The 144,179-nt window shown below is 42.5% G+C and overlaps 5 protein-coding genes across 12 annotated transcripts in view; 2 read left to right on the forward strand and 3 right to left on the reverse strand.

Annotated features, from left to right (window-relative positions):
* Positions 1-21,946: 21,946 nt before the first annotated feature.
* On the reverse strand, positions 21,947-29,851 carry LOC139567016 (3-oxo-5-alpha-steroid 4-dehydrogenase 2-like). The gene is made up of 5 exons (XM_071388438.1): positions 29,430-29,851; positions 24,222-24,385; positions 23,486-23,587; positions 22,263-22,413; positions 21,947-22,064 (listed from the first exon to the last, which is right to left on the reverse strand). Exons 1-5 carry the CDS (start codon positions 29,705-29,707, stop codon positions 21,998-22,000), a joined length of 762 nt encoding a protein of 253 aa, XP_071244539.1. The 5' UTR covers positions 29,708-29,851; the 3' UTR covers positions 21,947-21,997.
* Positions 29,852-45,034: 15,183 nt separating this feature from the next.
* On the forward strand, positions 45,035-61,061 carry LOC139567042 (presenilin-2-like). 2 transcript variants are annotated; one of them, XM_071388479.1, is made up of 11 exons: positions 45,035-45,195; positions 45,542-45,708; positions 46,131-46,351; positions 47,187-47,328; positions 47,547-47,614; positions 51,997-52,217; positions 52,818-52,916; positions 53,550-53,618; positions 56,528-56,650; positions 56,976-57,091; positions 59,195-61,061. In XM_071388479.1, the coding sequence occupies exons 2-11, from the start codon at positions 45,580-45,582 to the stop codon at positions 59,348-59,350; spliced, it is 1,344 nt and encodes a 447-aa protein (XP_071244580.1). In that variant the 5' UTR covers positions 45,035-45,195; positions 45,542-45,579; the 3' UTR covers positions 59,351-61,061. The 2 variants fall into 2 exon arrangements, with proteins under 2 accessions (XP_071244580.1, XP_071244587.1); XM_071388486.1 differs by having other exon boundaries at positions 45,074-45,195; positions 45,532-45,708.
* A 420-nt stretch (positions 61,062-61,481) lies between these two features.
* LOC139567055 (protein dpy-30 homolog) lies at positions 61,482-64,074 on the reverse strand. 4 transcript variants are annotated; one of them, XM_071388513.1, is made up of 5 exons: positions 63,998-64,074; positions 62,506-62,546; positions 62,350-62,397; positions 61,886-62,028; positions 61,482-61,691 (listed from the first exon to the last, which is right to left on the reverse strand). In XM_071388513.1, the coding sequence occupies exons 2-5, from the start codon at positions 62,521-62,523 to the stop codon at positions 61,619-61,621; spliced, it is 282 nt and encodes a 93-aa protein (XP_071244614.1). In that variant the 5' UTR covers positions 62,524-62,546; positions 63,998-64,074; the 3' UTR covers positions 61,482-61,618. The 4 variants fall into 4 exon arrangements, with proteins under 4 accessions (XP_071244614.1, XP_071244625.1, XP_071244596.1 ...); XM_071388524.1 differs by lacking the exon at positions 63,998-64,074 and adding an exon at positions 63,457-63,594; XM_071388495.1 differs by lacking the exon at positions 63,998-64,074 and adding an exon at positions 63,058-63,193.
* Positions 63,334-107,722, forward strand: LOC139567023 (spastin-like). 4 transcript variants are annotated; one of them, XM_071388447.1, is made up of 17 exons: positions 63,334-63,691; positions 69,996-70,079; positions 71,972-72,055; positions 77,414-77,497; positions 80,538-80,728; positions 81,087-81,232; positions 81,531-81,624; positions 86,187-86,261; positions 88,457-88,528; positions 88,757-88,832; positions 89,063-89,154; positions 90,954-91,033; positions 94,414-94,456; positions 94,565-94,644; positions 97,103-97,173; positions 97,262-97,302; positions 107,316-107,722. In XM_071388447.1, exons 1-17 carry the CDS (start codon positions 63,334-63,336, stop codon positions 107,439-107,441), a joined length of 1,797 nt encoding a protein of 598 aa, XP_071244548.1. In that variant the 3' UTR covers positions 107,442-107,722. The 4 variants fall into 4 exon arrangements, 3 of the variants coding, with proteins under 3 accessions (XP_071244548.1, XP_071244553.1, XP_071244562.1); XR_011673212.1 differs by lacking the exon at positions 90,954-91,033; XM_071388452.1 differs by lacking the exon at positions 86,187-86,261.
* Positions 107,723-135,917: 28,195 nt separating this feature from the next.
* LOC139544092 (catalase-like) overlaps positions 135,918-144,179 on the reverse strand; it is a 10,070-nt gene continuing 1,808 nt past the window's right edge. The window contains exons 3-11 of the mRNA XM_071350853.1: positions 143,560-143,670; positions 142,690-142,820; positions 142,388-142,492; positions 141,951-142,076; positions 141,554-141,745; positions 140,641-141,063; positions 139,131-139,238; positions 137,487-137,564; positions 135,918-137,027 (exon numbers count right to left, since the gene is read on the reverse strand). Of these exons, the coding sequence (XP_071206954.1) occupies positions 136,965-137,027; positions 137,487-137,564; positions 139,131-139,238; positions 140,641-141,063; positions 141,554-141,745; positions 141,951-142,076; positions 142,388-142,492; positions 142,690-142,820; positions 143,560-143,670 (1,337 nt within the window). The 3' untranslated portion in view covers positions 135,918-136,964. The remainder of the gene's footprint in view (positions 137,028-137,486; positions 137,565-139,130; positions 139,239-140,640; positions 141,064-141,553; positions 141,746-141,950; positions 142,077-142,387; positions 142,493-142,689; positions 142,821-143,559; positions 143,671-144,179) is intronic.

The raw sequence follows: 144,179 nt of genomic DNA on the forward strand, positions 1-144,179 counted from the left end.
GTCTTAATCTGTGTCCATGAAACCAGCAGATATTGCAATGAGCAAGATGCAAGACTTCGCTCCCACACAGTCACACACAGTATCTGCACATGTGCACAGGTTCTCTTCTCGCTTTTAAAACATGGTAGCCACACGGGCAGTGGTAGGGGAAAAAATCCCGAAATTAAAGATAACTTAATAGAAAATGACTGAAGTAAAATATAAATAAATAAAATAGTGAAGTACAGATACCCCAAAAAAATCTAGTTAAAGATGCACTCCGCAACTTTTGTGTAATTTCAGCCAGTAGTTTTGAAAGTGGTGTTCACGAACCAAAACGGGTCCCCATTTTTCGTGAACTATGTCATCCAATTGTGTACTACATCATCCATTTCGTGTGATATGTTACGAATTTTGCAATTTGTATGATATAATATGAATTTTCCAATAAGTGTGATATAGCATACGAATTTTGCAATTAGTGTGATATGTTACAAATCCAATTTGTGTGAATTTGTTGTGCTTAAGATCCCGGATTGCATCTTTAAGTAGTACTTTAAAGTATTTTTACTGAATTACTTTACACCACGGGACCAAAACAGCAGAGTAGTTGAGCCTCGCGCTTTAACGCTCCTAGTTGTTGCGGAAATTGACCCACTATGCTGTTACCTTCTGCATTTACGTCATATCGCTGACTCTACCTTTAAATGTGCTTGACATTTAAATGTGCTTGACACTCTGCATCATTCAACTAGCCTGTACCCCCGCACACTGACTCGGTACCCGCGCCCCCTGTATATAGCCTCGTTATTGTTATTCTTACTGTGTTACTTTTTTATTTTAGTCTACTTGGTACATTTTTTATTCTTCTTGAACTGCACTGTTGGTTAAGGGCTTGTAAGTAAACATTTCACAGTAAAGTCTACACTTGTTGTATTCGTCTCGTGTGACAAATAAAGTTTGATTTGATTTGTTTAGGAGAAAATTCTCTGTCGTCAGTTATATGGAATAGTGATACTATTGTATTGTAATTTAGTATGATCATATTTATTTTACAGTTATAAGGTGAAATCTTATAGTAAATTGTTTATCATTTTATTGTTGCTATATTTAGTGTCATGCCCTGACCATAGAGAGCTTTTTATTCTCTATGTTGGTTAGTTCGGGGTGTGACTAGGGTGGGTCATCTAGGTGATTGTATTTCTATGTTGGCCTGGTATGTTTCCCAATCAGAGGCAGCTGTTTATCGTTGTCTCTGATTGGGGATCATATTTAGGCAGCCATTTCCCCTTTGTGCTTTGTGGGATCTTGTTTTTGTGTAGTGCCTGTGAGCAAGCCATTTATTCACGTTTCGTTTGTTTCTTTATTGTTTTCTGGGAGTTTCATTTTAATAAACATGTGGAACTCTACGCACGCTGCGCCTTGGTCCAATCATTCTAACGATCGTGACAGAAGATCCCACCACAACTGGACCAAGCAGCGTGCCCGGGAGGAGATGCATCCTGGTCTTTGGAGGAGGTTGAAGAGAGAATATCCTGGACTTGGGAGGAAGTTTTGAAGAGATACGAAGGCCTGCCGTGGAAGCAGATGGAAGCAGCGAAGGAGCAACAAAAACGAAACCAGGGTTCGCGGCCACGACGAAAATGGGGGGGGGAGTGGTTGGCGGAGCCAGGTTGTGAACCAGAGCCAACTCCCCGTACTCACCGTGGGGAGCGTGTGACCGGTCAGGCACCATGTTTTGCGGTGATACGCACTGTGTCTCTAGTGCGTATCCACAGCCCGGTGCGTTCTGTGCCAGCTCCTTGCACTTGTCGTGCTAAAGTGGGTATCTGTCCAGGACTGGTTGTGCCGGCTCAGCGCTCCTGGTCTCAGGTACGCCTCCAGGGTCCAGTGCGTCCTGTGCCAGCTCTTCGCACTTGCCGTGCAAAGGTGGTCATTTGTCCAGGACGCGTTGTGCCAGCTCTACGCTCCAGACCTCCAGTGCGCCTCCACAGTCCAGTACATCCTGTGCCTCCTCCCCGCACTCGTCCTGAGGTGCGTGTCACCAGCCCGGTGCACCTGTACCGGCCCCACACATCAGGCCTCCAGTGCGCCTCCACAGTCCAGTACGTCCTGTGCCTCCTCTCCGCACTCGCCCTGAGGTGCGTGTCACCAGCCCGGTGCCACCTGTACCGGCCCCACGCATCAGGCCTCCAGTGTGCCTCCCCAGTCCAGAGCTTCCAGCGACAGTTCCCAGTCCAGAGCTTCCGGCGACAGTTCCCAGTCCAGAGCTTCCGGCGACGTTTCACAGTCCGGAACCTCTGGCGACGGTCCACAGTCCGGAACCTCCAACGACGGTCCACAGTCCGGAACCTCCTGTGACGGTCCACAGTCCGGAACCTCCTGAGATGGTCCACAGTCCGGAACCTCCTGAGACGGTCCACGGTCCGGAACCTCCTGAGACGGTCCACGGTCCGGAACCTCCTGAGACGGTCCACGGTCCGGAACCTCCTGAGACGGTCCACGGTCCGGAACCTCCTGAGACGGTCCACGGTCCGGAACCTCCTGAGACAGTCGGCAGTCCTGAGCCTCCAGCGACGGTCTGCGGTCCAGAGCCTCCAGCAACAGTCTGCGGTCCAGAGCCTCCAGCAGCAGTCTGCGGTCCAGAGCCTCCAGCGGGGGTTTTCCAGTTCAGAGCCTCCTGCGAGGTTTCCCAGTCCGGACCCTCCGGCGACGATCCACGGTCCGGTTCCTCCGGCGATGATCTTTTGTTGAATATAATTGTTTTTATTTTTTATTTTAATATATATATATAGTATGATTATTCATAATTTTTTTTATATTTCTACCATGTCCTCAAAAATGAGTACACCTCAGCAATGTATAACTATTTTTACCAGAAAGGTGAGTTCCTGACCTTTCTAAATCTATGTAACATTACCAGTTATTGTTTATGGCCATCTTATGAAAAAGTATTACATTTGAGTATGTCTATTCAAGTGGATATCTACATTTTGCCCTATCATTCAAGAGGTAACCTCTGACCTGCATGATGTCAATCCACTCCTTCTTTCACAGTCTCAATTCATCTTTTGGCAAGTCCTTGCATCTTATCTCCTCACCTCCTTCTCAACCATATTGGAGGAGAAGGTCCAAGGTCCCTCCCCTTGAACCTTCTCCTCCAATATGTTTTGAGAAGGAGTTGAGGACAGAGGATGTGACGCATTGAGGAAAGATTCATTGAGAGGAGACCTTACATTCAGTGCATTCAGAAAGTATTTATACCCCTTGACGTATTCCGCATTGTGTTGTTACAGCCTGAATTCAAAATTGATTAAAAAAAAAGTTCAAAAAGTACACACGATACCCCTTAATGACAAAGTGAAAACATGTTTTTAGAAATGTTTGCAAATGTATCAAAAATGAAATACAGAAGTATTCACACTCCTGAGTCAATACTTTGTAAAAGCACCTTTGGCAGCAATAACAGCTGTGAGTCTTTCTGGGTAAATCACTAAGAGCTTTCCACACCTGGATTGTGCAACACTTGCCCATTATTATTTTCAAAATTCTTCACGCTCTCTCAAATTGGTTGTTGATCATTGCTAGACAACCATTTTCAGGTCTTTACCATAGATTTTCAAGTAGATTTAAGTCAAAACTGTAACTCAGCCACAAGATTTGGTATTTTAGGTTATTGTCCTGCTGAAAGGTGAATCTCCCAGTGTCTGGTGGAAAGCAGACTGAACCAGGTTGTCCTCTCGGATTTTGCCTGTGCTTAGCTTGTGAAAGCTATGAGTATTTATAACGTCTTAAAACCGTGTTTATAAACCCGTCGACATTCCTGTAACACTTAACTTGAAAGGATAGTTGAACTAAAAACGCATCATCACAGTTTTTGCTCTGCAGTAAACATGCTCTATCTTGAAAACTTGACTGATGACATGCACACGTTGGAATAATGAACAAAATACTAAAATATTGTTTTTGAGTGAACTACCCTTTTAAAGCCTGTAGGTAAAATGTATTATGATGCGTTATAATGTAGAGTTATAATTGCCATGAAGATGTATGACCCCCTTATAAGGTCTGACAACCATCTCATAATTAAACTTCTTATTGTGTAAACATCCTGACACGGAACTTGGTGATGGAACACTTTTTCTCAAAACCCCTATCTAATGAAGGCTAACCACACAGGTTGCTAAGCCACAGGAAATCCTGGTACATACGTAGATTTTGAGACCGCACCCTATTCAAGGTTATAATTGACTGTACGTGCATGCAGGGTCATGCAGGAGGAAGACTCTAAGGAACGTTAGAGGAGTGTATTAGCAACGTTAGCAATGCGTTGAATGAATGTAACCCCGTAATGGGTGGAGGTATTTCAAATTAATCTAGGAGTAAGAAGACTACAACAGAAAGCAGGAATTATTCTGGGAATGGATTCTACAAGGTTTGGCGTTTAAACGTTGCCAATTGGTATCAAGGGACCTAACGTGTGCCAGGAAAACATTCCCCACACCATTACACCACCGCCACCAGCCTGTACCGTTGACACCAGGCAGGATGGGCCCAAGTCCTGACTCTGCCATCATCATGACGCAATAGGAACCGTGATTCGGACCAGGCAATGTTTTTCCACTCCTCAATTGTCTAGTGTTGGTATTCACGTGCCCAATGGAGCCGCTACTTCTTGTTTTTAGCTGATAGGAGTGGAACCCGGTGTGGTCGTCTGCTGCAATAGCCCATCCGTGACAAGGACTGATGTGTTGTGCGTTCCAAGATGCCGTTCTGCACACCACTGTTGCACTGCACCGTTGTTTGCCTGTTATCTTGCACGATTCTTGCCATTCTCCTTCGACCTCTCATCAAAGCGCTGTTCTCGCCCACAGGACTGCCTCTGACTGGATTTTTTTTTGTCGCAACATTCTCGGTAAACCCTAGACACTGTTGTGCATGAAAAGCCATGGAGGCTGGCCGTTTCTGAGATACTGGATCGGGCACGCCTGGCACCGACGATCATACCACGCTCAAAATCAGTTAGGTCACTCGTTTTGCCCATTCTAACGTTCAATCAAACAATAACTGAATGCCACGATGCCTGTCTGCCTGTTTTACAGTACATAGCAAGCCATGGCCACGTGACTCAGAGTCTGTGGAAGCGAACCATTTTCGTGAACGAGGTGGTGTACCTAATAACTGGCCACTGAGTCTATATTTTTAATTGTCAAATAAATCGAATCAAAAGTCTCTGAGAATCCTAAATAATGAATCATTCCCAAGTCATTCCGAGTCATTTTTTTCCGAGAACACTGCCCGTCAGGTGTGGCAGGATTCGGGATGTCATCATCTGCATCTATTACTTCCATTTAAGGAGCTACTGGGGCTTTACTGGAAGAAGATCACACACACACACTGACACACACTGACACACCCAACCACGTCTGCAGCCTCAGACACCCACCTACACACACCTTAGTTGGACACACACACACACAGACACAGACAACTAGACAAACATGCAAGTGCACGCACACATTTCGAGACATACACACACACACCATTTCCCATGTATCCGTCATGGCACAGCTGTTAGTATAATGCTTTACCTGCCAGTACAAGTATATGGGTGTAACCTGTGTGAGCAGACAAAAGACTGGGAACCCATCTGAGTAACATTTCTCTGTTTGGTTGCTAGAAATATAAGATGCACAGAATAATTTAGCGAGTAGCGGATAGTGTAGCATATAACACTATGGACTGGTTTCCCAGACACAGATTAAGCCAACCAGAGAACCTGAGGTGGGCCGAAACTGTGGACATTCGAAAAGAGATCTTAAAACACACCTTTGTGGCTTTGCATATCCTTAGCATGCTTTTTAGTCATTCAGTTTTTATTCTTATTCTTTTATTTTTTCTCTCTTTTGTTTGTTGTGTAGTAAATACTTCAGTGTTTATTTGCATTGCTTTTATTCGTTTTTTCCTGTGAAGCACATTGCGTTGCATTCCATGTCTGAAATGTGCTGTATAAACAAAGCTTGATTTGATTTAGTCCCTGACTAAAAAAGGTGGCTCAATGGATAATCTCCAGTGAAAGTTGGGCTTGAACTGCAAATGTAAAGTCCCGACATTAACTGGAATCATGCATTGATGCCAGCAGGATATTTGCACGTACATTTAAGTAACAGTCCTTGTCTTTATCCCAACTTCCCAAGTCAAGATTCCACTCCTAACAACTACCATATGTCGCTCGCTGTACTCTGGTCCTGTCCAGTTGTGTGGTCCGTCACTCTAAAATGAAAGGACCAACCTTTTGCTAGCTGAGTCACCCAAACCAGGTTCATACAAGTTTGTGTGTGTGTGTGTGTGTGTGTGTGTGTGTGTGTGTGTGTGTGTGTGTGTGTGTGTGTGTGTGTGTGTGTGTGTGTGTGTGTGTGTGTGTGTGTGTGTGTGTGTGTGTGTGTGTGTGTGTGTGTGTGTGTGTGTGTGTGTGTGTGTGTGTGTGTGTATCTGCTTGCCAGCCTGCCTGACTAGGTGCTGCTGCTGAGTGAAAACGTCTCAAAACTATTGCTTTCTACTGCACTTTCTCTACTCTGGTAGAGTCTGGTTGTATGTAAACAGTATGGTGTGACACCAGCGGGCGCTTCTGTGGTCGTCTGCCCAGGGCCTCAGGGCCGCTAAACCTGGAGCTAAGTCTCGCAGAATTCTGGGAAACGTAGTTGGCGTTGCCACCAAGCCACTGCATGCATAATATAGCCCAGTCATCATACTATACTCATAAGCAGTGTTGACGTTTAACTGCAATAAAAACGTTGAAGCATGCTAAGAATTTGTGGTACTGAGTTTAGTCGTGGGAGGGATATGCTCAGTTTACATACTATAAGCTGCTTTTATGAAGACTTGGATGCGTATGCTTTTCATTTTCTTTCGCAAAACAGCTGAAGGGGGGATTCTCCCAGGGAGCCATACAAGCTAGAACCACCACTGCATGGCATGGTATGACATGACATGGTTTGGTCTGAGGTATTGTGTGGTAAAGTATGGTACAGCTTTGCTGTCTCTGAACACGATTGAAAAATAACTTGAATAGGAGGTATACATTTCCCTTCTCTGACCACCCCAACAGCTATGCTAGATCCCCTTGCTACAGGGAATGATTACTTCTGGAAGTGGGGGTGGAATGTGTGTGTCTGAGTGTGTGTGGGTCTGGGTAGGTTTGTGTGTGTGTGTGTGTGTGTGTGTGTGTGTGTGTGTGTGTGTGTGTGTGTGTGTGTGTGTGTGTGTGTGTGTGTGTGTGTGTGTGTGTGTGTGTGTGTGTGTGTGTGTGTGTGTGTGTGTGTGTGTGTGTGTGTGTGTGTGTGTCCGCGTGGGTGGGTGCAAAGTAAACACTTGTGTGAGTGTGTTTCATTTTGTAAACATGACTCTATCCAAACAGCTCCAGGTCGTGAGGCTGGGGCGAGCCCCAATGCTGGGCAGTGTGGAAATGAGTTAAATGACCTTGGGGAACCATGGTAGAGGAGGGGGAGTAGGCTAAAGTGATTCAAAGCCAATACTTTTGACCATTAGCAGCAGAAGCAGTATTGTCACGGTGGAGTTGCTCTTTCCTCGATTTCCACGCTCCGCTCTCTCCCTCCCCGCATTTTGAAATCTAAACCTCTGGCGAGACCTGAAGAGCCTGTCGATATCGAATTATCCAAATTGGAAAATGTGCTCCGATTTTTACGGAACGTTAGTGTTCCAACTACGTGAGACTAATATCTTAATCTGATTTGAGAGAAGAAAATTTGTTCGGTGTGTGTGTGTGTGGGGGGGGGGGTGCATACTTGAATGTCATTAGCTCGTTTTGTGTGTTTTGCTTTCTTTTCGACCACAGAAAATGAACTCGCTCATATTCTTGTTGTTGCACTGGGGATCAAGAGCTGTGTTTGCAATTGACATGCAGGGCTTTCGATATGAGCCTTAGATTAAAAAAAAGAAAGTGCAAATGTAAGAGGGCACTGAAATTCCTGGTACTTATGTACTTCTTAAGTTGTTTCATCACCTATTTCACGTTAGCTCTATAAACACTTACTCACTTTAATACTTTAACACTTGAACCCTTACATTCAACTCCGCAAACCTCTCTCTCTCTCTCTCTCTCTGTCTATTGTAAACCTATCGAGGACCGCTTGTTATTTTCCATCAGGGGTTACAGCCAAGGGAATGGCTTAAGCCCTCACAAGACTGCCAAGCTGGGAGTCAGCAGTGCCGCACCGCGCTGGGCTGAATACTGGGGCTGCTCTGAGGGAAAAGCCGTCTCCCACGGATATTAGTGACCATTCATCCAGGAGCCTGGGAAAGTGGCTGCGAGTCGTGCCTCTATCAGGGACCAGCCGAGGGCCCTGGCAGGTGTTCCACTCCCCAGTCCCAAGCAGTGATCCCCCACCCCCGCCCCTCCCCCCCATTGGCACCTGGTGACTAGTCCCAAGCCTTAGGCGCTGGTCAGTCAGATGATCAATCCCTGCAAAGGACGGTTAGGTCAGGTGTTGCTATCTGGTCTTGCTAAAAAAGTATTTATTTTGCAAGGTAGTTGGCCAAGTAGCTCACCAGGGTTGTGTTCATTAGTTTGCACGGTAGCAAAACAGTTTGCAGTAAAAAACGTAACAAGATTTTCTTATTGGACAAATGTAGGTAGGTCCCTCCCTGTTTCAGCCATTTGCTTCCTTGAGTTTTTTTTGCCGCTTTTGTCCTTTCAAACATGACTCTTTTCAAGCCATTTTGCCCGGTGGCCGGTGCTATACGTCACGGTGGGTGTAGATTTTCAGCATGCATATGGGTGCGCACAGTGTTGAGAACAAGCCAAGCACACAACCGCTAAACCATAGAATACAGGTTGGCTAAACCTAACTACTGTAATGGATGTTACTGTTTCATCAGGGAGCCACAAAGAGGAAGTAAACAAATGTAATCGTTGAATTTCCATTATGTTTGCTATTTCATGCAGTCACAGAATAGAAAGAATTAGAAATAGAAAGATTTTGTATTCGAATTTCACATTGTGTAGAGTTCAGAGATATTATTCACGCAAAGTATTGAAACTGGGTGTGTAAGTATGCCTCCAGGATAATATGGTAAAGCTGGCCTCATTTATAGGCCCTCGACCAAATAAATAGAACCAAGGATACCCAAAATCGATCAGATTAACAGTTTTTAATGAAGCCTGCAACGTAATTCATTAATCTCACTGATTGACAGTATATAGGTATTATTGCATGTTGACTAACCAATCACATTAAAATTAGATTAAATCTAGTCATGATCAGTTTCATATATTTTATTCAGTTAAATTTAGTTGATTGGCTTGACGTTGTTGGTTGGGGAAACTGGTCCAGACAGTTTTAAGTTCAAATAAAGCAAAATGATGAACTAATGTGAAAGTGCAATTGTAAACTATAAAGTATAAACCCACCACTCATTCATGAATGTGGTCTCAGGCGGAGGGTTCGCAGGAGAACGTGGCAGTCCTTGCACTTTGAAACCCACGCCCATCGTGACGTAAAGCACCGCCCTCCGGGCAAAGTGAGAAGAGTGTGTCCCTTCAAGTATGGTTCGTGATTGCCAGTAAAGGACTCAGTGGATCAGCCTATCAGGCAAGGGGTGGGCGTAGCTCTCTGGTCAGGGCTGAAGTCAAGCCCGGACTTTCTGCCCATTTAATCATCTACCCTTACCGTCTCTCACCCTCACCCTCCTCACACTTTCTTATCCTCTTTCTCACTCTTGAACAGGGTTGAGTGAGATCTATTTCAACCCATTTAATGCAAGACATTAATACACTAATTGAAAATTGCCCATAACTTTAAGAATAAGATTTATGCTTACCAATAAGATGTATTCCTCACAATAATATTTTTTAACAATAAGGTTTTATTTCTCAGTTCAAATATATTGAATTTCAATTAATTTGCTGTGTTGACTCAGTTCAAATGGAATTGACCGCAACTGAGCTCTTCAGGCCCTGAATAGTTCTGCTTCCCATATAGATAAGTCGCGATACTAATTGATGTGAGTGGAAACGTATGCATGTACTGCTGGTGCACTAAGGTCATTGAGCTTCTGCTCGCTTTTCTAAATCCATGGGAACTCTAAGTTTACATACCAGAGGAAAACCTTTACACAGTCTCGGGGAGTTTTAGGGAGTCAGTGGGTCCATCAGCTTGGATTGGACAGACACATCTCTGGCTTTCTGGTCAGTACTTTTTCTTTTTGGCCCTTTAGGGTATCAAATTGATATCCATGATATCAACACAAAGTCAGTCACCTCTAGCCTGAATTATGCTTTATGTACAAAATGTGCATATTGTACGGCATCCATATTAGGTAGTTGTCAGACAAAACTCTGACGACTGACAACTTCCTAATATGGATGCTGTAGTATTGTGTTTTCACCTTTCTCTATGGCCTAGCAGGATTTTCTCTGCTGATAAAATATGAATTCAAAGTATTGGATCCAGAGTGACTTCCTTGTGCAAAACATGCCTTAAAAGCAATTAAAATGCAACTCTGCTAAAGGGGACCTTGATCATTAATAATGTTAATAATGGTCTAGACTGCTACAGACAACTAATAATTGCATCATAGCCACTAAAGACACCAAATCATTAAGCATTTTTGCACATCCACTTTTGCACGGATCCCGAGTCGTCAATCTACAGGGGGAGAAAAAGAGTCCCTTCTCAATTTGCCATGTCATGTCGAATTAGCTACACAAATAGACAAATGAGGCTTTGGAGATATATACCATGGCAGAGACCATGTAATGGAACCCAAATCCTTGGAAATAACACATCTGGAATGGTGTGTGTGTGAGAGAGAGAGAGAGAGAGAGAGAGAGAGAGAGAGAGAGAGAGAGAGAGAGAGAGAGAGAGAGAGAGAGAGAGAGAGAGAGAGAGAGAGAGAGAGAGAGAGTCTGTTGGTATGTGTGTGTGGTTCGTGCCTGTCTGTGAGTTTTTTGTGTGTGTGTGTATGTTGCATGTGCTCGTGCATGTGAGCTGCCCGCTATACTATAATCACCAGCAGCAACCACACAGAGCTCAGTCTCCCTCTATGGAATTCATTCACTCCCATCACAGCGTTTAAACAAACAGTGTACACTTGTGAAAAAGACCAGTCAAAACATTGGCCCATACATCCGTGTGAGCCCGCAGGGTTCCCCTACCCATGTTGTAGATTGAGCTTCGTATTATAAGATTTAGCAAATTGTTACGACGTTCATAATGCCCGTGATATATTCAGGGCGGTTGTACAAAATGTGACGGGAAATAGCTAATGTAGCCTACGCATCAATGCTACAACTCTGAGGGAGGGGATTTAAACTCTTAACTCAACACACTATTTACTAACTTTAAACACAAAATGGCAACTGTAGCCTTCGGTCAAATCACATTGACATAACATGCATGCCGATCAGAATACACATAATACATAGCGATCGGACTAGGACACTTGTCGATTGTTGGAGGCACAGATTAAACCTAGTCTTAAGAATAATGCTCAAAGGGGATTTTCCATTGAACATGCCTTTTAGTCCAGGACTAGGCTCAATCTGTGTCTGGGAACACAAGTCCTAAGTGTTTGACTGAGTCATATCTTTTGCTGTCTGCCACTGTTGTCCGGTCTCTCTCTGTGTAATGTTATTCATGCCAACAGTAGACAAGAACTCAACACCAGCAAGCTGCCCCCAGACCATCAATAAAATGCTTTCACCATGTTTCCCTCCCTCCCTCCAAACTTTCTTTCTCAATCATCTCTTTTTGTCTCCCTTTTACATGTGTGTGCTTGCCCTCACGCACGCACGCACGCACGCACACACACACACACACACACACACACACACACACACACACACACACACACACACACACACACACACACACACACACACACACACACACACACACACACACACACACACACACACACACAGTGTAAAGTTTCTTCAACCTCAGCTCTGCCCCTTGCTGATTTTATCACTGATAACAGGAAATGGGGCTTAAATGACAATCTCTGAAAAGGCACACACACACACACATTATAGCCTCAAGGCTGCTAAGTGGAACTGCCATGTGTCTCTACTGCGAGTCTGCAACAAAGTGGCTTTTTGATTGGATGGGAATTAAGTCTTGTGTCCTGTAATCTAAAAACAAAATGATGCTAATGACAATGGAACCTAGCTTCCTGTTCCTCTCTCTACTTATGAGTACTTATCACAATGGGGGTCGTGTTAAACGATGACCTAGACCTAGACTTACTAATGAGTCTCCAGCCAATTTTTTGGTCTGGTCTCCCGTTATCTCTTTCTTTGAATGGGTCGGTGCCAGACAGTGTTTCTCAACTCCAGACAGTCCTGGGGGCGTACAGACAGGACCGCGCAGTTTTTCCCCAGCTCTAATACAACTAGATGATTCAACTAGGTGATCATCCAGCCCTTGGCTAAATGATGTGTGTTAGTGTTGGACTGGAACAAAAATGATCCTGTCACCATGTGGATACCTGCACAGACATTACCTCTCTCTCGAAGCTGTCTATCGGTTGTCTGCTCTGTCTGAGCAAGCAACAGTTTTTGTGTATGCATGCTTTTTTGGGGGGATCAAATCCTGATAGTTAGGTCACCCAAATTCAGATTAATTCCAGAGTTAAAGTAAATTCCAGTTCAATTCCTGTCTGTGGATTTTGACATGGAATTTCTCCATAAGAATATGATGTACTTCAATTCACTGTATAACTGGAGTTATACAGTGACCCTGATTCAAACAATAGCCAGTCAATACTATTTATTTGCTAAATAATGATAAAGGCAATGGAATTTATAAATGCAGAATGAACACACATATGAAACTCAACTTCAAAGTCTATCACATTCATAGATTTTCACTTTGGAGAAAATAGAAAACTTTCAAGCAGTTAGCGACTCTCCTCCCCCCATCCCGGTGATGGTATCTTCCTACCTAATTCCATTCATATAACCAGCTGGTGTCTTTAGCCTATTCCCCTGGGGGTGGAACCTGAAGATGCTCCAGTTTACAGGGTTCCCACACTGTCAGACAATGAGGGGTGACCTGCCACGGGTTAGCGATGCGCACGACCCCCGCAGACAACAAAGACACACCACACAACACACCACACAGGGATAAGTGGCAAGGATAAGAGAGCGAGACGTAAATGATAGGAGCGGGATTATTTCCTACCGCTAAGCAGGCAGGGCTGTGATACTCTTCAATTACCACTTTGTATATAGTTTACGCACTCTTTCTCTGTCTCTATTCTCTCCTCTATTAATTTCACTTTTATCCTCTTTCTCTCCCTTTCTGTCTGTTTTGCTCTTTGAATCTCTCTGTTGCCTCCCCCCATGTCGCTCAATCCTCATCATCTTTATCGCACGACCTGTCCATCCATCTTCCATAGTTACACTATCTCTATGTCCCTCTCCTTTCCCAGTTACATATCTCAATATGATTTATTTTTTGGTAGCGTAAGCTAAAGCTAGTTGGCTGAACTGGCACCAGAACTCGTTTTTATTATGGCTCTTTCTTGTCTCTCTGCAGCAGGCATATAGGGAGAAATATGTTTGGAACACCAAGTCGCAAGAAAATCGCAGTATCGAATTTCAATACATAGAGAATCGTGAGAATTGCAATACATATCATATCAGCACCTAAGTATCGTGCGAATATTGTATCGTGATGTTCCTGGCAATTCCCAGCCCTACAAGAAACCCCTCCTCAAAACCAACAATTACGCTATTAAAAAGGCAAAAAGAAAGAAATTAAGAAAGGAGATGGGATCGGGTGATTTGTCTTCTCTTTCAAGGATGAATAGTTGCTGCCCACTCTCTGCAGACTTCTCACTGCAAAATATAATATTTCTGGGAAACTTTGCTTCACGAGTCTAGTAAAATGATAATAGCTGATTTTCTGATGATTCACCGATGGCAATGGCTTTCTTAGGTTTTTGTCTTTTCGATAATAGGTGTAGCTGTGGCAAAATAACCTATTAGATTTAAGATTGATCTACTCTAAATTATGAGGGCATTTACATTGGAGGAAGACTTTCTTGGTGCGGCCAAGCCTTGTAGTTAACCCCTTGACATTTGGCTGGTTAGTGTGAATGATGATTGTATTTTAGACTGGAATCCACCGTGGGAACAAATGTGAGAGTAGACAGATTTTCCCAGAAAGACACTTGTCAAGACACTTTTACCAGGCTAAAGGCACAGATAAGACCACAGGAGGTTGGTGGCAACTTAACTGGGAAGGACGGGCTTGTGGTAATGGCTGGAGCGGAATTTGTGGAATGGTATCAAATACATACCATTCCATTTGCTCCATTCCAGACATTTTTATGAGCCGTCCTCCGCTCAGCAGCCTCCACTGGTTAATACTAATCAAATGAATGAAATGTGCTTCCAAGTCTTCAAAACAACGAAAAGGCTAAATTCTACAATTTAGGGGAAGTTTGCACCAAGTTTGGCTAATTTGCCAACCTCCTGTAAACAAAGATGCAAAGAGAGCCCCTGAACAGTCTTGTCACATACCAATGAAAGGAACAGCGCCATCTTGTGGAGACCAAGTCACTCCTGTAAGACCATGCACACCCACACAGACCACTGTCTCGTCTTGAAACTTCTTACACACATTCGTTTTCATTAAGACAAGCCAGAACAAGGTCAAGCCCCTCTCCGAAAAGCCCCCAGATGCAATGTTGAGTAAGTGGTTTTATAAAAAATATTCCACTGGAATTGCATTTAAAAAATGAACTGTCTATGTAATACGATACGTAGCGAACCTTGTTAGACACAGAATTTCATGGGTGGGTCATGGATATAAGAGCTATTTGGCCATACGGCTGGGAGGTAAATCAACAAATTGATATATTTTTATATGGCTCTCTTCTCTTGCTCGTTGGAATGAATGATGGTACAGTTAGTTCTATAGAACAGAGATACTTTTATTTTTATTTCTGGCCAATGACTGAACTTTTCAAGTATTTTCTCCAGACTTGTTCATATTGACATATATTAGCCTATATTCAGTGAAGATTCAGGAATAGTAGCTGTGGTTTCAGAATGTAGTTACAGCACATTACAAATGTATGTTACATTTCAAACCATGAATAGCCTAAGCAATTAATATATTAATTCTAATAAACAACTAATGACACTAATAGTATTTTCTCCATCTCCAATCACCATGCCCTGCGTTCTTGAAATGAATACTAATATTAGAACTGGAACGCAACGGGAATGTTGCTGAAATGCCTCCCTCCATTACTATGTGTAATGGGTGTGGGAGCGAAATAAGTGGCGAGTTTAAGAACCCGCATTGCTTCGCCTTTGGCCGGGATCCAGGTTGCGGGCCATGCTTGGAATATCTCCCTTTTATCGAATTACTCTCGGCAAGATTGCGGAGAGACCCATTTGCAAGTTAACCATAAACACTGACTGACTGACTCCACGCTTCGCGCACAAACGTTGCCATGCAATGGGTTGTTTTGTCATTTCTTGATATTGCACTGACATCCAAAACTGGTCCCAGATCTGTTTGTGCTGTCACACAACTCTGCATGTGACATTGACCATGGGAGTTGGCAAGACACAAACAGATCTGGGACCAGGCTAGGATCATCATGGGTCATGCACCTAACACTTTGATGGGGCTTGGATAGTTCAGTTTGAAACACCTAAAAACATTTTTGAACGATTAAAGGTGAGTGGTTAGTATTGGAGAACTCAGTGGCCCTTCAAACACCATTAGGCTTATAACGTCACATGGCCCGAAGTGAATGGTTATTTTCAGCCATCCCTCTTCCCTCTCTTTATATCCCTCAATCATACCAGGACATGATGAACCCAAGACATTCCTTGATTTCTGAGTCGGCTGTGTGTGTGTGTGTGTGTGTGTGTGTGTGTGTGTGTGTGTGTGTGTGTGTGTGTGTGTGTGTGTGTGTGTGTGTGTGTGTGTGTGTGTGTGTGAGAGAGAGAGAGAGAGAGAGAGAGAGAGAGAGAGAGAGAGAGAGAGAGAGAGAGAGAGATGGGGGCTATTTGGGGAATTGGGGTGTGTCAAAGTGTGTACGTGTGGGTGTGTGTACGGTGATGGTCGTCTCGTGACAAACGCCTTGGTGACCCAAAAAGGGGTGTAAGGCAGAGGAGGCTGGTGGGAGGAGCTATAGGAGGATGTGCTCATTGTAATGGCTGGAATGGAATTAATGGAACGGTAAACACATCAAAAATATGGAAACCACATGTTTGACTCCGTTCCATTGATTCCATTCCAGCCATTACAATGAGCACATCCTCCTATAGCTCCTCCCACCAGACTCCTCTGGTGTAAGGGCTGACATTGCACAGATGAAATTCCCCACTAAAGCCCCCCTTCTCTATCTCTTTCTTTCACTCACTCTCTCTCTCACACACACACTCACATGGATATTGGCCAGACTGATGTGACTGCTAGAGTCTGGCCAGTCCATAAAAGCCCCCCTTTTCCCTACACCCATAGGAACTCTTTGAGTAGCCACAGCTGCTTTGGGCAACATAGGTATTCCCTAAATGTCTGGGATTCGCTATATCAAGTTTAATCAGTCAGAACCTGGACGATCACAGCCTAGAACAAGACCAAACAGATGTAACTGGACCAAGACCCTGTACTTTCTACTATTTTATTTCTCTCTGCATTTTTGGGAAGGCCCTGTAAGTAAGCAGTTAGTCCACACCCGTTGTTTACGAAAATGTTTGATTTTATGCAGTTGTGGCTTTAAATGTTGTCATTGTTTGTTTAAACAAACAACATTCGTGCATGACAGTCCATTTATTGAGGCCAACTGAAGTGCATTGTCACAACTTTGATTTTCTTCACACCCTGAGGTTGCTTGCTATTCAGTAAAGTATATTTTCATGGCTTTAGAAAACTGTCGTCAGTTTGCCCCACAGGGCAGACAGATCTAGATAAGCTTCTTCATCAATAGAGAGAACACGTCAGTGTGTCCCACCCAAGACATCTGAAAAGGACCCGTTTGAAAGAAGCTCCCGTTTCTCACAGCCTTTAAAAAATGGGCCAACGTGGCTTTAGTTCCTGGTTCTCATAAGAAGTGATGTATACTGTGGTGCACAGGGAGTTGGGACTATTATGACTGATAGAGGCTCAGCTATCACTGGCCACTTAAAGCCAACTTCTTCATTGTACTGCTGCACCTTTTGTTCCCAACCACATTGTAACTAACCAGAATCCCACTTGATGCAGTGTCCCTAGGTGACATTTTTTCTGATTTATAAAAAACGTTTGCATTTAGCACATGTATGGGCAACTCCAGTCCTCAGGGGCCGGAGTGGTGTCACACTTTTTCCACAACCCTAATCAAAACAGCTGATGAAACTAATTGCATTCTAAACAAAAGATCATGATTTGTTGATTATTGGAGTCAGGTGTGTTAGCTGGAGCTGGAGTAAAAGTGTGACACCAATCAGGCCCCCAAGGACTGGAGTTGCCCATCTCCGATTTAGTACATACTTTGCTTTTTTCACATATTGTTAGCTTTAGTTCTAACTGAATAGGTTATTTGGTAACACTTAAAATAAGGCCAACAAGTACTGTATAGGCTAACGCATTGTTATGAGATAATATATAATACTTTGAAGTCATAAGTTGTTGTGCTTGTACCCCCACGTTTCCAACTGTCCCAGTCAGAGAAATAATCAGAACAATTCTGTGAGTCTGCAATCTTGAAGCTGATCCAAAAAGAATGGGGGAGTCGTCAACTTCGAGTGACTCTTTCTCCTCTTCACTCATCCTCGACCAAGTTCAGGCCTCCTCATTCATTCCACACTAATCCTCTGTCAGTATCTGGTCTGCATCATCTGCGGTTCAAGCCACCACCAAACCTTATCTTTCTACCTCGTGTCACAAGAGTATTACTGTCCAACTGTTGTGCTGCACAGACAGGCTATGACGCTGCTCCTCATCACTTTCCAGGCCTTGAGCCTTCTACATTCCTGTTCAATGATGGCTGACCACAATGCAGCTCTATATACAGTATCTTCTGTATAGCTACACCTCTTTACACTACATTTTGTGTTCAGACTGGATAGTAGTAGACAGAAAAAAAATGGTTTTGGTTTCCATGCAGTGTGTGGTCTGTTGACATTGTTGAGTAGGCCAATTAACCATGTTAGCTTATTTTACATGCATGCCTCCACAAACAAATTTTTTCTTCCATGCCTCCACAAACAAATGTTTTCTTCTTCCTGGAATCTGGGTCGAGAGAGACAGAAAGAGACAGAAAGAGACAGAAAGAGAGAGAGAGAGAGAGAGAGAGAGAGAGAGAGAGAGAGAGAGACAGAGAGAGAGAAAGAGAGAGAAAGAGAGAGAGAGAGAGAGAGAGAGAGAGAGAGAGAGAGAGAGAGAGAGAGAGAGAGAGAGAGAGAGAGAGAGAGAGAGAGAGAGAGAGAGAGAGAAATCCATCTGGTAAGAATTTAAGAATTACACAGGCAGACAGCTCCCTCTGCTGGTCCAAACCTCTAATACATTTTAGAGAGCTTCAGAGATAACTGTTTATTAATGTAACAACGATGAATTGTCAACATTTAACCAGCCAAATGAACATAGCTTCTGCTTACCACTTCAACATGACATTGTGAAAACGCATGAACACAGTTTCTCGTCCTGGCAAAGTCGCAAACAAATGTTGTTTACATTAAAATTGTAGTCATTTAGTAGACGCTCTTATCCAGCGCGACTTACAGGAGCAAATACGGTAAAGTGCCTTGCTCAAGGGCATTGCCATTAAGACTAACTCCATTTTGAAGTAGTCTATTTTCTTCTTCACGATTGGCTGATCCCTCCTGATGACCCAGGTGCACATGACTCCAACAAGGTCACCAGGAGGTATCAGCCAATGAAGTTGGAAGTCCCACACAGTTGACCTCATTAAAATGATGGCAGCCCTCAGTGTTATTGCCCATGCAAAAACGGTATTTTGGCCACTAGAGGCCTCTATCATTCTCTATGGGCCCAACGCTCTTAACCACTAGGTGGCTGAAATATTGCCTGCATAATTATTAGGTAGTTTTTAAAAACGTTTGTTTCAAATATTGAGTGGAAAATTCGTTTTCAGTGAAATATCTAATTTTCTAATATGTATATAAGAGAGGTTGATTCTCTTTGCTGATATTAACCACATTGCACAATTAGCTCATGTTCAGGCATCTTCATGTCGACAATATTGCGAGGACCCAGAAATGGTGGGCATACGAGAAAGAGCTGATTCTGAAGGCGAGAACTAGCTATTTAGCTAGCTAAACCAAGCCACTTGTTAACAAACTTTCAGTTAGCCTGCCAGCTTTTACATTTGGTGAAATACGACATTACTGAAGGTCACAACATGAAAAATGTGTGTCATTCTATGTATGAAGCATTATGAATTAAGGATATCTGAATGTATCATAAAGTCAGCTGTTTCACTAGCAAAAGCTGTACATAACTTAGCTAGCTAGCTAAGTTAGCTGTGCTCTGGCAGAGAATAGCCTTGTGCTTACATGACTCAAATGGCAAGTCTAACCCAAGCAAAACAGCTATTCGTGCTATATTGCAATTTGATGACTGACCGGTTGAACAATTGAGAAAATTGATCCATGGGACCTGACACCCTTTAAAAAAAAAAAAAGTCTACAGTTTGACTGAATAGCAGGTTATAATGCATTAACAAACCAATGCTTCTTGACATACATGTTTTCCTTAGTTGAGCCAAGTGCCTTTCAATCATGGGATTGCGGACTACCGGGAATAATTACAAAGTCTTGATTGTTATGGGCACGAGCCTTGGACTCATACACTGGGGTTGGTACAATGTCAAGTCGCACCCTGCGCTACACAAGAATAAACAGGACTATGTTTCCGAACCAGGCATTGTGGCATATGTTTCGCCACCTCAAGCCCCTGCCAAGGCAAAGTAGCTGGTGAAGGAGAGTGAGGAAAGCATGCTGGAGCTCTTTATTATTGTTATGTCATGAACCATGATTGTCCTCCTATCAATCTTGATGTAGTATGTGACAATTTCTCTCGGTACTCTAATCCAAGGCATGTCAAGGTCTTGTCGTCGCCTAAACGTATTTAAAGTGACACATCCTTCAGTTGTGTAGATCACCTTCTGTCTGAGTTGACATGGTAGGGAACCACGAGTATCTTGTATCTTCATTTTTCTCTCTTTTGTTCCAGTGACGTACACATCCTTCAGAAAGGGGAACACCTACTAGGCTATATAGTGGACTGAGACTATGAAGCCCCAGAGCTGGTTGAAGAAGAACTGGCTGTGGGTGGTTTCGGGGGGTCCTTTCTTGGCATCCATTTAACCACCTGGCTCATGCAGAGGGCTATGAGAAGGGTCGCTCGCTCTGAGATGGCACTGAAAGAGAAGGATTCCCAGGAGTGACTGGTGGTGAGGCGTTTTGCCAGTGGACTACTATCTATTTAACGACTCACGTGTGGAGTAAATGGAATTGAGTTCTGAACTCAAGATAATGATGTAATTTCCTGTGCTTGATTAGCTGTAAATGTTATTCCTCTGTTAGAGATCAAATTAAACGATGGATTTCACAATAAGTCAAACTGCAGAGTAACTTGCTAACAGGTGTGCGGAGTATGAACATATTTCACCTAGGGAAGACCAGGGCTGCGTTTCAAGACACTTTACAGACATCACATAATCGATTACATTTAAAATGTCAGTCATGAAAGCAAACATTTGATTCTTTCCATTGCAACAAAACTTGAGATTATATTAAATTAGACCAAGGAGTGGGCTTAAGTACCATCGCAATTGAGTGCAATATTTTTTATTTAACCTTTAACTAAGCAAGTCAATATTGGGACCTCCATTCTTAACATGTTCCATCTTAAACATCTCGAAAGCCTTTTTCACTTTATCATGCTGACCCAAACTGTACTGGTTCAGGGATTTTATTTTCACATGCTCCTTTCCAGCACGGTTCCAGAAACGATGGTGCATGCGTAACCAGGCCAGCGCAATACAGCTCAGCTGGCTCAGTAAGGTGAAAAAAGTTTCATCTTTCCATCATCAGCACTGCTCTTTCTCCAGATCAGTGCCAATGAAGGAAATTAGAACGCCACCTTGGATTGAAATATTGATGTGACCAATGTCTGCTTTTAGTGGACTATCATGTTGCGCTCTCTAAAACATGATACCCGCATGAAAAAGCTTATACTACCCTCTAGGGGTAGAATAGGAGGATTACAACTACAGTCATAACACGTACTGTTAAGCTTGTCTGTCAAGAACCTCAGTGATGCACTAGCTCAACTAGTTCCAGAGGGTGGCATCTCTCTGGAACTTGATTGATGAATGTCACTGCGTAGCCAGATATTCAAGTTACATGATTTCCAGTAAGCTGAGCCTTTGTCCCACGTAATGAAGGATGACATTGCATTTGGACTTATCTAAACAACCAAGCAAGTATGAAATTAAAAAGTGTAATAACATATGCAGCAGTTATTAATCACATAATATTTGTGATTAATAAGCAGAGATTTAACGAGCCTTTCCAAAAGTGAAGTAGTTCATTTGTCCAAGAGATACATTTTTTTGCACAAAGAAGAATAGGCAGTCAGTCATCCCTTTCGACATAAAATGTTATTCTCTCAAGACCTGCCCACCCACTCACTCCCCGTTCTCTTCACCCTGAATTCTTTATCCTTCATTGAGCTTTGACCATGATGAATGCTGCCACATAATTCATTCCTCCAAGCATTTCGGAGTATGGCATTACAGATATGTTGCTGCAAGTGTGGAATATGATAGCTCTGAGTACAATGACATGATAGGTTCAATATGTCTAGCTAATGAAAGCTAAAGCCTGGTCAAATGGGCTCCACAGAAAAGAGCAATATAGGACAAGCATTTCATTTCAGAGTTCAGTAAATGCCAATATCATGACTAATAATTTTAGCTAGGTCAGTCCATTTATTAAGGCTTCTCTGGTTTGCTGTTCTTCTTATAATATGAAAGGTATCACAGCTTTCCTCGACCGAGGGTAGTCTTCAAACTTCTCTTGGTAGTACCTGAAAGAGAAGAGAGTGTCAGATTGAAGGAATCCTACTACCATGCTTTTCCATTGTAAAATGCCAACAAGACAGTCCGTGCTTATTGCTTTGCTGAAAGATTTATAGTTGTATCAATACCAGTGAACATGAGTGTATCAGTGTGAGTGTGAGCATGAAGAGATTACAGAAGGCTCTTGAGGTTGGAACTGTTAGTACCTGTGGTGGTGGTAGGCCCGCGGTCCAATCGAGCACACAGTGAAAAGGGCAAAGGAGAACGTCGCCAGGGACCACGTTGCTAGGGCATACCCGCACCACTCCAGAATCTCTCCAAAGAAGTTTGCTCCGGAGACATACTCAAACATTCCCCCTGGAATATAAAGTGTCCGACAGTTAATTCAGTACAGTACTAATGAAGTAGTACACTCAGGTACACTCATACCTTAAAAAGTAGTTCACAACATTTCAATCCCTGACCTTTCAGACCCTACTTCATATCTGCTACATTTTTTTTGATCCAGCACCCCATGTCAAGGGACCCATGATTGAATATACTACTTGGATATTTAATTCAACCCGAAGGTGAATGAAAACAGATCTGCTGTGGTCTTCATTTCTGTTTCATTTTTCGCGTGGTTCTGATAATAGTTGCAAGATGTTCCTTTTGAACCTGTCCGTGAAGTAATGGCCCAGAAAGCTGGAATGTTTGCTTCCTGTGTCTGAAGTTTCTTGGCAAAACATTGAATGCATTGTGTACGTTGCTCACAATCTTCTACGACCCATTAGCAATTAAAGGCCCAATGCAGAAGTTCTTATATCAATATCAAATCATTTCTGGGTAACAATTAAGTACCTTACTGTAATAGATTTCTATTCAAATGGGCAAAAAACGCTTTTTAGCAACAACAAAAAATCTTTCTCAATCTAGAATTTTGCCAGGACTGTGAGTGGGGAGGGGGAAACTGAAAACTAGCTGTTATTGGCAGAGAGGTTTGGAACTCTTATTGGTCTAGTAACCAATTTACCACATTGTGATGTCATCATGGAAAGCCAAAACCAGCAATTATCAGGAAATTGTTTTTTTCACACTTTTACAGTGTTAGTGTCATTAGCTGTTGTACAGTATGATAAAAAAAAACACAGGAAAAATGCATTTTGACTGCACTGGGCCTTTAAAAACATATTTCGATCAGCACAGGCATAGCCCTTACAAAGCAAAAGGAAGTAGAGATAAATGCAAAAGGTCACATTGACACCAGAATGTTCTGAATATGCTCTGCTTGTTCTGTTTATCATCACATGGTTGTGCGGACAGTGACTAAGTAAAGAGTACAGAACATGGTTATTTGCCTAGAGATCCACGTTTTTGCTATTGTTTCACAAGACTGGAACATATGCCGAAACACTGCTGGACATCTGTTATCCAGAATTCCATCTGGTACCTTTTGGAATCTTGTAAACAACCTCTCCGGGTTTTCTCAAATTTAGAAGAATGTGGTCGCTGTGAATGTTGATGGCCATTCCCAGGAAAAACATCAGCAAACCTGAAAAAAACAATACAGGTGCTTATTGCAAACCACATTCTAGTTCTATAGAAAAACGAAAATGTATGAGCTGTTAAAAGCCTTCATGCTGGCAGAAGCTTGTACAATGCGACCCCAAACTCAGACTTTGTCAACAAATCATTATTTATTTTCTTGTGGAAGAATATTGTCAAAATAGTCGTCCCATATCCTGCTGGGACCAAAAGATGCATGTTTTGAAGAATCTAGCCTCATTAACTGACCAATAAACACAGAACATTGGCAAGGATGAAGCAAATGCCAACTTGTTTCGTCACAGTTCCAGGCTGAAAGCCTGAAAGTTCTGACCAGATTAGAGTCTCCCAGACTGCACGGCTGGTTTTCCTGTTGTGTGTTTTCCTAACCAATTACATTTTTTTAAATGATCTCAGACTTAATCTACAGTAGCTCTAGCAGTTATCAAATGTTACCCTTTAAAAAGGTTGAAATTACATTACTTTGTAAATAAATTTATAGCATTTATTTCGGGCTTCGACATAGGATACCAAATGACTGCCAAATGTCTGTGAACATCATCCAGGCACTGTAATATACCGAATAATGGCTGAGAAAAGACTGCTAAACCATTTCCGCTTGGATCTCAGATCTCACTTACCGGTGCCTAGACGAATGTCGGTCTGCCACGCGTCATCGTACGTGGCACAGTGGAGCATGTAGTGGCCTTGGAGAAAACCGTTGACGGAACAGAAGACTACCGCAGAGAAGACAATGTAGAGAGGGGAAGGGCGGCCTTTGGTCAGCAAGGAGTAGATGAACGTTCTTGCAAAAAATAGAAAAATATTGATTAAAGAAATCAAGTCAAAGATGGGTCAATATAGCACTGCTGTGTACAAACTGTGAGTACCTGGAAGCCATGCAGGGCCGTGTTTCTTAATGTAGATAGAAATAGATTATGTAGAACAAACATTCCCCTGTAACAAGTAGAATAAGGGATCACGTCATCACAACCGGCCTGTTGTCCGGGCCTCTGGCAGTCTCTATGGGGATGCCACAGGGTTCAATTCTTGGGCCGACTCTCTTCTCTGTATACATCAATGATGTCGCTCTTGCTGCTGGTGAGTCTCTGATCCACCTCTACGCAGACGACACCATTCTGTATACTTCTGGCCCTTCTTTGGACACTGTTAACAACCCTCCAGACAAGCTTCAATGCCATACAACTCTCCTTCCGTGGCCTCCAACTGCTCTTAAATACAAGTAAAACGAAATGCATGCTCTTCAACCGATCGCTGCCTGCACCTGCCCGCCCGTCCAGCATCACTACTCTGGACGGTTCTGAGTTAGAATACGTGGACAACTACAAATACCTAGGTGTCTGGTTAGACTGTAAACTCTCCTTCCAGACTCGCATCAAACATCTCCAATCCAAAGTTAAATCTAGAATTGGCTTCTTATTTCGCAATAAAGCATCCTTCACTCATGCTGCCAAACATACCCTCGTAAAACTGACCATCCTACCGATCCTCGACTTCGGCGATGTCATTTACAAAATAGCCTCCAATACCCTACTCAATAAATTGTATGCAGTCTATCACAGTGCAATCCGTTTTGTCACCAAAGCGCCATATACTACCCACCACTGCGACCTGTACGCTCTCGTTGGCTGGCCCTCGCTTCATACTCGTCGCCAAACCCACTGGCTCCAGGTCATCTACAAGAGCCTGCTAGGTAAAGTCCCCCCTTATCTCAGCTTGCTGGTCACCATAGCAGCACCCACCTGTAGCACGCGCTCCAGCAGGTATATCTCTCTGGTCATCCCCAAACCCAATTCCTCCTTTGGCCGCCTCTCCTTCCAGTTATCTGCTGCCAATGACTAGAACGAACTACAAAAATCTCTGAAACTGGAAACACTTATCTCCCTCACTAACTTTAAGCACCAGCTGTCAGAGCAGCTCACAGATTACTGCACCTGTACATAGCCCATCTATAATTTAGCCCAAACAACTACCTCTTCCTATACTGTATTTATTTATTTATTTTGCTCCTTTGCACCCCATTATTTCTATTTCTACTTTACACATTCTTCCACTGCAAATCTACCATTCCAGTGTTTTACTTGCTATATTGTATATACTTTGCAACCATGGCCTTTTTTTGCCTTTTACCTCCCTTATCTCACCTCATTTGCTCACGTTCTCTATAGACTTATTTTTCTACTGTATTATTGACTGTATGTTTGTTTTACTCCATGTGTAACTGTGTTGTTGTATGTGTTGAACTGCTTTGCTTTATCTTGGCCAGGTCGCAATTGTAAATGAGAACTTGTTCTCAACTTGCCTACCTGGTTAAAAAAAATATGATTTTTTTCTTTTTTCTCTTCATTACATTTCTATCTGCAACGTTCGACAATCTGCAACTACAAAGTTGTCCCCCACTGATCGAGTGGGTACTGTTTAACAAAGCCCAGGGTCATGTTCAGTGGGGAACACAATATTGCAACATAACTAAAAAATATTGTTTCTTATTGGACAAGTTCAGGTATTACCTCCCCGTTTCAAAAGAATTTTCCATACTGGACATGACCCTGTTGAGTAAAAGTTTGATATGGCAGAAGATATGGTGACGAGAAGAAATGCGGTGACTAACATACATTCATGGAAGTGTGCTGACCTGGTTTAAGGGCAGTTGTGAGTTTGACGCACGTTCAATTCCCTACCATGTAAATATGTTCACACCCGGGTCTCCTTTGAGAGTTCTCCACAGGTTTTGACTATGTAAGAGATCAGACAACAGTAGGATTGTCAAATGTTTGCCTGCCGACAGAGCTTAACACCTCTGATCAGTGTTGGCAGTCAATCTCTTTTGTGCTCATACAGCAAAGACCTTGAAGTTGTCAGCCACTCAGCCTTGTTAGAATACTGCAAACCAGAAGGTGGCAGGTGCAATGTTTGGCAAGGCATGTCCGTGTGTGTTGCTTTATGGTCGAGTCAATGTTAGCTAGCTGCGCTATTGTTGCTATTGTTGTGGAAAGCCCTTGCTGATACTAAATAGATGGCCACAGCTATGTAACTAACTAGCAAGATGACAAAGAAACAATTTGATTGACACTCCATAATCGCATACAGCCCTTAGATACATTTCAGCTAGCTGGAAGTACTCCTCAACGCCATCGGAAGAATCCCAGGAACATGTTCCAGTCTGTGATAGCAAAGCAATCCTGTAGTTTAGCATCTGCTTCATCTGACCACTTTTTTATAGACCGAGTCACTGGTGCTTCCTGCTTTAATTTTTGCTTGTAAGCAGGAGGATAGAGTTGTGGTCAGATTTACCAAATGGAGGGCGAGGGAGAGCTTTGTACGCGTCTCTGTGTGTGGAGTACAGGTGATCTAGATCAACATTTTACATGTTGATGGAAATTTGGTAGTACTGATTTAAGTTTACCTGCATTAAAGTCTGCTGCCACCCCCGTTCTTCACGGTTGGGATGGTGTTCTTCAGCTTGCAAGCCTCCTCCTTTTTCCTCCAAACATAACGATGGTCATTATGGCCAAAAAGTTATATTTTTGTTTCATCAGACCAGAGCACATTTCTCCAAAATGTACGATCTTTGTCCCCATGTGCAGTTACAAACTGTAGTCTGGCTTTTTTATGGCAGTTTTGGAGCAGTGGCTTCTTCCTTGCTGAGCGGCCTTTCAGGTTATGTCGATATAGGACTCGTTTTACTGTGGATTTAGATACTTTTGTACCCGTTTCCTCCAGCATCTTCACAAGGTCCTTTGCTGTTGTTCTGGGATTGATTTGCACTTTTCTCTAGGAGACAGAACGCGTCTCCTTCCTGAGTGGAATGACGGCTGTGTGGTCCCATGGTGTTAATACTTACGTACTATTGTTTGTACAGATGAATGGGGTACCTTCAGGCGTTTGGAAATTGCTCCCAGGGATGAACCAGACTTGTGGAGGTCTACAATTTTTTTTCTGAGGTCTTGGCTGATTTCTTCTGATTTTCCCATGATGTCAAGCAAAGAGCCACTGAGATTGAAGGTAGGCATATACATCCACAGGTACACCTCCAATTGACTCAAATGATGTCAATTAGCATATCAGAAGCTTCTAAAGCCATGACATCATTTTCTGGAATTTTCCAAAATGTTTAAAGGCACAGTCAACTTAGTGTATGTAAACTTCTGACTAGAGGTCGGCCGATTATGATTTTTCAACGCCGATACCGATTATTGGAGGCCCAAAAAAGCCGATACCGATTAATTGACCGATTTTTTAAAATGTATTTGTAATAATGACAATTACAACAATACTGAATGAACACTTATTTTAACTTAATCAAATACATCAATAAAATCAATTTAGCCTCAAATAAATAATGAAACATGTTCAATTTGGTTTAAATAATGCAAAAACAAAGTGTTGGAGAAGAAAGTAAAAGTGCAATATGTGCCATGTAAGAAAGCTAACGTTTAAGTTCCTTGCTCAGAACATGAGAACATATGAAAGCTGGTGGTTCCTTTTAACATGAGTCTTCAATATTCTATACCATTTGTATTTCATTAACCTTTGACTGTTGGATGTTCTTATAGGCACTTTAGTATTGCCAGTGTAACAGTATAGCTTCCGTCCCTCTCCTCGCTCCTCCCTGGGCTCGAACCAGGAACACATCGACAACAGCCACCCTTGAAGCAGCGTTACCCATGCAGAGCAAGGGAAACAACCACTCCAAGGCTCAGAGCGAGTGACGTTTGAAACGCTATTAGCGCGCGCTAACTAGCCAGCCATTTCACTTCGGTTACACCAGCCTCATCTCGGGAGTTGATAGGCTTGAAGTCATAAACAGCGCAATGCTTGACGCACAACGAGGAGCTGCTGGCAAAACGCACGAAAGTGCTGTTTGAATGAATGTTTACGCGCCTGCTTCTGCCTACCACCGCTCAGTCAGATACTTGTATGCTTGTTTGCTCAGTCAAATTATACACAACGCAGGACACGCTAGATAATATCTAGTAATATCATCAACCATGTGTAGTTAACTAGTGATTATAATTGATTGATTGTTTTTTATAAGATAAGTTTAATGCTAGCGAGCAATTTACCTTGGCTTACTGCATTCGTGTAACAGGCAGTCTCCTTGTGGAGTGCAAGGAGAGGCAGGTCGTTATTGCGTTGGGACTAGTTAACTGTAAGGTTGCAAGATTGGATCCCCCGAGCTGACAATGTGAAAATCTGTCGTTCTGCCCCTGAACGAGGCAGTTAACCCACCGTTCCTAGGCCGTCATTGAAAATAAGAATGTGTTCTTAACTGACATGTCTAGTTAAATAAAGATTAAATAAAAGTGTAAAAAAAAAAAAAAAAAAAATCCGATTGTTATGAAAACTTGAAATTGGCCCTAATTAAATCGGCCATTCCAATTAATCGGCCGACCTCTACTTCTGACCCACTGGAATTGTAATACAGTGAACTATAAGTGAAATAATCTGTCTGTAAACAATTGTTGGAAAAATTATTTGTGTCATGAACAAAGTAGATGTCCTAACCGACTTGCCAAAACTATAGTTTGTTAACAAGAAATTTGTGGAGTGGTTGAAAAATGAGTTTTAATGACACCAACCTAAGTGTATGTAAACTTCCAACTTCAACTGTATGTTCAACACCTTTTAAGTGAAATATATCTGCTGTTGCCCAAAAAAGTGTCCATATGTTTCAGCTGATTTATGAGTTAAAAGATCCAAAACTCCATTGAAAGTTGGTATGTGGACATAGTCTGGTCCCACCATCACATATCTAATTCTGCTGTCTAGCCACGTGGCCTAGACAATACTTACAGATCGGGGACCAATCTAATGTGTACACATACCTTTGGAAGTAGTGCAGACAGAAGGTCCAGAGAAGCAGGTATTTTCCCAGGCTGGGCTGTGTGTCGGTGGAGAGCAGAAGGAGCATGGGAACCAGGAAAGAAGGCAGTTCCTGGAGGAACCAGGCCAGCTTGGCAGGGCAGGTCCTCCCTGGGGTCCCATCCGAGGTCACGTAGCGTCCGTACGGGGTCTGGGTCCTGGTCTGCTGAAGGAGATACGCCACCGCACCGACGATGAACCCCCAGCTGAGGTAGTGGATCACATTCTCCTTGCACTCCATTATTATCCTTCTCTCCGTTCTTCTCCTTCTCTTCCTTCAGGTCCTTGTGTCCAGCAAAGCTTCCACGGTCCCCACTCTGTCAAGACCGAGTAGCCTCCATCTGTGTATGCTGGTCTGAGACGTGTGTGAATGGGAGAGGCACACATACTACTCCCAACTCCTCCCCTTTTAAAACAACCGGAGTCTCTCATGTTTCAGTCACTGTTGAAATCTGAGAAGGATCATGATCTTGCTGGTTAAGTAAGTGTGCTTTATGTAAGTAGTTTGTATGTAACTTCTCTGCACTACTATAATTTGAGTGTGAAACATCACCAAGATGATTTTTTTTTTTTTTTTTAAACCTAAGGAGTGATTACATGATATACATATTTTTTTGTAATTGTTTTTTTAAAGTAAAGGATAACTTACATGTACAATTGCAGAATGAATAGACCTAGACAAAATCATTAACAACATTGCCCTCCAGTCTTTGCCTACCACATATACCACTATACTGATGTTTTTCTAATCATGTGAAAATGATGAGTGATCAGAGTTGGCCCTTTGCCATTCAATCTCCTCAAGAATGTATAACATTTTCCACGAGGCACTCTGTCTGGAAAGGGGTAAATTGTTTTCCAAAAGGAGCTCGGTAGTCTTCCAATGTCAGTGACATTGTACTGTGAGAGAAGAGCAGGTTTTGGTACTAACGCATAACAGGGATTACATAATCAGATTACAAAAATGAAGTAACTGTAATCGGACCAAATTACGTTAAATAAAATGTTTAATCGGATAACAGTTACATTCTTAAAAACAGCTGATTACATTTTAGATTATTACTTCATATAATATTGTTACGGATACAGGTATTACATTTACATTTTACATTTAAGTCATTTAGCAGACGCTCTTATCCAGAGCGATTTACAAATTGGTGCATTCACCTTATGATATCCAGTGGAACAACCACTTTACAATAGTGCATCTAACTCTTTTAAGGGGGGGGGGGTTAGAAGGATTACTTTATCCTATCCTAGGTATTCCTTAAAGAGGTGGGGTTTCAGGTGTCTCCGGAAGGTGGTGATTGACTCCGCTGACCTGGCGTCGTGAGGGAGTTTGTTCCACCATTGGGGTGCCAGAGCAGCGAACAGTTTTGACTGGGCTGAGCGGGAACTGTACTTCCTCAGAGGTAGGGAGGCGAGCAGGCCAGAGGTGGATGAACGCAGTGCCCTTGTTTGGGTGTAGGGCCTGATCAGAGCCTGAAGGTACGGAGGTGCCGTTCCCCTCACAGCTCCGTAGGCAAGCACCATGGTCTTGTAGCGGATGCGAGCTTCAACTGGAAGCCAGTGGAGAGAGCGGAGGAGCGGGGTGACGTGAGAGAACTATCTATATATACTACCTATATACTAGGTATCCTGTGTGTGTGTATCCTGTGTATTTTTTTTCTCTCCTTCTCCCCTCACAGGTGAAAATCATCATTCCCCAATCAGTCACCAATTAGTCGCTAATCAGAAGACACCTCCTCCTGTTTCCATTACCCTATCACAACCCCTTTCCCTTGCTTTAAAAACCCTGTCAGTTGTTCTCTCTAGAGCTCAATCTATCTGTCAATGCCATCTGTCTGTAGATCTCTTGTTTGGTTTTTGCAACTACATGTCACTTTGTCCCCACCTGTGAGTGTTGGTTTTGTTATGGTGTTTGTTTGACGGTGGGAAAAGGGGGTAACCAGACAGGTCGCCCATGGGCATACACTGCCCGTAGGTAAACTTTGTCTAAATACACTATTTAGAACTGGGTGGACCACCCTCTGTATTTTTGGTTAGTTAGTTAGCTGTTGTTGAAGTAGGCTAGTCTAGCTTAGGGGTGTTTTGGGATATTTGTTTCTTTCCTTGGGTCCAGCTCAGCCCCTTTTCCTGTCCGTCCGTCCCCCCCCCCCCCCCCCCCATTACCGTGTGTTTACTAATAAACCCTGAGAGTTTGACGGTAGATTTAAGTTGTCGTGGTTATTTGTTCTCACTGTTACATTTCACTACTATAATTTGCATGAGGTATGTTACGGGTCTCGTTACCACCCCCCCTAGACTGTTGGGCCAAAGGGATTCGTAACAAATATCAAGATGTAAGTGTTTGCCTCAAACACACTAAAATGGCAGGTTTTCTGAAAGCTGTGCTGAGCCACACAGCCTGGGAATTTGATGTTTTCTAATCTATTTGAATTCTCAAAAATGGCCAAATTTGCTTTCCACAGAAACTATTTTTAAACCAAAAACGTCAGATCCCCACTTATGGAGAACTGAGTCGTCCCACCTTTCATCAGGATCTTTGTGTCAAATGGACAGTAGTCAACACAGCTCCATCCAGTTCACTTCTCATGCACTGGGATGACGCACGACAAATAAAATCAAATTGTATTTGTCACATGCGCAAAACACAACAGGTGTAGACCTACTGTGAAATGCTTACTTACAAGCCCTTAACCAACAATGCAGTTCAAGAAAGAGTTAAGAAAATATTTACTAAATAAACTAAAGTAAAAAATAACAATAACGAGGCTATATACGGGGGGTACTGATACCGAGTCAGTGTGTGTTTAGACCATGGTAGTTCGTTGGTGATGTGGACACCAAGGACCTTGAAATTCGACAGCTTACTCAGCTAAATCTTTATTTTCCTTGAAAATGTGTACACTAAAACCTACGTGTCTGTTTTTGCAGAGAGATATACACTACCGTTCAAAAGTTTGGGGTCACTTAGAAATGTCCTTGTTTTTGAAAGAAAAGCACATTTTTTGTCCATTAAAATAACATCAAATTGATCAGAAATACAGTGTAGACATTGATGTTGTAAATTACTATTGTAGCTGGAAACGGCAGATTTTTTTTTATGGAACATAAATGGAAAATACATAAAATACATAGGCGTACAGAGGCCCATTATCAGCAACCATCACTCATGTGTTCCAATGGCACGTTGTGTTAGCTAATTGATCATTAGAAAAGTTTTTGCAATTATGTTAGCACAGCTGAAAACTGGCCTTCTTTAGACTAGTTGAGTATCTGGAGCATCAGCATTTGTGGGTTCAATTACAGGCTCAAAATGGCCAGAAACAAAACTTTCTTCTGAAACTCATCAGTCTATTCTTGTTCTGAGAAATGAAGGCTATTCCATGAAAGAAATTGCTAAGAAACTGAAGATCTTGTACAACGCTGTGTACTACTCCCTTCACAGAACAGCGCAAAATGGCTCTAACCAGAATAGAAAGAGGAGTGGGAGGCCTCGGTGCACAACTGAGCAAGAGGACAAGTACATTAGAGTGTCTAGTTTGAGAAACACACGCCTCACAATTCATCAACTGGCAGTTTCATTAAATAGTACCCGCAAAACACCAGTCTCAACGTCAAAAGTGAAGAGGCGACTGTGGGATGCTGGCCTTCTAGGCATAGTTGCAAAGAAAAAGCCATAGCTCAGACTGGCCATTAAATAAAAGATTAACATGGGCAAAAGGACAGACACTGGACAGAGGAAGATTGGAAGTTTGAGGTGTTCAGATCACAAAGAAGAACATTCGTGAGACGCAGAAAAGATGCTGGAGGTGTGCTTGACGCCATCTGTCAAGCATGGTGGAGACAATGTGATGGTCTGGGGGTGCTTTTGTGGTGGTAAAGGGGGAGATTTGTACAGGGTAAAAGGGATCTTGAAGAAGGAAGGCTATCCCTCTATACCCTGTGGACGGTGCTTAATTGGAGCCAATTTCCTCCTACAACTGGACAATGACCCAAAGCACAGCTCCAAACTATGCAATAACTATTTAGGGAAGAAGCAGTCAGCTGGTATTGTGTCTATAATGGAGTGGCCAGCACAGTCACCGGATCTCAACCCTGTTGAGCTGTTGTGGGTGCAGCTTGACAGTATGGTACCCATCAAGCCAATCCAACTTGTGGGAGGTGCTTCAGGACTCATGGGGTGAAATCTCTTCAGATTACCTCAACAAATTGACAACTAGAATGCCAAAGGTCTGCAAGGCTGTAATTGCTGCAAATGGAGGATTCTTTAACGAAAGCAAAGTTTGAAGGACACAATTATTATTTCAATTAAAGATCATTATTTATAACCTTGTCAATCTCTTGACTATATTTCCTATTCATTTTGCAACTCATTTCATGTATGTTTTCATGGAAAACAAGGACATTTCTAAGTGACCCCAAACTTTTGAACGGTAGTGTATGTGTTTTTGCAATTGTATTGATCATCCAAATCATGAAATAATCTCTTGGATTCGTTTCATCTTTTGTTATTGAAGTCTTTATCATACCAGACAGTTATGTTAGGGTGGGTCAGACATTCAAATGACCATTTCCTCTTTTACTGGCCAGCTCGGTGTAGTAGGCCTATTATTGCACAATCAAATAATGAGGGTTGGTAATAGGGTTACACATTTTGGAGAAGATTCAGAGGTGGAAACATTCTGTGGGAATTAACGGTAATATATGGGAAATAATGGAAATATTTGCAAATTAATATTAATATCATTTAAATGTAGATGTTTTTTACATTGGATATATTTACCATATCATATGGAGACAGAAACAATCCTTTTACCTTATCATAAGTAGACATAATTGGGATTTAAAAAAAATATATATTTAGTTACGAATTGAACTTTAATGAAATTATTTCACTGAACAACAAAAGAAAGGGAATATTGAATGATCCCCAATGATCCATTGCATCTCCCAAAAACGTTTTCAACATACATCTGTAAAATGATAGTCTAGAAACTAAAGCTTTGGTTGTCTTCCTCTCAGGCTTCCATGTCTTCTCCCTGGACCTCCTCAATGTCCACCTCTTGAACATCAGACTCCGAGGCTTCATCTTCACTGTCACTTTCCAACCTTGTTGAGGATGGCTCGTTGTCAGGCTCAAAAAGCCTCAAATTTGCCCGGATGGCCACCAATTTCTTAACCCTTGTATTGGTCAGCCTGTTGCGTGCTTTGGTGTGTGTGTTCCCAAACAAGGACCAGTTGCCCTCTCAGTCGGCTGATGTTGGTGGGATTTGGAGGATGATAGAGGCAACAGGGGAAAGAGCCTCGGATGCAGAAAGTCCCTTCCACCAGGTGGCTGATGAGATATGTTGGCACGACTGCCATATTGCATCTCCATCCCAAAGCCTTTGCTTGGAAGTGTACTTCCCCAGACTGCCAAGAACCTTGCCCTCATCCAGGCCAAGGTGACGAAACACAGTAGTGATGACACCATAGACCTTGTTGATCTCTGCACCAGACAGGATACTCCTGCCAGCATACTTGGGGTCTACTCATCTGCATCCAGAAAATGAGTAGATAAAACGTGTCTGGTTGGAGGGGTGTATGCTGGGTGAAGAACATTCAGAAATATCTTCCAGTACACATTGCCTGTGAGCATCAGAGGTGAACCAGTTGCATACACAGCTCGAGCAAGACAATCATCAGAATTTCTCTGACTTTGTTCCTCCATTGAGTAATAAAAACCTTCTGATTCCAGGATGACCATGAGCTGTTGCTATCGATAAGGTGTCCGATTCATCATTTCCCCCTCGAATAGAAGTAAAGGTACTTTTGTCGGAGGTTGCTTGTTGTGAGCGCTGAGGGAACTTTATGCACTTGGCCAGATGATTCTGCATCTTTGTTGCATTCTTCACATATGATTTGGCACAGTATTTGCAAATGTACACAGCTTTTCTTTCTACATTAGCTGCAGTGAAATGTCTCCACACATCAGATAGTGCCCGTGGCATTTTCCTGTAAAGATTAGAAGAAAAAAAATTGTACAAAAAAAAATATATACAATTCCATGTACAGATAAATAGTTAAGCGGTTAGATTAAACAACTCCTTTGTAAGATACTTTTTTTTTTTTAATTAAACATGTATGGAAACAGGTGAATTAACACTCCTCAGTTAGCAGGCTCAAGCAAGCAAAAACCCACATGGTATCAAAAATGAACTAGCAGAAGTTTTAACAAGTTAGAAATGATTTAAACACACTTTGCTGTATGCTATTATAAACTATTATAAATAATGTATGTCATATAAAATATATTCACCCCACCCAGTATTGTAATCAAAACTTACCAGAAAGCATGTAGTCCTTGGCTCAGACAGTGTAATAGTGTGGGCTCAATAGCATCTCATTAGTGTGTAAGATCTTGAGAATCAGCTGTGCATGTGATGGAAGAATGCACTGTGCATGCAGAGGGTTGCAATTCCATTAAATTGGGGAATTGCCTTGTGTATTCCACAAAAAAAGGTTTACTGTTATAAGCTAACATTTTTGATGAATGTAAGCAAAATTCTCCAAATTCCCAGTCTTAACTTCCCATGGAAGATTTCTGACCCTTTGCAACCCTAGTTGGGAATGCTTTCCCTGGAACTTGACAGTGAAGCTGACCTTTTAGCCATAATGCTATTTAATCAAGAAGATGCAACAGACAGTTAAGCCAGCACTTGCCCGAAGATGCTGTGGAGTTGGGAGAGCAGTTAGAGAGGAAACTGATCGGTCTGCAGCATAAACTGAGGAGGCAGGTGCTGTCTAACCTGTGAAGTAATCCACGTAATCCACTAAATTGTTCCACATTTCTTAACTGTTTTGAATGATTTAATGTTTCAAAGACATACAGTGCCTAAAGAAAGTCTCTTGAACTTTCACATTTTGTGTCAGTGCCCCAGAGTTTCATTCATCCCTCCCACACTTATCTACACACCATACTCCACACTTTTAAGGAGAATTTGTTTTTATTATGAAAAAAATACAAAACTGAAATATCATAATTGGATAAGTCTCCACCCCCCTGAGTTAATACTTGGTCTGTTGGGATAGGTCCCTCCCAACTTTTCACACGTAGAGTTGGCAATATTCGTCCATTCTTCCTAACAAAACTGTTCAAGCTCTGTCAAGTTCCTTGGGAAGCGTTGATTGGATTTAGGTGGGGACTCTGACTGGGACATTTGCCTTTTTATTCCTTAGCCACACCACTGTAGCTTTGGCTGTGTGCTTCAGGTCATTGTCATGCTGATAGGTGAACTTTCACCCCAGTATCAGCTTTCTTGCAGAGGGCAGCAGGTTTTCCTCAAAGACTTTTCTGTACATTGCTCCATTTATTTTCCCTTCTATCCTGGGGTCTTATTTATAAATGTTGTGTCCATTTTAAAGTAATTAAATATCAATTTCTTTAAAGACTGCACGCACAAAAACATTGATTTATAAACTGGCCGCACATCATACATATGCATGTTTCAGACCTGTCGTAAAACTGTGCTCGCATGAATAAACATTATGACTCCGCCTGAATAATGATCACCATTCACCTTTTATGGTGAAAATATCACCCTTATTTGCTGTATACTTTGTAAGTATTTTAATTAGGCCAACACAGGATCTAAAGTAAATAGCAATTGCGAACTTGATCAGATGTCTTTCGAGGTTGTAATGATGTGCGCTGAGAGTCGGGAAGCAAGTTCAGGGAGTGAGTGTTTTAATAAATAAACGCAACATAATACAAAACAAGAAACTCGAACAGCACACAGACATGAAACTGAAAAAACAACGCATGGGGAAGGAACCAAAGGGAGTGACATATATGGAAGGTAATCAGGGAGGTGATGGAGTCCAGGTGAGTCTTATGACGCACAGGTGCGCGTAACGATGGTGACAGGTGTGCACCATAACGAGCAGCCTGGTGACCTAGAGGCCGGAGAGGGAGAACAGGTGACAGAGGTGCTGAAAGATTATTTTCTAATGCAGTGACATTTACATTTACATTTACATTTAAGTCATTTAGCAGACGCTCTTATCCAGAGCGACTTACAAATTGGTGCATTCACCTTATGATATCCAGTGGAACAACCACTTTACAATAGTGCATCTAACTCTTTTAAGGGGGGGGGGGTTAGAAGGATTACTTTATCCTATCCTAGGTATTCCTTAAAGAGGTGGGGTTTCAGGTGTCTCCGGAAGGTGGTGATTGACTCCGCTGACCTGGCGTCGTGAGGGAGTTTGTTCCACCATTGGGGTGCCAGAGCAGCGAACAGTTTTGACTGGGCTGAGCGGGAACTGTACTTCCTCAGAGGTAGGGAGGCGAGCAGGCCAGAGGTGGATGAACGCAGTGCCCTTGTTTGGGTGTAGGGCCTGATCAGAGCCTGAAGGTACGGAGGTGCCGTTCCCCTCACAGCTCCGTAGGCAAGCACCATGGTCTTGTAGCGGATGCGAGCTTCAACTGGAAGCCAGTGGAGAGAGCGGAGGAGCGGGGTGACGTGAGAGAACTTGGGAAAGTTGAACACCAGACGGGCTGCGGCGTTCTGGATGAGTTGTAGGGGTTTAATGGCACAGGCAGGGAGCCCAGCCAACAGCGAGTTGCAGTAATCCAGACGGGAGATGACAAGTGCCTGGATTAGGACCTGCGCCGCTTCCTGTCGTAAAACATTTGACATTTGCTGTATCTGAAAGACCAAAACGATTGCAAATTGTTGTGGACCTGTAAACTTATCGTTTGAATTCAATAATGTTCTGCATGAACTTTTTCCCGAACGTAAATATGCTGCAATACCCTCGAATTCTGAAACATTGTCTGCAAATTTTTTTCTTTTATACATTAGGCCTACTTACAGTGGTAGCCTGTGCACTTCCATGCAAAATATCAACTGTCTGTTCACCTGGTAAATTATACTGTATGTTATAAAGCTACTTTTGCCTTCCTGCAATGCTATACTACACTAGAAACTGTGCGTAGCCTACGTCAAGTTCAGTTTTTATTAATGCCAACTTTTGCGTGAACTGGCGCACGCATGTTTTGGGGCATATTTTGTGCTTACACAACGTTTATAAATGAGGCCCCTGATGAGTGCCACAGTCCCTGACGATGAGAATCATCCCCATAACAGGGTGGGGTGGTATTGTTTGGGTGATGTGCCATGTTGGATTTGGGCCAAGTTACGCTTTGCATTTAGGCCAAAAAGTTCAGTTTTAGTTGGGATATCATGAATAATGGCTTCTTTCTTGCCACCCTATCATACATGCCAGATTTGTGGAGCAGAGGAGGATGAGCTATAGGAGGACATGCTCATTGTAATGTCTGAAATGGAAACTGAGTCAAACATGGTTTCCATATGTTTGATGGTACCACATGTTTGATACCGTTACATTTATTCATTTCCAGCCATTACAATGAGCCTGTCCTCCTTTATCTCGTCCCACCAGCCTCCACTGTTGTGGAGTGCTTGGGATATTGTTGTCACATGCACACTTTGACCAGTCTTGGCGATAAAAGCCTGTAGCTCTTTCAAAGTTGCCATTGGACTCATGGTAGCCTCTGATCAGTCTCCTACTTGCTCGGTCTTACAGTTTTGAGGGATAGCCTGATCTATGCAGGATCTTGCCATACACCATTCACTTCTTTTAATAATCGTTTTGACCTTGCTCCAAGGGATATTCAAGGCCTTTGAAAATCTTTTAATACCCATCCCCTGATCTGTGTCTTTCCACAACTTTGTCACAGAGTTCTTTTGAAAGCTCCTTGTGTAACTTAGACGATGGGAGTCGAGAAGCAGGTGCAGATGGTAAGTTTAATAAAAACAAAGAACGATACAACATAGGAGTAGCGTCTTGACATGAAACACAGAAACAATACTGTCTGGGGAATGAACCTAAAGGGAGTGCCAGATAAAGGTGAGGTAATGGAGTCCAGGTGTGCCTCATGATGCACAGGTGCATGTAATAATGGTTGCCAGGACCGGCAAGGTCGAACGCCAGAGGAGAAGAGCGGGAATAGGCGTGACAGTAACCCCCCCCCCACCCCCTTGCCCCCGACAACGCCCGCCAAGGACGAGAAGCGGGCCTGTCCGGGTAGCGAAGATGGATATCACGGATGTTGTTGGGATCCAGAATGTCCTCCACCGGAACCCAACACCGCTCCTCTGGGCCATACTGGAGCCGACCCCCACAACGTCGGGAGTCCAGTAGGGATCTGACGACATAGGGGACGGAGGGGTGTCGTGGGGGACAGCATCAGCCAGGGGACCAGGAACCACCGGCCTGAGAATGGAGACATGACAAGAAGGTGAGATACGGTAGTTACTGGGAAGCTGTAACCTATACGTCCGGAGAACCTTGAACAGCCCCACAAATCGGGGGCTCAACTTCTTGCAGGGCAGGCAGAGTTGGAGGTTCCTGGTAGAGAGCCAGACACGATCCCCAGGATGGAACACGGGAGTCTCACTGCAGTGGCGGTCTGCCTGCTACTTCTGACGGTGGACGGTGCGCCGGAGTCTCATGTGAGCGTCGCTCCACACTTCTTCTGCGCGCCTGAACCACTCATCCACGCAGGAGCTTCGGTCTTTTCCGGGGTCCATGGAGACAGGGCTGGCTGAAAACCCAGAACACACTGGAAGGGAGTCAGCCCAGTGGAAAAGTGACGTAACGAATTATGGGCGTACTCCACCCATGGATGGAATCGGACCCACTCTCCCTGCCGGTCCTGGCGGTGACTCCTCAGGAACCTACCCAGTTCCTGGTTCATCCTCTCCACCTGCCCGTTAGACTGAGGCCTATACCCGGAAGTGAGGCTGACCATGACCCCGAGCTTCTCCATAAAGGCTCTCCATACCCGTGATGTGAATTTAGATAAAACTAAATATATTCACGTCACCAAATAAATAATTGATGAAAACTGAGCACAACCTTGAATGTTGTGAAAATTCTGTGCAACTTCCAGCGTGCGTTTACTGTGAACACTTAGGCTGTACCCACTTTAAGTTACAGTTTCAGATGGTGGTTAAGTATGCTACTGTGGCTATTTGATCATTATGTAGACCTACCAGAGCGGCGTCCCATATTTTTTTTTTTGAAAATGCATCCCATAATATTTTAACATGGAAACAGCTGTTCTATCCTTCAGCCTACAGTAGCAACCAATGTGTGGTGTTCAATGTAGGCCTATATTCTATGAAACTTTTGAAAAAGACATGCAGGGCTTGAAATTAACCTGTGTATCAACTTTTTCAATTCAAAGTGAATGGCACAGATCCATATATGGCAATGGTCTATTTGCATATAGGCCCACTGCAGCTCTGATTGGTAATGTCGCACTAGTCTGTAGAGTAGGGGCTGAGTCATGTGTGTCAATAGAATCCTACTCCGATGCATTCTGCCTACAAGAAAATCTCTTTCAAAATTAGATTTGCATACAAAGTCTTGAATAGTTTGTTGTGTTTCGGTATGTTGCATTGAAAGTAGCTAATATTATGTTGATTCAATCACAATTCCCACAGTAAAGGGAAACGTTGATAGAAAGTTGAGTGAACTTGTGCTTAACTGCGCATGGCTGATATTTGGTATATTGACTTCAATACAAAACCTAGGAGGCTCATGGTTCTCACCCCCTTCCATATACTTAAAAAGTAATTATGACAACTTATGGAGGATGTCCTCCAACCTATCAGAGCTCTTGCAGCATGAACTGACATGTTGTTCACCCAATTAAAGAATTAATCTAGTAGTGAAAGCATACGCTACAGATAGCTAGCACTGTAGTGTATAACATGTGGTGAGTAGTTGACTCTAAGAGAAAGACAATAGTTAAAATTAATTTCTTAAATAAAGGAGAAGCAAGAGAGAGCTTACTATATATTTTTCACTTCCACTTATATAGCCAATGAATGCAGCTAGCTAAACTCCACAAAAAAAGAAATGTCCCTTTTTCAGGACCCTGTCTTTCAAAGATAATTCATAAAAATCTAAATAACTTCACAGATCTTCATTGTAAAGGGTTTTAACACTGTTTCCCATGCTTGTTCAATGAACCATAAACAATGAATTAACATGCGCCTGTGGAACGGTCGTTAAGACACTAACAGCTTACAGACGGTAGGCAATTAAGGTCACGGTTATGAAAACTTAAGACACTAAAGAGGCCTTTCTACTGACTGAAAAAGCACCAGAAGAAAGATGCCCAGGGTCCCTGCTCATCTGCGTGAACGTGAAAGCTCATCACTAAGCGAAGGACCCTGGGACTAAACACATGTCTCTGCAACTGGATCCTGGACTTCCTGACGGACCGCCCCCAGGTGGTAAGGGTAGGCAACAACACATCTGCCACGCTGATCCTCAACACTGGGGCCCAGCAGGGGTCCATGCTTAGTCCCCTCCTGTACTCGCAGTTCACCCACGACTGCGTGGCCAAACACGACTCCAACGCCATCATTAAGTTTGCTGACGACACAAAAGTGGTAGGCCTGATCACTGACAACGATGATACAGCCTGTAGGGAGGTGGTCAGAGACCTGGCAGTGTGGTGCAAGGAAAACACCCTTTCACTCAATGTGATCAATACAAAGGAGCTGATCGTGGACTACAGGAAAAGGCGGGCCGAACAGGCCCACATTAACATCAACGGGGCTGTGGTGGAGCGGGTCGAGAGTTTCAAGTTCCTTGAACATTGAAAAACTTGGTATGTGAGGATTTTTCCAAATAGATTGAAACATACTATAAGAACATTCTGTACAAAAAACTGACTGAAGTGGTGTGTTCAGGGGCACGTGATGAGGGCACGACAACACCCCCCCCCCCCCCCCCTCAGGAGACTGAAAGGATTTGGCATGGGTCCCCAGATCCTCAAAAAGTTCTACAGCTGTACCATCGAGAGCATCCTGACCGGTTGCATCACCGCTTGGTATGGCAACTGCTTGGCATCTGACTGTAAGGCTCTACAGAGGGTAGTGCGAATGGCCCAGTACATCACTGGGGTCAAGCTTCCTCTCATCCAGGACCTCTGTACTAAGCAGAGTCAGAGGAAGGCCCCAAAAAATTGTCAAAGACTCCAGTCACCCAAGTCATAGACTGTTCTCTCTGCTACATCTCAGCAAGCGGTACCGGAGCGCCAATTCTAGGAGCAAAAGGCTCCTTAACAGCTTCTACCCCCAAGCCATAAGACTGCTGAACAATTAATAAAATGGCCACCCAGATTTTTTTAATTGACACACCCCTCCTTTTGTTTTTACACTGCTGCTACTCGCTGTTCATTATCGATGCATAGTCAATTTACCCTTACCTACACGTACAAAATAACTCAACTAACCTGTACCCCCTGTATACAGTATAGCCTCATTTGTGTGTTACTTTGTCTTTCTTGAACTGCGTTGTTGGTTAAGGGCTTGTGAGTAAGCATTTCACAGTAAGGTCTACACCGGTTCTATTCAGAACATGTGACAAATACCATTTGATTTGATGATTACACCCGAGATCAGGTAGATGCAGGCAAGTGTGCAAGGCGATATTGATTGCGTCACAGTCACCTTGATTACTAAAACATTTCATTCGTAGGCTTGGTTGTAGCAACCTCATGATGGGCATAGGGAAAATTTGAAAATTTAGTATTTTATTAGCAGTGGTGGGAAAAGTACACAATTGTCATACTTGAGTAAAAGTAAAAATACTTTTGTAATGAACACAATGGGAGACAGAGAGCTGGTTTCAAGCGCAGGGCGCAGCAGGTGTTAGTTTGTAAAGGACCACAGGAGGAGGCAGGTAGCTGGATCCAGGGGCAGGCAGAAGGTTGTACACAGGGGGTCCAACAAGGCAACAGTACAGGCAGGGAAAAGGCTAGTAACGTTATCCGGGAGATCAGGCAATAAGTGGATAACAGGAAATCCAATAGGCTAAAGTACAGGCAGGGAATAGGCGTCGTTAGTGAGGCAGGCAAAAACTATCATACACTGGAGGATTAAATAACAGGAAACCCACTGCTCCAACTAGAAGTATGTCACAAAACAAACAATACCTCATAACTATGGGGTGCAAGGAACTGAACTAAATAGTGTGTGATAATGACATACAGGTGTGTGAACAGGTGATCAGAATTCAGGTGATTGGGATCTGGAGAGTGAGCTGCGTTCAGGGGATCTATGTGTTTGAGAGTGTGAGCTGGAAAGTGGGCTGGAAAGGGACAATGAAAGACACAATACAGAACATTCATAGACAATATCAGCTCAAGGTCAGAACTACATAGCCAGCAGCATACCACCCTGCATACCACTGCTGGCTTGCTTCGGAAGCTAAGCAGGGTTGGTCCTGGTCAGTCCCTGGATGGGAGACCAGATGCTGCTGGAAGTGGTGTTGGAGGGCCAGTAGGAGGCACTCTTTCCTCTGGTCTAAATAAAATATATCCCAATGCCCCAGGGCAGTGATTGGGGACACTGCCCTGTGTCGGGTGCCGTCTTTCAGATGGGACATTAAACGGGTGTCCTGACTCTCTGAGGTCATCAAAGATCCCATGGCACTTATTGTAAGAGTAGGGGTGTTAACCCCGGTGTCCTGGCTAAATTCCCAATCTGGCCCTCAAACCATCACGGTCACCTAATAATCCCCAGTTTACAATTGGCTCATTCATCCCACTCCTGTCCCCTGTAACTATTCCCCAGGTTGTTGCTGCAAATGAGAATGTGTTCTCAGTCAACTTACCTGGTAAAATAAAATAAACATAAATTGAAAAATGGCATACGTAGCCCACATATCAATACATACAAACAAAATATCTAGGCCAAATAGGGGAGAAGCTTGGTGTTGCTTTGTCTGTTTTTTTAACCATATTTGCTGTTCATTTGGGAAATATGAGATGGAAGGGAGTTCCATATAATGTCTCTATTTAATACTGTACGCTTTTAATTTTTTTCTGGATTTGGGGACTGTGAAAAGACCCCTGGTGGCATGTCTGGTGGGGTAAGCGTGTGTGTCAGTGCTGTGTTGACTATGTAAACAAATTTTAATTTTCAGCACATTAATGTTTCTTTTGAAAATAAGAGTTGCAGTCAGTCTCTCCTCAACTCTTAGCCAAGAGAGACTGGCATGCATAGTATTTATATTAGCCCTCCGATTACAATAAAAAGCAAGACGTGCCTCTGTTCTGGGCCAGCTGCAGCTTAACTATGTCTTTCTTTGCAGCACTTGAGCCTGCAGGAGTTGCTTTTTTTAGTGTGGTGTCAAAAAAGCAGAGCATCTCTTTACTATGGACAGACCTCTCCCTATCTTTACAACCATTGAATCTACATGTTTTGACCATGACAGTTTACAATCTAAGGTAAAAACACCAAGTCATTGAATCTTCTCAACTTGTTCAACGGCTACATTTTAATGTAGGCTTTAAGGCAACAACACATTTGAAAGGGGGTGTAGAATTTCTATAGGCACTGTAAGATGAGTGGCTGGTATTTGCAAGTTTGATAAACATATTTTTTATATATATTTTTACTTTTAACGTTATTCTTTTGTTGTATTTTTACAAAGCAAAAGTATTTGAAGTCACAAGTTGTCTAGTGACTTTACAGAAGCACGGATCACGTGGTCCACCAGGCATCAGCTGATGACTTCCTTGTTGCCGTTCTGTTTGTCGTCAGATAAGAGCAATTGCAGAAGCGCTTCCTTTCATCCAAGAACGGACGCGGTGGTCTTGGTCTTGTTTATGTCAAATTGTGGATTAAGAAGGTACTTTGACACGTTTAATAACTCACTTTAATATAGAACGTACAGCTTTTTAATTGTACTAATGCTCTTGCTAGCTAGCCATCAAGCTAACTTTAATCTAAATACCAGACTGTAGTGCCATTGCGGTAAACCTCCTTTTAGCTAGCTACAGTAACGTTAGAGTATCCTGAAATTATGTATGTAGTTTTAGGCTACGTTTTTCGATATCAACGTAGTCGATAATCCAGTCAGCCCTGCGGAACTATAATGATTGGGCGTCAGTAAAGTTGCAGTTTCTCTTCCCCCCCCCCCCCCCAAATAACATCGCAAATTAATTTTGTCTTGACTAATTTGTAGAATTTTGCAGCTGTGTCCCACTCCTCTGCCGTCGCTAACATTCCATCCATGAGTACCTCAGACAGTGAAGAGGACTCCTACAATGAGAGGACAGCTCTGGTTGCATCCGAGATACCTTCTGTGCCATCTTACCAACAAGACCCTGACCAACCCCAGCCTGCAGACATGGAGCCCAGGGTAGGTGTCCTCTGCACTGTTGGGCAAATGCCCTTCCCAGAGCAGGGACACCGTAGAGCCATTGAATTGATCCATCTTAATTGTTCTTTGTGATTCCTTGTATCCTATCTCCTCTCCTCCTTTGCAAATGTATTGGAGGAGATGGTCCAAGGTCCCTCCCTGCACCCTCCCCAACGCATTTTGAGAAGTCGGCAAGGGGAGAGGATGCAAGGAATTTAGGATGACTTGAGAATGAGCCTTTGAATCAAGTGTCCGCAACTCTTGGATAGTGGTGATTGTGATGAATATATACTGTGGGTATCACAGCCACTACTTGCTATTTTCTGTTTAAACCTTCATAGTGCAATAATAACACTATTATTCACACCATGTACTATTTCTATGTAATAAGCAATGCTAGAAAGTGCTCCATTACCTTGCAGCGCCGCCTGGTGGCCCCAGAGCCTGCAGCTGAACCCCCCAGCCTGGACAGGAGTGCCGTGGAGCGGGAGCCCGTAGACCTGGAGGAAGAGGAGGAGCACACCCTCAAGTACGGCGCCAAGCATGTCATCATGCTGTTCGTCCCCGTCACCCTTTGCATGGTGGTCGTCGTAGCCACCATCAAGTCGGTCAGCTTCTACACTGAGAAGAACGGACAGCAGCTGTAAGTGTTTTTTTCCGTTTAGTAGCCTAGCTTAGGTTATGTTCTGAGGTATAAAACGGACAGAAGTGGGGAGGGGCTGCTACCTGTACCTGTCCAATAAGAATTGCACATTTTTGTGTTCCATTTCAAAACGTTTTCTGTTGTGTGCCCTAATGAACACGACCCAGTGTAATATGAGAAGAGATGCTTCTTTGCGTGATAATATGAGATGAGATGCTTCTATGCAGGACATTATGAGAAGCGGTGGTTCTCGCATATCTTTATGACAGAACCTTAAGGGAACTTTTCCTGTGATTTGACACTGACATGCTTAGAACTTAGTAGACACTAAAGTCTTTATAACTTGAGTATGTTACACGACAGGTTTTCCCACGATTTAGTAGAAGCTAAATTCATATCTATCTCAATGGAACTAAGGCTAAATTAGGGTTGGCCAACCCTCCCTCTGGTCATAGGGAGCTACTGGGTGTGCAGGCTTTTGCTCCAGCCCTACTATAACAGCCTAAAATCCAGAACCTGATTTTGTAGAATAAGGTGTGTTTGAGTATGGCTGCAGCAAAATGCTGCAGGAGGGTAGCTAGCTAGTAATCTGAGAAGGAGGGTTGGCCAATCATGAGATAAATATTAGGTGTAGATAATATTAGGTTTAGAGTGAAGTTGCACCTAGATGCTGATCCAAGGTCAGTTCTGCATTTCCCCCACTAAAAGTTAAGGTTAGGATTGGGGGAGGTGAAGCTGATCCTAGATCTGTACCTAGGGAGAAACTACACCATGGAAGATAGCATTTGCGTTAGGCCGATTTTCATGATTGTTGATTTGACTCTGGCCCTGTTAGGATCTATACGCCGTTCACAGAGGACACAGACACAGTGGGTGAGCGGCTGCTCAACTCTGTGCTCAACACCATCATCATGATCAGCGTCATCGTGGTCATGACCATCTTCTTGGTCGTGCTCTACAAGTACCGCTGCTACAAGGTGAGACAGACCAAGGGTGTATTCAGTAATGTGAAACATTCTGAACATTGCAGATAGAATACCAGGGAATTGTGTCCACTCTATTCATTCTGTCTGACAGGTAATCATATCTGTTGTTTTACACCCTACATTTCTATCTAAACATTCTGTAATGTTACATGTTCCTGAACAGGCCCCAAGCTTGGAGTGCTATATTCTAATGCTCTGTGTCGTCTTAGTTCATTCACGGATGGCTCATCCTGTCCTCGCTGATGATGCTCTTCTGGTTCAGCTTCATGTACCTGGGGTGAGTGTACATCCCTGGAATTGTTTGTAGTCAGCCGTATGGTATTATGTTGCCTGGCTGTTGTGGTTGTTTCAAGGAGAGAGTGGGACAGGAAGGCTGTCTCATATATAGGCTCTTTATATGGGCTTAGTTCATGGCTCTGGTCAAAGGTAGTGCACTAAATAGGGAATAGGATGTCACTTGTTTTACACCCCAACGCACCAAATACATTTGGGATAGTAAACTGGAAGTGCTTCTCTGCACTATGGTTATTCTGGGCTAGTTAAATTGTGTGTGTGTGTGTGGCCACACAATGCTTGCGTTAGCCGGGCGTTATTGATACACACAGCAAGGGGAACTGATACAGCTGCTTCGTTGGAAGCAGAACTTGTTAATTAGAACCTAACAATACATATTTTCAGAGTTAAAAACTTGACGGACCCTATGAAAGCTCAAACCAAGTATATTCTTCCCAGAGGGTCAATACAGCTGCATCAGACAAAGACATGTTTAGAATAATTGTGGTTATGTGTACCCCACTTTGGGTGGAGTCTCCTCCTTTTCGCTAAACTTAGTTTCCTGCCTAGCAATAAAGGTACAAAGTGATACTGGTAATACACTTTTCTTTCTCCCTTAATGTGACATGACCTGACCTCGACCCCCTTCATCACTAATCCATGGCTCTCTCCCCTTGTCAATGCTGCCACGTGTTCGTTTCCCCTGCACTCAGCACATTCCAAGCTTAATTGCACACGCAAATACCTTCCTCCTACAGATAACCATTAACTTCTGGTGTAGACCCTCTAAATCTAAGCACTCAAAATTTCAATAGGATACCTGATAATTAACCCTATCCCAAGTTTGAGTTAGTACCCAGAATCCATCAGTATTTTGATGCTACTTTTCTCTGTGGTTATTGACAATTTTCCCCAAAATATTGCCTTAAAGCAATTTCCACCACACTAGTGTATTAAGTAACTTTGTTGGCTCAAACTTCTCCCCATTCTGCTTTTGTTATTTAAAGAACTGTCTGACCGATCTGAAAGATCACCTTAGTCCCTGGGCCAGAGATTTAACTTAAACAGAACGCCACTGTCTTCGCTTATAGTACCAGTCAAACGTTTGGAAACACCTACTCATTCCAGGGTTTTTCTTTATTTTTACTATTTCTACATTTTAGAATAATAGTGAAGACATCAAAACTATGAAATAACACATATACAGTCATGTAGTAACCAGAAAAGTGTAAAACAAATCAAAATATGTTATATTTCAGATTCTTCAAAGTAGCCACCCATTGCCTTGATGACAGCTTTGCACACTCTTGGCATTCTCTCAACCAGCTTCATGAGGTAGTCACCTGGAATGCATTTAAATTAATTAGGTGTGCTTTAAGTTAATTTGTGGATTTTTTCCCTCCTTGATGCATTTGAGCCATTTAGATGTGTTGTGACAAGATAGGGGTGGCATACAGAAGATAGCCCTATTTGGTAAAATATCAAGTCCATATTATGGCAAGAACAGCTCAAATAAGCAAAGAGATACGACAGTCCATCATTACTTTAAGACATGAAGGTCAGTCAAACCGGAAAATTTCAAGAACTTTGAACATTTCTTCAAGTGCAGTCGCAAAAACCATCAAGTGCTATGATGAAACTGGCTCTCATGAGAACCACCACAGGTAAGGAAGACCCAGAGTTACCTCTGCTGAAGAGGATAAGTTCATTGGAGTTACCAGCATCAAATTGCAGCCCAAATAAATGCTTCACAGAGTTCAAGTAACAGACACATCTCAACATCAACTGTTCAGAGGAGATTGCGTGAATCAGGCCTTCATGGTCAAATTGCTTCAAAGAAACCACTACTAAAGGACACTAATAAGAAGAAGTGACTTGCTTGGGCCAAGAAACATGAGCAATGGACATTAGACTGGTGGAAATCTGTCCTTTGTTCTTGTAAGTCCAAATTTGAGATTTTTGGTTCCAACTGCTGTTTCTTTGTGAGACGCAGAGTAGGTGAATGGATGATCTCTGCATGTGTGGTTCCCACCGTGAAGCATGGAAGAAGTGTGGGGGTGCTTTGCTGGTGACACTGTCTGTGATTTATTTAGAATTCAAGGCACTGTCACGGCTGTTGGAAGGAGAGGACCAAGGTGCAGCGTGGTGTACATTTTCTTTAATAAATCAAAATGACGTCGAACAAAACAATAAACATTACAAAAAGAAGCCTTTGAGCTTCACGGTTATGTGCCCTAAACAAAGTCAACTTCCCACAATGACAGGTGGAAAAAGGGCTACATAAGTATGGTTCCCAATCAGAGACAACGATAGACAGCTGTCCCTGATTGAGAACCATACCCGGCCAAACCATAGAAAATCATAGAAAAACAAAACATAGAATGCCCACCCCAAATCATCACACCCTGACCAAACCAAAAAGAGACATAAAAAGGATCTCTAAGGTCAGGTCGTGACAATACCCCCCCCCAAAGGTGCGAAATTGGGCCGCTAAACCTATAGGGGAGGGTCTGGGTGGTCATCTATCCGCGGGGCAGGCTCAGGTGCGGGACGCAGACCCCACTCCACCGCTGGCTCACCCCACTTTGGTGGCACCTCTGGTGCGGGGACCCTTGCTGCCGACCCCGGACTGGGGACCCTCGTAGCGGGCCCCGGGCTGGAGGCCGTCTCTGGGGGCTCCGGGCTGGGCGCAGGCACACAGGAGACCTGGCTCTGGGAGCAGGCACAGGACTCACCAGGCTGGGGAGACATACAGGAGGCCTCTTCCTTGGCCGAGGCACCGGATACACTGGGCCGTGGAGGCGCACTGGCAGTCTCGAGCGTAGAGCTGGCACCACCCGTTCTGGATGGATGCCCACTTCCACCCGGCAAATGCGGGACGCTGGCACCGAGCACACCGGCCTGTGAATGCTCGGCCGAGACACAGTGCGCATCACCCCATAGCACGGGGCCTGACCAGTCACATGCTCGCCACGGTAAACACGGGGAGTTGGCTCAGGTCTCCAACCTGACTCTGCCAAACTCCCCGTGTGGGCTGCCTCTCGGGCTTCCTTGCCAGCCGTGTTCCCTCATAACGTTGCCGCTCCACCTTAGCTGCCTCCAGTTCCTCCCGTGGACGGCGATACTCCCCAGCCTGCCTCCAGGGTCCCTTACCATCCAGGATCTCCTCCCATGTCCAGTAGTCCTCTTTACCACACTGCCTGGTCCTTTGGTGGTGGGAAGTTCTGTCACTGCTGTTGAAGGATGAGGACCAAGGTGCAGCGTGGTGAGCGTGAATTTTACTTTATTTAAGAATGACGCTGACAAAAAACAATAAACCATACAAAACAAACCGTGAAGCTAAAGGCAATAGTGCCAACAAACAAAGACAACTTCCCACAATGACAGGTGGAAAAGGGGATACCTAAGTATGGTTCCCAATCAGAGACAACGATAGACAGCTGTTCCTGATTGAGAACCATACCCGGCCAAAACATAGAAATAGAAAATCATAGAAAAACAAAACATAGAATGCCCACCCCAAATCACACCCTGACCAAACCAAAAAGAGACATAAAAATGTCAGGGCGTGACAGGCACACTTAACCAGCATGGCTACCACCGCATTCTGCAGAGATATGCCATCTCATCTGGTTTGGGATTAGTGGGACTATCATTTTGTTTTTCAACAGGACAATGACCCAACACACCTCCAGGCTGTGTAAGGGCTATTTGACCAAGAAGGAGAGTGATGGAGTGCAGCATCAGATGACCTGGCCTCCACAATCACCCAACCTCAACCCAATTGAGATGGTTTGGGATGAGTTGGATCGCAGAGTGATGGAAAAGCAGCCAACAAGTGCTCAGCATATGTGCGAACTCCTTCAAGACTGTTGGAAAAGCATTCCTCATGAAGTTGGTTGAGAGAATGCCAAGAGTGTGCAAAGGGTGGCTACTTTGAAGAATCTAAAACACAAAATATATATTTTGATTTGTTTAACACTTTTTTTGGTTACTACTTCATTCCATATGTTATTTCATAGTTTTGATGTATTCACGATTATTCTACAATGTAGAAAATAGTAAAAATAAAGATAAACCTTTGAGTAGGTGTGTCTAAACTTTTGACTGGTACTGTACATCAACGCAGCATTCTAATTACTCAGTTCACACGCTGGATGGGAGCATCTCAACAGTTTAATGTGAATTCCTCATCCTAAAAGATAGGACAGATGAAAGGAAGGGTATACATCTGTCCTACTCAGATCACTATGGATGAAGGATAGGAGGTGAGGAAAGGAAGCCACTAGTGATCATTGAGATACATCCCTTGTCTGTAAAGCGGTTTGAGGTTTGAATGCACTTTAAATTAAGTTCGATTTGACAGGTCTCTCTCCTCCTATCCAGGGAGGTATTTAAAACCTACAACTTGGCCATGGATTACCCCACAGTAGCCATGATCATCTGGAACTTTGGGGCGGTAGGAATGATCTGTATACACTGGAAGGGGCCTCTGCAGCTGCAGCAGGCCTACCTCATCGCCATCTCGGCCCTCATGGCCCTAGTGTTCATCAAGTACCTGCCCGAGTGGTCCGCCTGGGTCATCCTGGGAGCCATCTCCGTCTACGGTGAGTAGGAGGGCTCAGAGTACATATTGCTGTTGGTTTATACTGTCTGGCATCGTCCGGAAACAACCCCTAGCAATTTAGTCTCTAGTCTAGACACTGAGATGATTTGAAACAATTGGATAGATATAAGGGCCTTGAATAGATAATAATTTCCACTTAGCATATCCCTAGACAAGGTGGAGGTTCCATCTTTTGTCTAGAAATGTAGAAGATTTGAAAGTATTGGTGGTGCAAGGTCCTTGGATGGGTATAAATTCCAACTAGCCTATCCCAGTGTGAATGTACTATCCTATTCCGTATACCTATCTAATCCTTTTCAGATCTTTGTGAATAGCCAAGAGGGGTAGAGACTACAGGTTGTTTCTGGACTGACTCTTTGATTTAATGGCATAGGTGTTAAATTGATGCTTCTTTTTAACTGATGGTAGACCAGTTATCATGCTGCTGTACAGACCTCGACTATTAGCTGAGCACCATCTATCAAAAAGTGTGCTATTTCATCATGTATAAATGTTGCAATCATTCTTCCAGTAGTTCAGTACTTTTTTTTTTTTGCTCATTCAGAAATTCCTGTGTCATGCTTCTGTCCTTTGTTTGCAGATTTGGTTGCGGTCTTGTGCCCTAAAGGTCCTCTCAGGATGCTTGTAGAGACCGCACAGGAGCGTAACGAGCCCATCTTCCCTGCTCTCATATATTCATGTAAGTACAAGGTTTTGTACATTGGGGCACACCGTAGCAAACTGTTTTGCAACAGAAAGTGTATCTTGTTAAACAAGTTCATGGGGTGTATTCTCTTCAAACCAAACGGAACAAAGAGACCTACCTGAATTTGTCCAATAAATTAATTTCATTTTTTGTTGCAAAAATGTTTTGCTACCATACGAGCGTTTTCTTCATTTTTACAATTCTATGACATTTTTTTAAATGTTGGTTGCTTATATTTGTCCTTTTTGATGTTTAAAAAAAAAAATCTCCCTATTCCCCCTGAGACACTCTCGAGAGTGTGGTCACGGCCACAGTCTGCCATTATCATCTGGAGTAATTTAGGGTTACGTGCTTTGCTTAAGTGCACATAATGAACAAGACCCAACTCTGAGGGAATAGGCATCATGCAAAGTAGCGGCTCCTTGTCTTGGTGCACGGGGGCCCTTTATGAGTGTGTGTTTTAGTTCAATTTAGATTTGACCAAAATGTCTGTTTCGGTTTCTTTGAGTTGGTTCTCGAGCCTTTGGTATGGTTCGTAATTTCCTTCAAATAGAATGCCTTTCGACCAAAATTATGAGTCTTGCAGAATTGCACCAGTTTACTAATAGGACTTTAAATTATTTTTAGCTGCCATGATATGGATGGTTGGGATGGCCAACCCAGCAAGAAATGCAGAGCCCACAAATCAAGATACAGGTATGTTTTGTCTAATTTCTGCTTATAACACTTTGGCTTTAATAATGCTCAGTTTGTTCCTAGTCTCAACTATATACAGTGGGGAGAACAAGTATTTGATACACTGCCGATTTTGCAGGTTTTCCTACTTACACAGCATGTAGAGGTCTGTAATTTTTATCATAGGTACACTTCAACTGTGAGAAACGGAATCTAAAACAAAAATCCAGAAAATCACATTGTATGATTTCTAAGTAATTAATTAGCATTTTATTGCATGACATAAGTATTTGAAAACCTACCAACCAGTAAGAATTCCGGCTCTCACAGACCTGTTAGTTTTTCTTTAAGAAGCCCTCCTGTTCTCCACTCATTACCTGTATTAACTGCACCTGTTTGAACTCGTCACCTGTATAAAAGACACCTGTCCACAAACTCAATCAAACAGACTCCAACAGACTCTCCACAATGGCCAAGACCAGAGAGCTGTTTAAGGACATCAGGGCTAAAATTGTAGACCTGCACAAGGCTGGGATGGGCTACAGGACAATAGGCAAGCAGCTTGGTGAGAAGGCAACAACTGTTGGCGCAATTATTAGAAAATGGAAGAAGTTCAAGATGACGGTCAATCACCCTCGGTCTGGGGCTCCATGCAAGATCTCACCTCGTGGGGCATCAATGATTATGAGGAAGGTGAGGGATCAGCCCAGAACTACACGGCAGGACCTGGTCAATGACCTGAAGAGAGCTGGGACCACAGTCTCAAAGAAAACCATTAGTAACACACTACGCTGTCATGGATTAAAATCCTGCAGCGCACGCAAGGTCCCCCTGCTCAAGCCAGCGCATGTCCAGGCACGTCCGAAGTTTGCCAATGACCATCTGGATGAACCAGAGGAGGAATGGGAGAAGGTCATGTGGTCTGATGGGAGAAGGTCATGTGGTCTGATGAGACAAAAATAGAGAAAATGAGTTCATGGCTTTAGAAGCTTCTGAAAGGCTAATTGACATAATTTGAGTCAATTGGAGGTGTACCTGTGGATGCATTTCAAGGCCTACCTTCAAACTCAGTGCCTTTTTGCTTGACATCATGGGAAAATTAACAGAAATCAGCCAAGACTTCAGAAAAAAATTGTAGACCTCCACAAGTCCGGTTCATCCTTGGGAGCAATTTCCAAACACCTGAAGGTACCATGTTCATCTGTACAAACAATAGTATGTATAAACACCATGGGACCACGCAGCCGTCATACCACTCAGGAAGGAGACGCGTTCTGTCTCCTAGAGATGAATGTACTTTGGTGCGAAAAGTGCAAATCAATCCCAGAACAACAGCAAAGGACCTTGTGAAGATGCTGGAGGAAACAGGTACAAAAGTATCTATATCCACAGTTAAAACGAGTCCTATATCGACATAACCTGAAAGGCCGCTCAGCAAGGGAGAAGCCACTGTTCCAAAACCACCATTAAAAAAGCCAGACTACGGTTTGCAACTGCACATGGGGACAAAGTTTGTACTTTTTGGAGAAATGTCCTCTGGTCTGATGAAACAAAAATATAACTTTTTGGCCATAATGACTATCATTATGTTTGGAGGAAAAAGGGGGAGGCTTGCAAGCCGAAGAACACCATCCCAACTGTAAAGCACTGGTGTGGCAGCATCATGTTGTGGGGGTGCTTTGCTGCAGGAGGGACTGGGGCACTTCACAAAATAGATGACATCATGAGGCAGGAAAATTATGTGGATATATTGAAGCAAAATCTTAAGACATCAGTCAGGAAGTTAAAGCTTGGTCGCAAATTGGTCTTCCAAGTGGACAATGACCCCAAGCATACTTCCAAAGTCGTTCCAAAGGACAACAAAGTCAAGGTATTGGAGTGGCCATCACAAAGCCCTGACCTCAATCCTATAGAAAATGTGTGGGCAGAACTGAAAAAGCGTGTGCGAGCAAGGAGGCCTACAAACCTGACTCAGTTACACCAGCTCTGTCAGGAGGAATGGGCCAAAATTCACCCAACTTATTGTGGGAAGCTTGTGGAAGGCTACCAGGAACATTTGACCCAAGTTAAACAATTTAAATGCAATGCTAGCAAATACTAATTGAGTGTATGTAAACTTCTTACCCACTGGAAATGTGTTGAAAGAAATAAAAGCTGAAATAATAAATCATTCCCTCTACTATTATTCTGACATTTCACATTCTTAAAATAAAGTGGTGATCCTAACTGACCTAAGACAGGGAATTTTTACTAGGATTAAATGTCAGGAATTGTGAAAAACTTTTTTTTTGAATTTTGAAATGTATTTGGCTAAGGTGCATGTTAACTTCTGACTTCAACTGTATGTATGTATGTATGTATGTACAGTTGAAGTCGGAAGTTTACATACACCTTAGCAAAATAAATTTAAACTCAGTTTTTCACAATTCCTGATTTATTTTGATTTTCCCATGATGTCAAGCAAAGAGGCGCTGAGTTTGAAGGTAGGCCTTGAAATACATCCACATGTACACCTCCAATTGACTCAAATTATGTCAATTAGCATATCAGAAGCTTCTAAAGCCATGACATCATTTTCTGGAATTTTCCAAGCTGTTTAAAGGCACAGTCAACTTAGTGTATGTGACCCACTAGATACAGTGAAATAATCTGTCTGTGAACAATTGCTGGAAAAATTACTTGTGTCATGCACAAAGTAGATGTCCTAACCGACTTGCCAAAACTATAGTTTAATTAACAAGAAATTTGGGGAGTGGTTGAAAAACAAGTTTTAATGACTCCAACCTAAGTGTATGTAAACTTCCGACTTCAGCTCTGTGTGTGTGTCTATGGTTTCAAAGGTTTCACATTAACGTTTTTTGGATGAGTGCACTGTAGATTTGAATGAAGGACTTAAAATTAATAAACTTTTGCCATTTTCGGTTCCTCAGATGAGGAGGCACATCAGAGTGAGGGCAGCGCCCTGGCGAGCGACTGGGTGGAGCCAGAGACTCAAGTGTCCTCAGGGATGAACAGGTCCTACTCAACCGAGGACGACCTAGACGAGGAAGACCGTGAGTACTTTCTGAATCCTAAATCAACCACTAGCCCCTACCCCTTAGGCACAGGATCTGAAAGGATCGGATAGGTGTAAGCAATGGTGGTGAACATTACACCAAGCCTATCAAAATGCAGCCATTTGCCATTTCTATCCAATCCTTTCAGATCTCCACAAATGTATAGGGGGTATGGTTCTAGGGGTTGATTGGGGATTGGACGAACATCTCCCATAGCAAAAAAAAAAGTCCTCAATTATTTTTTAGAATTTGTAATAAATGTGTTTTCTTATGGTGTGAAACTAATCCAAATGGACATGCTGTCTTGTGGTATAATCTGCAGGAGGAGTCAAGCTGGGACTGGGGGACTTCATCTTCTACAGTGTGCTGGTGGGGAAGGCTGCCTCCACCGGAGGAGACTGGAACACCACGCTGGCCTGCTTCGTGGCCATTCTCATAGTGAGTGTTGCAGTCAGAAAAACAAAGTGTTGGAGAAGAAAGTAAAAGTGCATTATGTGCCATGTAAAAAAAGCTAATGTTTAAGTTCCTTGCTCAGAACATGAGAACATATGAAAGCTGGTGGTTCCTTTTAACATGAGTCTTCAATATTCCCAGGTAAGAAGTTTTAGGTTGTAGTTATTATAGGAATTATAGGACTATTTCTCTCTATACCATTTGTATTTCATATACCTTTGACTATTGGATGTTCTTATAGGCACTTTAGTATTGCCAGTGTAACAGTATAACTTCCGTCCCTCTCCTCGCCCCTACCTGAGCTCGAACCAAGAACACATCGACAACAGCCATCCTCGAAGCATTGTTACCCATCGCTCCACAAAAGCAAAGCAAGGGGAACAACTACTTCAAGGTCTCAGAGCGAGTGACGTCACCGATTGAAATGCTATTAGTGCGCACCCCGCTAACTAGCTAGCCATTTGACATCGGTTACACCAGCCTAATCTCGGGAGTTGATAGGCTTGAAGTCATAAACAGCTCAATGCTTGAAGCACAGCGAAGAGCTGCTGGCAAACGCACGAAAGTGCTGTTTGAATGAATGCTTACGAGCCTGCTGCTGCCTACCACCGCTCAGTCAGACCGCTCTATCAAATCATAGACTTAATTATAACATAATAACACACAGAAATACGAGCCTTAGGTCATTAATATGGTCAAATCCGGAAACTATCATTTCGAAAACAAAAGGTTTATTCGTTCAGTGAAATACGGAACCGTTCCGTATTTCATCTAACGGATGGCATCTCTAAGTCTAAATATTGCTGTTACATTGTACAACCTTCAATGTTATGTCATAATTATGTACAATTCTGGCAAATTAATTACGGTCACTGTTAGGAATAAATGGTCTTCACACAGTTCGCAACGAGCCAGGAGGCCCAAACTGCTGCATATACCCTGACTGCTTGCACGGAACGCAAGAGAAGTGACACAATTTCCCTAGTTAAAAGAAATTCATGTTAGCAGGCAATATTAACTAAATATGCAGGTTTAAAAATATATACTTGTGTATTGATTTTAAAGAAAGGCATTGATGTTTATGGTTAGGTACACATCGGTGTAACGACAGTGCTTTTTTCGCGAATGCGCTTGTTAAATCATCACCCGTTTGGCGAAGTAGGCTGTGATTCGATGAGAAATTAACAGGCACCGCATCGATTATATGCAACGCAGCACACGCTAGATAAACTAGTAATATCATCAACCATGTGTAGTTAACTAGTGATTATGTTAAGATTGATTGTTTTTTTTAATGCTAGCTAGCAACTTACTTTGGCTTCTTGCTGTAGTCGCGTAACATGTAGTCAGCCTGCCATGCAGGCTCCTCGTGGAGTGCAATGTAAGGCAGGTGGTTAGAGCGTTGGACTAGTAACCAGAAGGTTGGAAGATCGAATCCCCGAGCTGACAAGGTAAAAATAGTTAGTTCTGCCCCTGAACAAGGCAGTTAACCCACCGTTCCTAGGCCGTCATTGAAAATAAGAATGTGTTCTTAACTGACTTGCCTAGTTAAAAAAGATAAAAATGTATAATCATTTGGCCACAATTGATGTCCAAAAATGCCGATTACCGATTGTTATGAAAACTTGAAATCGGCCCTAATTAATCGGCCATTCCGATTAATCGTTCGACCACTAGTGTGGACTGTTATTATGCATACTGGATGGACTGGTTACCTTATTCTACACTCCAAACGTTCTATCCATGAGTCTGGGAGTGAACGTATAGGCCTAGGTGATGCTGTTGGTTCATTGATTGTGCAGAGTGGCTTAAAGAGTTAGCCTACAATTATAGTGAATAACTTTATTTGTTTTTTCTAATTGTATTTTTAATTGTTCAGTTGCATGTCTGAACGAATGTTCATGATAAGCAGACTCATAGTAAACTAGAAAGGCAGTTCCAGCAGAAACTTTGGAATGGGTGTTGATTGCTAGCCTATTTAGTGTGGTGGCTAAGCTGAGATAGCCCTAAAAATTGTATGATAAAGCACCAAATGTGGCCCATTTTGTGGATTTGAAATGTTCTTTAATGAGTCCCTGTGTCTCACAGGGACTCTGCCTCACTCTTCTGCTGCTGGCCATATTCAAGAAGGCCCTCCCAGCTCTCCCTATCTCCATCACCTTTGGCCTGGTCTTCTACTTCTCTACAGACAACCTGGTCCGCCCCTTTATGGACAACCTCGCTGCCCACCAGTTCTACATCTGACTTCCCATCTGGGGGTCAATGGAACGCACAACAATTTTTTCCCCCACGCCTGTTCTCGTGTTTTCCATCAATGGTAGTCTGTGAGCAAGGATTTGATTGGGGGGACTATAATGCTTTTTAATCAGATTGTGTATATTTTGCTAACAGGTCACCACAAATGAGGGTAAAATGCATCTAGGATTGTTTCATGTGGCAGATGTACAGTAATACATTGATACAAGACGGGTGTATCGGTCTGTCTCAGTTCTTATTTTCCAGATATAGGATGGCGTCAAGTTGTTTCTTCTCATTAGATAAGTCAATTTTGATAAAATGCAGGTCAGAAACAGGACATTGTGAATTATCAGGAGAAATCACATTTGTTATTACGCACTATAGATCAATTTGAATTAGGCATTTATGTTCCACTCAACCAACTTTGGGTTATTTTGAGGATAACTTGGCACTTCAATAGATCACAAGTGAAGTGGTAACTTGAACAGTCAAAACATAATGCAGTGATCCATTAAAATCAATTCCCCCTCAAATATCTGCTCAAGGCTACTGGTTTTTAAAGGGGCAGTGCAGGCCGAAACTTGATTTTCCATTTTTTTATATTTTCATTTTGAGTTCAAAATAACTAAAATTGTGAAAATGATAATGCTGCCTTTCTTAGTGTAAGAGTTTTTATTTATTTTTTTTACACCTGGAATTTCAGCCTGTTCAGGTGGGATGGAGTTTTTGGCCCACAGCATGACATCACAATCTGATCTGATTATTCTGACCAATGACCCCCATTCACAAAAATGGTTCGTTCCTACAGAGTGAATCCTGTGGCTGTGGCTTGCTATATAAAGCAGGCAGACAGCCATTGAGGTCACTGAGTGTATTTGGTGTTATTTTCATGAAATAAACAGTAATTTATTAGACACAGTGATTTAAAAATTACATTAAAACTGCATGGGAGCTTTAATGTCTTGAGAAAGCGGAAACCCAAAAAGTCAAATATATTTTAGGGCTTCACTTCGAGAGTAGTTTTTACTTGATAAATGAGGTATCAAGATTCCAACCCCCTATTGCCCTTCTGTAAATAAGTGAATTAAATAAATAGAACAAGCATAGATTAAAATGAAAGTTTTGTTTGAGGCACTCTTCAACAATTGATTCAATCTTGTATGACTCGTAGGAAATTATTTAACTTCATTTTTTATTTTCTAATTGTAAAAAAAAATCTAAATGGAAGTCAAAGCATACTCCAGTTTGCTAATTTCTGCAGAGTTGCCATGTATTGTGAAGGAGGGTGCCAAAAGGTGTAGGGTGATGTTGCCCATAGATACTGCTCTTGGTTCAGTTTTGCATTTCCCCACTAATGATTAAGTTTAGGATTGGGGAGCGGCTGATGCTAGATCTGTACTTAGGGGAAACATTATCCCGGAGTGCTCAAACAAACATGAAGCATTGTTTTCTGTTTATCAGTTTGTATTGCAGTCTAGGTTCTAACTGCTCACTGAAGACCAACTTGGTAGTAAAATACCGGTCTGCTGTTTGGAGTGCATTTACATGCAATGAGTGTGTAGTCTTTATATTGAAAATATATATTTTATAGAATGTAATAATGGTGTAACATTTTATTTATCTTAATACACCTAAATGAATTTCTCGATGTATTTTCTTTTTTTGTTGTACTTTTTTCATTGTGGTGTGCAATAAAGTGGTACATCTGCTAAATTAATTCCAAGAGCAGAAATCTAACAATGGATGAAAGGGTGATTCTAAAATGACAGTTTAGGGTTATTTAGCACCAACTTCCTTGTTTGTATTTCTTATGATTAATAGAATGGAGTTTGGGGCGTCCTAGATTGACCCTTTTATCAAAGGGGCTCATCACCAGCTCTGTAGCTCAACTAGTGGTAGAATAAAACATGGCACTGGAATGATGCATGTGTCATTTGGCAATATGAAAACATGACATTGTTAATTAGAAAGCAATGTTTCCTCTTGTAAGCATTTTGGTAAATGGACTGAATTTGAATTTAGAAAAATATGCCCTGAAGGGGATCATGATGCAAGGGAACTAGAGGTGCAACGTAGTTGGTGTCTTTTGTATATATTAGTTTACCTCTGACATTTGCCCTAAAAGAAGAGTACCATATTTCCCTGCAGCACCATCTTTATTATGGTTTAAAAAACTACATACAGTATCATTAGCAAACATAACCAATGACAAACAACCATTTCCTTGATTTTAAACAGATGGCCTCAAAGTGCACATTTCCATCCGTCTGGAGCTTAATTTCGATCTTCAAACTGTGATTTGTTCTTGAGAAGGAAGGCTGCTAAGAATTCAATAGGATTTGCAGGTCTGAAAGAGAAGACAAAATGGAGAACGTCACATCTTTAACAAAGTCTGGTAGCTTGAAAGTTACTTGAAACCCAAATGCTCTTCCCTTTTCATAGTACTGCTTGTTCTATAAATTTTTTACAAATACATTTCCAAGCATTTCATGCAGAAATGTGAAAAAAATCTGAGCCCCTGCAAAGACATTTTCAACATACCTTTCCTTGGCCAGCACAGATAAGCCTTGAAGAAGAATGGGCACCACTGTCTGATCCAAATATGCCCTCGTGGGGAGCGACTGCAGATCCACCTTCTGTTTGGAGACCTTCTCTGTGTTGGCTTTCTCATTTTCCACTATTCTCTACATAATGTGGTGGTGAAAGAGGTAGCAGAGATACAGAAATATCAACAGTTACCGCCACTATCCATGCATGTAAGCATCTCAAAAGTGCTCAGAATTGCAATCTCATACAATGTAGACTAACCAATTTGTACCAAAATGTATAGGCTTCACACATTAGTGCATGCTATGTTAGAGAGCTGTGCATACATTGCTTATTCAGTAGACAATCAAGGTTACCATAACTATCATAATGCAGTGTGATGTTTGAGTCTTTGAAATGGTCCCCTTTTCATGGACATGATTTTCTGAAAGGCACAATAATCGTATAGATTGTCATACCTGGATGTTTTCCGTCAGTCCATATTCAGAATGGGGGGTTTCAGCTGTCTAAAAAGGAGCAGAAATATGTATTTATTTTTAAAATTGTCTATCAAACACACCATTTAAATGAAGAGAACCACTTAAAATCCCTAACTACATCTGCATTAGACTTACTGGAGTGTGCACCTCCATAGATTGGTCTGCGTCCGTGTGATCTGAGAGAAACATACATTAACGTCAGCTACCTACATTATAGGCAATAGGAAGAGGATAGTCAGTTAACGTAAAAGTCTTCAGAATCATTCGGAGACAGATCAGCAACAATATCAAAATGTCAACAACCGCAAGGACGGTGGTTCTGTCATCGTTTAACTAGAACGTAAAATACACACACTTACTCCAGATTAAATTCAGGTAGATAACCACATAGGAGTACCATCCATTCTTACAAGTCAAAGAAAGTACCCTACAGGCAGGCTCGCTACAGTAATGTCGAATGAATATATGAATTCAAGTGGCGGGTAAACTAACGTTACTTTAGCTCTTTGGCTAGCTAACGTTATCATGTTAGCAACGACCTTCCACCGTGAACCAAGGACTGTTGCCGACAGAACAGACTGGATTAAACAAATTGTTGGGGTATACGAAAATAATACAAGCTAAATGTACCGCTACAACTATAATAGAACGCAAAAAGTGCCGATAAACGAACAACATTTCACTTACCGTCCGCCATGTTTGTTGTTGGTATTTACGCGATGTGCGTGGTCTACGTAAAATATTGTTTTCAGTTACGTACTGTCTATGATAGGACAAGAGTGAGCGTGCCACTCCTCTCTTTCCCTTTTGTTCGTTTGGTAACCGCCCCGTCCAATTTTATCAATATTTAGACCACCATGTCTGAGAATATGTGGCAACTGTAGACGCTGCAAAGGTTGAGAGGCAACCCAAGCAAAAGGCAAGACCGTTATGTTATGGATACGATAGTGAGCCATCGGGTGAATGAGTTCTCCGGGAGGAAGAGGCAGCAGAAAGAAGCGAGGCCCTGCAGGGTCCCCGCCCGACGGAGGGGCCACCTGCGACCAGGTGTCACTACATAAACGAAATTTGTACTACTTCTCATACCCACTGCTGGCGTTGTTTGCAGTGCTCCGTGTCCTCGTCTTGCATTTTGGCGAACTCTTCGCCTGGCTGTGCGAGCGGATGTCTCGTGCTATGGCTGCGAGACCCAAACAACGGGCAGCAGACGAGCATGCGAACAAGGTGTGCGAGCAGGACATCGGCGAGCAGATCCGAAACCACCACAAACAAGCATTCGAGTACATCTCAGTGGCTCTGCGAATTGACGAGGATGACAAAGGTATGTTTTCAGTGTAGTGTGACTGCTATTTACAGCAGCACCACTGACTGTTGTGTAGCTGGGTTTAACAGCAGTTGTCACGTTATCAACTGGTATAAACCCATGTGTGGATAATGCAAAGAAAGATACTACTGTCAATACAGATTGAAACAAAACTGGTTAAATTTAACTAGGCCTATTGATTCAAACTATTGATTCAAACTCAGGCTCTGTACCCAAACAGCAACGCAATGGAGCATGTAAAATTATTATTATATTCTAAATGCAAACGAGGAAGTAAAGAAAGAGAGCGGTCAGTTGACTTACTGGTTCAAGTTGTGATTTTCTGCATGATAAAAGGTGTGGCGCAGAAGTGTTGATCCTATGATATCTTGTGTATTTATGGGGCTTTCCGTAGAAACCGCCACAGTTTTTATAATGTCATCATGCAGACAGAGAGAGAACAGTTGTTCTGTCAATGACATTGTCTGCAATCACATAGCGATATTAGCTTATTGGACTACAGATACATATCTGTCCATTATACCACCACACTATTACTACAATAGCTTACTGTTGAGGCGGTTGACAGAGTTATGCAGACTGTTCAATATGGCTTGGAGAATATTCCTGCCTACTCAACCTAGGTCTCAGACTGGCTGAATACAGTCAGCCATATGGTAGGCCCAGGGGCGAAAGGGGGCAATATGTTAGCGGTAGAGGTCGACCGATTAATCGGAATGGCCGATTTAATTAGGGCCGATTTCAAGTTTTCATAACAATCAGAAATCGGTATTTTTGGACACCTTTATTTAATCTTTATTTAACTAGGCAAGTCAGTTAAGAACACATTCTTATTTTAAATGACGGCCTAGGAACGGTGGGTTAACTGCCTCGTTCAGGGGCAGAACTACAGATGTTTACCTTGTCAGCTCGGGGGATTCAATCTTGCAACCTTAGTTAACTAGTCCAACGCTCTAACCACATGATTACATTGCACTTCACGAGGAGCCTGCCTGTTACGTGAATGCAGTAGAAGCCAAGGTAAGTTGCTCGCTAGCAATAAACTTATCTTATAAAAAACAATCAATCAATCATAATCACTAGTTAACTACACATGGTTGATGATATTACTAGTTTATCTAGCGTGTCCTGCGTTTGCGGTGCGTATCGTTGCTCCAATGTGTACCTAAACATCAATGCCTTTCTTAAAATCAATACACAGAAGTATATACTTTTAAACCATCATATTTAGCTAAAAGAAATCCAGGTTAGCAGGCAATATTAACCAGGTGAAATTGTGTCACTTCTCTTGCGTTCATTGCACGCAGAGTCAGTGTATATGCAACAGTTTGGGCTGCCTAATTTGCCAGAATTTTACATAATTATGACATAACATTGAAGGTTGTGCAATGTAACAGGAATATTTAGATTTATGGATGCCACCCGTTAGATAAAATACGGAACGGTTCCGTATTTCACTGAAAGAATAAACGTCTTGTTTTCGAGATGATAGTTTCCGGATTCGACCATATTAATGACCTAAGGCTCGTATTTCTGTGTGTTATTATTTTATAACTAAGTCTATGATTTGATAGAGCAGTCTGACTGAGCGGTGGTAGGCAGCAGCATGCTCGTAAGCATTCATTCAAACAGCACTTTCCTGCGTTTTGCCAGAAGCTCTTCGCTCTGCTTCAAGCCTATCGACTCCCGAGATTAGGCTGGTGTAACCGATGTGAAATGGCTAGCTAGTTAGCGGGGTGCGCGCTAATAGCGTTTCAAACGTCACTCGCTCTGAGACTTGGAGTAGTTATTCCCCTTGCTCTGCATGGGTAACGCTGCTTCGAGGGTGGCTGTTGTCGTTGTGTTCCTGGTTCGAGCCCAGGTAGGAGCGAGGAGAGGGATGGAAGCTGTACTGTTACACTGGCAATACTAAAGTGCCTATAAGAACATCCAATAGTCAAAGGTTAATGAAATACAAATGGTATAGAGAGAAATAGTCCTATAATTCCTATAATAACTACAACCTAAAACGTCTTACCTGGGAATATTGAATACTCATATTAAAAGGAACCACCAGCTTTCATATGTTCTCATGTTCTGAGCAAGGAACTTAAACATTAGCTTTTTTTACATGGCACATAATGCACTTTTACTTTCTTCTCCAACACTTTGTTTTTGCATTATTTAAACCAAATTGAACATGTTTCATTATTTATTTGAGGCTAAATTAATTTTATTGATGTATTATATTAAGTTAAAATAAGTGTTCATTCAGTATTGTTGTAGTTGTCATTATTATTAAGCTAAGCAGGGTTGGTCCTGGTCAGTCCCTGGATGGGAGACCAGGTGCTGATGGAAGTGGTGTTGGAGGGCCAGTAGGAGGCACTCTTTCCTCTGGTCTAAACAAAGAGCCCAATGCCCCAGGGCAGTGATTGGGGACACTGCTCTGTGTAGGGTGCCGTCTTTCGGATGGGACGTTAAACGGGTGTCCTGACTCTCTGAGGTCATTAAAGATCCCATGGCACTTATCGTAAGAGTAGGGGTGTTAACCCCGGTGTACTGGCTAAATTCCCAATCTGGCCCTCAACCATCACGGTCACCTAATAATCCCCAGTTTACAATTGGCTCATTCATCCCCCTCCTCTCCCCTGTAACTATTCCCCAGGTCGTTGCTGCAAATGAGAACGTGTTCTCAGTCAACTTACCTGGTAAAATAACGGAAAAATAAAATAAAAAAAATTACAAATACATTTTAAAAAATCGGCCGATTAATCGGTATCGGCTTTTTTGGTCCCCCAATAATCGGTATCGGCGTTGAAAAATCATAATCGGTCGACCTCTAGTTAGCGGCTGAATATATGGGTGTTTTCTGTTAAGAGAATGTGTTTCTTGTTAAAAGGCTGAATAGCACTAAAGGGAATAAGCAAAAGCACTATGTGTAATCCTGAGATTAAGTGTATTTATTGGTATAATTCTGTAATGGCCCATAGTTATCTGTACTTAATCCTATAATGGCCATTAGTAATATTATAGTCCGTTAATGGCATGTAGCAATCTTATAATTGCCTATAGTAATCTGTACTTATTATTTTTTGGTAAATAATGTATTGGCTCCGCCACCAATGAAATTGATCCAAGGAAGGGGAAACCCCGCGTAGAGGAAATAACTTAGATTTGGAAACAATGGTGGAGTAAAGCCAAGGGGATATGGTTATTAGCATAAAGTGGGGGGACTATGAAACTTGTATAAGCATGAAACTGTACAAAAGGAGTGGACTGAGACTGAGTCCGGCAGTTGCTCCATGGACCAACTCGGCTTGTTACTTTATAAAGTCTATTTGAATTCACAAGTTCCGGTATCTGAGAGATATTATTGAACCAAGATTTCCACGACAAGTGCGAGGGAGACCCACCACTAGACTCAGCCCACTATTCGCTGCTTTATTTTTTTATCATGATGATCTAGTCTAACTAGCATGCATAATTTAAGGTGCCAATAAATGTTTTACCGTTTGTTAAAAAAAGGAAAATAACAAAGATGGGCTAGCCTCCATAAATTAAGGTGCCAATGAATGTGGATATGCTAAAACCAGAAAATAAATAGGCTTGGTCCTCCTTCGTGCCACCATCTTTTGGAAACCAGGATGGTTTATATTCCCAATATACTGTACACACACACACACACACACACACACACACACACACACACACACACACACACACACACACACACACACACAGTAGGATATACAGTACAGCATGAGGTCTACTGCCTATCTGCATGTGCCTTGCTCCAATCTGTGTGATCACAGGGGATCAATAGACATGTGCTGGGATGATGTGAGCTGACATTAATTGTTATCGTCAGCAGGGTGGAAAATGCCATCCGATTCTCTCTCCTCTCCCGAGTTGGCCATGTCATCATGCATGGGCGAACTGAATGAATTGAGTTCCTCCTTGACTATTTACAATGTTCCAATGTACTGTAACTGGGGTGTAATCATTAGTCCAAACAGTTGGGAAAAGGAAGGTTTTGCAACTAAAACAAAAGTTTCTATTGGACAAATTCAGGTAGGTCCCTCCCCGTTTCATTCCGCTTGCTTGCGTTTAAGAAACGCTTCCACTCAATACACAGGGGCCGGAGCACATAGGAAAACAGGCTACAGTCAGTGGGGCCTTTTGCTATGTTTTGAAAGGCATAGGCTATACATTCATCAAGTTGGTGAGTTTGGTTAGTTAGACCCGTGATTTCAATGCACACACCCAAAATGTATTGATTATGTTTCTCCCAGAGTCCTAGGTCTGTCATAAGCTAACCTCGTCCCCAAGCTATTTTGCACAGCAGCGTCTTGAGTATATAGGTAAGCCAAACCCTTACTTTGCTGAAGGCAGACATCTGATCATCTGCTTTAGCATAGTAGTTGGAGTAAAGCAGAGATACTTGAAACCAGTCTAATCTTCCAGCTCTGGAAACCCCCCCATATCTGCATCCACGTCTTCTCTGCCAATGTTCGATTGACCTACTGAACTGGCTGGAGTGACGTACCAAGGGGCTTACTGTACTCTACCACTGTACTGTACCCGCTCAGGTTTAGCCTAGTGCACACAGTCACACCAGTCCCAAACCATTTCATACATTCAAGGGCTGACTGTGTATTGTATATTTCTACCACTCAGTGTTTTTTCGAGTAGGCATATATTGTAGTGTAGGAAACCTCTTGTGCTCTTTTTCAACCAGGCCCCTCCCATATCAGACATCCAGTTTCTCTGTGTAGCACCATTGTGATGGCATGGGGAGAGAAAATGGTTTTGGCCTCACGGAACAAAGGGCCTGATTCAACGAGGGCCTTGGACTCTTTTGTGAGGCTTTTGTACGCTTAGCTCTCCCTCTGGGAGTGTGGAGAATGCCATCACTTTGAACATGAGTCCCCCAGTATGCCGCACTGTTGGCCCACATCTTTTGAAGCAAACAACTGTGTTATCGAAATCTAGGTTTGTTGGGTTGTCTCACTGAAAGATGGGGCATTCCCAGTCCCTGTCTTGGTCTAAATGCCCTACTTTATGTTTTATCATGGTTGGACATTAGCGCTATATATGAAAATAGATCTTTTTTTCATATCTTATCATAAGTCATGACCTTTTCAATGAAGGCTAAGCCTATATCACATCCGTCTATTTATTTGCAATTGAAGGCTCTGGCCTATATCATGCCCCTAAATAACATAAAGCTGTAGAGATGAGTGGTGGTTTGAAGTGAAAGTCAAATCCATCTTATTTATTTATATGTTGAAATGGAGGAGGGCCGGAGTGGCAGCTATCATTGTCTTTAAATGGCTAGAGAGGATACAATGACAGTTCTCATATTGGTAAGATCCTAATAGAAGTAACACATATGCCACAGCAGGGTCTTGTTCATCAGGGCATGCAACGGAAAAACTGAAATCAGCGATTCTTATTCGACAATTCCTCCCTGTTTCAGGCTGTTTTTCAGTTTAGTGCCAAAACTCGGCTGAACCCAATAGAATTTCAGGCCTGTCTGCCTGCTTTGGGGATTATGGAGCCCCGGTCTCAATAATACTCAGAATCACTCATAAGGAGTGGATATGCTGTATATTCCCACAGCTATGAAAATCAGTCTTATGACTTGACACTGCTCCACGCCAGAGGGGTTTAAGAGACTGGGTCAGTCATGTGAAATTATACATTATAGTTTGCGTCATTATGGTTTGATCCAACGAGTCTCTCTACTTTTTGTTTGAGGTCATGATTGACTGTCTGCCATGCCAAATGTTTGTTTTTGCTATTCTTCCAATGCCTCTTGAGATGCTATACCTTTAGGCAACACAAAGCGTGTAAAACATGTAGGCCTAATGCATGTAAAATATGTAGGCTAAAACATATAGGCCTAAAGCATGTAAAATATGTAGGCTAAAACATGTAGGCCCAAAGCATGTAAAATATGTAGGCTAAAACATGTAGGCCCAAAGCATGTAAAATATGTAGGCTAAAACATGTAGGCCCAAAGCATGTAAAATATGTAGGCTAAAACATGTAGGCCTAAAGCATGTAAAATATGTAGGCCAAAACATGTAGGCCTAATGCATATAAAATATGTAGGCTAAAACATGTTGGCCTCATGCATGTAAAATATGTATTGTAGACTAAAGGATGCTTAGCCTCCTGCAAAATTACTAAATATCTCATCATTTTACGTTGGCTCATATTTGACTGTGAACAATGATTTTGTATGTACTCTAACCTCAAAATGCTTTTTTTCTGTGCCTGTCTGACTGGCCCGACCTTGTGGTTTGTGTGTTACTAGTGCACAAGGAACAGGCAGTCCAGTGGTACAAACGCGGAATCGCAGAGCTCGAGAGGGGCATCGCGATCGAGGTAGCTGAAAATGGTGAGTTGACTGTGCATACTTTGCTGTATTTAGTATTTCCAAGGACCTACAGTCGTAGCCAACAGTTTGGAGAATGACACAAATATAAATGTTCAAAGTCTGCTGCCTCAGTTTGTATGATGGCAATTTGCATATACTCCAGAATGTTATGAAGAGTGATCAGATGAATTGCAATTAATTGCAAAGTCCCTCTTTGCCATGCAAATAAACTGAATCCACAAAAAACATGTCCACTGCATTTCAGCCCTGCCACAAAAGGACCAGCTGACATCATGTCAGTGATTCTCTCGTTAACACAGATGTGAGTGTTGACGAGGACAAGGCTGGAGATCACTCTGTCATGCTTATTGAGTTCGAATAACAGACTGGACTCTTCAAAAGGAGGGTGGTGCTTGGAATCATTGTTCTTCCTCTGTCAACCATGGTTACCTGCAAGTAAACACGTGTCATCATTGCTTAGCACAAAAATGGCTTCACAGGCAAGGATATTGCTGCCAGTAAGATTGCACCTAAATCAACCATTTATCGGATCATCAAGAACTTCAAGGAGAGCGGTTCAATTGTTGTGAAGAAGGCTTCAGGGCGCCCAAGAAAGTCCAGCAAGCGCCAGGACCGTCTCCTAAAGTTGATTCAGCTGCGGGATCGGGGCATCACCAGTACAGAGCTTGCTCAGAAATGGCAGCAGGCAGGTGTGAGTGCATCAGCACGCACAGTGAGGTGAAGGCTTTTGGAAGATGGCCTGGTGTCAAGAAGGGCAGCATAGAAGCCACTTCTCTCCATGAAAAACATCAGGGACAGACTGATATTCTGCAAAAGGTACGGGGATTGGACTGCTGAGGACTGGGGTGAAGTCATTTTCTCTGATGAATCCCCTTTCCGATTGTTTGGTGCATCCGGGAAAAAGCTTGTCCGGAGAAGACAAGGTGAACGCTACCATCAGTGTCATGCCAACAGTAAAGCATCCTGAGACCATTCATGTGTGGGGTTGCTTCCCAGCCAAGGGAGTGGGCTCACTCACAATTTTGCCTAAGAACACAGCAATAAAGAATGGTACCAACACATCCTTCGAGAGCAACTTCTCCCAACCATACAGGAACAGTTTGGTGACAAACAATGCCTTTCCCAGCATGATGGAGCACCTTGCCATAAGGCAAAAGTGATAACTAAGTGGCTCGGGGAACAAAACATCGATATTTTGGGTCCATGGCCAGGAAACGCCCCAGACCTTTTTCCCATTGAGAACGTGTGGTCAATCCTCAAGAGACGGGTGGACAAACAAAAACCCACAAATTCTGACAAACTCCAAGCATTGATTATGCAAGAATGGGCTGCCATCAGTCAGGATGTGGCCCAGAAGTTAATTGACAGCATGCCAGGGCAGATTGCAGAGGTCTTGAAAAAGAAGGGTCAACGCTGCAAATATTGACTCTTTGCATCAGCTTCATGTAATTGTCAATAAAAGCCTTTGACACTTATGAAATGCTTGTAATTATACTTCAGTATTCCATAGTAACATCTGACAAAAATATCTAAAGACACTGAGGCAGCAAACTTTGTGGAAATTAATATTTGGGTCATTCTCAAAACTTTTGGCCACGACTGTAGTGCAGATTTCCTTAACATCTCTGGTGCCGGAGAGCTAGTGATATGCAGGGTTTTAATTCGGCCTAGCGTTAACACACATGGTTCAGCTAACTGTGGTCCTGATTGAAGACCATGCTCAGCTGATTATTGTAATCACCTAGTTTGTGGCTGCTGGGCTGGAACAAAAACCTGCATACCCAGTAGCTCTAAGACTGGAGTTGTTTTATCCTTTGCTACAGCAGAGTTCTCCAAGGATGAAAACTGCTATTTTACTAATAGATTTGTTTTTATTCTCTCTTCTCTTCCAGGCGAGAAATATGAACGTGATAAACGTCTACAGGCCAAGATGATCACCAATCTGATCATGGCAAAGGATCGCCTGGAGCTTTTAGGTGAGAATCAAGCATTTGGACACATTTTTGAATGTCTTGCCTTCCGTGTGCATGTTGATACCGCATGGCACCTTCTGAACGGCTGCATACATGTTGAATGCGTGGCAGGACATTGTTTTATTGTGTGACATTTGTTGCTTTTCATGTTAGCTTAGATATAGCATGTCTGTTAGCTTTATATGGACTGATTTCAGTGCCAACAGAAATTGTATTTGAATTCAATCATTTTGAATTTGTATAACAAGTTTTTCAGTTTTAAAATTCGATTTCAATTTAATTGAATATTCAAGTTCAATATTGAAATCAAATCCAATTTTAATTGTCACTTCCTTTGTAAAGAGGTGTAGACTACCATTGAAATGCTTACTTACGGGCCCTTCCCAACAATGCAGAATACAATTTAAAAAATGTAAAATAGTACAGTCGTGGCCAAAAGTTTTGAGAATGACACAAATATTAATTTTCACAAAGTTTGCTGCTTTAGTGTCTTTAGATATTTTTGTCAGATGTTACTATGGAATACTGAAGTATAATTATAAGCATTTCATAACTGTCAAAGACTTTAATTGACAATTACATGAAGAGGTCTTTTTCAAGACCTCTGCAATCCGCCCTGACATGCCCTGACATGCTGTCAATTCACTTCTGGGCCACATCCTGCAGCCCATTCTTGCATAATCAATGCTTGGAGTTTGTCAGAATTTGTGGGGTTTTGTTTGTCCCCCCGCCTCTTGAGGATTGACCACAAGTTCTCAATGGGATTAAGGTCTGGAGAGTTTCCTGGCCATGGACCCAAAATATCAATGTTTTGATCCCTGAGCCACTTAGTTATCACTTTTTCCTTATGGCAAGGTGCTCCATCATGCTGGGAAAGGCATTGTTCGTCACCAAACTGTTCCTGGATGGTTTGGAGAAGTTGCTCTCTGAGGATGTGTTGGTACCATTCTTTATTCCTGGCTGTGTTCTTAGGCAAAATTGTGAGTGAGCCAACTCCCTTGGCTGGGAAGCAACCGCACACATGAATGGTCTCTGGATGCTTTACTGTTGGCATGACACAGGACTGATGGTAGCGCTCACCTTGTCTTCTCCGGACAAGCTTTTTTCCGGATGCCCCAAACAATCGGAAAGGGGATTCATCAGAGAAAATGACTTTACCCCAGTCCTCAGCAGTCCAATCCCTGTACCTTTTGCAGAAGATCAGTCTGTCCCTGATGTTTTTCCTGGAGAGAAGTGGCTTATTTGCTGCCCTCCTTGACACCAGGCCATCCTCCAAAAGTCTTCGCCTCACTGTGCGTGCAGATGCACTCACACCTGCCTGCTGCCATTCCTGAGCAAGCTCTATACTGGTGGTGCCCCGATCCCGCAGCTGAATCAACTTTAGGAGACGGTCCTGGTGCTTGCTGGACTTTCTTGGGCGCCCTGAAGCCTTCTTTACAACAATTGAACCACTCTCCATGAAGTTCTTGATGATCTGATAAATGGTTGATTTAGGTGCAATCTTACTGGCAGCAATATCCTTGCCTGTGAAGCCCTTTTTTGTGCAAAGCAATGATGACGGCACGTGTTTCCTTGCAGGTAACCATGGTTGACAGAGGAAGAACAATGATTCCAATCACCACCCTCCTTTTGAAGCTTCCAGTCTGTTATTCGAACTCAATCAGCATGACAGAGTGAGCTCCAGCCTTGTCCTAGTCAACACTCACACCTGTGTTAACGAGAGAATCATTGCTGGTCCTTTTGTGGCAGGGCTGAAATGCAGTGGAAATGTTTTTGGGGGGTTCAGTTAATTTGCATGGCAAAGAGGGACTTTGCAATTAATCTGATCATTCTTCATAACATTCTGGAGTATATGCAAATTGCCATCATACAAACTGAGGCAGCAAACTTAGAACATTTATATTTGTGTCATTCTCAAAACTGTTGGCCACGACTGTACAATGGGGAATAAATACGCAATGATAGCTTGGCTATATACACGGGGTACCAGTACAAGTGGATGTGCAGGGTACGAGGAAATTGAGGTAGATACTGCATGTACATATAGGTAGGGGCAAAGTGACTAGGCAACAGGATAGATAAGACTGTAGCAGCAGTGTGTGTGTGCGTGTTGTGTGTTGGAGTGTAAGTACTATATGTGTGAGTGTGGTTAGAGTCCACTGTGTGTGCATAGAGTGAAAAATAGTTAGTGCAAAAAGGGTCAATGCAGATAGTTCGGGTAGCTATTTGCTTAACTATTTAACAGTCGTATGGCTTGGGGGTGTAGAAGCTGTTCAGGAGCCTTTTGGTCCCAGATTTAGTGCTGTGGTACCACTTGCTGTGACTTGGGTGGCTGGAGTCTTTGAACATTTTTAGGGTCTTCCTTTGACACCGCCTGGTATAGAGGTCCTGGGTGGCAGGGAGTTTGACCCCAGTGATGTACTGGGCCGTACGCACTACCCTCTGTAGCCCCTTGCCGTCGGATGCCGATGCAGCCAATCAAGATGCCCTCAATTTGAGGATCTGAGGGCCCATGACAAATCTTTTCAGCCTCCTGAGGGGGAAGAGGCGTTGTCGTTCCTTTTTCACAACTGTGTTGGTGTGTTTGGACCATGATAGGTCCTTAGCGATGTGCACACCGAGAAACTTGCAGCTCACGACCCGCTCCGCTACAGCCTCGTCGATGTGAATGAGGGCATGTTTGGCCCTCTGTTTCCTGTAGTCCACGATAAACTTCTTTGTTTTGTCCACATTGAGGGAGAGGTTGTTGTCCTAGCACCACACTGCCAGGTCTCTGACCTCCTCCCTAAAAGCTGTCTCATCTTTGTTGGTGATCAGGCCCACCACCATTGTCACATCACACTTCTACATTAATGTGGATGCCACCATGATTACGGATAATCCTGAATGAATCGTGAATATTGATGAGTGAGAAAGTTAGAGGCACAAATCTCATACCCCTGAGACATGATCACCTCTCACCATTACAATAACAGGTGAGGTTAGCATTTTTTGGGGGGGTACAATATTTATGCCTCTAACTTTCTAACTCATCATTATTCACGGTAGCATCCACATTAATATAGATCTGTTTAGAAAAATATTATATTCTTATTTACAATACAATTGACACCAAAATGACATCCCCAAGGTAATATTTTATAGCCCAAACGCTAGAGCAAAATTCATAGGAAGAAAATAAATGAAACATTTATTTTACTAGGCAAGTCAGTTAAGAACAAATTCTTATTTACAATGACGGCCTACTCCGTCCAAACCCTGGACGACGCTGGGCCAATTGTGCGCCGCCCTATGGGACTCCCAATCACTGCCAGATGTGATGCAGCCTGGATTCGAACCAGTGACGCCTCTTGCACTGAGATGCAGTGTCTTAGACCACTGTGCCACTCGGGAGCCTAACATGCCACATTGGCTTTAGAAACCACCAGACGCTTCTATTTACCACAGAGAGAGTTTGATTCTGTCTGTTCTCCTATACCATTCCTGGCTGGCAAAGTAACATGATGTTGTCTCTGGTTTTGAATCAGAATTTAGAGGGCTGAATATTTTTGGGGGAATCTGAATGCATCTGAGAAGTTGAATATATGAAACTTTGATCAACTTGAAATTATAGTTTAACTTCGTACACAAGACAATGAATGCATAAATATTGAAATTGAATATTCAATTAAATTGAAATATAATTTTAAAACAAAATTCAATTATTCATTCAATTTGTCGATTACAAATTCAAAAAAAAAAAAAAAATGGAATTCAAATACAATTGCTGTTGGCACTGAAATCGCTCCATAGCTTTGTATCTCTTGGAGAAAAAACATGTAAAGCCTGAATACACTGAGTGTACAAAACATTTCCATGACATAGACTGACCAGGGGAATCCAGTGAAAGCTATGATCCTTTATTGATGTCATTTGTTAAATCCACTTCCATCAGTGTAGATGAAGGGAGGAGACAGGTTAAAGAAGGATTTTTTTCAGAGAGACATGGATTCTGTATGTGTGCCGTTCCGAGGGTGAATGGGCAAGACAAAATATGTAAGTGCCTTTGAACACGGTATGGTAGTAGCTGCCAGGCGCACCGGTTTGAGTGTGTCAAGAACTGCAATGCTGCTGTGTTTTCCACGCTCAACAGTTTCCCGTGTGTATCAAGAATGGTCCACCAGGGCCGGCAGGGATGTGCTTGTCCCATCGTGCACTAGCGACTCTTGTGGCGGGCCAGGCGCAGTGCACGTTGACACGGTCGCCAGGTGTACGGTGTTTCCTCCGACACATTGGTGCGGCTGGCTTCCGGGTTAAGTGGGCATTGTGTCAAGAAGCAGTGCTGCTTGGTTGGGTTGTGTTTCAGAGGATGCACGGCTCTCAACCTTCGCCTCTCCTGAGTCCGTACGGGAGTTGTAGCAATGAGACAAGACTGTAACTACCAATTGGATGCCACAAAATTGGGGAGAAAAGGGGGCAAATAAAATAAAGAATGGTCCACCACCCAGGGGACATCCAGCCAACTTGACACAACTGTGGGAAGCATTGGAGTCAACATGGGCCAGCATCCCTGTGGTACTCTTTTTACACCTTGTAGTCCATGCCCTGACGAATTCAGGCTGTTCTGAGGGCAAAAGGGGAGACAACTCAATATTAGGAAGGTGTTCCTAATGTTTTGTACACTCAGTGTAAATTCACGTACATACTTTTTGTATTGACATCACATGACTTCCAAACTACAATGTCCTTTATGCACCAAAAGGGATTATTGCCCTAAATACTCCTTTGCCTTTTTATTAAACCTGTAATGGACACCCCAAAACATGTTTTAATACTTTAAATGATAGAATTTGTAAATGATGGTAAAAATCCACTCAGCAGTCCCCCAAAGTTGTTTCAGAAGCTTCTTGTCATTCTACAGCTGGCTACAACATTATCCTGAATCATGTTCATTCGGCACAAAACCTAAGATAACAAACCTAGACTTGTCCAATAAGAAATGCTAATTTTCCCTTTGCGTTGCAGAACATTTGAAAACATTTCCCTAATAAACACGACACCCTACTCTTGGTGTTTGATTCGTCCTGGTTGGACATGGCTGCTATGTTTGGCTTTGCTGCCTCGACACTGAAATGTTGACAATCCTCTCAGCATCATCCCATATGCCTCATTCTTGGATGTGGCATGACAACTTAACTTAGGCACCATCCCAAAACATTGCTGTTCGTCCCCCATTCAAAGAGTCATGGCGTAGGCGCCCCTTATTTTATTTGTTTATTTCAAATATAATTTCCTTTTCTTCTCCTTTTCCCTCCCTTCTCCGATTCTCCTATTCCCTTTCCCAATTTTGTTTTTGTTGTTATTGTCATTCCTGTTGTGTAGAAAAGCTGCGTTCAGGGCCAGCTCAGAGAGACATCTATGCAGAGAGCTCAAACCAGTCATACCATAACGGTTATCTACGCTCAGGTGGGTGCTACCGGGAATCTGCTTTCAGGTGTCATGACTGGTTTCTTATGAGTGTTTTCAGGGGTGTCATTGTTCCTGATTATTCAGGAATTCCAGTTTTTCTGGCTTTAGTCTCTTCATAAACTCAGCAAAAAAAGAAATGTCCCTTTTTCAAGACCCTGTCTTTCAAAGATAATTAATTAAAATCCAAATAACTTCACAGATCTTCATTGTAAAGGGTTTAAATACTGTTTCCCATGCTTGTTCAATGAACCATAAACAACTAATGAACATGCACCTGTGGAATGGTCGTTAAGACAATAACAGCTTACAGACAGTAGGCAATTAAGGTCACGGTTATGAAAACTTAAGACACTAAAGAGGCCTTTCTACTGACTGAAAAAGCACCAGAAGAAAGATGCCCAGGGTCCCTGCTCATCAAATCAAATCAAGTTTATTTTATATAGCCCTTCGTACATCAGCTAATATCTCGAAGTGCTGTACAGAAACCCAGCCTAAAACCCCAAACAGCAAGCAATGCAGGTGTAGAAGCACGGTGGCTAGGAAAAACTCCCTAGAAAGGCCAAAACCTAGGAAGAAACCTAGAGAGGAACCAGGCTATGAGGGGTGGCCAGTCCTCTTCTGGCTGTGCTGGGTGGAGATTATAACAGAACTATGCCAAGATGTTCAAAATGTTCATAAGTGACAAGCATGGTCAAATAATAATCATGAATAATTTTCAGTTGGCTTTTCATAGCCGATCATTAAGAGTTGAAAATAGCAGGTCTGGGACAGGTGGCGGTTCCATAACCGCAGGCAGAACAGTTGAAACTGGAATAGCAGCAAGGCCAGGTGGACTGGGGACAGCAAGGAGTCATCATGCCCGGTAGTCCTGACGTATGGTCCTAGGGCTCAGGTCCTCCGAGAGAGAGAGAGAAAGAAAGAGAGAAGGAGAGAATTAGAGAGAGCCAAGATTTTCAAAATGTTCATAAATGACAAGCATGGTCAAATAATAATCAGGAATAAATGTCAGTTGGCTTTTCATAGCCGATCATTAAGAGTTGAAAACAGCAGTTGAAACTGGAATAGCAGCAAGGCCAGGCGGACTGGGGACAGCAAGGAGTCATCATGCCCGGTTTGCCGTGACGTATGGTCCTAGGGCTCAGGTTCTCCGAGAGAGAGAAAGAAAGAGAGAACGAGAGAATTAGAGAGAGCATACTTAAATTCACACAGGACACTGGATAAGATAGGAGAAGTACTCCAGGTATAACCAACTGACCCTAGCCCCCCGACACAAACTACTGCAGCATAAATACTGGAGGCTGAGACAGGGGGGGTCAGGAGACACTGTGGCCCCATCAGAAGAAACCCCCGGACAGGGCCAAACAGGAAGGATATAACCCCACCCACTTTGCCAAAGCACAGCCCCCACACCACTAGAGGGATATCTTTAACCACCAACTTACAATCCTGAGACAAAGCCGAGTATAGCCCACAAAGATCTCCACCACAGCACAAACCAAGGGGGGGCGCCAACCCAGACAGGAAGATCACGTCAGTAACTCAACCCACTCAAGTGACGCACCCCTCCCAGGGACGGCATGAAAGAGCACCAGTAAGCCAGTGACTCAGCCCCTGTAATAGGGTTAGAGGCAGAGAATCCCAGCGGGGGTTCCTTCATCTGCGTGAACGTGCCTTAGGCATGCTGCAAGGAGGCATGAGGACTGCAGATGTGGCCAGGGCAATAAATTGCAATGTCCATACTGTGAGACGCCTAAGACAGGTTACAGGGAGACAGGACGGACAGCTGATCGTCCTCGCAGTGGCAGACCACGTGTAACAACACCTGCACAGGATCGGTACATCCGAACATCACACCTGCGGGACAGGTACAGGATGGCAACAACAACTGCCCGAGTTACACCAGGAACGCACAATCCCTCCATCAGTGCTCAGACTGTTCTTAATAGGCTGAGAGAGGTTGGACTAAGGGCTTGTAGGCCTGTTGTAAGGCAGGTCCTCACCAGACATCACCGGCAACAACGTCGCCTATGGGCACAAACCCACCGTCGCTGGACCAGACAGGACTGGCAAAAAGTGCTCTTCACTGACGAGTCACGCTTTTGTCTCACCAGGGGTGATGTTCGGATTCGCGTTTATCGTCGGAGGAAGAGCATTACACCGAAGCCTGTACTCTGGAGCGGGATCGATTTGGAGTTGGAGGGTCCGTCATGGTCTGGGGCGGTGTGTCACAGCATCATCGGACTGAGCTTGTTGTCACTGCAGGCAATCTCAACGCTGTGCGTTACAGGGAAGACATCCTCCTCCCTCGTGTGGTACCCTTCCTGCAGGCTCATCCTGACATGACCCTCCAGCATGACAATGCCACCAGCCATACTGCTCGTTCTGTGCTTGATTTCCTGCAAGACAGGAATGTCAGTGTTCTACCATGGCAAGCAAAGAGCCCGGATCTTAATCCCATTGAGCACCTGTTGGATCAGAGGGTGAGGGTTAGGGCATTCCCCCCAGAAATGTCTGGGAACTTGCAGGTGCCTTGGTGGAAGAGTGGGGTAACATCTCACTGCACTGCCATACTTAATGCAGCTGGTGGCCACACCAGATACTGACTGTTACTTTTGATTTTGACCCCCCCCTTTGTTCAGGGACACATTATTCCATTTCTGTTAGTCACATGTCTGTGGAACTTGTTCAGTTTGTCTCAGGTGTTGAATCTTGTTATGTTCATACAAATATTTACACATGTTAAGTTTGCTGAAAATAAACACAGTTGACAGTGAGAGAACGTTTCTTTTTTTGCTGAGTTTACATCATTGAAATTGATCTACCTCCAAACCAATATCCTACTTTTCCTGACTTTTCCTGTTTTTTCTTATTTCATCTTTCACGCAGTCTAAGACTAAATCAGGCCTGGAGAATCATATGCTTCCATTGAAGGGACATTAGCTCACGCATAGCTTAATTAAATGTCCTAACCTACCATACTGTAAAAATACTCGCTAATATATCTCGATGGTTCTAACAGTCTCCTTGCTCTTGGCAGTAAGTGGAGCCGTACCCAAAAAGAGGGACTCCCTGACTACTCACTCCAGTCACTCCCTCCCACGACCAAAGCATACGCCTAAAAAAACCTTGGCGGCAGGCCACGGGGGCCTCCAGCGCTCCCCCAGCTTCAATGGGCCCTCCAGCAGTCCCACACAGCACAGACTGGCCCCACAGTCCAACAGAAACAAGGTGAGACCCAGATTGTCTTTCCTTAACTAACTCCACATCGAATCAAGAGTCCAGGGCCCATAATTGATAATGTCTCAGAGTAGGAATGCTGATTTAGGATCAGTTCCTCCATGTTCATGTAATCTTATTCATTATGCTCTAAAAGGAATAACTGATTCTAGACTAGCACTATAGCCATGGACTATAAAGAAAAACATTATACTAAAAGAACATCTCCAGTCTGTATCCATTTTTATTGAAGGGAAGACAAAATTGACAAACATAAGAAGAAAATAGGAGCATTTCCAATCATCATCACAAGAGATTAGCTTGTTGAAAATCGTAACCAAATCTGAAGTTATGGTTCTTTTTGTTATAGAGTAAAGCGGGCAACCGGCAAAACTGTAAACCCACCACCACCACCACTCCCACATCCATGTCCCCACTGAAGAAGAGGGACATGAAGAACTTGAAGAATGTGGACAGCAAGCTTGCCAACCTCATCCTCAGCGAGATCATAGACAGGTGAGAGACAATGATTAGGGGGGTGTCTTGTGTATTATTCACTGGACATAAAGCATGTTCTTTGCAAGATGTCTCAGTTTGGAACGCAATAGAGGTTGACTGCTTGACGTGGGTGGTGTTCAATAGGGCACACCAATGCAACACTTTTTATAACGTTTTTACACTGAAAAGTCCAGCCTGCCTGTTTCAGTCTGTCTTTGCTGTTTAATTAACACAACCCAAGCAGAGTTGAGTATGTCTATATTTCTGTATGGGAATGAGCACTCAGACCAGTCTCGTGTGTGTGTGTGTGTTCCAGTGGCTCATCTGTGAGGTTTGAGGACGTTGCTGGCCAGGAGCTGGCTAAGCAGGCCCTACAGGAAATAGTCATCCTGCCTGCACTGAGGCCAGAGGTGAGATTAGAGAGGAACAGCAACTCACTTGACCATGGAGTGTACAGTCGTGGCCAAAAGTTTTGAGAATGACACAGATATTAATTTCCACAAAGTTTGCTGCTTCAAGACCTCTGCAATCTGCCCTGGCATGCTGTCAATTAACTTCTGGGCCACATCCTGACTGATGGCAGCCCATTCTTGCAAAATCAATGCTTGGAGTTTGTCATAATCTGTGGGTTTTTGTTTGTCCACCCGTCTCTTGAGGATTGACCACAAGTTCTCAATGGGATTAAGGTCTGGGGAGTTTCCTGGCCACGGACCCAAAATATCTATGTTTTGTTCCCCGAGCCACTTAGTTATCACTTTTTCCTTATGGCAAGGTGCTCCATCATGCTGGGAAAGGCATTGTTCGTCACCAAACTGTTCCTGGATGGTTGGGAGAAGTTGCTCTCTGAGGATGTGTTGGTACCATTCTTTTTTCATGGCTGTGTTCTTAGGCAAAATTGTGAGTGAGCCAACTCCCTTGGCTGAGAAGCAACCCCACACATGAATGGTCTCTGGATGCTTTACTGTTGGCATGACACAGGACTGATGGTAGCGCTCATCTTGTTTTCTCCGGACAAGCTTTTTTTCGGGATGCCCCAAACAATCGGAAAGGGGATTCATCAGAGAAAATGACTTTGCCTCAGCAGTCCAATCCCTGTACCTTTTGCAGAATATCAGTCTGTCCCTGATGTTTTTCCTGGAGAGAAGTGGCTTCTATGCTGCCCTTCTTGACACCAGGCCATCCTCCAAGTCTTCGCCTCACTGTGCGTGCAGATGCACTCATACCTGCCTGCTGCCATTCCTGAGCAAGCTCTGTACTAGTGGTGCCCCGATCCTGCAGCTGAATCAACTTTATGAGACGGTCCTGGCCCTTGCTGGACTTTCTTGGGCGCCCTGAAGCCTTCTTCACAACCATTGAACCGCTCTCCTTGAAGTTCTTGATGATCCGATAAATGGTTGATTTAAGTGCAATCTTACTGGCAGCAATATCCTTGCCTATGAAGCCCTTTTTGTGTAAAGCAATGATGACGGCACGTGTTTCCTTGCAGGTAACCATGGTTGACAGAGGAAGAACAATGATTCCAAGCACCACCCTCCTTTTGAAGCTTCCAGTCTGTTATTCGAACTCAATCAGCATGATCGAGTGATCTCCAGCCTTGTCCTCGTCAACACTCACACCTGTGTTAACAAGAGAATCACTGACATGATGTCAGCTGGTCCTTTTGTGGCAGGGCTGAAATGCAGTGGAAATGTTTTGGGGGATTCAGTTTATTTGCATGGCAAAGAGGGACTTTGCAATTAATTGCAATTCATCTGATCACTCTTCATAACATTCTGGAGTGTATACAAATTGCCATCATACAACCTGAGGCAGCAGACTTTGTGAAAATGTATATTTGTGTCATTCTCAAAACTTTTGGCCACGACTGTATATGGTAGTCTTTTCAAAGGCTGTTATGGGCAGCCTCTTACAAAGTATCACCTGTCAGAAGAAAAAAAAAAAGAGCCGCAACTGTTAATGTGGGCAGTCCTAACATAACGGTCTGTATTTTTTGTTTGTTTGTTGATTTAACCATTATTTAACTAGTGTTAGTGGAATTAAATAATTCCTCTAATATACTCATTAATTAAATTCAATCTGTCTATTTATAAGAATTTGTAAGATACTTATTAACATAAAATAGACAGGATACGGTCTTATTAAAATTAGATAATAGTGTTTATTCTCGGAGCACGCTGCCATTTGATCATAAACAACAGTTTACATACAAGATATGACGTCATAGGTTACAGAATAAGTCTCATTGTCCTGACAAATAGAAAACAGGTTCAAAAGTTCATTCCAACTTCACAGCGCACACACATGACACACAATATAATCAATTATCCTGAAGGCTCACTATAATTTATTACCACTTTAGCAGACAACTCAAGATAATGGAAGACCTAAAAAGTTACCCACAGGCTTATCTAAACATCTCAGGGCTAAGTTGGGTCAGTTCAACCATAGTTTAATGACCCTTTCTGCTTACTTTATAACCCACAACACAAATCTCTTTTCACCAGGCGTGCAGAGTTCAATTAGTTATAGTTTTATCTAAAGCTAGAATTTGTTTTAACTATTTATTAACAAAATTCCTAACAACTAGGCAAGTCAGTTAAGAACAAATTCTTATTTACAATAACGGCCTACAAAAGTGTCTCAGAGTATGAGTGCTGATCTAGGATCGGTTTTGCCTTTTTCAATCATAATGAATAAGGGGGGAACCGTGGATACGAGTACATGTGTTCAAGCTTCATAGGAGAGCCTATTTTGCTGTTCAACTGGGAATTATTTTTTATTTTGGCGCACTGGTGCACCTACAAAAAGAATCAGCCAGATAATAATTGTTGTAATGGTTAGGCTTGGCTGTACCACTGTTTCCATGTGCCGTAGAGAAAAAAAGCTTTCGGTTGCACCATTATTACAAACGTTGATCATATTACTGGTGCTACGTTTTTTTTCGTCTATTGCGCATTGGCACTGCAGCTGGATGCATCTCCTTTGGCGAGGCCGGATTTTACATTCATAGACCGTGTCGCGAGCCATTCTTAAACGATTTGCGGGCGATTAACACCATGTTCAGTCATGTTACAACAAGAGTGGTAGGCCTGATTTACCAACAACGATGAGGTGAGAGCCCTGGCAGAGTGGTGCCAGGAAATATCGATGGGGTCGCAGTGGAGAGGGTCAGCATGCAGCATCACTGACAACCTGAAATGGTCTCCCACGGCGTGGTGAAGAATGCGCAACAGTGCCTCTTCAACCTCAGGAGGCTGAAGAAATTCGCCTTGGCACCTAGGATCCTCACAAACTTCTACAGATGGACCATTGAGAGCATCTTGTCGGGCTGTATCACCGCCTGGTACGGCAATTGCACCATCCACTGGGCTCTCCAGAGGGTGGTGCGATGAGTCCAACGCATCACCGGGGCCACTGCCTGGCCTCCAGGACATCTACAGCATCTGGTGTCACAGAAAGGCCATGAAGATCAAGGACCTCAGCCACCCGAGCCACGGCCTGTTCACCCCGCTACCATCTAGAAAGCCGGAGACCATACAGGTGGATCAAAGCCGGGGCAGAGAGACTGAAAAACAGCTTCTATCTCCAGGCCATCAAACAGTCACCACTAGTCGGCCTCTGCCCAGTACCCTGCCCTGAACCTTACCCACTGTTCTAGCGGGCTACCACCTGGTACTCTACTCTGCACCTTAGTGACTGCTGTCCAACTGTATGTACATAGTCATTGAACACTGGTCACTTTAGTAATGTTTACGTACTGTTTTACCCACTTTATAATGTATGTATTTCTCTGTAAATAAATTAACAACAGACTTTCAGCATGCTTATAGAGAAGGGCACTCAACATGTACTGCACTGACACAAATGACGATTGGTTGAAAGAAATTGAGAATAAGAGGATTGTGGGAGCTGTACTGTTAAAAAAAAAACGTATGTGTTATGGCTTTTCAACCTCTGCCATATCGTGGATTTAAGAGCTTTCTACAGCTTTGGAAAAAATTAAGAGACCCAAGTTTTACTATTTATAGGTATGTGTTTGGGTAAAATGAACATTTTAGTTTTATTCTATAAACTACTGACAACATTTCTCCCAAATTCCAAATAAAAATATTGTCATTTAGAGCATTTATTTGTAGAAAATGACAACTGGTCAAAAGAACAAAAATATATGCAGTGTTGTCAGACCTTGAATAATGCAAAGAAAATAAGTTCATATTAATTTTTAAACAACATAATACTAATGTTTTAACTTAGGAAGTTCAGAAATCAATATTTGGTGGAATAACCCTGATTTTCAATCGCAGCTTTCATGTGTCTTGGCATGCTCTCACCAATCTTTTACATTGATGTTGGGTGACTTTATGCCAATGGCAATTAAACACAGCATGTGTGTCCATGTTCTGCTCTTCATTGTAATCAGAGGGCTGATATAAATACTATGCATGCCAGTCTCTCTGGGCTAAGAGTTGAGGAGAGACTGACTGCATCACTTCTTCTTTTTATAAGAAACATTTAATGTGTTGAAAATCCCAAATTGTTTGCCTAGTCAACTTACACACAGCTCTGACACACACACTTATCCCACCAGACATGCCACCAGGGGTCTTTTTACAGTCCCCAAATCCAGAACAAATTCAAGAAAGCGTACAGTATTAAATAGAGCCCTTTATTGCATGGAACTTCCTTCCATCATATATTGCTCAAATAAACAGCAAATCTGGTTTCAAAATGTATGTAGTTCAGTCCTTGAGCTGTTCTTGTCTATTGATGTTCTGTATTATGTCATTCTGTATTATGTTTCATGTTTTGTGTGGACCCCAGGAAGAGTAGCTGCTGCTTTTGCAACAGCTAATGGGGATCCTAAAAAAATACCAAATACAGTAAATGTTAAATCAGTCACTTATTGATTCCGATAGGCTCTGTAATTTTGAACTTCATGAATCCAGTGCTGAGTAGATGTTGCTTTTTCAAGTTGTTTACAGGCTTGAGGGCTCCAGCACGAGGCCTTCTGCTCTTCGGTCCTCCTGGCAACGGAAAGACGATGCTGGTGAGTATGGTGCAGTACCATTTGGTATTGGCAAGAGACCCAATGAGAAATGATTAGTACAGTCGTGGCCAAAAGTTTTGAGAATTACACAAATATTAATTTTCACAGTCTGCCGCCTCAGGTTGTATGATGGCAATTTACATACACTCCAGAATGTTATGAAGAGTGATCAGATGAATTGCAATTAATTGCAAAGTCCCTCTTTGCCATACAAATAAACTGAATCCCCAAAAAAACATTTCCACTGCATTTCAGCCCTGCCACAAAAGGACCAGCTGACATCATGTCAGTGATTCTCTCGTTAACACAGGTGTGAGTGTTGACGAGGACAAGGCTGGAGATCACTCTGTCATGCTGATTGAGTTCGAATAACAGACTGGAAGCTTCAAAAGGAGGGTGGTGCTTGGAATCATTAATCTTCCTCTGTCAACCATGGTTACCTGCAAGGAAACACGTGCCGTCATCATTGCTTTGCACAAAAATGGCTTCACAGGCAAGGATATTGCTGCCAGTAAGATTGCACCTAAATCAACCATTTATCGGATCATCAAGAACTTCAAGGAGAGCGGTTCAATTGTTGTGAAGAAGGCTTCAGGGCGCCCAAGAAAGTCCAGCAACCGCCAGGACCGTCTCCTAAAGTTGATTCAGCTGTGGGATCGGGGCACCACCAGTACAGAGCTTGCTCAGGAATGGCAGCAGGCAGGTGTGAGTGCATCTGCACGCAAACTGAGGCGAAGACTTTTGGAGGATGGCCTGGTGTCAGGAAGGGCAGCAAAGAAGCCACTTCTCTCCAGGAAAAACATCAGGGACAGACTGATATTCTGCAAAAGGTACGGGGATTGGACTGCTGAGGACTGGGGTAAAGTCATTTTCTCTGAATCCCCTTTCCGATTGTTTGGGGCATCCGGAAAAAAGCTTGTCCGGAGAAGACAAGGTGAGCGCTACCATCAGTCCTGTGTCATGCCAACAGTAAAGCATCCTGAGATCATTCATGTGTGGGGTTGCTTCTCAGCCAAGGGAGTGGGCTCACTCACAATTTTGCCTAAGAGCACAGCCATGAATAAAGAATGGTACCAAAACATCCTCTGAGAGCAACTTCTTCCAACCATCCAGGAACAGTTTGGTGACGAACAATGCCTTTTCCAGCATGATGGAGCACCTTGCCATAAGGCAAAAATGATAACTAATTGGCTCGGGGAACAAAACATTGATATTTAGGGACCATGGCCAGGAAACTCCCCAGACCTTAATCCCATTGAGAACGTGTGGTCAATCCTCAAGAGACGGGTGGACAAACAAAAACCCACAGATTATGACAAACTCCAAGCATTGATTATGCAAGAATGGGCTGCCATCAGTCAGGATGTGGCCCAGAAGTTAATTGACAGCATGCCAGGGCGGATTGCAGAGGTCTTGAAAAAGAAGGGTCAACACTGCAAATATTGACTCTTTGCATCAATTTCATGTAATTGTCAATAAAAGCCTTTGACACTTATGAAATGCTTGTAATTATACTTCAGTATTCCATAGTAACATCTGACAAAATTATCTAAAGACACGGAAGCAGCAAACTTTGTGGAAATTAATATTTGTGTCATTCTCAAAACTTTTGGCCACGACTGTAGAGGGGGTCTTGGTTGGGCTCACAAAGACCACAAGTGATCATGAAATAGCTTAACCATTATCATAGAAAACACACAAAACGATACATTTGTAAAATCTTTATAATACAAGACTAATATAATACTTATAATATAGACAGTGGATAGAGTCCTTTCACTGGATTAGCTGGTTTTGAAATCCTCCAACTGCAAGGTGCTTTGCCGAAGAGTAGAATTGGTTTAGGCCTAAATGTGTAAGTACATTTATTTTGTATTTTTTTTTACATGGTGTGTACTTTGACAGTGGAGTACTATGACCGATAGGCAAAATTGCAGGGACTTGATTTTTTGTGTTTTTCTTTCATACAAAATTGCTTTTTCCATCATGAATGTAGTTTAGCATCTCCCAAAATGTGTCATACCTGCATTAAAACAAATGGTGTTTCTATAGCGCAGGAATATGGATATGCTGTTAATATTTTTTTTTAAAGTGAAGAGTAGGGGAAAAAATGAGAGCATTTATTTGATAATTAAAAAAAAAAAGTATAATGTTCTGCATTTTACATTTGAGCTCTTTTTTTATTTTACTGATAGGCTAAAGCAGTGGCCATGGAGTCCAACGCCACATTCTTCAACATAAGTGCAGCCAGCTTGACCTCGAAATATGTGAGTACATTATCAGCGTAAAGATCTCTTTACACTTTAATTTGTTACATTTCTTTGCATGTTAGTTATTGAGCAGATGCTCTTATCCAATGCAACTTAGTCAGTGCATTCAACCGAGTTATTAGTAGAAAAAAAAAACATATCAGTTATTTCAAGTAGCCCCTTGTAGAAAAAGAGTAAACTCACTATTCAGAGTTCACTCGCTATTCTTTTGGTCTTTCCCTGTAGGTGGGGGAGGGAGAGAAGCTGGTGCGAGCTCTGTTTGCCGTCGCCAGAGAACTGCAACCCTCGATCATCTTCATAGGTATCTTTTGACTTTGTTAGATAGAAGAATACATAGCTGCAATGAACTGGTCAAGAAAGCACGTCATGATAATGATGTTTCATTACCTGCAATCTAATAATAAGCACAGATATTGGCAAGACTTTGCTATTTAATAACTGGTGGAAACGGAGAGTGCGACTATGCATAGAATACTAGGATAATGGGACCATTCCATTCAGATTGTGACAACTGTTACTTACCCCACACAGATGAGATCGACAGTCTACTCTGTGAAAGGAGAGAGGGAGAGCATGATGCCAGTAGACGACTGAAGACCGAGTTCTTGATTGAATTTGATGGGGTAAGGAGGTCTCCCCTGTGTGTGTTTCTGCGCATGCACGCGTCCGTGTTCCAGTGTTAATTTTGTCACCTGTTTTTAATTTTGTTCATGAGCGTGTGTGCAATGTTTGTCCTTGGAGGATTTCTGTCTGTTATGGCCACATCCTGCATCCGGCCATGTCTGTTTAGGAGCTAGTAACAAGCATTTCGCTGCACTCGCTATAACATCTGCTAAACTGTGTACGCGCCCAATGAACATTGATTTTTTGTCTCGTCCATATCCTGCATAAAGATTTGGCCTCTTCCACATTAAATCTGTCCAAGAGATGCAGTGCCTTCGGAAAGTATTCAGACCCCTTGACTTTTTCCACATTTTGTTAAGTTTCAGCCTTAATCCATTTTAGAATAAATAAAACAAATTCCTCAGCAATCTACACACAATACCTTATTTACAGAGGTATTCGAACACTTTGCTATGAGACTCGAAATTGAGCTTAGGTGCATCCTGTTTTCATTGATCATCCTTGAGATGTTTCTATAACTTGATAAAGGGAAAGGGGGAAACCTAGTCAGATAGTCCACCTGTGGTAAATTCAATTGATTGGACATGATTTGGAAAGGCACACAACTGTCTATATAAGGTCCCACAGTTGTTAGTGCATGTCAGAGAAAAAATCAGGTCCAAGGAATTGTCCGTAAATGCTCCGAGACAGGATTGTGTTGAGGCACAGATCTGGGGAAGGGAACCAAAACATTTCTGCAGTATTGAAGGTCCCCACGAACACAATGGCCTCCATCATTCTTGAATGGAAGAAGTTTGGAACCACCAAGACTCTTCCTAGTGCTGGCCGCCCGGGCAAACTGAGAAATTGGGGGAGAAGGGCCTTGGTCAGAGAGGTCACTCTGACAGAGGTCTAGAGTTCCTCTGTGGAGATGGGAGAAACTTTCAGAAGGACAGCCATCTCTGCAGCACTCCACCAATCAGGCCTTTATGGTAGTGTGGCCAGACGGAAGCCACTCCTCCATAAGAGACACATGACAGCCCTCTAGGAGTTTGCCAAAAGGCACCTAAAGACTCTGAGACCATGAGAAACAAGATGCTTTGGTATGATGAAACCAATATTGAACTCTTTGGCCTGAATGTCTGGAGGAAACATGGCACCATCCCTACGGTGAAGCATGGGGGTGGCAGCATCAGGCTGTGGGGATGTTTTTCAGGGGCAGGGACCGGGAGACTAGTCAGGATCGAGGCACAGATGAACGGAGCAAAGTACAGAGAGATCCTTGATGAAAACCTGCTCCAGAGCACTCAGGACCTGGGGCGAAGGTTCACCTTCTAACAGGACAATGACCCTAGGCACACAGCCAAGACAATGCAGGAGTGGCTTTAGGACAAGTCTCTGAATGTCCTTGAGTGGCCCAGCCAGAGCCATGAACCTAATCGAACATCTCTGGAGAGACCTGAAAATGGCTGTGCAGAGATGCTTCCCATCCATCCTGACAGCGCTTGAGAGGATCTGCAGAGAAGAATGGAAGAAACTCCCCAAATACAGGTTTGCCAAGCTTATAGCGTCATACCCACGAAGACTTGATGCTGTAATCGCTGCCAAAGGTGCTTCAACAAAGTACTGAGTAAATGGTCTGAATACTTGATAGTGATATTTCATTTAAATAATTTTTTTGTCATTATGGGTTATTGGGGACAACTATTTCATCCATTTTAGAATAAGGCTGTAACATAACAAAATGTGGATAAAGGGTCTGAATACTTTCCGTAGGCAACTGTTGCTGCCAATAATATTTATTTGGGTGTGTGTTTAGGTGCAATCTGGTGGGGATGAACGGGTGTTGGTGATGGGAGCCACCAACAGGCCTCAGGAGCTGGACGAGGCTGTTCTTAGGTACTGTAGGCCAGTGTGGCTGGGGATGTCCAGTTTGTTTTAGTAAGCCAGGGTTGTATTCAGTAGGACACAGGCTATTGCAATGGAAAACATGCAAATTGTTTAGGTAGTACCTCCCTACCTGTTTCATAAGTTTTTGTATGCCTAATGAACACAACCCAGGTTTACTTTTGAGTGAGGTCTCTCTGCCACAAGGTAGCACTGTTAAAGGGCAACTTCGCCACATTTAACATTTGGTTTGTTATTATAAAGTATTTAGTGATGTCATACACATAGTTTTAGTGTACTTTTATGATTTCATGGCTATTGACTGTTTAGTGATGAGCGAAACTGGAAATTGCTTCTGTGTGATGTTTTCTAGCAGGGTCCCTCAGATGACTAATAAAATAAATGATGAACAGTTATTTTCAGCTATCTATATAACATGTCTGTAGTTTCCTGATCTTATTGGAACTCCCTGCTATATGTTGCTCTGGTTGTCTTCGTCTAATACAGAAATGGGCAACTGGCGGCCCGTGGGCCGCCTACCCTTTTGTAGGCCATCGGACCAATAAATGTTTTGTATTTTTATATACACTGCTCAAAAAAATAAAGGGAACACTTAAACAACACAATGTAACTCCAAGTCAATCACACTTCTGTGAAATCAAACTGTCCACTTAGGAAGCAACACTGATTGACAATAAATTTCACATGCTGTTGTGCAAATGGAATAGACAAAAGGTGGAAATTATAGGCAATTAGCAAGACACCCCCAAAAAAGGAGTGATTCTGCAGGTGGTGACCACAGACAACTTCTCAGTTCCTATGCTTCCTGGCTGATGTTTTGGTCACTTTTGAATGCTGGCGGTGCTCTCACTCTAGTGGTAGCATGAGACGGAGTCTACAACCCACACAAGTGGCTCAGGTAGTGCAGTTCATCCAGGATGGCGCATCAATGCGAGCTGTGGCAAAAAGGTTTGCTGTGTCTGTCAGCGTAGTGTCCAGAGCATGGAGGCGCTACCAGGAGACAGGCCAGTACATCAGGAGACGTGGAGGAGGCCGTAGGAGGGCAACAACCCAGCAGCAGGACCGCTACCTCCGCCTTTGTGCAAGGAGGTGCACTGCCAGAGCCCTGCAAAATGACCTCCAGCAGGCCACAAATGTGCATGTGTCTGCTCAAACGGTCAGAAACAGACTCCATGAGGGTGGTATGAGGGCCCGACGTCCACAGGTGGGGGTTGTGCTTACAGCCCAGCACCGTGCAGGACGTTTGGTATTTGCCAGAGAACACCAAGATTGGCAAATTCGCCACTGGTGCCCTGTGCTCTTCACAGATGAAAGCAGGTTCACACTGAGCACATGAGCACATGTGACAGACGTGACAGAGTCTGGAGACGCCGTGGAGAATGTTCTGCTGCCTGCAACATCCTCCAGCATGACCGGTTTTGCGGTGGGTCAGTCATGGTGTGGGGTGGCATTACTTTGTTGGGCCGCACAGCCCTCCATGTGCTCGCCAGAGGTAGCCTGACTGCCATTAGGTACCGAGATGAGATCCTCAGACCCCTTGTGAGACCATATGCTGACACATGCACATTTGTGGCCTGCTGGAGGTCATTTTGCAGGGCTCTGGCAGTGCACCTCCTTGCACAAAGGCGGAGGTAGCGGTCCTGCTGCTGGGTTGTTGCCCTCCTACGGCCTCCTCCACGTCTCCTGATGTACTGGCCTGTCTCCTGGTAGCGCCTCCATGCTCTGGACACTACGCTGACAGACACAGCAAACCTTTTTGCCACAGCTCGCATTGATGTGCCATCCTGGATGAACTGCACTACCTGAGCCACTTGTGTGGGTTATAGACTCCGTCTCATGCTACCACTAGACTGAGAGCACCGCCAGCATTCAAAAGTAACCAAAACATCAGCCAGGAAGCATAGGAACTGAGAAGTTGTCTGTGGTCACCACCTGCAGAATCACTCCTTTTTTGGGGGTGTCTTGCTAATTGCCTATAATTTCCACCTTTTGTCTATTCCATTTGCACAACAGCATGTGAAATTTATTGTCAATCAGTGTTGCTTCCTAAGTGGACAGTTTGATTTCACAGAAGTGTGATTGACTTGGAGTTACATTGTGTTGTTTAAGTGTTCCCTTTATTTTTTTGAGCAGTGTAGTATATATTTTTGGGAACTCAGTCGGGATCTCAACTTACTGTCATAATAAATGTTGTTCTAACAGGCCTACATGTTGTTTGGACATTTGTTTAAGACGGTTGCTAAGATTAAACTTGACTGTTATTGTTGGAATCACTATTTCGGATGTAGAAGTTGTGCTAGCTAGCATGCTAGCTAACCATCAGATACAGTAACTTATGGTTAGCATCTTTTCATCATTTTTGAGTGTAATGCAGTTGATTGGTGACAGTGACATTAACCTATATTCAGAATGATATTCATGCAAGCCAAAAGGAATGTGAAATGCACTTAACTTATAACATAAGCTTCGTCTGGGATTGCTAGCCAGCTAAGCTAACAGCAGACTGGGAAGAGCATTGCATCATGGGAGGTGAAATGCACCTTGGGAATTGTTAATAATAAGCATTTCACGGTTAGGTCTACACCTGTTGATTTCGGTACATTTGACAAATAAAATGTGATTTGAGTATACTGTAGACGAGAGCAATGCAGGGGCTTAAAAAATGACAAACTAGGAATCGTGCAGTATGACTAACAAAAGCTATAAAACATCATTGTGTATCAAATTGTACAGTAGTTCATATACACTGAGTGTACAAAACATCCTTTGGTCTAAGTTACACACCCTTTTGCCCTAAAAACAGCCTGAATTCATCGGGGCATGGACTCTACAAGGTGTCGAAAGCGTTCCACAGGGATGCTGGCCCATGTTGACTCCAAGCTTCCCACGGTTGTGTCAAGTTGACTTAATGTCCTTTGGATGGTGGACCATTCTTAATACACACAGGAAACTGTTGAGCGTGAAAAACTCATCAGCGTTGCAGTTCTTGACACAGTCAAACCGGTGCGCCTGGCACTTACTACCATACTCCATTCAAAGGCACTTACATATTTTGTCTTCCCCATTCACCCTCTGAATGGCACACATACACAATCCATGTCTCAATTGTCTCAAGGCTTAAAAATCCTTCTTTAATCTGTCTCCACCCCTTCATCTACACTGATTTAAGTGGATTTAACAAGTGACATCAATAAGGGATCAAAGCTTTCACCTGGGCAGTCTATGTCATGGAAAGAGCAGATGTTCCTAATGTTTTGTACACTCAGTGTATCCTAGCAGCATAATAACTGGTTATAAAGTGGTGGAATTGTCCTTCAAGTCTTCGAGGCTTACCCAATGGTAACACATTCTCAAACTGTTTCTATTCACAGGCGATTTGCAAAACGGGTGTACGTGGCTTTACCAACAGAAGAGGTATGCTAAGAAACCTATTATCTCCATTTACAATTGTAGCCATACAGTAAACAAATCACATTCCCCATGCAATTTCCCTGCAAAAATGTATACAATTGTGTGTTGTAGACACGGCTAAAACTGGTCAAGAACCTTTTAGGGAAGCACGGGAATCCTCTCACACAGAAAGAACTGTCCCAGCTTGCCAGGTAAACTGAATTTGAAACCTACCTAGTATGTTATGTACTTTTAGATATCCTTTACCATGGTTTGAATGAACTTTGTTCAAAAGGTAGTTGATAGAGCTATAGATATAGCAATAGATCATGATATCCATCTATCTTTATAATATAGAATGTTTTGTTCTCTGTAATATTTTCAAAATGATGGATAAATAAAGAGATACCAATAGATATATTGATATATAAAGAAGAATAGAGACATAATGGTATATTTTAAATGTTTGCTATCTCTTTATGCTTTCAGAATCACATACCGATTAAGAGATTGAGATAGATATACAGTCACGTCTAAAATTATTGGCAACCTTGATAAAGACGAGCAAAACTATATTATTGTATATAATTGCTCAGAGAAAGAGATTTTGTTTAACAAGTCATCTAAAAAAGATAGGCGTCAATTATTGGCACCCCTGTTTTCAGTACTCTGGCACCCTCCCCCTGCAAGGATAATGGTACTGAGCCTTTTTCTCAAATGTTTTATGAGATTGGAGAACACATGCAGAATCTCTCCAGATCCTTGATATCATTTGGTCTGCGCTTATGGACCGCCCCCTTCAATTCAAACTACAGGTTTTTCAATGGGGTTCTCAGTTCGGAGACTGAGATGGCCATTGCGAAATAGATTTTTCTGGTCAATTAACCATTTCATTGTGGATTCTGATGTGTGCTTGAGGTTATTGCTTGGGGTTATTGTCTTGGTGGAATATCCACTTACGGCGAAGTTTCAGCCTCCTGGCATAGGCAACCAGATTTTTGCCTAAAATGTCCTGGTAGTTGCTACAGGTTCATGATGCCGTTGACCTTAACAAGGAACCCAGGACCAGTGGAAGTAAAACAGGCCCATAACATCCAAGATCCACCACCATATTTTACAGTAGATATTATTGATTGGGGGGCGAGGGGGTTGATAGTTACTTATCGGGATATTCTTTTTGACAATATCGCAACATGTTTGTGCTAGTTGGCTGTAACTGCACCAAAAGTCCAGTATTTTTCCTTCATAGCTTGTCCTCCATCTTCTTTTTAAACAGGGAGCCAATTTGTTTTCATCACTTTTATTTCCATGACTGATCAAAACTTGTTTTCTCATGGCTCTCTCATGTCACTGCAGCAGACATGCTGTGAGCAATATGTTTGGACCATGGAATCGCAATAAAGTCACAGTATTGAATCGCAATACATATTGTCGACACCTAATTATCATGATAATATCGTATCGTTAGGTCACTGACAATTCCCAGCTCTAGTAGGTATGAGGTTATTTTCTTCATATGCATCCTTCTTTCAACGCCAAGCTGTATTTTCATGTCATTTGACCATAGCAACTGTTCCAATCCCAGTGCTAATGCCCTTTAGCAAACTCCAGGAGTTTACATTAGTTGGTTGCTCTCAATAAAGGCTATTCTTTCTGGCAATCCTTCCAAAGAGCCTATTGGCATGGCGGTGGCGTCTAATTGTAGATTTGGAGACTTGGTGACCCCAAGATGTGACTAAGTTCTGTAATTTTCCAACTTTGGCCTTTGAATATTCTTTGCCTCCCGAACTATCTTCCTTACTGTGTGTGGGGACAAGATACACTTTTGTCCAATACCAGGCAAGTTTACTGCTGTTCCAGTGGTTTGAAACTTCTTAATTGTTACCCTAATAGTTATTATTTTTTTTTCTATTTTTTTGTACTCATTGCCTGATTTTATGATGTTCAACAACCATTTGTTGCTTTTTTGTTTGCGAATTTTCCCATGGTGATGGATGACAAAGGGATTTTACATGCGTGTTGCCTCATTGTTATATCCCAGTGAAACAGGAAGCCAGAATATAGTTCCTTAAAATTAGATTAGCTTAAAAAAGTAGAATGTAAATGCAGATTAGATTATCACTCCAGTGTTAATCTGCTAAATTGTAATTATTCGATTTATTGCCTACCTCATGCCTTTTGCACACATTGTATATAGATTCTCTTTTTTTTTTTTCTACCATGTTATTGACTTGTTTATTGTTTACTCCATGTGTAACTCTGTGTTGTCTGTTCACACTGCTATGCTTTATCTTGGCCAGGTCGCAGTTGCAAATGAGAACTTGTTCTCAACTAGCCTACCTGGTTAAATAAAGGTGAAATAAAAAAAAATAAAAATTAGAATTAATAGTTAGGGTTGCCAATCATTTAGATACCTGTCTTAAATAAAATGTGTATATATTATTTGTTAAACAAAATCTATTTATCTAACCAATTGTATTAGTATAAAATAATATAAATAAATAACAACTGGAGCCTATCTCAGTATTTGTATTATTTATTTTTGTTGTTTTTGCTCATCTTTATCAATGGTGACAATCATTTTGGAACTGTCTGTATAGAGATCTAAGAGATCTAGATTAAGATATTGTGGTATAATGGAAATACTTGGTGTATGTGTAATCCTTGCAGAATGACAGAAGGATACTCTGGCAGTGACCTGACCTCGCTGGCCAAAGATGCTTCCCTCGGTCCCATCAGAGGTAAGCAGCACAATTCATTCAAACCTTTGAATCGATACAGCAAAAATGTGTCTAATTGTTTCCTAATGCAATCTCTTTCAATTCTCAGAGTTGCGTCCAGAACAAGTCAGGAACATGGCCGCAAACGAGGTACGTTTACACTATTCACTGTATACATCACACTAAGGCTGAATACATTTTTTTTTTAAACACTTCGACCAATCAACCACTTGTATCCAAACTGCCACTTGTCAATATTCCAAAATTCAAAACCCATTTGCGAGCATTGTCTCCTTCTGCGACCTGTTTTGTAGCATAATACGCTATGAAACACGGGCAGACAGACGCACACTTGGAAAAACAAAACGGCATCTCTACTCCAGCACAAAAAAGCACCAAAGCAACTTGCCAGCCTGCCTGCTCATAGTGCCTGCTAGCTAGTTCTAACAGCTAGCTTCACTGACAAACACAGGGATGGATCCTAACAAGCTTCCTGATAAAGTTACCGAGGTGTGGTCAAAAATCAGTCTGTAGAACTTCATATTTCTCTAAAGTGTCGGGTCAGCTGACCGCAGCAGACTATACTGCACTGACTAGTTTTCATGCTCTTTTTAAAACTTCAAAAATACTACTCCTTCAAGCACAAAATTAAAAATAAATGATCATCTTAGATTCATTCGGACTATTTTGAGGGCAAAGTAGTAGTGGCCATGTTGTTGCTAGGTAACGGGTTAAGATTCATGGATAGAAGTTGCTGCCAAGGGCGCCGAGTCGGCACAGTATGCCCAGTCGATAAAGAAGCTGCCAACGGGTTCAGTGGAGCCCTCGTAGACTCGACAACTAGCAATTGAGATTGGCACGTGAACACGCATGTTGAGTGATAGTGTTCAGTTTGAGATTCAGTGGCTAGTTGTTGACTGTACCCTTCGGCAGCCTGTCTACAGAGTGGTCATCCTGTGCCAACTTGGTGCCCTAGGCAGCAAGTTCTACCTATGAATCTTGGTGTGTTATTTATTAGATCATATTTGGGATTGGGTGATATTTGGGAAAACCTATTCCACGATATGCTACTCCAAATATCTGATATTATCTCACCTGTAATTCCATACTGTGCTATTTTTGTGCTTATTTACTATAGTCACATTCTCATAAAAAAAATGCCATACAAGTTTTATGAACTTTTATTGAGAAGTGACATAAAAACACTAAACAATCTTAATACAGCATCTAGAGACATCACCTTAACCTTTTGATACTGTAATGAAACAGCAGGGAGCAGGTCTCGGACCTTGTAGCCCGAAGTCCAGCGCGCTATCGACTGTGCCACAAAAGCATGCTTGAGCGGCAGAGTCGATATCCGCGCTTATAAACCCAGGGTCGTTACACTACTCCCTCCTTTCAAAGAGCGCGTCCTCGCGCTAGCTTGCGACTCAACATGTTATAGGAACGCGCTCACTGGCCAAGCACATGCACTGTCGTGGATGCAAGGTCCGATCCCACTTCTGACATGGGGCTATGACAGTCATTTGCAAATTAGTCTGACATAAGATACATTATCTCACCACCCCTAATGAGATTGGTGTCCTTGATGCATGTTGCATCGGAGCTTCTCAAAGTCAGAGAGCATGGTCGACAGTGCGCACCTCATCTCTGCTGTCACATCCAACCTGGATCGATATTTGGTTTTAATGCAGACGAGAGCACTGAATCCAGCCACAGATATGAGCTGGCGAAGGGTACCACGAGTTTTATGGTGCTTTCAAGACAACTGGGAACTCAGGGAAAATACGAGGTCAAATCATGATGTCAGAAAGTCGGCGCTCTAGAAAGAGGCCCGAGTTCCCGAGTTGGATGACCGTTCGAATCGATTTTCCCAGTTGGAGCTCGTTTTTTTCCGAGTTCCCAGTTGTCTTGAACGCACAGAAGTCGGAGATTTACAAGTTGTTTTGAATGCTGCATTAATGCTCAGAGGGAGACCAAAACTCCTCCATAGTGGCCTGTGAATGCGTTCGGTCACATGACAGCTCAATCAGCTGTTCGATTTCACTTACCGGCATGTCAGGATCACAGTCAAATGGATTGGGAAGTAGGTCCCAAAATGCTCTTCCAAGTGTTGGTGAGCAGTCATCACTTGTGTGGGACAGTTACTGATGCTGTTTTCTGTTAGAAACATGCACAGCCAAAGGAAGGGGGTGTGGTTCGCTTTTGAAAGACTCTCTCCAATGAGAATTCTATCCTCTGAATCTACTAATTTGGTCACTCATCTGTATACTGTTTTTGTATTTCCCCTGCCAGCTTGCATTCAGTTATCCAAATATGTCTGTTACATAGGAGACACATTTTATTTTCATTACACAGAAAGTCAACCAAGTCGGTTTTCTTTTACATACATTGTGAATGACGACAGTTCCTCTCTCAATGCAGAATATCTTTCCAACTCTCCCCCCTCAATATCCACCAAGCCTCAATGTGAAATAGAACATTGTCATGCTCTGATCCCATATCTCCACATAGTTTTGCCAACAGGCGTGCGTGCAGTGGATGTGGTTTGATGTCGTTTACAATCAATGTCACCTGCTGCAATATCTCAGCTCTTGTGCCGCCAGTTGCTCTCGGTGTATAATACAATGCGTCAATACGGTAGAGGGAGACACATTCATAACTTGAGTGCAGAGGCCTGCCTGCCGTCCCAGCATGTATTAAGCCCCACCTGTGCAAAAGCCCACCATTTCATCTCATGGAATCAGTTTGTGTTGTCAATATAGCCACGCAGCACACTGAACACCCCCTGTGTCGTTTCATGCTCGGGAATCATGAGACCGAACAATATGTCCTCGTGAAGAGCATTCCCCAACATGTATAGCAAACAAAAGTCAATGCATGGGCATCTCAGGCCTCACAGCTAATGTCCATTTGGAGAGCATAAGCTTGATTCGTTCCGTTTCCTCTTGATTGCTAGCAATATCATTATTTATTTTAACAGTGCTATCTGACAAAGGTATTGATGTGAGTTTCTGTGCCTCTGCCTCCCCACACATTGTTTTCACCATAGCAATTGCGGCGGATAATATTCATGTTTCTGCAATAGTGTGTCACGATCGTGTGGAGAGACGGACCAAGGCGCAGCGTGATTGGAGTTCCGCATCTTTATTTTAGTGAAACTTAAAACAAACCAAGAAACAAACAACGACCGTGCAGTACTGAGGTGCAACATGCACTCTCTCAAAAACAATATCCCACAAAGCAGGTGAGAACAGGGAACCCTTAACTTCTCTTGGGTAGGGGGCTATATTTTCAGGTCCGGATGAAAAGCGTGCCCAAAGTAAACTGCCTGCTACTCAGGCCCAGATGCTAGGATATGCATATTATTAGTAGATTTGGATGTAAAACACTCTGAAGTTTCTAAAACTGTTTGAATGATGTCTGTGAGTATAACAGAACTCATATGGCAGGAAAATACCTTTGAAAAAACCCAACCAGGAAGTGAGAAATCTGAGGTTTGTAGTTTGTAGTCAGAGGTCTGCCAGAGAGCCACGAGCTGACCAGGCGTGTTCACGTGAGAGAGTTAGCTTGCGTTCCATTGCATTTCTGAAAACAAAGGAATTCTCCACTTGGAACATTATTGAAGATTTATGTTAAAAACATCCTAAAGATTGATTCCATACATCGTTTGACATGTTTCTACGGACTGTAACGGAACTTTTTGACTTTTCGTCTGCACCTAGTGATCGCGCGTCATGAATTTTGATTACTGGGTTAAACGCGCTAACAAAAATTAGGTATTTGAACATAAATGATGGACTTCATCGAACAAAACAAACATTTATTGTGGAACGGGGATTCCTGGGAGTGCATTCTGATGATCATCAAAGGTAAGTGAATATTTATAATGCTATTTCTGGCTTCTGTTGACTACACAACATGGCGGATATCTGTTCGGGTTGTGTTGGTCTCTGAGCGCTGTACTCAGATTATTGCATGGTGTGCTTTTTCCGTAAAGTAAAAAAAAAAAAATCTGACACAGCGGTTGCATTAAGGAGAAGTGGATCTAAAATTCCATGCTTAACAGTTGTATCTTTTAGCAATGTTTATTATGAGTATTTCTGTAAATTGATTGGCTCTCTGCAAAATCACCGGATGTTTTGGAACTACTGTGTTTTTCTGTGACTTGGCTCTGACCTAACATAATCGTTTGGTGTGCTTTCGTCGTAAAGCCTTTTTGAAATCGGACATTGTGGCTGGATTTACAACAAGTGTATCTTTATAATGGTGTAAAATACTTGTATGTTTGAGGAATTTTAATTATGAGATTTCTGTTGTTTTGAATTTGGCGCCCTGCAGTTTCACTGGCTGTTGACGAGGTGAGACGCTACCGTCCCACATACCCTAGAGAGGTTAAGTATGATGCCCAATTAGAGACAACGATAATCAGCTGCCTCTAATTGGGAACCATACTCAATCCCGAAACATAGAAACAAAATGACTAGAACACCCCCCTAGTCACGTTCTGACCTAAACATCATGAAGAACCAAAGGCTCTCCATGGTCAGGGCGTGACATAGTGTGTGATTTCATAACGTCGGGGGCCTAGCCATTCACCGTGGAAATGGTTGCGACCCCTAGTTTGGGAACTGCTGTATTAGAGTGAGCTATGTCAAGAATCCAGTATGTAAATAAATATGCAGTGTGTATAAACAGTATAACTAAAATCCAATGTACAGTAGTAGAAATATTAGAATGAGCTATGTCGAGAATACACTATATAAATACACAGTACAAAACCCCATGGCAAAATGGATAGTATTTTAGGAAATTAGCTTCAGCACCTTCAGAGTCCGGAATATAATCAATATATATGTATGTGAATGGTGTGTATGGACAGTATGTGAATAGAAAATGTGTGTGTATAGCAGTAGTTACACTATATAGGATAAACCATGACTAGAATACAGTATATACAAATAAAGTGGGTAAAACACTATCAAATCAAATCAAGCTTTATTTATACAGCACATTTCAGACATGGAATGCAACGCAATGTGCTTCACAGGAAAAACAAATAAAGAAACAATAAAAAGGCACATTTCTTCAGCCTCCTGAGGTTGAAGAGGCACTGTTGTGCCTTCTTCACCACATTGTCTGTGTGAACGGACCATTTCAGATCGTCAGTGATGTGCACGCTGATGAACTTGAAGCTTTTGACCCTCTCCACTGCGGCACCGTCGATGTGGATGGGGGCGTGTTCTCTCAGCTGTCTCCTGTAGTCCACGATCAGCTCCTTCGTTTTGCTGAGGGAGAGGTTATTTTCCTGTCACCACTCCGCCAAGGCACTCACCTCCTCCCTGTAGGCTGTCTCGTCGTTGTTGGTAATCAGACCTGCCACTGTTATGTCATCAGCAAACTTGATGATTGAGTTGGAGACGTGCGTGGCCACGCAGTCATAGTTGAACAGGGAATATAGGAGGGGGCTGAGCATGCACCCCTGTGGGGCCACGTATTGAGGGTCAGCGTGGTGGGGGTGTTGTAGCCTACCTTCACCACTTGGGGTCGGCCCGTGAGGAAGTCCAGGAGTTGTACATGGGAGGGGTTCAGACCCAGGGCCCTGAGCTTAAGCTGCACTGCTGCTTGGATTCCACCTGGCGATCTGTTCACCGTCTGCCTTGGCTTGTCTCCCCCTGTCTGGTACAGGTACCTCCACCACACTCACCCCTCTCCCGAGCTTTCGCTCAACTCCAGAAAACAACGCACTTTTGGGGCGAGTGACTCTGAACTTACAATGGCTAGCCCCAAGTTGTTATATATTTTATATTTTTTTTGTATTTTGCTATTTACCTTATGACTCCTGCATACTTTGTTGACTACAAACTTTCTTTACCCAACCGTGGGACAGAATGTTTGTTCCCACACACGGGATTCTGACTCTCTATTGGTTACACAGACTTTTGGCCTCCCATCCAATTCTAACCACCTCTCACAGGCTTTGTATTCATGTTACTTGGTAAAACTGCTGTACTATATGATCTGATGCACATTCAGATGTCATAAATCAGACATGCAGAGCACTCCCTGTACTAAGCCGTGCCTTGATTGTATTAATTTTGATGATTACTGGAAATGTGCATGTACACCTTGGCCCATCTACAGTTGCTAGCCCCAATTCTGACTTGTGCTCTGATATCTGCTTCACTGATTTCTGCTCTCGTAAAAGCCTGGGTTTTCTGCACGTTAACACTAGAAGCTTATTACCTAAAATGGATCAATTGAAAGTGTGGGTTCACAGCTCCAATCCAGATGTGTTGGTCATTACTGAGACGTGGTTAAGAAAGAGTGTTTTGAATACTGATGTTATCCTTTCTGGTTATAACCTTTTTCGGCAAGACAGATCTTCAGAAGGTGGGGGAGTGGCAATCTTTACCAAGGATCACCTTCAGTGCTCGGTTGTCTCCTCCAAGTCTGTCCCCAAACAATTTGATTTGCTGGTTTTAGGCATTAAACTTTCAAATAGCTCTTTGTTAACTGTTGCTGGGTGCTATCGTCCTCCATCAGCACCGGCCTGTGCCCTACCTGCCCTCAGCTCTCTCCTGGCCCCTTACACTAAGTCTGAATTTGTCCTGCTAGGTGGCCTAAACTGGGACATGCTTAAACCACCTAACCAAGTCCTAAAGCAGTGGGACTCCCTAAATCTTTCTCAGATTATCACCAATCCCACAAGGTATGACTCCAAACACCCAGAAAAGACTACACCTTGATGTTATCCTTACAAATAATCCTGATGGGTATTAGCCTGGTGTTTTCTGTAATGACCTTAGTGATCACTATTGTACAGCCTGTGTGCGTAATGGCTGCTCAGTGAAATGACCTGTGCTGGTTTGTCATAGACGCTTGCTAAAAAAACTTCAATGAGCAAGCCTTCCTTCATGATCTGGCCTCTGTAAAATCGTATAGAATCAGCTTGATCCCCTCTGTCGAAGACGCTTGGACCTTCTTTTTTGATATTTTCAGTGATATTGTTAACAAACACGCCCCCATAAAGAAAATGAGAATTAAAAACAGGTTCAGCCACTGGTTCGATCGTGATCTTGCAGAGTTACTCGACCTCAAGAATTGCATTTGGCGAAAGGCTCGGCACACTCAAGCTGACTGGCTATCGTTCAGGCAAATGAGAAATAAGTGCACTCAGGCTATCCGGAAGGTCTTGTGGAAATATTGAGTCAAATATTTGCACAGATATTGGAACTTGTAGATTCAGTTAGACTTTATTACAAAGTAACAGAGCCGAGCAATTCCATGGAACAGCTGAATTCTCTTATCACAGAGCCCTGCCTTTTATAGTAGTCTGTCTTTGCATAATATATAGAGTCCCCTCCCTCTATATGAAAATAACTCCCCTTGACCTTTCGCCACCATTGTCTTTCAGTCTCAGTTCTTGCTTGTTAACGGCCACATCTGACAGCTGTATAGGTTATAATGGTGGCGGGGCCCTGGTCCTTTATGTTCCATTCCTTATATAGCCATTCTGTCTCAGCACTTCAAAGTGGACAGTCCAGATACTGCAAATAATGGAAACGGCATCATAGTCATGAGTTTTGCTCCCACACAACCCCCCCTTTGGGACTAACCAAGTCCCACACCAAAAATCACACAAATAAATCAAAGAAAGGGAGCATCAATCATCAAGCACTGGGGGCAAACTTCCCCCTATCCGTTCTAATGATTTGGACTTGCACAAACTCAAAGAAGAGACCGGACCAAACATCTCCATATATATACAATGGAAAGGAGTAAAAGATTCAATATATTCAAATACAAAGTAAAAGCAAACTTAAAACACAATGTAAAAGCATGAGAATGTAGTACATAGCCTTGCCTGAGGGTATCTCAGTTATGTAGAATATGGAAAATAATAAAACAACAAAAATAATAATAAAACTAAGCAAAACAGTGTGAACAATAAAGTAAATAATAAAAACCCTTATAATGTCATTTGAAATAAGACACTGAAAACAATATCCTCCCTCTCAGACACCTCTCTAGCAAACAGTGATATCACAAATGAAACACCTGTTAACTTCTTATGTAAAAAATAAAGCTTAACTTGTTGTTAATCCAGCCAAGGTGTCAGATTTCAAAAAGGCTTTACAGTGAAATCAAACCCTGCGATTATCTGAGGACAGCATCCAGCACACAAATGCATAACAAATCATTTTCAACCAGGCAGTTGGGACACGAAAGTCAGAAATAGCGATATAATAAATGCCTTACCTTTTGAAGATCTTCTTCTGTTGGCACTCCAAAATGTCCCAGTTACATTACAAATGGTCCTTTTGTTCGATAAATTCCTTCTTTGTATCCATAAAACCTCAGTTTAGCTGGCATGCTTCAGTCAATAATCCACTTGGTTTCCCTTCTTCAAAATGCATACAAAATGAATCCCAAACGTTACCAATAAACTTATCCAAACAAGTCAATCATCGTTTATAATCAAACCTTAGGTACCCTAATACGCAAATAAACGATAAAATTTAAGACGGAGAATCGTTATTGTCTTTACCGGAGATAAACAAAAAGAACGCTCTCTCTCGGCCATGTGCTTGGAAACACTACAGCAAAAATGGGAGCCACTTAGAAAAACTACAACTTCTCCCTCATTTTTCCAAACACCAGCCTGAAACTCTTTCTAAAGACTGTTGACATCTAGTGGAAGCCCTAGGAACTCCAATCGGGGACTATTTCGCCCTATTATAAAAGTGCCAGGCATTGAAATCAGTGATATGCTGAATTTTAAAATATTTTTTATGGTTTGTCCTCGGGGTTGTCCTCGGGGTTTCGCCTGCCATTTCAGTTCTGTTATACTCACAGACATTATTTTAACAGTTTTAGAAACTTTAGAGTGTTTTCTATCCAAATCTGAATGACTCACTCCCCCCTATCTGAGATATCTACTGCAGCCCTCATCCTCCACATACAACACCCGTTCTGCCAGTCACTTTCTGTTAAAGGTCCCCAAAGCACACACATCCCTGGTTCACTCGTCTTTTCAGTTCGCTGCAGCTGGCGACTGGAACGACCTGTAACAAACACTCAAACTGGACAGTTTTATCTCAATCTCTTCATTCGAAGACTCAATCATGGACACTCTTACTGACAGTTGTGGCTGCTTTGTGTGATGTATTGTTGTCTCTACCTTCTTGACCTTTGTGCTGTTGACTGTGCCAAATAATGTTTGTACCATGTTTTGTGCTGCTACCATGTTGTGTTTCTACCATGTTGTTATATTGTGTTGCTACCATGCCGTGTTGTCATGTGTTGCTGCCTTGCTACGTTGTTGTCTTAGGTCTCTCTTTATGTAGTGTTGTGTTGTCTCGTTGTGATGTGTGTTTTGTCCTATATTTATATTGTATTTATTTATTTTAATCCCAGGCCCCCGTCCCCACAGGAGGCCTTTTGTCTTTTGGGAGGTCGTCATTGTAAATAAGAATTTGTTCTTAACTGACTTGCCTAGTTAAATAAAATTGAAACACTTGTAGGGCACTATGGTGTTGAAGGCTGAGCTGTAGTCGATGAACTGCATTCTTATATACAGTGCATTCACATTTTGTTATGTTACAGCCTTATTCTAAAATGGATTATATTGTTTTTCCCCCCTCATCAATCTACACACAATGCCCCATAATGACAAAGCAAAAAAACGTTTTTTAGAAATTTGTAGCAAATGCAGGACCACTATTGGTTCCATTTGCAACAGGCAAGCTCAAGTATGTTTAGCATTCACAACGTGCAGCATTCACAAAGTTAAATATATACATTTAATAAACCCTGACAGTTTGTATATATCGTCCCAACCTAGTATCTTCCGTTTGTGTTGTCCATCTGACTTTTTTTTTTATCCCCGCACCCTCCCCCACAGGAGGCCTTTTGCCTCATGCCAGGCCATCATTGTAAATAAGAGTTTGTTCTTAATTGACGGCCTGGTAAAATAAAGGTGACTTTTTTTTTTTTTACTCTTAATGTTTGCAAAACTTTTTTCTACAGAAAACGAATGCTTCTCATTGGACAGGTGTTCCCTCACAGTTTGTCTGTTTTCTTCCGTTTGCTGTGAATGAATGAACCACCCTGCTGTTGTTGCACTCTTCATCACTGTATTGTTCTGTGCCTTTGTGCAGGTGAGGAATATCAGGTTCTCTGATTTCGTGGAGTCACTGAAGAAGATCAAGAAGAGTGTCGGACCACAGACGCTGGACCTGTATGTGCGCTGGAACAAGGACTATGGGGACACAACGGGTGCATGAAACGAGAGGGGACACACATACAGCCTCTGTCCTAACCCTGAACCTCCATTGAGGCAGTGGATTGAAAAGTGTTTTAAACAGAGATTTCTTTTCATTCAAGTTTTACTTTAACTCTAAGGTCATAGGACTGTTCGAATAAACTATTTATTGTGTGTTATGATACGGCTGTTGTCTTCCAACCTATTATAGTCACAGTGATTTTATGAAAATACATATAAATGTCCTTCAATTTAAAATTATTAATAAAACGGTACCTTGAGACAAGGCACATATACAATGCATTCGGAAAGTATTCAGACCCCTTGGCTTTTTCCACATTTTGTTACGTTACAGCTTTTTTTTTTATTCCCTCGTCAATCTAAACACAATACCCCATGATGACAAAGTAAAAACAGGTTTTTAGAAATGTTTGCTAATTTATAAAAATAAATAAGTATTCAGACCCTTTGTTGAAGCACCTTTTGGCATTGATTACAGCCTCGGGTCTTCTTTGGTATGACACTAGAAGCTTGGCACACCTGTATTTGGGTTAGTTTCTCCAATTCTTCTCTGCAGATCCTCTCAAGCTCTGTCAGGTGCAGCGTCACTGCACAGCTATTTTCAGGTCTCCAGAGATGTTCGATCGGGTTTAAGTCCAGGCTCTGACTGGGCCACTCAAGGACATTCAGAGACTTGTCCCAAAGCCAGTCCTGTGTTGTCTTGGCTTTGTGCTTAGGGTCATTGTCCTGTTGGAAGGTGAACCTTCACTCCAGTCTGGTGCCAGGTTTCCTCCAGACCTGACGCTTGGCATTCAGGCCAAACAGTTCAATCTAGGTTTCATCAGACCAGAAAATATTTTGGCAAACTCCAAGCGGGCAGTCATGTGCCTTTTACTGAGGAGTGGCTTCAGTGCTGCAGAGATGGTTTTCCTTCTGGAAGGTTCTCCCATCTCCACAGAGGAACTCTGGAGCTCTGTCAGAGTGAACATCGGTTTCTTGGTCACCTCCCTGACCAAGGCCCTTCTCCTCCGATTGCTCAGTTTGGCCAGGCAGCCAGCTCTATGAAGAGTCTTGGTGGTTCCAAACTTCTTCCATTAAAGAATGATGGAGGCCACTGTGTTCTTGCTTCAATGCTGCAGACTTTTTTTTGGTAACCTTACCCAGATCTGTGTCTCGACACAATCCTGTCTCGGAGCTCTACGAACAATTCCTTTGACCTCATGGCTTGGTTTTTGCTCTGACATGCAATGTCAACTGTGGGACGTTATATACAGTAGACAGGTAGGTGTGTGCCTTGACAAATCATCATTTCCAATCAATTGAATTTACTACAGGTGGACTCCAAGTTGTAGAAATATCAAGGATGATCAATGGAAACAGGATGCACCTGAGCTCAATTTCGAGTCTCATAGCAAAGGGTCTGAATACTTATGTAAATAAGGTATATCTTTTTTTATTTGGAATAAATTTGCACACAAAAAAAAATATTTTGCTTTGTCATTGTGGTATTGTGTGTAGATTGATGAAAAATGTGTATTTTATCAATTTTAGCATAAGGATGTAATTTAACAAAATGCGGGAAAAGTCAAGAGCTCTGAATACTTTTGAATGCACTGTACATAACGATCCCATTGTATGCTTGTGTGTGACGTCCCTCCAACAAGAGAGGCCGTGGTCGTGTGCATGGTAGCATGGATCTGTGCCTTCGTTTTTTGGTTTTCAAAACAAAATGGTGCTTCTTCCCTTTTCTCTGGCCATTCACCTTAGTGACAGCAGCCCTTACAAAAAAATATTGCAGTTTTGAAACTGCAGTAAAAGTGCAGTAACTGCAGTCGCCTGGTATTTTTGACAAAGTCATTGCTGAATGCAGTTATTCTGCACTCTAACTGCAGTTACACTGCAAAATTACTGCAGTAAAAAAAAAAATACTGCATACTGCACTCTGACTGCAAAAAACATTCTTAAGGGAGGGTTTTTCAAATGGACACTGCCTTTTGACTGAGACGCATTGGAATACTGTGCCAACATGCTTGCCATCAAGACTCCAATTCAATCAATTACAGATAGGGACACCACAATGTGGCTTCTCTCAGAATGTTAACACTGTTACAGGTGTGGTTTGGCATCAATATAGAACAATGTCTGTGAAAACAGCTCATTGAGGTGTTGATTTAAACCTGATTCACACTTCCGATATAGCATAAACATTCTGAATTAATCCCCAATGCAGTTTAACTTTATCTGCAACTGATTTAAAAGGGGTCTTGTGTTTCCTTTGGGTAAACCAGCTTAAACTGTTTTGAGTAGCATCCCACTGGGCCACACTGGTTGAATCAACATTGTTTCCACATCATTTCAATGAAATTACGTTGAACCAGCGTGGAATAGACATTGAATTGACGTCTGTGCCCAGTGGGCTACTTTTACGATGTCAAACATAAATCAGGGCTTTTTTAATGCATTTGTGTAACATATGACAGGATACTCCCTCCCACTTTACAAAAGTATGTGTTTCTGTGTGTAGAAGGATTTGCTGTGAATGATTCTAACTTTATAGTAAAAATATATATATATAATTTTATTGTGTAGGATATTTTACAATGCTTGTTCCGCTTGATAGTTTTATGAGACAGCGCACCACTGCATTATTTGTTGCTTGTTTACACAAATATTTCATTGCTACATTTGGACTTCACGGTGTCAAGTGAATCGCCTATTCCCCTCAAACTCAACTCTGGACATCGAAACCAGTTCCACTGTTTTTTTTTCATTGTTCCCCTCTAATCAGGGACTGATTTTTAGATCTGCGAAACCAGGTGTGTGCAATTAATTATCAAGTAGAACAGAAAACCAGCAGGCTCTGGACCTTGTAGGATAAGAGTTGAATACCCCTGCCCTACTCATTGAACATAATGCTGTTGTCCCACTCCAAACCAAGAGGGGGCAGCAAAGGTTAGACGGTGTGTACATTAGACTATTGGAGACATCGGAATTGGGAATGCTTATTTATTCAAGGCAACATTTTGCAGACATTTGCCCTGTACATGCTCAGGTTGTAAAACTGATGTAGCTTACAACAAATTTGACATGATTGTGTGAAACCTGGGTGTACAGACAAACTTGTAAAAAAATTAACAAACCTTGTGTCAAATGTGTTGTACAACATGAGTGTTTACAGGGCCATTGTGACTTAGAGTGATTTGGGTTTCCATGCTCTCAAAGTCTTTAAAAAATAAAATGAATAAGGACCTCATACATGTCGCATACATACAGGACCTCACATTCAGAAATGCTTCATTCACAGCGATGCGTTACACATCACTGAACGATATTACTATTTAAGTTATGTGTCAACTATAAATGAATGTTTCTTCAATAGCAGTTTGGAAATGTAAAGCTGGAGTGTCTAGAATTTATTGCCTCTGTCTTTTTTTTTAAAGGAATTATTTACTGAAGTGACGTGAAAGAAGTGATTTGTTTGTGTGGGAGTGCGTGTGGGAGTTTAGTACAATTATTTCTACATTTTTTTGTGTGTTTCGTTGTTTGCCCTGCCTTTTCAGCACATTTACCACTTAACACCCCCCCTCACTTTTATTTTGAAGGTGAAATTCCTCTATCGTGGTTAATCCTTATTGTGGCTAGCTTCACACAGGTGTTATCTAGATAACAAAGACAACAAAAACAGCCTGGATCAAATGTGAGAAATCTTGTGCCTGTTGCATGAACTGTTTCAAGGCAGGTTCCTTAAAAACAGGGCAGCCCTGTCAAAATGAGGATGGGACTATTTAATGTTAGATCACTTTAATAAATCTTATTTCAGAGCACAATCTAGAACTGTTTGTTTCTAACTGAAACTTGTCTTATTGAAGCTTCTCCCCCGAACTATAGTTTTTGTCATTCTTTGAGACAAGGAAAAAAGGTGGAGGGACAGTCACTATTTTTCGAATGCTCTAAATGGCAGGGAAATCTCTGTCGGTCACCTCAGTTCCTTTAAACATCATGCTGTATTGTTAAAATGTCAACCATCTGTGCTTGTTGAAACCCTCTATAGACCACGAAAACCATGTCCCACTTGCTTAGCTGATTTCTCAGAATTTCTGTTCGTCATTCATACAAATTATAACAAAACTGTGATCTCAGGTGATTTTAATTTACATATACAGTGCCTTCAGAAAGTATTCACACCCCTTGACTTTTTCCACATTTTGTTGTGTTACAGCCTGCATTTAAAATGGATTAAATTAGATTGTTTTTGTCACTGGCCTACACACAATACCCCATAATGTCAAAGTGGATTTTTAAATTTTTTTTTTAACAAATTAATAAAAAATGGAAAGCTGAAATGTCTTGAATCAATAAGTATTCAACCCATTTGTTATGGCAAGCCTAAATAAATTCAGGAGTAACAATTTGCTTCACAAGTCACATAAGTTGCATGGACTCACTCTGTGTGCAATAATAGTGTTTAACATGATTTTTGAATGACTACCTCATATCTGTACCCCACGCATACATTTATCTGTAAGGTTCCTCAGTCGAGTAGTGAATACAATTATTTTTTTTTTAAATACACTACAAAGATACAGATGTCCTTCCTAACTCAGTTGCTGGAGGGGAAGGAAACCGCTCAGGGATTTCACCATGAGTTTTAAAACAGTTACAGAGTTTAATGGCTGTGATAGAACTGAGGATGGATCAACAACATTGTAGTTACTCCACAATACTAACCTCATTGACAGAGTGAAAAGAAGGAAACCTGTACAGAATACAAATATTCCAAAACATGCATCATGTTTTCAAAGAGGCTCTAAAGTAATACTGCAAATAATTTGGCTAAAAGATTACTTTTGGTCCTGAATATGTTTGGGGCAAATCCAAAACAACACATTACTGAGTACCACTCTCCACATTTTCAAGCATGGTGGTGGCTGCATCATGTTATGGGTATTCTTGTAATCGTTAAGGACTGGGATGTTTTTCGGGATAAAAATAAACGGAATGGAGCTAAGCACAGGCAAAATCCTACAGGAGAACTGGGTTCAGAATGCTTTTCTAACAGACACTGGGAGATGAATTCATCTTTCAGCAGGACAACCTAAAACACAAGGCCAAGTCTATACTGGAGTTGCTTAACAGGAAGACAGTGAATGTTCCTGAGTGACTAAGTTAGTTTTGCCTCAAATCTGCTTTGTAAATCTATGGCAAGACTTGAAAATGGTTGTCTACCAATGATCAACAACCAATTTGACAGAGATCAGAGAATTTTTTAAATAATAATGGGCAAATATTGTACAATCCAGGTGTGCAAAGCGTATAGAGACTTACCCAAAAAGACTCCCGTAATCGCTGCCAAAGGTGATTCTAATATGTATTGACTCAGGGGTGTGAATATTTATGTAAATCAGATATTTCGGTATTTTATTTTCAGTAAATTTGAAATAATGTCTAAAAACATGTTTTCACTTTGTCATTATGGGGTATTGTGTGTAGATGGGTGAGATAAAAAATATATTTAATCATATTGAATTCGGGCAGTAGCACAACAAAATGTGGAATAAGTCAAGGGGTATGAATACTTTCTAAAGGCACTGTAAGATAATCAAACCAATACTGTGAAATTGTTGAGTCTATTGAATGCAATGGCCCCACAACCGTGGCCATACTTTGGACCTAGTGAGTACACACAGACTCAACATTGAAATATCCTCTATTGTTGATGTAGCTTTGTCTGACCATTACTGTGTATTTTCACTGCATTGACTCCCACAATGCAATATGTTAGAGTATTGTTAAAAGCGTTGTCTGACCTCTGAAGTAGCTAAGAATTTAAGAGGTTATATAAATGATATGCCACTGCCTATTCTACCCTCCTCTTGTGATAATCTAGTAAATTACTTTCATACCAAGTTAAATGTAACCATTGATGCTGTTGCACCAATCAAATAAAAAAAGGTCATCCCTACACAGAAACCTCCTTGGAGAAATGAGGAAATAAATCAACTCGAGAAACTTTAGAAAGGCTGAATGGGTATGGAGGAAGTCGAAATTACAGGTCCACTTTGATATTTTAATAGAACACATTGATAATTACAATAAGGCAATTTGAAATACTAGAGGAGCTCATTTCTGCATATTGATATCGGACAATCAGAGTAATAGAGGGCACTTTTCTCAACTATTGAGAGGCCTATTAATCCTGTCCCCTCTACCCCTTATGATCTGCATTCCGCTTCTAAATGTGAAGAGTTTGAAGGGTACGTCAGAGATAAGATATCGTCAATGAGGTTGGGTAGTAGCTTAGGTGGACACCGTGACAGGCACTTAAAACTGCCTTAGTGAATCCACTTCTTAAGAGCAGCACACTAGATCCGTCAGCGCCCAGCAATTATAGACCAATTTCTATGCTCCCTTTTCTAAGCAGCATTTTTAAACAGCTCAATGACTTCCTCAGTAATAATTCCAGAAAAATTCCAGTCGTGTTTTTGCACCCGCCAGAGCAGAGATGGCACTTGTCGATGTAGTGGACGACTTTAGGATTAACACAGATGCTAAAAAGCTCTCTGTCCTTGTACTCCTGAATACTGTAGATCATGCTATCCTCTTGCAGTGGAGGCTCGTCAGAGGAGGATGGGGAGGACCATCCTCCTCAGTGAATTTCATTTTTAAAAAATGGTAAAACACTGAAAAAATTATACTTTTTAATAAAAATACTAAATATATTCACGTCACCAAATAATTCATTAAAACAGTTTTGCAATAGCCTCAACAGAACTCTGTAGGGTAGTACCATGGTGTAGCCGGAGGACAGCTAGATTCCGTCCCCCTCTTGGTACATTGACTTCAATACAAACCTAGGAGGCTCTTGGTTCTCGCCCCCTTCCATAGGCTTACATAGTAATTATGACAACTTCCGGAGGACTTCCTTCAATCTATCAGAGCTCTTGCAGCATGAACTGACATGTTGTCCACCCAATCAAAGGATGAGAGAATTAATCCAATACTGAAAGCATAAGCTACAGCTAGCTAGCACTGCAGTGCATAAAATGTGGTGAGTAGTTGACTCAAAGAGAGAGAAAGACAATAGTTGAACAGTTTTCAACAAATAATTTTGAGAAAATCCTGAGAAAACCTCAGGAAAAATAGAGATCTCATGTGGTGTCCCTCAAGGATCGATTTCGGGCCTAATACTGTTTAGTTTAACGTGTTACCCATTGGCAGCATTATTAGGAAGCATGGTGTTCATTTTCACAGCTACGCTGATTATACACGGCTGTACATGGAGTGTACAAAACATTAGGAACACCTTCCTAATATTGAGTTGCACCCATATAGGGTAGGGCTGAGAGGATTGTCAACATTTCAGTGTTATGTTATGTTTGGCAGCAAAGCCAAACATAGCAACCATTTCCAACCAGGACGAATCAAACACCAAGAGTAGGGTCGTGTTCATTAGGGAAATGTTTTAAAACGTTCTGCAACGCAAAATGAAAATGAGCATTTGTTATTGGACAAGTCTAGGTTTGTCATCTTAGTTTTTGTGCCGAATTAACATGACTCAGGATAACGTTGCAGCCAGCTGTGGAATGCCGAGAAGCTTCTGAAACAGCTTTGGGGGATTGCTGAGTGTTTTTTTTCCATAATTGACTAATTCTGTCATTTAAAGTATTAAAACATGTTTTGGGGTGTCCATTACGGGTTTAATAAAAAGGCACTGGAGTATTTAGTGCCTAATCCCTTTTGGTGCATAAAGGACATTTTAGTTTGGAAGTCATGTGATGTCAATACAAAAAGTATGTATGCGAATTTACACTGAGTGTACAAAACATTAGGAACACCTTCCTAATATTGAGTTGCACCCCCTTTTGCCCTCAGAACAGCCTGAATTCGTCAGTGTCGAAAGCATTCCACAGGGATAATGGCCCATGTTGACTCTAATGCTTCCCAGTTGTGTCAAGTTAGCTGGATGTCCTTGGTGGACTATTCTTGATACACATAGGAAACTGTGGAGCGTGAAAAACCTAGCAGTGTTGCAGACCACCATAGTCCCTGTGCCCAAGAACACTAAGGTAACCTGTCTAAATAACTACCGACCCGTAGCACTCACGTCTGTAGCCATGAAATACATTGAAAGGCTGATCATGGCTCACATCAACACCATTATCCCAGAAACCCTAGACCCACTCCAATTTGCATACTGCACCAACAGATCCACAGATGATGCAATGTCTATTGCACTCCACACTGCCCTTTCCCACCTGGACAAAAGGAACACCTATGTGAGAATGGTATTCATTGACTACAGCTCAGCGTTCAACACCATAGTGCCCTCAAAGCTCATCACTAAGCTAAGGTCCCTGGGACTAAACACCTACCTCTGAAACTGGATCCTGGACTTCCTGATGGCAGAAATGAAATTTGGAGGGCGGAAATTATTACATATTAAAGCATTGGACCTCTCACTAAAGGCTTCAGGCTCACCCCCATGTTGAAGAATGGCATTTTCCCCTTCATTTAGATGACAAGCTATCACTTTTGGTTATTTGATAATGAAATCAACTCCAAAATATTGCTATTTTTAAAACAAGCCTTCGAAAGCTGGTTGCAATTTCAGTTTAATCCACCAGAAAATACACATAAAGTATTATGGTTCAACTCAAATATACTAATTGATTTTTTTTTTAATTATGCAAAAAAATGACACATGCAGTTAACAAAAATATATGGAAATGTCTGCTCTATCCAAAATGACAAAATGATTGCAGCATTACTGCAAACAAGGAAGAGGCAAGTGGAAAGGGGAGAAAGTAAGGAACTTATTTGTCGGCCCAGCGTTGAAGGCCAAAATTGGCAAAATAAAATTGTGATAAACAAAACAGTATGCCAGTTTCATTTAAGGACCAAAGAATTTACAGCTGTGCCATACAGGTTGCAAAATATTTGGCAGGAGATTTTCAATGTACCGATGCCATGGCACATGGTTTATGAACTGATACACAAAATGAGGCCAGATTCAAAATGTAGAGATTTTCCATGTAAATTATTATACAAAATTCTTGCAACCAGTAGAATGTTATATATATGAGGGATACAACCATCCCAGCTCTGCACATTTTGCTGCGAAGAGACAGAATCTTTAGATCACTTGTTGTGGTACTTCCCATATGAAGCTTGTTTTTGATCGCAGATTCAGGAATGGCTGAAAAACATTTACATTTACTCCATTTACTTGGAGCTAACTTTGCAAATAGCACTGCTGGGTGATTTGAAAAGTCATTCAATCGATCAATAATATAAGGATACTCTTAGGAAAATATGTTATCTTTCATTTACAATCTGTATAACCTATGAGAATATAAAGGTTCAGAACTTTTGTGAAACATCACAGCACACTGGAAAATATATGGCAGCTATAAATCTTCAGAGATAGATGGGAGGGTTTGAGGTTAGCTGAAGGCTGGGATTAAAAACAAACAAAAGATAACTAATGTAAAATATCCTGTGTCCGTAAAATGTATATACTGTAGTATGTATAAGCTACAAGTAGAAGCCTAAGTATTGTTGTCAATTAGTTTAGGAAAAGGGTTATAATATATACTTACAAAAAAATATATACTTGGGATTGTAAATGATGCAGATAATTACACTGATAGAAGCCACAATCTATCTGCAATATTAAAGCTGATATACCCCCTAAGAAAACTATTATATACAGTACCAGTCAAAAGTTTGGACACACCTATTCATTCAAGTGTTTTTCTTTATTTGTACTATTTTCTACATTGTAGAATAATAGTGAAGACAAACTATGAAATAACAGATATAGAATCATGTAGTAACCAAAAAAGTGTTAAACTTAGCCACCCAAAGTAGTCACCCTTTGCCTTGATGACAGCTTTGCACACTCTTGGCATAAGAACATGTTGCCATAGTCTCCTACGTCTTTTAGTGTCACGCCCTGATCTGTTTCACCTGTCCTTGTGCTTGTCTCCACCCCCCTCCAGGTGTCACCCATCTTCCCTTGGGTACTTATACCTGTGTTTTCTGTCTATCTGTATGAGTTTGTTTTGTTCCTCAAACCTACCAGCGTGTACCCCCTTGCTCCTGCCTTATCTATTTTCCTGGTTTTGACCTTTCTTCCTGCCCTGACCCAGCCTGCCGTCCTGTACCTTTGCCCTCTACTCTGGATTACCGATCTCTGCCTGCCCTGACCTTGAGCCTGCCTGCCGTCCTGTACCTTTGCCTTCCCGTGTTCGAATGAATAAACTTTTGTTACTTCGACACTGTCTGCACCTGGGTCTTACCTTCAAACGTGATATTTAGACCAGAAAGGGCCCAGAACTCTGCAGGCTTTTGAGCTTTGCAAGGAACCTGAAAATGACCCCCAACTCCCACTTGATTTATTTTTAGCTTTGTCCCAATCATCTGATTGGATCATCTCACTCTACTGATTTGTTTTCCTTAAAGAACTATACTGACAAGATGAAATCTATACAAATGCATCCTTGTTTACAAGCCCTGCTGCCTCCTTCCTCCCCATCTTGAAGTAAACAATCTCTGTGTGTAAATGGATAAAGTCTCCAGCTATTGATTTCACCAATCCAACTCTGTCAGATTAGGCGGGGAGAAAGATAGAAGGAATGATAAATGTAAGTATTTTAACAGGGCCATGAATTGAATAGTGTTTTTTTTTTTTACCCATCAAACCTACACAACGTATTTCTCCAGAGGGAAAATAATGATAGTAAGCGATTCAAGAATACTGTGACACAGCCAGCCAGGGATTCCTGGTGACATAGCTTGTCTCCAGAAACCAGGCCTGGACTTTTGAACTGCTGGAAATTCCACATTTACAACACCTGTTTACAATTTGTATCAGAGTAATAAGTCAAAAATACATAATACAGTTCATTCTTGGGGTTGTTTTTAACCTTTATTTAACTAGGCAAGTGAGTTAAGAACAAATTCTTATTTTCAATGACGGCCTAGGAACAGTGGGTTAACTGCCTTGTTCAGGGGCAGAACGACTGACTTTTACATTGTCAGCTCAGGGATTCGATATAGCAACCTTTCGGTTACAAGTCCAACGCTCTAACCACTAGGATACCTGCCACCCATGTTCATGGCCCTCAGATTAAGTAAACAGTTTAATTGCAGACAGAGCCAAGTTCTGTTATGCCAAATAGATACATAGCCATTTGCATTTTTTTTCTTGTTAAGTGACTGTATATCTATATATTATGAGTCTCACAGAAACAGTTAACATCCATTAACAGCTATAAAACTCAAATGTAATGCATTTACAATTTAAACAATTTTATTGATAAAAAATAACATTTGAATGGAACTTCAGCAGAATCATCTTGTATCCTTAAAACAAAAAACTAAAGTCCAAATAAGCTCTGGTACACAGGGCTGAAGGAACTTCTGTGGTGTGTGTTTAAGAGATGAGCCGAAATGTATCAGGACACAATCCTAGAGAGGTGTGTAACATCTGGCTAGGCTCCAAATGAACACGTTTTACAAAAGCAAAGATTGGAACTACTCAGTGTGCAATTTGGTAGATGATGATACCATAGGTGATGAGGCAGGAGAGCAGCCCGGCGATTAACAGGGTCAGGGTTACAACATTATAGCAGCGTGCAGTCTTCCCGTGTTGTCTTGCTCCCTCCAAGTCTGCAACCATCTTCCTATCCCTGGACTGGAAAACAAAATGTAGAATAATTTATATTATATAATCATTCATATGTTGCTGATTGTGTTTATGTAGCTATGCATATTAGTTAGCAACATGCATACAACACAACATTTTTATAACAGTGTGATGACAAGAATTTTTTTTTAAATATTTTTTTATTGTTACACTGTCCTCCTTCCATTGTTCAAGGTTGGTCGCCTATATAATAACTTGCTCAACTTCAAAATCCAGACAATACAAGCCCCACAACAGACAATGTTATATGAAGTACTATAATTCCAACTCACCTTTATGGAGAAATACACCGCTAACATTCCGAGACAGCATGGGTTGCCGTACACGAGGCTGCAAATTGACCAGATAATGTGATCCCTGGGCTGAGGCACAACGGGCTGGGGCAGTCCCAAGACGGCGGTATGTTCGAACTTGGACGCTCTATGAGGGTCTTCACGACGCATATACTCATTTCCTTTCAATGGGACAAACTCTGGTTGAAACGATGGTGGTTGAGCCATGGCAAGCGAGTAGAACTTATTTAGCTTAGTATTAAACAATACACAAAGCTTCTCGGGCAAACGAAAAAGAGAGAGCCGAAGATACGTTTCGTTTGTGAGGAAAGGTGTAGGTAAAAAAAGCCTATATAGCAGGAGGAGTGGCGAAGGTTGCAGGCATAAGCACTGTTTCCAGTAAATTTGCAAATGTTGATTTCCAGAGCCTCTCTTGCTCAATAGGGGAGGGTTGTCTAATTTTTTTTTTGCTTTCGGGAGTTTAAACCAGTCAAACCATAACCTAAACGGATCAAATTGAAATGAAACGTAAAAATCCGTTTAGGTTATGGTTTGACTGGTTTGACTGGTTTAAACTCCCAAAAGTAAAAAAAAAAAGTTAGACAACCCTCCCCTATTGAGCAAGAGAGGCTCTGGAAATCAACATTTGCAAATTCACTGGAAACAGTGCTTATGCCTGCAACCTTATATACAGTATATCACAAAAGTGAGTACACCCCTCACATTTTTGTAAATATTTGAGTATATCTTTTCATGTGACAACACTGAAGAAATGACACTTTGCTACAATGTAAAGTAGTGAGTGTACAGCTTGTATAACAGTGTAAATTTGCTGTCCCCTCAAAATAACTCAAACAGCCATTAATGTCTAAACCGCTGGCAACAAAAGTGAGTACACCCCTAAGTGAAAATGTCCAAATTGGGCCCAAGTGTCAATATTTTGTGTGGCCACCATCATTTTCCAACACTGCCTTAACCCTCTTGGGCATGGAGTTCACCAGAGCTTCACAGGTTGCCACTGGAGTCCTCTTCCACTCCTTCATGACGACATCACGGAGCTGGTGGATGTTAGAGACCTTGCACTCCTCCACTTTCCGTTTGAGGATGCCCCACAGATGCTCAATAGGGTTTAGGTCTGGAGACATGCTTGGCCAGTCCATCACCTTTACCCTCAGCTTCTTTAGCAAGGCAGTGGTCGTCTTGGGGTCGTTATCATGTTGGAATACTGCCCTGCGGCCCAGTCTCAGAAGGGAGGGGATCATGCTCTGCTTCAGTATGTCACAGTACATGTTGGCATTCATGGTTCCCTCAATGAACTGTAGCTCCCCAGTGCCGGCAGCACTCATGTAGCCCCAGACCATGACACTCCCACCCCCATGCTTGACTGTAGGCAAGACACACTTGTCTTTGTACTCCTCACCTGGTTGCCGCCACACACGCTTGACACCATCTGAACCAAATAAGTTTATCTTGGTCTCATCAGACCACAGGACACGGTTCCAGTAATCCATGTCCTTCGTCTGCTTGTCTTCAGCAAACTGTTTGCGTGCTTTCTTGTGCATCATTTTTAGAAGAGGCTTCCTTCTGGGACGACAGCCATGCAGACCAATTTGATGCAGTGTACGGCGTATGGTCTGAGCACTGACAGGCTGACCGCCCACCCCTCAACCTCTGCAGCAATGCTGGCAGCACTCATACGTCTATTTCACAAAGACAACCTCTGGATATGACGCTGACCACGTGCACTCAACTTCCTTGGTCGACCATGGCGAGGCCTGTTCTGAGTGGAACCTGTCCAGTTAAACCGCTGTATGGTCTTGGCCACCGTGCTGCAGCTCAGTTTCAGGGTCTTGGTAATCTTCTTATAGCCCAGGCCATCTTTATGTAGAGCAACAATTCTTTTTTTCAGATCCTCAGAGAGTTCTTTGCCATGAGGTGCCATGTTGAACTTCCAGTGACCAGTCAGTATGAGGGAGTGTGAGAGCGATGACACCAAATTTAACACACCTGCTCCCCATTCACACCTGAGACCTTGTAACATTAACGAGTCACATGACACCGGGAAGGGAAAATGGCTAATTGGACCCAATTTGGACATTTTCACTTAGGGGTGTACTCACTTTTGTTGCCAGCGGTTTAGACATTAATGGCTGTGTGTTGAGTTATTTTGAGGGCACAGCAAATTTACACTGTTATACAAGCTGTACACTCACTACTTTACATTGTAGCAAAGTGTCATTTCTTCAGTGTTGTCACATGAAAAGATATACTCAAATATTTACAAAAATGTGAGGGGTGTACTCACTTTTGTGATATACTGTGTATATATATATATATATACAGTGGGGAGAACAAGTATTTGATACACTGCCGATTTTGCAGGTTTTCCTACTTACAAAGCATGTAGAGGTCTGTAATTTTTATCATAGGTACACTTCAACTGTGAGAGACGGAATCAAAAATCCAGAAAATCACATTGTATGATTTTTAAGTAATTAATTTGCATTTTATTGCATGACATTAGTATTTGATACATCAGAAAAGCAGAACTTAATATTTGGTACAGAAACCTTTGTTTGCAATTACAGAGATCAGACGTTTCCTGTAGTTCTTGACCAGGTTTGCACACACTGCAGCAGGGATTTTGGCCCACTCCTCCATACAGACCTTCTCCAGATCCTTCAGGTTTCGGGGCTGTCGCTGGGCAATACGGACTTTCAGCTCCCTCCAGAAATTTTCTATTGGGTTCAGGTCTGGAGACTGGCTAGGCCACTCCAGGACCTTGAGATGCTTCTTACGGAGCCACTCCTTAGTTGCCCTGGCTGTGTTTCGGGTCGTTGTCATGCTGGAAGGCCCAGCCACGACCCATCTTCAATGCTCTTACTGAGGGAAGGAGGCTGTCGGCCAAGATCTCGTGATACATGGCCCCGTCCATCCTCCCCTCAATACGGTGCAGTCGTCCTGTCCCCTTTGCAGAAAAGCATCCCCAAAGAATGATGTTTCCACCTCCATGCTTCACGGTTGGGATGGTGTTCTTGGGGTTGTACTCATCCTTCTTCTTCCTCCAAACACGGCGAGTGGAGTTTAGACCAAAAAGCTCTATTTTTGTCTCATCAGACCGCATGACCTTCTCCCATTCCTCCTCTGGATCATCCAGATGGTCATTGGCAAACTTCAGACGGGCCTGGACATGCGCTGGCTTGAGCAGGGGGACCTTGCGGGCGCTGCAGGATTTGATGATTGAGTTGGAGGCGTGCATTGCCACGCAGACATGGGTGAACAGGGAGTACAGCAGGGGGCTGATTACGCACCCTTGTGTGGCCACAGTGTTGAGGATCAGCAAAGTGGAAATGTTGTTTCCTACCTTCACCACCTGGGGGCGGCCCGTCAGGAAGTCCAGGACCCAATTGCACAGGATGGGGTTGAGACCCAGGGCCCCAAGCTTAATGAAGAGCTTTTAGGGTACTATGGTGTTGAATGCTGAGCTGTAGTCAATGAACAGCATTCTTACATAGGTATTCCTCTTGTCCAGATGGGATAGAGCGGTGTGCAGTGTCATGGCGATTGCATCATCTGTGGACCTATTGGGGCAGTATGCAAATTGAAGTGGGTCTAGGGTGGAAGGTAAGGTGGACGTGATATGATCCTTGACTAATCTCTCAAAGCACTTCATGATGACAAAAGGGAGTGCTACAGGTCGATAGTAATTTAGTTCAGTTACCTTTGCCTTCTTGGGTACAGGAACAATGGTGGCCATCTTGAAGCATGTGGGGACAGCAGACTGGGACAGGGAGAGATTGAATTTGTCCTTAAACACACCAGCCAGCTGGTCTGCGCATGCTCTGAGGACGCGGCTAGGGATGCCGTCTGGTCCGGCAGCCTTGCGAGGGTTAACACGTTTAAATGTTTTACTCACATCAGCTACGGAGAAGGAGAGGGAGAGCCCGCAGTCCTTGGTAGTGGACCGCGTCGGTGGCACTGCACTGTATTATCCTCAAAGCGGGCAAAGAAGGTGTTTAGTTTGGGTGGTGTGCACGCCTCCAAAGTCTGACCAGAAGGCCGCTCCGTCTACCTTTTCTGTGGCGACGTTGTTTTGGGTCGGCCTCTGGAATCAGATCAAATGCCCTGGGTGGTGGTGGATCCGCTTTGGGAAAGTTGTATTCCTGGTCGTAATGTTGGTAAGTTGACGCCGCTCTGATATCCAATAGTTCTTCCCGGGTGTATGTAATAACACTTAAGATTATCTGGGCTAACAATGTAAGAAATAATACATAAAATAACAAAATACTGCAGAGTTTCCTAAGGACTACATGTCCTGGAAGAGCCAGAGCTGGAATGCTTTTTGCTCCAGTATATGAAGGGACAATGATGTCCAGATCCACATACTTATTCTTGATACAGAAAGTGGCAAGTCTTTTTCTAAGAAAGAAGCCCTGCGCATTTAACAATAGATCAAAATGTAATCTAAAACACCCTTCCTGACAGCACATCAAACATGAGACTCGTAAAATGTTGGGGTTAGTGAAAAATATGTTGTTAGTTAGTTACCTTTTGTAAATTGTCCTTCTCCCTTGAGGCTGAGCTAACAATTGCGGATCATTGGCTTGCATCTGTTTGAGCCAGTCAGAATCTCAGTACCTCCGATGCTGTCAAGATCTTAGTCCTCAATGGCAAAAGCTAACATTCTTTGCCAGAACTCGACATTGGTCCCTCAAATCAAATCAAATGTTATTGGTCACATACACATGGTTAGCAGATGTTAATGTAAGTATAGCTAAATGCTTGTGGAAAAAACAATGTAAGAAATAATACATATGAAAACAAATTACTGCAAAGTTTCCTAAGGACTTGAAGCGAGGCTATCATCTCTTTTGGCACCATCTTGCTGTGTCTGTTCTGACCCTGTTCTGCCTTGCACCACCATGGATGAGCACACATGTTTAAGTCTCCAGCCTCCAAGGACTCTGGTCTCCGGGCATAGCGGAAGTTGACTCACCATCAGATAGTGCTGCCGCACTCTTCATCTGAACTACTACTTTTCCTTTAAATGGCTCACTTAATTTTGTAGTATGCACCGGTCTGACCTGTTAATGGGTACTTAATAAAGTAACAACACAGTGTGGTCAAATAGTAACATAGTTGTAGTCACAATCTGGTTACCTATAACTACAAACATAGTTATGTTTGGGGCTTTTACATATTCACTTCTTTCCAGTTATCGTCTAAACTACCCACAATGCCCTATTTCTCAACGTCATATGGAGAATTTACTCCGTGTTAGCTAGCTCGAGCTGGCTAACGTCAGCCACTAGTGTTGGTAGTAGTTAGCTACAATCCACCAATCATGACGAGGTGTGATGTAAACAACCAATCAGATTCCCCACAGGTGGGGGACCCATGATCCTGCTCAGCTGCTCCAGTCCAGGCAGCTCTGACTACTAAACTACTGGCAGGATTTCCTCTGGCTCAAAAGGAAAGTGTAAAATCAAGCCTTCTTTGGTAGCTAACTCAGCCATCACTCGGTAATCATCCGCTCTCTCTATTTTATATCTGCTGGCTTTTTTTGTGTTCTGTGGGTTCCTGCCTGTGCTAGACTAGTTGGTGGTGTTCTGTGGCTTACTACTTAGCTATGTTGACCATGGTGGTTGGTTAGCTAGGCTAGTTAGATGGCTAGGCTAGCTAGCAGGCTAAAATAACTAACTTTAGCTGGCTGTCTTGCTGTCTTGCTGTCTAAGATACAGTAGCTGCATATTTATTATTTTTTTATTTCACCTTTATTTAACCAGGTAGGCTAGTTGAGAACAAGTTCTCATTTGCAACTGCGACCTGGCCAAGATAAAGCAAAGCAGTTTGACACATACAACAACACAGAGTTACACATGGAATAAACAAACATACAATCAATAATACAGTAGAACAATCTATAAACAACATGTGCAAATGAGGTAGGATAAGAGAGGTAAGGCAATAAATAGGCCATGGTGGCAAAGTAATTACAATATAGCAATTAAACACTGGAATGGTAGGGTGTGCAGAAGATGAATATGCAAGTAGAGATACTGGGGTGCAAAGGAGCAAGATAAATAAATAAATACAGTATGGGGATGAGGTAGATTGGATGGGCTATTTACAGATGAGCTATGTACAGGTGCAGTGATCTGTGAGCTGCTCTGACAGCTGGTGCTTAAAGCTAGTGAGGGAGGTAAGAGTCTCCAGCTTTAGTGATTTTTGCAGTTCGTTCCAGTCATTGGCAGCAGAGAATTAGAAGGAGAGGCGGCCAAAGGAAGAATTGGCTTTGGGGGTGACCAGTGAGATATACCTGCTGGAGCGCGTGCTACGGGTGGGTGCTGCTATGGTGACCAGTGAGCTGAGATAAGTCGGGGCTTTACCTAACAGAGACTTGTAGATGACCTGGAGCCAGTGTGTTTGGCGACGAGTATGAACCGAGGGCCAGCCAACGAGAGCATACAGGTCGCAGTGGTGGGTAGTATATGGGGCTTTGGAGACAAAACGGATGGCACCGTGATAGACTGCATCCAATTTGTTGAGTAGAGTGTTGGAGGCTATTTTGTAAATGACATCGTCGAGGATGGTCAGTTTTACGAGGGTATGTTTGGCAGCATGAGTGAAGGATGCTTTGTTGCGAAATAGGAAGCCGATTCTAGATTTAATTTTGGATTGGAGATGTTTAATGTCTAGAAGGAGAGTTTACAGTCTAACCAGACATCTAGGTATTTGTAGTTGTCCACATATTCTAAGTCAGAACCGTCCAGAGTAGTGATGCTGGACGGGCGGGCAGGTGCAGGCAGCGAACGGTTGAAGAGCATGCATTTAGTTTTACTTGCATTTAAGAGCAGTTGGAGGCCACGGAAGGAGAGTTGTATGGCATTGAAGCTCATCTGGAGGTTTGTTAACACAGTGTCCAAAGAAGGGCCAGAGGTATACAGAATGATGTCGTCTGCATAGAGGTGGATCAAAGAATCACCAGCAGCGAGAGCGACATCATTGATGTATACAGAGAAGAGAGTCGGCCTGACAATTGAACCCCGTGGCACCCCCATAGAGACTGCCAGAGGTCCGGACAACAGGCCCTCCGATTTGACATACTGAACTCTATCGGAGAAGTAGTTGGTGAACCAGGCGAGGCAATGATTTGAGAAACCAAGGTTGAGTCTGCCAATAAGAATGTTGTGATTGACAGAGTCGAAAGCCTTATATACCGGTAACATTATCTGATAACTGGTTAGATGGCGTTATGTATTTCCAAAGCGTTGGTTTATTTTAATGTAACTGTAAGCTAGGTGTTGATAGCAACCGGCTGACTCATGCGTCCACATCACCAACAAACTAGCATGGTCCAAGCACAGCAAGACAGTTGTGAAAAGGGCACGACAAGACCTATTCCCCCTCAGGAGACTGAAAAGATTTGGCATGGGTCCTCAGATCCTCAAAATATTTTACAGCTGCACCATCAAGAGCATCCTGACTGGTTGCATCACTGCCTGGTATGGCAACTGCTCGGCCTCCGACCGCAAGACACTACAGAGGGTAGTGCGTATGGTCCAGTACACCACCAGGGTCAAGTTTCCTGCCATCCAGGACCTCTATATCAGGTGGTGTCAGGGAATGGCCCTAAACATTGTCAAAGACTCCAGCCACACTAGTCATAGACTGTCCTCTCTGCTACCGCACGGCAAAGGGTAACGGAGCGCCAAGTCTAGGTCCAAGAGGCTTCTAAACAGCTTCTACCCCCAAGCCATATTGCTCCTGAACAGCTAATAAAATGGCTACCAAGACGATTTGCATTGCGACCTCCCCCCACCCCCCACCTGTCAAGCTCGTTGTAACGTTGAAGAGAGGAAGACCAAGGCGCAGCGTGAAATTAATACATTCTTGATTTATTAAACGAAGACGAAAAACACTAAACAAACTTACAAAACAACAAAACGAACGTGACGCTATATAACGAAAGTGCAGACACAAGCAACCAACGTATAGACAATAACCCACAACCCATAATACAAAACAGGCTACCTAAATATGGGTCCCAATCAGAGACAACGCAAAACACCTGTCTCTGATTGAGAACCATATCAGGCCAAACACAGAAATAGACAAACCAGACAAACAACATAGAATGCCCACACAGATCACACCCTGACCAACCACAACATAAAACATACAAAGCAAACTCTGGTCAGGGCGTGACACCACCCTCTTCTAAGCTGCTGCTACTCTCTGTTATTATCTATGCATGGTCACTTTAACAACTCTACCTACATGTATATAATTACCTCAATTACCTCGACACCGGTGCCCCTGCAACATTGACACATTGACTCTGTACCGGTACCCCCTATACATAGCCCCGCTATTGTTATCTCTTACTCTTTTAGTGATTTTCTTAAAACTGCATTGTTGGTTAATAAAGGCTTGTAAGTAATAATTTCACTGTGAGGTTTACACCTGTTGTATTCGGCGCATGTGACAAATACAATTTTGATTTGAAACCGGTGTGCCTGGCACCAACTACCATACCTCGTTCAACGACACATCTTTTGTCTTGTCCATTCAAACTTAGAAGGGCTCACATATACAATCCATGTCTCAATGGTCTCAAGCAATAAAAATCCTTCTTTAACCTGTCTCCTCCCCTTCATCTACACCGATTGAAGTGGATTTAACAGGTGACATCAATAAGGGATCATAAACTCAGTAAAAAAGAAACGTCCCTTTTCAGGACTCTGTCTTTCAAAGATAATTCATAGAATTCCAAATAACTTCACAGATCTTCATTGTAAAGGGTTTAAACACTATTTCCCATGCTTGTTCAATGAACCATAAACAATGAATGAACATGCACCTGTGGAACGGTCGTTAAGACACTAACAGCTTACAGACAGTAGGCAATTAAGATCACAGTTATGAAAACTTAGGACACTAAAGAAGCCTTTCTACTGACTCTGAAAAACACCAAAAGAAAGATGCCCAGGGTCCCTGCTCATCTGCGTGAACGTGCCTTAGGCATGCTGCAAGGAGGCATGAGGACTGCAGATGTGGCCAGGGCAATAAATTGCAATTTCCATACTGTGAGACACCTAAGACAGTGCTACAGGGAGACAGGACGGACAGTTGATCGTCCTCGCAGTGGCAGACCACGTGTAACAACACCTGCATAGGATCGGTACATCCGAACATCACACCTGCAGGACAGGTACAGGATGGCAACAACAACTGCCCGAGTTACACCAGGAACACACAATCCCTCCATCAGTGCTCAGACTGTCCGCAATAGGCTGAGAGAGGCTGGACTGAGGGCTTTGTTGGCCTGTTGAAAGGCAGGTCCTCACCAGACATCACCAGCAACAATGTCGCCTATGGGCACAAACCCACCATCGGTGGGCCAGACAGGACCGGCAAAAAGTGCTCTTCACTGACGAGTCGCGGTTTTGTCTCACCGGTCGGATTTTCGTTGATCGTCGAAGGAATGAGCGTTACACCGAGGCCTGTATTCTTGAGTGGGATCAATTTGGAGGTGGAAGGTCCGTCATGGTCAGCATTATCGGACTGAGCTTGTTGTCATTGCAGGCAATCTCAACACTGTGCGTTTCAGGGCAGACATCCTCCTCCCTCATGTGGTACCCTTCCTGCAGGCTCATCCTGACATGACCCTCCAGCATGAAAATGTCACCAGCCATACTGCTCGTTCTGTGTGTGATTTCCTGCAAGACAGGAATGTCAGAGTTCTGCCATGGCCAGGGAAGAGCCCGGATCTCAATCCCATTGAGCACATCTGGGACCTGTTGGATCGGAGGGTGAGGGCAAGGGCCATTCCCCCCAGAAATGTCCGGGAACTTACAGGTGCCTTGGTGGAAGAGTGGGGTAAAATCTCACAGCAAGAACTGGCAAATCTGGTGCAGTCCATGAGGAGGAGATGCACTGCATTACTTAATGCAGCTTGTGGCCACACCAGATACTGACTGTTACTTTTGATTTTGACCCCCCCTTTGTTCAGGGACACATTATTCCATTTATGTTAGTCACATGTCTGTGGAACTTGTTCAGTTTATGTCTCAGTTGTTGAATCTTGTTATTTCATACAAATATTTACACATGTTAAGTTTGCTGAAAATAAACGCAGTTGACAGTAAGAGGACGTTTCTTTTTTTGCTGAGCTTAGCTTTTTTGTAGACTTTTGCCTGTAAGCGGCGCCTCCAAAAATGAATCTATCAGCACCTCACTCGGTGTTCATAGCCCCCCTGCCAGGCTGTGTTACTGCGATGTGGGACATAGGATTCCTATTTATTTGTGCCATTAGCAGCTATGAAACAAAAGAGCAGAAATACTTTGAAAACAGCTACTGCAGCAATTTTCTTACCCTAACTCGCACGTGCTCATACTTAACTTTTGACTTTTTGTTCACGAATGTAATGCTTGCACAGTAGAGCATTACAATTGACCACCCGCCAACGTGGCTGGTGAAATATACATTTTTACCCGGCAATACCTTAATCTACTCGCAGGTGGCGGGTGTTCACTTCATGCCCTGCTTGAAACTCAGAAGAATAATTTGCCTTTTGAGCTTCATGCATTTTAGCAAACTGCAAACGGAACACAGTTGTCTAATGTGGCATTTTCTGATACAAATCTACTTCTTGTCGAAAACAGTATGCAGCAGACCTAATGAGGTTAGGAAATAAACATTCACCCATAGTCTCTTCCTCCTATTAGCCCCGATCTGGATCATCTCACGCTACTCATCTGCTTTCATTACAAACTATACTGACAAGAGGAAATCCCTTTAAAATGCAGCCTTGTTACAAGTGCTTCTGCTTCCTTCACATCTTGAAGTAAGTAATCAGTGTGTATAAATAGATAAAATCTCCAGCTACCAATCCAACTTTGTCAGATCAGGCAGGTGAAAGGACAGAAGGAATGATACATTTAAGTATTTTAACATGAGTTGAATAGTGTTTTTTCTACCCATCAAACCTTCTCAGCGTATTGCTCCAGACGGAAAAGAGATGATAGGAAGCTGTTCAATGCACTCACTGTAAGAAATGTGCTTTTTAAATTAAGTTTGTTTGATGAATGAGTATATAATCTATAATCTTGAGACCAGGGGGAAAAAATTTACTTTTTGTTCCACCAGCCACTGTGGCAGGTAGATGAAAAAAATCTGCCAGCAACTCAGATTTTTTACCAGCCACATTTTTTGTGTGACATACATACATAAAAAAACACACAAAAAACAGATGACCATGCTTTGTAATGTTTATAAAACAATAAATGTTGGTCAATTTCATTTCCATTTTTGTGACATGAGTGAAATATCAGAGACAAAATGTTCAGCTGCCCCTGGTTACCATAGTAACGGGGCCACAAGTCCTGTCACCTGTGTCTCCGGTCATGTCTACACTTGATACTTACATGCGAATTCTGCTATCAGAATACGAAGATTGCATTGAAAACACGGGTCTGGATGCACAAAAGTGGATTTGTGGTCTGATTGTGTTCAGATCTGGCTGGCCACTTCAGGAGGTGGTCAGGAATTCATTGTGTACAGATTTCTCATCAGTCTGGATGAAATCAAGTTTCCAAAAGCGCATACAGTGGGCAGTGTCATCAGCACCCCTCACACAAGTCTCCAGAAAACTTGTGTTTCGCGACCAAGAGGCACCTTTTCATTATAACGGTGGAGGAAATACGTCCTAGTGTGTGAGGAACGTGTTTGCTAGCCTCATAAATGCTAGCCAACTAGCTAAAAAATATATATAATGTTTGGCTAGAGTTATGCCAACCCGTATACAATCCCTTTAGCGTTGCTTGCCAGCTGGCTAGTTAGCTACAGTAGTTAGCTACTGCCATCAGTTGTTGTGTTATCATATTTAGCCTATTCCACCATTTGTAGAATGCATACTGTCGTTTGAATATAGTGCGGGAAAAGGGAATCTGGACACACTGGACACGGTAGACACATTTAAATTGTTGATTGCTGATCATTTGTATAATTAATATTTGTGCCTGATGTTTGTCACTTGTACTTGGAATAAAATAAAATAAAAGGTATGATGCCGCAGTTCAAACCAACTGGGAACTTGGAAGCTGAACTCGGAACTTGGAAATCTACGACTTTAGACTTCAGTGCCTTCAAGACACCTGGGAACTTGAACAAAAACGAGCTCCGACTGTGAAAAATGTGTTTTGAACGGTCACCCAACTCAGAAGCTATTTAAGACTACTGTGACACAGCCAGCCAGCAATTCCGGGTGACATAGCTTGTCTCTGGAAACTAGGCCTGGACTTTTTACAATGCTGGAAATTCCACTTTTACATCAACATCTGTATCAGAGTAATAAGTCAAAAATACCTAATACCGTTCGCTTTTGGGGTTGATAAAGTTGTTCAACATACTCTAATTCCTACTTGTTTATATCACACAAGGACAAGTAATTTTAGCAACCAGAAATAGAACGGATTGTGACTTAAACATTGTTGGAGAGCAACAACAAAGTAGAAAGAGAAGCCATGTCTCATTAAGTGTCTTTACTTCCACCGAAGTCGGTCCCTCTCCTTGTTCGGGCGCCATTCGGCGGTCGACGTCACCGGTCTTCTAGCCATCGCCGCTCCACCTTACATTTTCTATTTGTTTTGTCTTGTTTTCCCGAATACCTGGTTCACATTCCCTCATCAGACTAATGTACACTGCTCAAAAAAAATAAAGGGAACACTTAAACAACACAATGTAACTCCAAGTCAATCACACTTCTGTGAAATCAAACTGTCCACTTAGGAAGCAACACTGATTGACAATAAATTTCACATGCTATTGTGCAAATGGAATAGACAACAGGTGGGAATTATAGGCAATTAGCAAGACACCCCCAATAAAGGAGTGGTTCTGCAGGTGGTGACCACAGACCACTTCTCAGTTCCTATGCTTCCTGGCTGATGTTTTGGTCACTTTTGAATGCTGGCGGTGCTTTCACTCTAGTGGTAGCATGAGACGGAGTCTACAACCCACACAAGTGGCTCAGGTAGTGCAGCTCATCCAGGATGGCACATCAATGCGAGCTGTGGCAAGAAGGTTTGCTGTGTCTGTCAGCGTAGTGTCCAGAGCATGGAGGCGCTACCAGGAGACAGGCCAGTACATCAGGAGACGTGGAGGAGGCCGTAGGAGGGCAACAACCCAGCAGCAGGACCGCTACCTCCGCCTTTATGCAAGGAGGAGCACTGCCAGAGCCCTGCAAAATGACCTCCAGCAGGCCACAAATGTGCATGTGTCTGCTCAAACGGTCAGAAACAGACTCCATGAGGGTGGTATGAGGGCCCGACGTCCACAGGTGGGGGTTGTGCAGGACGTTTGGCATTTGCCAGAGAACACCAAGATTGGCAAATTCGCCACTGGCGCCCTGTGCTCTTCACAGATGAAAGCAGGTTCACACTGAGCACATGTGACAGACGTGACAGTCTGGAGACGCCGTGGAGAACGTTCAGCTGCCTGCAACATCCTCCAGCATGACCGGTTTGGTGGTGGGTCAGTCATGGTGTGGGGTGGCATTTCTTTGGGGGGCCGCACAGCCCTCCATGGGTTCGCCAGAGGTAGCCTGACTGCCATTAGGTACCGAGATGAGATCCTCAGACCCCTTGTGAGACCTAATGCTGGTGCGGTTGGCCCTGGGTTCCTCCTAATGCAAGACAATGCTAGACCTCATGTGGCTGGAGTGTGTCAGCAGTTCCTGCAAGAGGAAGGCATTGATGCTATGGACTGGCCCGCCCGTTCCCCAGACCTGAATCCAATTGAGCACATCTGGGACATCATGTCTCGCTCCATCCACCAACGCCACGTTGCACCACAAACTGTCCAGGAGTTGGCGGATGCTTTAGTCCAGGTCTGGGAGGAGATCCCTCAGGAGACCATCCGCCACCTCATCAGGAGCATGCCCAGGCATTGTAGGGAGGTCATACAGGCACGTGGAGGCCACACACACTACTGAGCCTCATTTTGACTTGTTTTAAGGACATTACATCAAAGTTGGATCAGCCTGTAGTGTGGTTTTCCACTTTAATTTTGAGTGTGACTCCAAATCCAGACCTCCATGGGTTGATAAATTTGATTTCCATTGATAATTTTTGTGTGATTTTGTTGTCAGCACATTCAACTATGTAAAGAAAAAAGTATTTAATAAGAATAGTTCATTCATTCAGATCTAGGATGTGTTATTTTAGTGTTCCCTTTATTTTTTTGAGCAGCGTATATTACCATCTGTTTCCCCCATGTCTGTGTGTGGAATTGTTCTTTGTGTACGGAGTTACGCTGCTGGCTGGCTTGCACTAGGTTTATTTCAAACCTAGGTTTGTTTGTTTTGTTTAATCCGGTTCATGTTACTGTGGTTGTGCTTTGTGCTGCCTCGCCTGTGCCTTTGGGCCAGGGTGTATATTAAAGTTATCCTGTTTATCACCCATCTCTGCTCTCCTGCGCCTGACTTCCCGGCAACCAGTCACTCACCCCATTACATTAAGTGAGTGACTATGGGATGAGTGAAACAGAAACGTTAACAACCATCAATAGCTATAAAAACTCAAATGGAATGCATTTAGAAAAATATATATTTATTGATGAAAATAACATTTGAATGTAACTTCAAAAGAATCACCTTGCATCTCTAAAACACAAAATGAAAGAAGTGCGAATAACATCTGTTACATAGTGCTGAAGGAACTTCTGTGGCGTGTGTGTGTGTGTGTGTGTGTCTAGAGAGGTGTGTGTGTAAGAGAAATGCATCAGGACACAATCCTAGAGAGGTGTGTAACATTTGGAAAGACACTTTTTTTTTTACAAAAGTAAAGACTGGAACTACACTACAAGTGTGAGATTTGGTTGATAAAGAAACCATAGGTGATGAAGAGGAAGAGCAGCCCGAGGATTACCATGGTCAGCGTCACAACATTAAAGCAGCGTGCAGTCTTCCCGTGTTTTCTTGCTCCCACACAAAAAAAGAATTCAAAGCTGAACCAATTTTATATATAAATCCGCTAGAACAGGTGAATATCTGGTAGGCAGCGGAGAAGCCACGCGCGTCATTGCGCATGAAAGAACAATGAAGACATGAGACATCTAGCTCAACAAGCTCCCCTATTGAACTTGTCTAGGGACAATAACATGGTCCTACCTAGACTAGCCTACAACACCACCATGCAATGAATAGTTTTTATATATCTTTTTTTTAATGTTTCATTCCATTTTGATCCGTTTTTGGTACTCGAGAGTTTATAAGGTCTAAAAAGGCACCGTATCAGGTCAGTCTGGCTGTATTTCTTTTAGTTCTGATACTGAGATGCGCTGTCTGTTGCGGATCATCATTCTCCCAAATCGTTTTATAATAACGTTGCAACATAGGTCTATGCTCCCAGCAGGCCCAGTCATTCAGGAAAGCTTAAAGCACGCGCTGCCTCGTCTCCGATCCGAGCGGCTATTCTTTCTGCACATAGAAACATAACGTTTCAATATAGCATAAATATTTGGGAAACATTTGTGTGTCAAACACAATTAGTCACAATGTTTTCATCTGATTAGGCTACTTAAAAAGTCTCCTGTATGCTACCAGCACACACGTTTGTCCACCCCACTCGAATATAATTTCAGCATCCACACTGCACTGGCCATTTGATGAATGGAAAGAGACATCTGTTACAAAACACCAAAACGTTGAATGACATTCAGAGATTGTCAAGACAAGCCTTTGAAACTGGGTAGGGAGTGATGCATTTCCTGTTTGTCGAGATTGACATACTCTATTTGATAACAAAAAAAAAAAAAAATGTTAACTAACTAGGCAGGTCAGTTAAGAGCAAATTCTTATTTACCATGACAGCCTACCAAGGAACAGTGGGTTAAATGCTTTTTTCAGGGGCAGAATGACAGATGTTAACTTTGTCAGTTTAGGGATTCAATCCAGCAACCTTTCGATTACTGGCCCAACGCTACCTGCCGCATCAGTATGTCGTTATGCTTTGCTTATTTGTGGTGTGGCTCATTGGCACAGAAACCTGTTGGTGGTAAATTCATTGCATATATTTTATACAATTACAAATATAGCATAAAATGATAAAAATCGTATTTCCCCTTAGCTGATCATTGTCTGCAGCCAATTAATAAGAAAAGCAAGGACTCACAAGTTTTGCCCGTAATGGATGGCGAACTCTCAACACCGGCCCGTAGCCCTTCGTGACATCGACTGTGCCACAAAAGCATGCTGAAGTGGAATGGTTGATATTGTGTTTGAACACAGGATCGCTACAGTTAGGAACGCTTAAAGTACGCTCTGCCTGTTCTTCACAACTGATCCTGGAGACCAACAGGGTGACATGGCTTTTATTCCAGCCCAGTAACACTCTGTCAACTAATCAAGGGCATGATATGTAGATTCAGGTTTAGTCCTGGGTTATAACAACAGCCGGCATACCCTGGAGGTACGATTGGTGTAAAGAAGACCTGACACACCAACCACACATATAGCATTACCTTTTGATTTATTAGCATCTCATTTTGTGGTTCAAAGATGTTCACAATTTCTTGTTAATATAACAAATCACTTCACGGGCGATATGAGCGGGAATGCTACCTTACACAGAAACACTAACAGTGATGAGGATGCAACATAGCAATCGAGTCTGGAGGCTTGTGAGAAGAGATAAGGACTAAGTTTCATTTACAGGAAACAGTGGTGCCTCTTAATTCCCCAGCCCTAACTCAACCAAACCACAACTCTTCAGTGATTAATTTGGGTACAGAGTATCTACACAAATCAACACTAATATACAGAAAACATTTACTACATGACAATTTTTTCATTTTTATATAGTGACTAAAAGTCTAGGCAAAGCCCTGATCCTGCCATGGTGTTAGGTATTTGTGTCTAACCCAAAAAGGCACTGCTTTGTAGTTTTGGCTGCGAGGACGACTTCATGACTGAATCACACCGATCGTTGGCTTGAAACCATTTCTAATATAACCAAGAAATATGGTGATGGCCTAAGCAATAATTATGAACCTTATTTGAAAACATTGGTGGTTTGTCTAACTAGAATAAATGTCATATTTTGCATATAGGCTAGCTAACACATACCTGTTTATTAAGCTAACTATCAGGGCATACATGAGGCATGGATACACAAACAATAAGTAATTGGGAAAGAGATATCACTATACTGACAATGGAATGAAAATTATACTATAAAACAACTGAATAACTGCACAGCTTTTCAGATTGCGTCTGTGTATTTGACTGTGGGGACAGATCTTCTCCCATAGGGCTGCAGTCTGACTATATTCATTTCTGTGTGAACTTAGGCAAAATGGACAAGAAACTACATGTTAGAACTGACAGCAATGCTGTCTCTTGAGTCATCTGTGCAGTAAGTAGCCTGAGGAATTACAAAAACAATCATGATAGCTTGCAATTTAATTAGCTATAGCATTTACGGACGGTCGATAGTAAGATATTCTATAGCGGATGGTAAGTGCAACAGGTGGAACTGCCCCCAGGTGGAAGTTAAGGCATCACATCTTGGAGGAGGCAGCGATGGTAGAGGCACCTCCACGGGTGTACACTCTCACAGTGTCCTGGGAGAGAGGAGGAGGGAAGGAGACAAAGGGAGAGAAAGAGAAAAAGAAGTTAGAGCTCAATGCTAAACTTTTATTCATTTAATTTGAATAGATTTGTGGATATAAACAAGTAAAACACAATCTTGTTTACGTGGCGTACTGAGAGAAACAGTTACAACACAAATACATACTAAATGTAAAGGAATAACAAGTACAAAAACAACTTTTACATGTTAAAAAAAATAAAACACTTTAGGTAGTTCATGTGTGCAACTTTTGATTTTCATGAAGGATCTGCAATATACCTAAAACTGCTCATGTAAATGATTTGACTATACTTGGAGCTCTTTCCCCCCAAAAAAAATCTCAGATATGCAAGTGCTTTTCCCATTTAAACTATACTTTGAATGAAATAGGCAAATACCCTTTTAATTGACATAAGCTTTAGTGTCCGTTGACAAGAATGAATGGACTTACCTTCGTGGGCTCAGTGTTGTTGAGTAGGGTCTGAACCCCGTTCCCATAGTCTGCATGCACAGCCATCAGATTCTGAACCTGGAAAAACAGGGCGCAAGAGCAGGGAGAGACTGTCAGAAGTGTTGATAGCGATGGCAGTAAAAATAGATGCATTATACAACATTGCATTGCAAAGATGACCTTCATGGTAGTGAGGCAGATGACGAAAAAATTCAGTGCCTTCAGAAAGTATTCACACCACTTGACTTTTTCCACATCTTGTTGTGTTATACAGCCTGAATTTAAATAGAGATTTATTTATTTTCTTCTGGCCTACACACAATACCCCATAATGTCAACATTTAATAACGTTTTCCTAAATATTTATAAATCAATTAAAAACGAAAAGATGAAATGTTTTGAGTCAACAAAGTATTCAACCTGTTTGTTATGACCAGCCTAAATAAGCTCAGGAGTAAAAATGTGTTTAACAAGTCACATAATAAGTTGCAAGGACTCACTGTGCAATAATATTGTTTAAGATGAGTTTAATGACTACCTCATCTCTGTACAATACACATAAAACTATCTGTACGATCCCTCAGTCGAGCAGTGAATTTCAAACACAGATTCAACCACAAAAACCAGGGAGGTTGTTCAATGCCTGGCAAAGAAAGGTACCGATTGGGAGATAAAAAAAAAAAAAAAATGACATTGAATATCCCTTTGAGCATGGTAAAGTCATTAATTACACTTGGCTGGTGAATACACCCAGTTATTACAAAGATACAGGCATCCTTCCTAACTCAGTTGACGGAGAGGAAGGAAATCGCTCCCGGATTTCACCATGAGGCCAATGGTGACTTTAAAACAGTTACAGAGTTTAATGGCTGTGATAGCAGAAAACCGAGTATGGATCAACCACATTGTAGTTACTCCACAATACTAATCTTATTGACAGAGTGAAACAGAAGCCTGTAAAGAATAAAAATCCTAGAGGAAAACCTGGTTCAGTCTGCTTTCCACCAGACACTGGGAGATTAATTCACCTTTCAGCAGGATAATAACCTAAAACAATGCCAAATCAACACTGCAGTTGTTTACAGTACCAATAAGACAGTGAATGTTCCTGGGTGGTCGAGTCACAGTTTTGACTTAAAACTGCTTGAAAATCTATGGCAAGACCTGAAAATGGTTGCCTAGCCATGCCAAACAACCGATTTGACAGAGCTTGAAGAATTTTGAAAAGAAAAATTGGCAAATATTGCACAATCCAGGTCTTGAAAGCTCTTACAGAGATATACCCAGAAAGACTCCCAGCTGTAATCGCTGCCAAAGGTGATTCTAACATGTATTGACTCAGGGGGTTTATTTTTCATATTATATACATTTACAAATATTTGAACTTTTCTTTCACAGACTATTTTGTGTAGATCGTTACAATTAAATTCATTTTAATCCCACTTCGTACCAAAATGTGGAAAAAGTCAAGGGGTGTGAATACTCTCTGATGACAGTGTGGTAGAGGAGATTTTGATTTGACTAGTAATGATGATGTTGATAAAAAAAACATGAAGATAGAAATAACATGATTGCTGATCACAATGATGATGATGATGAAAAATGGTGACTTAGACAATCAAAATGAGGAGGAGGAGACCTCACCCAGCGTTTCTGGATGAAGACTTGGGCTCCCTTCAGGGCACCAGCCATGTTCTGACAGAGCCTCTGGCGCTCCGCCTCATTCAGCACCTCGGTGAAGAAGGTACGCACCTGCAATACACGCGCACACAAGGTCAGATCACTGGTCACACACAAACCAACAGATTTATTAATGCATCAATAAATAAGCATTTCATTATATGTAATCATTACAGTTCATACTGTATAAAGGAATCATTCAATTGAAATACATTCATTAGGCCCTAATCTATGGATTTCACATGACTGGGAATACAGATATGCATCTGTTAGTCACAGATACCTTAAAAAAAAAAGTTTTTTTTAAAGTGACCACCATTTGCCTCATGCTGCGCGACATATCTCCTTTGCATAGTTAATCAGGCTGTTGATTGTGGCCTGTGGAATGTTGTCCCACTCCTCTTCAATGACTGTGCAAAGTTGCTGGATATTGGCGGGAACTGGAACACGCCATCGTACACGTCAATCCAGAGCATCCCAAACCATGCTCAATAGGTGACATGTCTGGTTAGTATGCAGGCCATGGAAGAACTGGGACATTTTCAGCTTCCAGGAATTGTGTACAGATCCTTGCGACATGGAGCGATGCATTATCATACTGAAACATGAGGTCAGGCGGCAGATGAATGGCACGACAATGGGCCTCAGGATCTCGTCACGGTATCTCTGTGCATTCAAATTGCCATTAATAAAATGCAATTGTGTTAGTTGTCCGTAGCTTATGCCTGCCCATACCATAACCCCACCATGGGGGACTCTGTTCAAAACGTTGACATCAGCAAACTACTCGCCAAAAAAACACCATACACGTGGCCAAAAGTTGAGGCCTGTTGGACGTACTGCTAAGTTCTCTAAAAACGACGTTGGAGGCGGCTTATGGTAGATAAATTAACATTAAATTCTTGGGCAAGAGCTCTGGTGGACATTCCTGCAGTCAGCATGCCAATTGCACACTCAGGACTTGAGACAGCTGTGGCATTGTGTTGTGACAAAACTGCACATTTTAGAGTGGCCTTTTATCGTCCCCAGCACAAGGTTCATCTGTGTAATGATCACACTGTTTAAATCAGCTTCTTGATATGCCACACCTGTCAGGTGGATGGATTATCATGGCAAATGACAAATGATCACTAACAGGGATGAAAGGAAAGCTTTTTGAGAAAATTGAACATTTCTGGGATCTTTTATTTCAGCTCATCAAACATGGGACCAACACTTTACGTGTTGCATTTATTATTTTGTTCAGTGTATTTCCAAAACTGTGGTTTACTTTAATGTAACTAGAGCTGACCCCAATTAGTCGACTAGTCGATTGTTTGGTCGACCAAGATTTTGTTTTGTCAAGCAGTAGCAAATAAAATAAATATATACACACCCACATCTTTAAAAAAGAAAAAAATGGAACACAAGACACCTGTCTGATTCACGCCCATCTCAGTGAACTAACCCACTGCGCTCTACATAGATACATTACCTGTGTGACATTATCATCGTCAGCGCTGTTGTAGCGGCCCACATCTGGGGACACCTTAAACCTGGTTTCCACATGCTGTCGTTGGGTCTCTGGGGCACTGAAGCTGTTGGGGAAGTAGTTGGGAGCGCCAGCCTGGTTGTCGAACATGCACATGGGCCCGTCTCGCTGGTAGTTGGACACACGGGTCCTGAAGGGGCAGTTGACGGGCAGCTGCAGGTAGTTGGTTCCCAGCCGGTGTCGGTGTGTGTCTGGGTAGGAGAACAGACGCCCCTGCAGCATCTTGTCGGGGCTGGGCTCGATGCCAGGGGGCATATTGCTGGGGTCAAAGGCCAGCTGCTCGATCTCAGCAAAGTAGTTGGCAGGGTTTCTGTTGAGCACCAACCTCCCCACGGGAATGAGGGGGTACTCCTTGTGAGACCACACCTAAGGAAAATGAGAAGTGCTGCTACTTCTCAGGCCAACCAAGGTACATGGATGTGCAAGAGATTTCTAGCCATTCTTGGAGGACAAAGATTTTTTTAATAGAAAATGTAAGCACCCCTATACTGTACTATTTTCACGTAATAATTATCCTGACTGCAGCTATTGAGTCAGTTGCCCATTATTGTACCATTGACAAATGCTACGACTCCATAGCAGATCTCAGACCACTTTCAGATCTTTCAGTGGTTATGTGGAGTATGTCCCCCCCTCTGGTGGAAAAGTCAGAGTACTGCAAATTGACAATATTTTTGGGGACATCTTGTTTAAACGGCTAACAAAGTACAATACTAAGACATTTAAGGCATTTCTGTCACATTCTTTAAAAAAACTATGCAAAGTATTGATAAAAAGTTATGCACCTACTATAAGCGTTAGGGTCCCCACATAATTGAATAGAAGATTGAGTATTAAAACTGTATCTCTACGGTACCTTGGTCAGGTCAAAGGGGTTCCACTGGAACTTCTCGGCCTGGTCAAAGGTCATGACCTGGATGTAGAATGACCAGGAGGGGAATTTCCCGTTGGCGATGGAGGTGTAAAGGTCTCGGATGGCGTAGTCCGGGTCGGTGGAGGCCAGGCGCTCGGCGTCCTCAGGCTTCAAATTCTTGATACCCTGGTTGGTCTGAGAGGAGAGCAGAGGAAGGATGCTATGGGTTACTATGGACCTGTCCCAATTTTTCTAACTACTTTTCCTTCTTTTACCACCATTACTCTCTTGCATCCTTCAGTCAATTAAGTATGGTCGACTCCTATATCCATTTAAGTGTAGTACATTTTACTAGTCCTGTACTATCCATTCACAACATCATTTTTTGTTGTGCTCTGACCTTGTAGTGGAACTTGCAGTAGACGGGCTGACGCTCGGCGTTGACCAGCTTGAAGGTGTGGGATCCGTAGCCATTCATGTGGCGGAAGCCGTCGGGCAGACCACGGTCACTGAACAGGAAGGACACCTTCACAGAGATTAAGACAAAATTATGAACAAAGGCACATATTCAGTCAATTTAGCCAATGTGATATGTAAATAACATATAATTTAAAAAAACATATGTAAGTAGATGCATGATATAATAATCTGATCAGAAAACGGATTTTAAACTATTTAAACTAATGCAGCAACCGCCATTTCTAGATATAGTGGAATAGCTTTAAAGCTGCTAATGGAGTGAAATCTGAAACTACAATGAATTTTCAGATTCTAACTAACTATTGTGCGTGCACGTGTAAAGGTTTGGTGGAGGGTAGAGAGGAGCAGGTACAGTACCTGATGCATACACTCAGGCCTCAGGCTCCAGAAGTCCCACACCATGTCTGGGTCCTTCAGGTGAGTCTGGGGGTTGCGCTTCTGAGAGTGGACAAAGGATGGGAACTGCACAAAACAAAGGGAAAATCAGAGAGAAGTGGTAATGGCATTTAATATTATAAAGGGAGATGAACTAATCTATTAGCCTGGTTGCCAGTCTGTTTAGCTAACGTTCCACTCCTTGTACTCCATGTCATGTGCCAAAGACGGAATCTTGGCAAGGCACACCCAGGCGCAATCTTGACTCACGTGTCTGAACTCACCAGCATGGCGTCCCTGATAAAGAAGATGGGGGTGTTGTTGCCAGTAAGGTCCCAGTTGCCCTCGTCAGTGTAGAACTTAACTGCAAAGCCACGTGGGTCTCGCACTGTGTCAGCTGAACCCGATTCCCCAGCTACATGAGTTTGAGACAAAATAGGTTGATAAAAATCTCACACATGGACAACCAGTATAAACACACATTTGTAGAATAAAAAAAAAGACGTGTATTTTCTGCTATTTATTCAATGATGTATAGTGGGGTCTGAAATGATTGATACCCTTGATAAAACAATAGAAAATGACTGTATACATAATACATTCAAATACTGAGCTATATTGTATGCTCCTAAACATTGGGGGAAATTATTACTTTATACGAATACAATTAGTACCAAGATGGAGGCGCGTTGGCTTCAGAAAGCACCCCTCTGTCAGTCATCTAGTGTATATATTGCATTTTATACTTACAGGAGCAATTATGGTTAAGTACCTTGCTCAAGGGCATGTCGACAGCTTTTTCACCTAGTCGGCTCGGGATTTGAACCAGCAAACCTTTGGGCTATTGGCCCAATGCTCTTAACCTCTAGGCTACCTGACTGTCCAGAATTCTTCTGATATCGGCAAACATTGCTTTTGCAGACAAGCATGCTTAGTCATTCCATATACAGTAACAGTAGTCTAATTGGTAGCTAGCAAATCTGATAAGGACATGCAAAAAGAAACCCTAAGGAAACAAAAGTAACTGTAAATGTGTTTGTAGCAGTTTTATAGAAAAGCCGGAGTGAGCAGCCTCAAAATACTATTTTATCATGTAAGTTGAGTAAATACCAGGGGGGAAAAAAATACAAAAATGTAATGTAGGTTAGTCTTACCCACGGTGGAGAAGCGAATGGCGATAGGTGTGGTCTTGCCCACATGCTCAAACACCTTGGCCTTGCAGTAGCGAGAGATGTCATGTGTCACCTCAAAGTACCCAAACGCTCCTGTGGTGGAAGAGGCAGGACATGGTCAGTTTCTGTGTATAAATCTAGCTAGTTAGGTTAGTGAGTAAACACTTACTTATAAAGCCATACACATGGTGCACTTTACCCTTCTGTAGAGTGGGCCAACAGCACAGACCGTCACATGACCAAGCATGGGTCCTATAATATTCTGCCCCGAGTAGACTAAAGAGCAGTTTACAGTATTTTGGTCTAGACCGAAAAGTTGCCCAACACTTTCTAATGTTTATTTCAAATGTGATAGGCCTGTCTAGTGAAGTGTTTTCCCTATACCATTATTTTGTGAGCGTCCACTTTTAAGAACAAATCTAGTGGCGTACATGGTCCCCCCATTTCAGGGAACAAATTCACTTATATGTATATTAAAGTAGTCAAACGTTTAGTATTTGGTCCCATATTCCTAGCACACAATGATTACATCAAGCTTGTGACTATACAAACTTGTTGGATGCAATACTTTTGGAGCTCACTGTATATTGCATAAATGCCCA

This window comes from Salvelinus alpinus, chromosome 2 (assembly GCF_045679555.1).
Source record: "Salvelinus alpinus chromosome 2, SLU_Salpinus.1, whole genome shotgun sequence".
In the NCBI taxonomy this organism is placed as follows: Eukaryota; Metazoa; Chordata; class Actinopteri; order Salmoniformes; family Salmonidae; genus Salvelinus; species Salvelinus alpinus.

What these genes read in the sequence shown, in the direction of transcription:
- LOC139567055 (XM_071388495.1), bottom strand. An exon ending in CTATGGAGGTGCACACTCCA is followed by an intron (nt 62,398 to 62,505) that starts GTAAGTCTAATG and finishes GCTCCTTTTTAG; the next exon opens with ACAGCTGAAACCCCCCATTC. An exon ending in GACTGACGGAAAACATCCAG is followed by an intron (nt 62,029 to 62,349) that starts GTATGACAATCT and finishes CACATTATGTAG; the next exon opens with AGAATAGTGGAAAATGAGAA.
- LOC139567016 (XM_071388438.1), bottom strand. Translation starts at nt 29,707, where the DNA reads ATGGAGTGCAAGGAGAATGTGATCCACTACCTCAGCTGGGGGTTCATC. An exon ending in TGTTTACAAGATTCCAAAAG is followed by an intron (nt 22,414 to 23,485) that starts GTACCAGATGGA and finishes TTTATATTCCAG; the next exon opens with GGGGAATGTTTGAGTATGTC. An exon ending in CGGGCCTACCACCACCACAG is followed by an intron (nt 22,065 to 22,262) that starts GTACTAACAGTT and finishes CTTCTCTTTCAG; the next exon opens with GTACTACCAAGAGAAGTTTG.
- LOC139567023 (XM_071388447.1), top strand. Translation starts at nt 63,334, where the DNA reads ATGAGTTCTCCGGGAGGAAGAGGCAGCAGAAAGAAGCGAGGCCCTGCA. An exon ending in ACCCTCGATCATCTTCATAG is followed by an intron (nt 88,833 to 89,062) that starts GTATCTTTTGAC and finishes TACCCCACACAG; the next exon opens with ATGAGATCGACAGTCTACTC. An exon ending in CTGGACGAGGCTGTTCTTAG is followed by an intron (nt 91,034 to 94,413) that starts GTACTGTAGGCC and finishes TTCTATTCACAG; the next exon opens with GCGATTTGCAAAACGGGTGT.
- LOC139567042 (XM_071388479.1), top strand. Translation starts at nt 45,580, where the DNA reads ATGAGTACCTCAGACAGTGAAGAGGACTCCTACAATGAGAGGACAGCT. An exon ending in GAGAAGAACGGACAGCAGCT is followed by an intron (nt 46,352 to 47,186) that starts GTAAGTGTTTTT and finishes TGGCCCTGTTAG; the next exon opens with GATCTATACGCCGTTCACAG. An exon ending in GCTTCGTGGCCATTCTCATA is followed by an intron (nt 57,092 to 59,194) that starts GTGAGTGTTGCA and finishes TGTGTCTCACAG; the next exon opens with GGACTCTGCCTCACTCTTCT.